This window comes from Eutrigla gurnardus (assembly GCF_963514095.1).
Source record: "Eutrigla gurnardus genome assembly, chromosome: 3".
Lineage (NCBI taxonomy): Eukaryota > Metazoa > Chordata > Actinopteri > Perciformes > Triglidae > Eutrigla > Eutrigla gurnardus.
This window is the reverse complement of record NC_139917.1, coordinates 20,142,328-20,286,506: the sequence shown is the minus strand read 5'-3', so window position 1 is coordinate 20,286,506 and position 144,179 is coordinate 20,142,328. Positions and strand designations below refer to the sequence as shown.

General features: G+C 43.2%; 1 protein-coding gene across 4 annotated transcripts; it reads right to left on the bottom strand.

Annotated features, from left to right (window-relative positions):
- Positions 1-38,208: 38,208 nt before the first annotated feature.
- Positions 38,209-93,794, bottom strand: pcdh10a (protocadherin 10a). Of its 4 annotated transcripts, XM_084006351.1 has the most exons (6): positions 90,586-93,792; positions 89,354-89,412; positions 88,673-88,779; positions 78,751-79,134; positions 76,760-76,808; positions 38,209-38,218 (listed from the first exon to the last, which is right to left on the bottom strand). In XM_084006351.1, exons 1-5 carry the CDS (start codon positions 93,130-93,132, stop codon positions 76,789-76,791), a joined length of 3,117 nt encoding a protein of 1,038 aa, XP_083862477.1. In that variant the 5' UTR covers positions 93,133-93,792; the 3' UTR covers positions 38,209-38,218; positions 76,760-76,788. The 4 variants fall into 4 exon arrangements, with proteins under 4 accessions (XP_083862477.1, XP_083862478.1, XP_083862476.1 ...); XM_084006352.1 differs by lacking the exon at positions 38,209-38,218 and having other exon boundaries at positions 75,054-76,808; positions 78,974-79,134; XM_084006350.1 differs by lacking the exon at positions 38,209-38,218 and having other exon boundaries at positions 75,055-76,808; positions 90,586-93,791.
- Positions 93,795-144,179: the final 50,385 nt, after the last annotated feature.

Here is a 144,179-nt window from a genome sequence, read left to right as displayed (position 1 = left end):
TGTTTCCATGATCGCCTGAAGTTAAAAATGGGATTGCAAGTCAAATTTGATTCAGCCCTAACCACCACAGCCATTCTTTTGATTGCTTCATGTGGGGGGGTTTAGTTGTCACGGGGTTGTACCATTCTGGACCGGCAGCAATAACACCAGGGAAACTTAGTTGATGAAACTTCAAGAGTGAGTTTGTTTGACCATGCCATGCCGATATATTCAGTATTAGGCTCAGACTTAAGTGTCAATATTGAAGCCTAGGAGGGTATTAGCAATGATAGCTGAACAGACTAATGTATTTTCTCACACAGCTGCTGAGTGACTTGTTCATTTGCAACTTGAGGGGCACATTCGTAAGCTCCGGGACTTACTAAATGTGGGCAAACTCCCAGAGTGGACCCACTTCCTTTTCATTTAGTGTCTGTTAGCTTTTATGCATGCTCAACAATGTGGAGTCCTTCCTTATTTTTCTCTGATTTAACGTGACGTGACTTCAAGGGCAAATCGAAGGTAGCGGAGAGAAAGAGCGAGGGGTATTCAGAGCTTCCTTTCATGCTCTCCTCTCCGGATTACAGGTCCCTGTGGGTGATTAAGGCGCCTGGCGAGAAAGCCAATCATTTGGTTCCTGGCCGAATATTTACATCACCAGTGTGAGTTGTACTAACTACTGGGGGCTTATTGGACTGTATGGCTGGGAAGGAGGGTGCCTGAGTGTATTGGCTGCGGCACAGGAAAAAAAAGAAAAGACAAGAGACCATCCTTTTGTATTATCCATGTCTGGCTTGGGTGTTTAGTGTTTGCCATGCATTAGGTACCTTCACTCTTTGGAGACCGGCAGCGCCTGCACAATATCTTACTGTGTGCAAGGGAAGGAGCCACAGGGACAAAGGGAGGATAAGGAGCAAAAATGGAGAGAAGGAGTTGCAGAAAGGGGGGGTATATGAGGGGCAATATAAGACATAGAAAAGGAGGTGCACTAGACTAGAGAAGAGAGACGAGTAGAGAGAGCGAGACAAACGCAGAGAGACAGACGGAAAGCTTTAACTTTAACTGCCATACAGGACGCACAAACAGGTGCCTGATAGAGAGTGACATTGGCTCTTTCTTGTGCGTGACACCGCGACAGACTCATTGCAGCAGCGTCGCATACTCGTGTAGCTTTTTTTTTTCTCGCAATTGTCTTTCTATGTGGGTCAAAGGAGTCGAAGCGGAGCCTGAATAAGGGGGTGAAAAGTGCCACTGCAACTTCAAAGAGGTTCAACATGATGCAATTGGATGCAATGTAATGCCAAACTCCAGCAACCAGGCCTCGAGAAGCAGGTAGTTTAACACAGGGCAACACAATTCAGCTTAACAGCGTGGACAGAAACCACCCGCTGTCATTATCTTAAACCGATCCTCCTGATTTTCAGAATTAGGCGTCGGACGTGGCGGGATTTAAATTCCATTACGAGCACTCCTCCGCAGCTCCTTCTTCAAGAGAGTCTGTGTCGTAAGACTAACATTTGAATGATTTGAAATTGGGGTGCAATCGTGTGACACCATATAAATTGCCTCTGCAGATGAGAAATGGAATGATAACATGAACTTGTGATTAGAACCAGAGCAAGGAGGGAGCGCTTTTTTGTTTTAGTACAGTTCCAAGAACGGCATGGAATGAACGAGCAGTATTTCACATGGCAACAAAAAAAAAAACAGATGCACCTTTTCCAGCATGCTTCCTTACTTCCCCATGTGATCGACCAAAGGTTAGACTTTCAAAGGCAAAACAGATTTCAATCGTTCAGACATCATCTAAAGGAGTGTTGTTTAATTATAAATGAAATCCCTGTTTTCTCCAAACTGCCTGTAATTATTACGTTTCACAAATTAATTTGGAACATGAAAAGGCCGGTATCATTGCCGCCGCCTCCGGGAGCTCCGCTTTCCTCAGAGATTAGCCATCTATCAGTAGTCGTTGGAAATTATTAGTTTCTCCATCTGCGACCGATTGATGTTAAAGTAAAGCGAGGAAACGAGGCAGGAAGAGAGGAATCACAACATAGGCAGAGATCAACGCTATTTGTCGTGCGCACATGCATCACAGGACTTTGTTGTTTGCTACATTGTAGGCCAACATTTTTTTGCAGAAAGCTGACCTGCATATGTACAAGAAGAAGCTTTTGTACACTTATTTACCATAATTAGCTGCAAGCTGTTTTCTAAGGCTGGGGGAAGAAACCCAGCCCTTTGAGATAAGCGGCCCTTTGTTTTTAATCAAAGCCCCGGTTTGAATGAGAAAATGTTCCAAATGACTAGAGTCAAATGAAAAGGAGGTTTAGGCAGCCGCAGCCCTTTTAGGAATCAAATCAAACTCCAGAACCACAGCTATGCAGTAGAAAGCTCTAAAAACACAATTAACTTTGTTTCAGTGCTTTTGCAAAGTTTTGCCTTCTTCCCTTCTTACAGTATGGCGACTATTAATAATCTCTGTACAAAGTGTCCTGGACTGACCGGACCAAACCATCGCACAGAATAGTTAAATGTGACGCAGCTGATCTGAAATCAGTCATTTTGTGCAGCAGGAGCTGGTACCGAAAGAAACTGTTAACCCAAGTTCTTTCTCTTTGTAATGACATTTATGTAACAAATGCTGTTTCTTTAACATGATGAATGCATGATGTATGTAGGTCGTCATAGTGTGGATGACTATGTAGAAAATCATATATCACACACCCGAGGAATAGTCGGCGTTCACTGTTTCTGGAGTATATCTGGAAACTTTTCATTTCACTGAGGCAGCTCTTAAGTAAATAAGCACCTGGTTTCTATAGCAACCAGCACCCCATTGTCACCCTGGTAGGCTGGGATCCTCCTGACTGTGACTGCCACAGTTTGAGACGAAATATCAGACTGCTTTTTTTGTTGTTTGTTTGTTGGATTGCTTGGTTGCTTTTTCATGGCAAGATGTATCACGCCGTTTCTTTTCAAGTGGTTTCACACAGCTTTTGAACGCCTCCTCAGCCTCGGCCTTGTGAGGCAGAGGTTTTTGACTAGTTTTTCAGTGGTTCTACTTAAAGGGGAACTACCAAACTACCTTTACACTTTTGTTTCCAGGAAACCTTTTAAATCATTTTTAAAATAATAAATAATATTTGTGGCATGGTCAAGACAATTCTTACCAAGCTAAGAAACGCTCAAATAGTTGCCATTCCAATGCAAGGAATAATAATAATAATAATAATAATAATAATAATAATAATAATAATAATAATAATAATAATAATAATAATAACAATAATAATAATAAGAAGAAGAATAATACGAATAATAAGGATCTTCAGTTTGCAAGTAATTATGATTGTATTTTAAAATCTGTGGGCTAAAGAAATAATATTGGTTCATTGATCCCAACCTGGGAATTCTTGTTTATTTAACAATACCTCAATTAAACTGCTACTGCTACTACTTCTTCTTACAACCTTATTTGGTGGCATCTCTCCTATCCTTGGCTGTGTACCAGAGTATTTGCACACAACACCTGCCCTATGCTAATAATAAAAAATCAGCCACTCAACTCGTTTTGATCAAAGGGGATTCATTATTTAGGACCCCTGGGGAAGAGCGGATTTCGATGGTTAAGAATTTCTGATTACAGAATTAAGCCCCATGTGTCTCTTTTCACCGTTAACCCTAAAATACTATATACAATATAAACTCTTGTATGACCCAAATCCATCTGTTGTCCTATTTGTGTTGTTGTTAGTGTGACAAGGTGATTTAAAAAATCTGATTACAACAGTCTATAATAACATATTACCATAAACATTACAGACAAAAAACATACATCCTTCTGCAGTGCATCACAAGCGAGCTGCAACATACAACAAATATGGTTTTCAGATAGCAGCTTAATTGATAAGTTCTCCTTACTAATAAGTCTCTGCATCTCCACCACAGTGAACCGTTTTTCACGTTTTACAGCCCAGCGTTATTGAAACAGAGCAGCTAATGCTGCTAGCGAGAGCAACAAGTTAACGAGGAGCAACTGATGATTCTCTCAGCTCCACACACGTCTGTGTTTAAGCTCCGCCCTTATCGAAACACTGAAATCAGAGAGAGAGGAAGCCCATTTCATTATTGGGAGAGATAACAGCATAACAAAGTGATGACTACCAGTGAGCTTAAATGAAACCAAACTCCAAATACATCAGCATCGTAGTGCTTCTTGAAATTTCCACACGTCTGTAGGCGAGGTATTTTAAATCTGATTTAATATGCGGTGGACTTAACACATTTACGATCAATATAAAGTACACTGGATTTAGTGAGTATTCATTGTTTGTTTTATTGAAGCAACAGAAGGAGTACAGCCAAAGAAAACTCACTTTTTCCCTGAAGCAGAGAAACATGGTACTTTGAAATGATGAGTTGACTAAAGAAGTTGTACATGCTGTATGTCTATGAAGTGTGTATGCCAGGGCTTTCAGAATGTTCATAAACATACAGCTATTGGAAGAAAGAGAGAGTTTCTGGTGAGAGAATCAGATTGAGCTGAACAAAAGGACACAGCCACCCTCTCACCACAGACATGATCGATGTGTCCGTTGCTAGCTTTCGGCGAATGTCTGCACACGTGCTGTTTCGACTCACCAGTCCGATTTTACACGAATGATGTGAGATGAGAATGAACTTTGCGATGTTGTATGTTTGAAAGCCTCTCAAAGACTTTGAGTGTCAGTGGATGCATTTGGAGAGAAGCACTGGGAGCTGCAGAGAATCAGACAGATTGAATGTGCATTTTAGGAAATATTTTTTCTCTCCATAACACCCACAGCTGCTGCAGTACACTTACCTTTTTTCTTTTGTTTTTTACCCCAAAATGATGCAGCCACCCATGCCTCTATATTTTCATGTCCAGTAAGACATGCTGTATGTGTTAGGTTTCTTGCACTTTGCATTATCTTTATGCTAATAAGGTCCTATCTCTGCAGCATGAGTCTGCAGCCAGACTCAACCCCACCTCCCCCTTTATCTGGCAGGATGATGTATAGCTATGCTAACCACTGGACGACATCAAACAGTGGAACTGAATTATAATAGTCCCATTGTCCCAGAGGACAGATTCAACTCTTGTTGACTGGATGGGGCTCTAATACTAAAGCTTTTTCTCTCCATATTTGTCAACTCACTCAACCCAGACCACATCCAATATATCAGGGCACGGACAGCATAAATCCCTTTGAACTGGCCTTTGGTGTCCTGTGGCTCCTGTTTAAAAAAGGTCTGCATCCCGCTAGTGCGTGCATGCTATCGCTTGCTGTATCTCTGAAGGTCTTTTAGAAGTCACTACTAACTAGAAGCTGGGGAATAGACTGTCTGGCTTGACGGAGAAGAGTTGGGGGTCCCCCCAAGAGGCCCCCGTTAGTCCCCGGCGCTCACACCTCATACAGATTCTCTTTCATGTGGACTATTAGCATCAGGTAATGCTGCAGCCCACCGCTTTGAAGTCAAGGCTGATATCAAAGGATCACGGGGAGACGGGGGGGAAGGGGACGCAGACGAGGGAGTGTATTTAGATATGACGGGTACGCTGCATGTGAATGAGCAGAATGTAGTGTAAAAAAAAAAAAAATCCAGCATTAATATCACCACTGACAGCGATCACTGCTTGGTGCAATACTCTCATTAAAATAAGTAAGTTAATTTATACGACTTTTATTCTCATTGCTTGTATGAGTGCAAACGAAATGTTGTGTTCAAGACATCAATTTTGCGATATCTAAAAAATGCAACAACACAATTATGACAACAACGTGTTGGCTTTATTTTCAATGGTGACAAAGGGGTTGAGGGCGTCGAGGGGAAGTTGTGAACATTTGAGGCCTGATCGGCCAGATGTGCAACGACTCCTCTGTTTGGTGAGCTTCGATCCAGAGCAGTCCAAGCAGCACGAGCACTGCAGGGAAGGGGAGAGGAGGGGATTTAGCTGAAGTGCTTCCACCCTGCTATGCTAATCCTGTGGCTGCAAAGAGAGAGAGAGAGAGAGAGAGCGAGAGAGCGAGAGGATAACAGAGAGCCAGTTTGAGGGAGACCAGGGGCTTGATTCTAACCAGAGATGGTTATGCAGGTTCAGCTACGTAGGAGGACCAGATATATGGGGTATTGGAAGGAAGCCTGATAGCCTCAGTGACAACCACGAGCAATTCAAACCTCATGTGAGCACATCACTACTTTTGCTAACCAGCCCGGAAAGCAATGAATACATTTGCATTGAATATATGTGTACATTATGGTTATATACTACTGTAGGTAAACAATCTGGACTTTTTTTAGGGCTGCAATTAAGAGTTTTTGATTAATTTGAATTATTATGGAAGGGAATACTGGAAAAATTCCAAATCAATGAATTATTTTGGTGCAACCAATAATCTCGACCCCAAATGAATTCAGTTCATCGTATCATATTTCATAAAGGAAATCAGCGATGCTACTAGGGGCTGATTTTACTTTTGCTTGATCGTTACATCTGTGGTTACCTTGGTGACATCAGCAGCGGTTTAACACTCGCTCTTCTGTCAGGAACTGCAATCTGATTTCCTGCTGCGCCTGTGTAGTTTTCCATGGTAGTCCGATCGCTCGTTAACGTGTAGACACATCCTCAAATTTCTGAACTCGGGATTTCACGTGCCGTTTCAAAATTGCTGTCCAGCTCTCCCGCAGTCACCACTTCAATATTCTAATCGCTTCGATTAATAAAGATGATTGGGGTCAGGAGTTCTCCTGGGCTACCGGATGCGAGTGTGTGCATGAGAAAGACGATGTGTATTGTGTGGCTGCGTGCATGTTTTTGAGCTTCACTCATCCTCTGCTTTGAACAAATGCGTGGAGAATAATTTTGATGATTGTGATGTTAACCACAGCTGCATTAAAACAATGAGTCATTTACCAAAAGCCGCAATTACTGGTATTAAAGCCTAGTGCGCCGAACCTTTCCACAGAGTGGTTCAACAAGTCATCTCAGGAAACAATGTGCACTCACGAATTCAAGTGGCCCACTTGTAGCGTTTTGAAAAAAAAATTAAAAACAAAACAATACCAGAGTATTACTGAAAAATGCATGACAAGCACTGGCTTTCACTATGTGGTGAAAAAAAACCACCCACAAATGAAATGGATTTCAAGCTTACGCCCTTTGCTTTCTCTCTCTGTGATTCTCTGTTGCACCCAAGCCCACCCCAAAAAAATGCTTTAGTTAAAGTGATATTAGGCGAGAAGCGAGTGGGTGGTGATTTTTTTTTTTTGTTAAATGTGGGGGTAATCAGCTTAATGCAGAGTTAAAGGGCCGATGGGACGCCCGCCAAATCTCTGGGCTATTAAAGTCGCACCATGTCCCTGACGGTGACCTCATCCTCAGCTTTAATTATGGCAATAGTGTCTATCTCCTTTTAGCTCCTCTCATTCACCCTCTCTCTCTGATTCTTCGTCGGGCTCGATCGTTCTCACCTCTTCTCTGGGAGCCGCTTCTTTCCTCCGCCGTTGGAAGTGTTGAAAACCTCGTTTAAACTCCCGCAGCACTCACTTTCTCACTTTCATCGCTGGCGTTGTCTCCTCCTTTGCTCTCTCGTCTTCCTCCGCATTTGTATTATTTCTGATCCTTCCCTTTCCCACCCACACCCCTTCCTGCATGCTCTCTCCTTCTCTTCCAACCTCTCCATCCTTCCCCTTTGAGTGTACAGCACCCCCCACCCCTAATCCCTTTTACTCTCTTAACTTCCATCAAGTGTTCCCTCTCTTTCCCCGGGCTTCTCTCCTCCCCTCCCTACTCCTGTGCTTTGCCGTGCCTGACATTTTTGTCAGTGAGTGGCTGCAGCTGCAGGTGGAATGTGTGCCACTGATTTGATGGCAAGGCGAGAGGCCAGCGGGCAGCCTGGTGGTATGTAATTATTGTTTTATGGAAAGGCTTCAATAATTACAAGTTATCATCAGGTTAGTAGAAAAGTATAATGATTCATGGGCCAAACATAGTTAATAAGCCCTTTTGAACCAGTAAGACTGCAAGAGAAATCTGTGTTTCCAGACCAGAAAGCCCCATCTGCCGTAGAAAATCTCATCCAAAAGCTGTGCAACACTATTAAACCGTTTAACATTTCACATTAGTGGAATGTATTTGTTTGTGTGGCAGTATGCATTATTACAAAAAAAGCATTTCTTTGTCTGCGGCTATTGAATTTTATTCAGACTAATTCAATATGTTTAAAGTGTTATGGGCCCAAAATGGCCTAATTGCCCATTGGAAATATTATGATGTTATGTGTAAATAATTAAAGTTAAAACAGGCAGAAATTGCCAAATAACTATATTGGTTTCTCTTCATGGCCTAGGCGCCCACTCAAAACGTGATGTGAATGTAAGATGAATAGTATTAAGTCATAACAAATAGCAGGTAGTAATGGTAAACTACTGGTTTCTGTGCCAACAGTATTACAATGCACATGCATTGCAATTTATTAGACATACATTCTTGCCATATTATAGGGTTTTCTATTATTTATTTATATATATATATATATATATAAATGGCCGCAGGCAGCGCAGTTGGCTCACCGGCCATCTTGTTTGGCCGCCCCGGGTGCAGGGTTAGGGTTTCTTCGTTCTTGTATTTAATCTCTCTCTCCTATTGTCTCTTGGCATTTCAGTGACCTGCTCCCTGCTCCTGACACGGCTCAGTCTTCATTTTTGTCTCCCTCATCTAGATGCAACCTCATCCTGAACCTTCCCTTTCAGAAAGAAAACACAATAACATTATATAACCTGTCTCTCTAATTCCTTCTGCATTATGATTCCACCTCTCCACTCCTGCGCTCTTTCCATTTTCATCACTTTCGACCCCCTCTGTCAAACTCCTTTCTGCTGTCGTTTTTCCCCTTTTAGCTTATCTTCTTTACCATTTTATTCTTCCTTCTATTTCATTCCACCAAAGGCTTCACTTTCTTCCTGTTACAATGCGGTATCAATATTGCAAAGAGAACCACTGGTGGCTGCTCATGTTCAACCACTCACATAAATTCTTAACTCCTCTAATTCATCTTCATGGGCGTAACACACATCTACGCACACAAACATTCCGGCATACTGCCTCTCAGGCCCATGGTGAGATGAACACAAATGATAGACACACACACACACACACACACGCACGCACACACAATCAAAAGCAGCATTCACACTCAGGCACATGCTGTAATACACACACACAAGTAAACATACAGAGAGTGTCACACACCCATAATATCGCTGCCAAACATCTGTTGGCACATCTATAATTTCTACAGAACCCCGGTATGCCATTGAGATGCACACATTGCCAGCTGGGTGAACACTCCTGCCAGCTTCACAGCTGCACTGTGTGTGTGTGTGTGTGTGTGTGTGTGTGTGTGTGTGTGTGTGTGTGTGTGTGTGTGTGTGTGTGTGTGTGTGGCATAATAAAAAAACATCCTAGCTGACACCTCTTTTTCTTACACTTAATGACGTTACTATACGTTGATGTGATGTGTACCACCACGTGTACAACAAAGCAGTGTTTCCTCCACTGAAATGCTTTGATGTTATGGCACTTGAACAATGGCACGTCTTCATATTTTGTATGCATTATTTTTTCACCTTTACAATGTAAAACATGAAATTAACTTTACACCTTAACTTAGACAGCAGCATTACCTTTTCTAGTACGATAGTCTTTATGTTCCCTTTAAAAACTCAATCATGCATGTGTTGTTTAGGCCTGTGTGTCATAATGTATCTCAATGGACTGTGCTGCCCACCGGCTGCTTATTTCTGATGTTAACTAGCTCTCCTGCTAATTTCAACACAGACTCATTGTTCAAATAAATCTACTCACCGTTGATTAGCGGTTCCCCCGCAAAGTCCTGTTTGTTTGACCCGTCCACACACCCTGAACTCGGTCACTCTTTATGCTACGTCACCCAACTTCCTCCTTTGGTCCCGACATAATTACTGTGGCCACTAGAGGTCTTAAGATACAGTATATATTTGTTTTAATGTATGTATTAAACGTTATAAAGTAGTCAGAAAAATACTGGTGTGCAACAATAGAATGGACGTTATAATCCATGATAACTGGGCAATCTGCTGATAATCACGTGACGAGGTCAAAAGCTCCAGACTAGCCATTAAACAGGCTCTGCCGTATTGTTCTCTCAAATGCTGCTTCCAAGATTGAGAAAACCTTTGAACTCAGACAGTTTATTGTTGTCTTGTCTTCCCTCCAGGATTCAAAATGTATCTTTCATTTGATAGTTTCTTCAAATTAAACGTTATCTTTAAATAAAACGCTTCCCTGCTGCTAATAACAACTGTGAACCACATTCACCTGGATATAGAGTATTTATTATGGAGTACAGACCTCCTACCGACTATTGGGATTTTCTCTGCAAGCTGTTTCAAAGACTGGATGTGTCTATGGTGGAGTGTTTTGGGAAATCCCTAATCTTTAAAAAGAAAAAAAAATCATCTGAGGCAATGAACAGTTTGAGGAGCAAATTGTCTCCAGTAAAATCTTTAAAACGGATAACATTTTTCACCACCAACAAGCCAAGATCTACTCTGCTTCAAGGAGGCTTATTTATCTTTGCATTTGAGCTGTAGTAAAATGAACGAATAGAGTGGATGGAATGAACAAAACCTCACAGGCATTTGCAATATAATTAACCTCTTGTGCTGATTGTCTATTGGCTTGTTTATTTGTATATGCATGATGGATTTGGTGAGGTTGTCCAAAACAGATATCATACCAATATGGTGTTTTTTCTTTTCTTCTGTGTATTCTGAATGAGGTAAGATATTGATTTGCATGAAACGTACATTGCTCCATCCATCAGTTCTAGAGGGTCTCTGTGAGATTGGATGGGTGTTTTCAGAGATAGAAGTATTGATTTAATATTTCAGCATTCATACCTTGAGGTCTTTACAAAGATTGGCAAGCTCAATTTCATTTTAATTATACCTTTAGGTGCTGCTGTCTATTTAATTGCAAAACCTCTGAAATATGACATGCTGCAATTTGATCTCAACAGACTTATGCTCTATAATTGGTGCATTTCTTCCTGTCCTTAGGAGTAGAAACCATTGTCCAACTTTTTCCGAGTCACCATGCTGACCGCCGAGGTTTAAAGTACATTTAAAAAAAAGCTTGATCCTGGCACAATGAGGGCCTGTTAGTTTCAGTGTTGGCTTGGCTGAAAACAGTAGTAACTACAGAACTGCAGGAGTCTCGAAGGAGCTGTGAAGTCTGGGCAGAAAGACGAAGCTGCAGCGAGAGATGGAGGGAGGGAGACGGGCCGTGGGTGAAGTGTGAGAAAGATGGAGGTGGGGCATTTTTTTTCAAAGCTATTAATAACATCTTTATGTTCACTAAGGGGAAATGTGCTGCTGCCAGTAAACGGTTGTACCAGCATCATATGTACACGTCTCAATGAGGACACCAAAAGGGCATTCACATTTTTTGGAAGTAATCTTTATGTCAATGGATGAGCAGGAACACCCCCTTTTAGTGAGTCCTGTGATGGGAGGGAGGGAGAGGGAGAGAGAGAGCGAGAGAGAGAGAGAGAGAGAGAGAGAGAGAGAGAGAGAGATGCATACAAACGGTATTAAGCCACATTAAAGAAGATTAGGGCAAGCAATCAAATATTGGTCGTCATGGAAACACCAAGCCTAAACTGTTATTAAGTGGAGCCGGCTGACTAGCCAAGACTAAGATTCTACTATGGGGATAAACTAAATGTTATCTGCCTCCCACCCATGCCCTCCCTCCCTCAGCTTTTTGCCTGTAATTCGGGATAACATGACAATCTACGTCCCAGATAATCTTTGTCCTCTAAATGTATTTATATTCGCTCTGCTTATTTATGGCAACATGGATTGTGGAAAGATAGTCTTTCCTGTGGGTTGGATTATATCCATTCAAAACTGTGAGCAACACTTAAGAATGTTAAAGTGTGGCAAATTAAGTGCAACATATAGGCGGTTTGTGTTTCGGAGGATTTTCAAACTTTTTTTTATTTATTTTTTTTAAACTCCAAACCTCAAATTGTAGTAAATAGCATGTCCCTATAAGCTGCCGCCTAGGTCCTCACCATTAGAAATAGCCCTTTATTTGGAGTGTTCATGTGAACAACCGGCATGACGAGGAGTGCCCCAATTCCTACTGTGCCAAACAAAAAAAACAAAAAAAGAGGGCGAGAAGCTTTTCAGTCCTCCAATTGGGCTCTTGAGAGGCAGCCGGCTTAAATACGAGGGCTAAGCCAGAGAGCTCCACGAGTCGAGTCAACAGCACAGAGAGAAACATAGTGAGGAAACAAGCGAACACCATTGTTTACGGTTGTCTAATTTGGAAAAAAGAAATGTATTTGAAGCTGACCACTCATGAATGTATTCAACAAATCACATATAGTCTAAACAACACTGTGCCTGGATGTGGAATGATTCAGGTAGTGTCCAAACACATTTATTTTAGGGTTTTTATTGAAATGTGCCATTATCTTCCCTTGTTTATCAGTACATACTGGCTATAATAATGTTATTATGATGATAAAAATATATTTGTAGCATATTTTTGAATCATCGTCATGTCACAGTATACATAATATATTCACAAAGATGCAGTAAAACGAAAAGGACTAAATGGTCATTACAACAAACTGAACAAATGAAATACATAAAAATTGAATTAAAAATAATATATACAATTCTGCTAAAATAATTCCTCCAAAAGTGGTGATGGACCACATCCTTTTGAAGCATATTTAGTATTGTTTACATTTTTACAAAGCAAGGATACAACCTTTTTCTCGTGCTCCCTAAAAATATGAATGTGGCCTTCAAACACGGCATGAAGCCAATGCAGAAGAGCCTTAAACGTTCATTCTTTCTGAAAGTGAGCATGGTGCCACCGCTTGAATTGAGAGATCTGTGAGAAAATGACCCGACCAGGGCTCCTGAGAAAGTTTTCTCAGAACTTTTCTGAGAAAGTTTTCCACAGCACATGATTTTGTCACACCAAATAAAGTCTATTTTTAAAGCTAAATACTGTGCTATTATAATGAACTCATACAGCATTTTCCATTATTATTTCATAACATGGAAACAGAAATGAAACCCACACACCCCTCACCTTCTGCATGTTCAACCACAATATGGCCTATTTGCATATTCAACGGTGTTCCGTTATCACTGATACAGGCATAGACAATCTCCCCTTCTTTAGTGGAGACGTCTGTGTCACCATCCATCATAAATGATAGGTAGGGAGCCGAGGCAATTTTGTCACCAGTCTTCTCCCGGAGGTATTCTGATATCACTCCTCTAAATTGAACACAGGCCATATGTCGTTGGCATAGCTCGGGTTTACATTCAACCCGTTCTTTGTCATTCTCCTCCATTGAGCAATGATGCTGATCTTATCGCTGAAAAGAATTTGGGAGAGGCCCTGTGTTTCGGGTGATGCATCAGCACCTGCATGTTTGTGTTTTTTACTGCCGTTGTGCAACTTCAAAGTTTCAAGCTTGCATTGTGTTGACCCGGTAACAAGGTTAGAATGGCCTGCAAGGGACTGGCCACATTGTTGTACCGCAACCACGGGTAGTGTGTTAGTGTTGGAGAAAGTTATAGTTTGTTTTGCTTCCCTGGCTCAGCACCTGCCTCGTCAGTTGTGTCTGAGTTGGGACCTCCCTCCCCACCTGCCGCCGTCTCTTTCCTCATTTTTTTCTCTTAAAGTAGTCAGCTACAGACCAATTCATCTTTGAAAACATGCTGGTAACTGGATTCTTAAATGGAATGTTACGCGCGTGTGCAAAGGTTATTATGTAAAGTGCCCTCCAGTCTGGGTGTTGTCCCTGATTTCGTCTCGGAACTTGGACCCTTCCTACAGCGTTGTCATTTTGTTCATCATTTGGTTGGACTTAGCACCACCCTCTAGTAGCAAAAATCCAGACATGAGACAATTCATATTAAAATCAATACACACTACTACAACAGTAGTCCTGCCAAACTCTGCAGGCGTCCCGGAATATTGTCCCCAGGCTGGCAGATACTTAGCGCGATGTCACTTCCACTGGTGCAGTATGGGTATGCACAGGAAGCATCAAGGGCAGTGAGAATGTACGAGAGCTCATATCACCAATCAGTGTAAAAAGCCGGCTGTGTAGTTCTGTTCAACTCTATGCAGCTTCTTTTGCATCTTGTAGTTCATTGTTTTGATTTACTGTGTGGTACACTGTTACTGCAACAGACAACAGAGGGACATCTGTAGCCACTGGCGAGTGACCACAGGGAGCATTTAGCAGCTAAAAGCTATTTCCTTCAGATGTTGGAGAGCAAATGTTGGAGCCGAGCAAATATCAGGCCTACATATATCAGGTGCACAGAAGTCCAAATGAATGCTCATTTTGCGACAAATCAGATGTGTAAATCAACAAATAGTTGCTTACTAGATCAACTTTATAAGGTGATAATATCTCAGTGGTGTATTTGCAGCTTGTTTCTTTCTTTATGCATATCTCATGTGAGCTACAATACAGTTTTAGGTTGTAATGCTCAATTGCTGGCAATTGGCAAAAGTGATATACACAAACTGAGGAGGCAGGAGAATGTGAAAGGCTTTTATTTATATATATATATATATATATATATATATATATATATATATATATATATATATATATATTCATTTATATATATGAATGTTAAATGGAGAGGTCGATCTCCCCTTTTCCAGCACATGTTCAGTGTACCAGAAGGGAGAAAAGACAACAACACCAGCAGCCGTGGTTTATCTAAGCTTTTATTTACGACTCCTTCCTCGTTTATTAGGTCAACAACACGCAATCCCTGCATGCTCGTCGTCCATTACGCAGAAGTGTCGACACTGCTCATCCAGGAAGTAGCTTTAGTTCCTACAAATTGAATTGGGAACATTAATATTCCACTCGGGGCCCCTGTGCACTCGGGCGGGGGCTCTACACGGGGAAGTGGAGAGAGCCATACAATGTTCTGTCAGCATGTACGCTGGGCCCGTCCATCTGTGTGATGGGGCCCCACAGCAGTACTAATATCCCTCTACACCGCCCTGGAAACCAGCAGAGTCAAGGGCCCCGCTGGGGGAGGGCAGGAGAAAGGGCTCCCTACACAGTACTCGGCGTGTAGTATCCGTGTGTATATCTCACCCGTGTTTGTGTACATGTACCTGCCTGTATTACACAAGCACGCCGATGCAAATCCTGCCCTCTCATGACTATACGAGTTCAGCAGCATATACTACAACGCCCTGACTGCCATATTGTGACAGAGGTCACCTATTTGCAATCTGGGGACCCTTCCGTCACTCTTTCTCCTCCCCGTTCCTATTGCCCTATTAGCCGTTTCCCCAGAGGCACCTTATCCTTACTGCCATCTGCTGGCACGGCATGCATACTGATTAATTAACAAACATGGCTAAAAACAGGCTGGGCACTCATTAAAACAGTCATTATATAGGACATCGGGGGGGTGGGGCCGAGTGTCAGAAGTGTGCCGCCGGATTCCTTGAATTTTTTTCTTCAAACTCTTGGTTTCGCTTCCCTCCCGATCTGCCCTCTTCCTCTGATACTGTCGGGGAGCAGAGCTTAAAAAAAGGAAGCGACTCGGGATGGACTTCTCTAATAGAGGCCAAGCAGTGTAGATGAGGGAGAAGATGGCACTCGAGTAAAGGTGGGAGATTTGAGATCCAGCCAGGCATATCAAGAGCCACAACGAGTACGAGATGATTAAGAGTGAGTTGTGAGCCTCAGGGAGGTTATTGGCTTCGGTACTTTTTTATGGCCATTGTGGTATTCAGAAATTGGTTGGCCCTCCATCAGGACCGTAACATTATTGGATGTTTTTAATAAACTGGTGTGAGGGTGTGCAGCATAGAGTGCACAGACGTGTGCACATACAGGGGGGTTAGAGGGTAAACCCTATCCCCCCGTCACTCCTAAAGATTGAGATCAGGGTTAAGTATCTTGGGTTTACACATAAACAAAATATTCGTAAACACACATACACACACACACACACACACACAAACACACACGGTGAGATAAAGCCCCCTCCTGAATGCTAGATCAGTGGATCAGCAATGAGGAAGGATGGATTATTTGCAACTGAACTGTGACATGAGGCTATAAAGCAAGAAGTGAAATAAGAGAGAGAGCAAAGGAAAATGGGAGGAGGTCTAAAACCAGCCTGCTAGTATTATCCCGACACACACACACACACACACACACACACACACACACAAACCAATATCATGAAACATCTGTCCACCCTGTTGACCCCCTTCAGCTCAGGTCATATAAGGCCGATTACACTGTAGTGAGATGGATGGGAAGATACAGATTGGTGTGTGTGTGTGTGTGTGTGTGTGTGTGTAGTGTGTAGTGTGTAGTGTGCCCCAGGCCAGAGGGCTGAAGCTGTGTAATCCTGATAGTCACATATCTTCCACAGTAAGGCACACGTCTGTATAGTATTTTAAAAACAGTGTTGCACATTTCTGCACAAGGCTCTACAAATATGAGTCTATTTGTACACACGTTACATTTTTCCTTTTTACAGGGAAAATAATTTCGGCAGAGGCGTGTGTTTAATATAAAAAAATAAAAACACATATCATATTCTTATCTACATTATCAAAGAAAATCTATGCAATTAGATTTTGGTGTGTGTGTGTGTGTGTGGGGGGGGGTATAGCAGAGGAAGCTGTTTTCGGTCCTGTTTGTCTCTTTGTTTGTTGGCATGAAACCTCAAAAACAGATTCCAATTCAATTTGGGGCAAGGAACAAATTATAGCTTTGTTTCTTCTTTAAGGAATATTTTTTACACCTGTTTTCTTTTCCTCAACAACTGCAGTTCAAATATGTGATACTTGCATTTCTTAAGTCACTTTTTGAAGTGTTGGACAAAGTTGCACTTGACATGTATACAATTTAATCTCTGTTAAATTACAACCATTTACATAAACAGCACACATTCTTACTTTGTTTAATTACATAATTACCCTTACTGACACCACCTCTGTAAATATATAGTTTGGGGCAAGGTGTTGCTGTGCGAGCGTAATGAAGTGAGGCTTTTTGGGTCTTTTTTGTTTGTGTTTTCTCCCCATTTGTATTCTGACTTTAATGTTTTCGTATGACTTATCATTCTCTGAACAGCCATCCATCAGAGATCTCAAATGTGTCTCGCAGAGTTCCCCCGCGGCTCCGCTGTCTGCAGCTCTTTGTTGCCGATACCTTATACCCTGACTGCGGGGTTTAACTACCTGCTCCTGCTGTGCAGTCACATCTGTCTTTATTTCTCTGTTTCTTGCCACCACTTACTGCTTTTGTGAAGCGCTAATAAAATAATAGCCAAACACTCTTTTAATACAAAGTGCCATCCGCTGTCTCTCTCGCTTTCTCCCCTTGTTCCTTATCATTCTGCGCTAATAAATAAATAAATAATCTTAAAAACACAAGGACTAAGTGTTCATCCCACAGAGAAATAGAGCGGAGCACAAACAGGAGTGCATGGGCACCGCTGTACTGTCTAAGTCCATGTTAAGCCGCACCGAGTGCACCGGCCTCCTCGGTTGTTTCCAATTGAGTCTCACAGTATGTGAGCTGTAACACCTCGGGCTCAAAGCTGTGCATTTCTGCAAAGCGATCGCTACTCGCTGAGCGGCAGTCGTGTCTGTGCCTATAGACATGCATGAGAATTTAGCCTTAACAAGATAGCAAGTGTGTTTTCCCACAACGCAGACACGCTGCAAGCTTTAAATACCGCAGTCTCTGCAAAACTCCGGAGGTAATATGCAGCTTATATTTCATATTAACAACATGCATCGTATTGATATTGTTTCAAAGCAGATTAATTTCCTCTGAATGTGCATCGTTGCATGTATCGCTCTCGATGCGCCCAAAGTGTAGGATTTTGCAAATCTGCACTTTTCCTCCGCAAGTCCGCGGGGTTGAAGTTAGCTACGCAATAAAAGCGAATGGTTCAAGTCAAATGGCTACGAGGAAGAGATGAAAAGAGACAGAGATTTATTCTCCATTACATTTAAAAGGTGCCTCAAAAAGACCAACGGAGCGTCAGCCAGTCAGCCATGGAACCTGCCAGGCTGACATCCGCAGCGGCAAAGGGTCATTTTGTGACATTATGATTTAAAGTAAAGCTTTTTTTTATTTTTCAAATAATTTAAACAGTAAGGAGTAGTTTATCAAATGTGTTGCCCTCTTTGTCACTTTGGAAGGACCATTGAACCGAAGAATCCATTGACACACACACACACACACACACACACACACACACACACACACACACACACACACACACACACACAGGGACACTCCTAATAAGAATATCGTATGCCAAAGCCGCATCAATATTTCATGTCCACCATAGTATTTATCCACTTCGTTTATCATTTATGAATGTTATTTAGTGTGGCACAGTGCGCATGCAGACGATTGCTGTGTGTTTATATGTCTTTTGTAAGTGTGCCATTTAGATAATGTCACAGGCAGGCCATAAGCTCCTCCGGAGTCTTTGGAACGCTGGTATACAGCCACCGAGGAGCCTATTCTCTGGGAATAAACAGGTGTCCCCTCAGCCCTTAATTATTCATATAGAGCTGAATGAGACATTGTTTATCAAGGCTACAGCACCAGGGGACCATGGCCTCTTGGCTATACACCTATATGTGAGTGGAGGGAGTATGAGAAAGCAATGCGAGTGGGGAAAAAAAGATATTGAACTAGTGCAGGCAGCCAGCTTTCTAATTGTTAATTAAAATACCTTCGACAGACTGGCTTAAGCTGTCTGGTCAGTATTATATAGTATGGTAATGAGGGTTGGAGAGGTAAACTGCGTTCCCACAGAGGAAACGAGAGGGTGAAGAGGGGGTGCGAGTGTGTGTGCTTGTCATGATGCGCACTGCTTATTATAGCACGTATCGGTGCATGCTGACTTCACTTGACCCAGAGCTGTCTACATCCATTCGCACAGTGATCCAAGCATACAATTAGCCCGCCACAAACCCTGGCATTGCATTAAGTTGTAGATTATGAACTAATTTTTAGTCGATGAGTTGTTTTGTCTATAAAATGTCAGAAAATAGTGAAACATGCTGATAACAATTCATTTTCACACGAGAGGGAAATAATCCACTAAAGGGAGAAGCTGGAATGAGAGCATGTTTGGCTTTTTTTGCTTGGAAAATAAGAGAGAATATAGTGATTTTTTTTATATATATTTAAAAAGTAAAAAAATCTCACCTTGAGCCTCTGGGACCTCATCTCCCTCACCCAACAGTGTCGACTGTCTCTCATCTGTGTGATGCCTTCAAATGCTCCACACTTAAAGGAGGTCTGTCGTGTTCCCTCGTTCCCTTTGCTTCTTGATGACTTGCCCTTCTTCACTTCCATTAGTTTTTGTTTCTTTTTCTTCGGACTGGAAGTTGAATGGTCTTCTTTCTCTGGCTGTTGATCCTCCATCGTGAGTCAGCAGTAATTAAATGTACCTGGTAACACTTTAGACTAGAGGGAGCCTGACTCAGCAGTTTGAAGTTACCGATTTCCGATTACAATGAAATGCAGCATACGCTTCCGTGAGTAGCTCCACCTGGACAGACCAACCGCTGCTGACTGACCGAAAAAACGTCACTCACTTTGAATATCGCCACAGACACGGAGATCCTATTTCTGGGCAAAGCAGCAATTACAAGCACTTTCATTAGTGGGTCACATGATCAATCACTGTCATTTTAACTCACTCTTTCATAGATAGTAACTTAAATGACAAGACTGCCACGTTAACGCAACAGACAATAGTGTCGTCAAAATGACAACTTTGCTCTTGTCACACCATTCTCTAACACATTTTTCCTTCAGGTCTTTAAAGTGAAAATAAAGTGGAGGCCTTTGTGTGTTTGGGAGCTCAAGCCATCACTATTGCCGAATAGAAGACCAGCAGTTTTAGAGATTCTACATTTGATAACATTTTTTTTTTCTTAAACGTACACACACACACACACACACACACACACACACACACACACACACACACACACACACACACACCACTAATGCTGCTCTGCTGTTTTTTTTTGTTACCTCACAGAATATGTGGCATTTCAAGTGTAATAACATGTCATCCTGTTTTAGCGCCTAATAGCCACTTGAGTAATAACAGAAGAAATGCCAATGCTTTTACGCTACAGGTGTTTCTGTAGATTTGGTGTACTGCAGAGTTCCATAATTACGTGGGTCAAAGTGGACAAAATGAAGACCGAACGTCTCACCAGGGAGGTGACATTTCAGGATGAACTGCATCAACAATTCATTTCTGCTTTTGTTCTTTTCGAACAACTGGAAAGGAAAAGTAGAAAAATGACAAAATAGATCATTGACCCTATGCACAGAGTTGGGCGCTACTTTGATTTTTATCAATTCATTTGAATTCATGGTTTAGGATAAGGGCTTGTGACAGTGTCGTTATTGATCCTGCGGTCAAACTTGTGAGGCGAAGATTTGCTTTGCATGAACCGTAGACCATGTGTGTCACGTGTCGTCTGGGTATCTTGACTTTGTTATATATGTTTCATTAGTTCTCTTTAGTGTGAAGTTGCCTTGGCATCCTTGAGGTGTGGACCTTGAGGAGGCAATGAGACTTCCATCTCCTCTCTCTCCCTTTCTCACTTCCAAATCAACCTTTCTGCCCCAAAAGTCAACCGTTTCCCCACCTCCCCCTCAGCGCCCACGCAGCCTTCACCCTCCCCAACCCCCAACCCAATTGCAAAGCACTGTCAGCAGGGTTGTCAGTGTTGCACTGAGGAGCGCAGGCATAGGCAGGCGCACGGCTGTTTGATCATTCGTTGCACATCCATGCAGAAAGCCACCCTGGATAAGCACACACTTTAGAGATAACGTCCTTGTATCATTTAAATGTTAATAGGCTTTCTATGGGCTCCAACCTACATTCATTATTGTGCAAATGAGCCAATTTCCCTATATCTGTGCTGTCGTTAGACTTGGCATGTTTAGTTGTCTGAACATAATTAGAATTATTGTACCGTAAGGGGGAGAGAAGAGGATGTGGGGGGAGAGAATAGAGAGGAGAGAGGGGTTCATTGTAGAGTGGGACAATCTCTTTGGTTCAAAGTTTCCTTTTGAGGAAGAGAGAAACATTTCTGCTCTCTTTTTTTCATTACACATATTTTATGGATCATCCCAACTTCCCTTCTACAGACGATACTGTTGGCACAGTTTGTCTCTATGGGGGAGCTTTCTTGGAGGCAGAGGTAGAGGAGTGTGTGAGAAAGTGAGAGACAATAGCAAATAATGTAGCAAGGATATACACTTGGTACAGGCAGCGCAATCAATGTTAGACAAATCAATTTTAATATCAGGGATCTGCTGGGGTCCTGCGAGCCCTGGTCTGTGAGTGTGTGTGTGTGTGTGGGTGTGTGCGTGTGCGCATTTGTTTGAAATGTGAACATTCTCGATGTCATTTAGAAACTGTCAGTATTAATACATGTTCATATGTTTCCTTTTGCACATTTAATTTGTACTTTCAAAGATTTTTTTTGCCATGAATACATTCACACAGAACATGGATATTACACGTCTTTTTCTTGGAACACCATAGATCTTTCAGTATTCACATTGCAAATGAAGGCATGGACCAATCACGTTCTGTGAGATGGACGTTTTTTCACAATAAAAGCCCCATTGCAAAATTGTTTCCAAATTCACTGAGAGCTCTTTCCTAAAAGGGAACTCGATGAAGTACCTTACAGTAGCAATTTACCTCTGATTGACTGCGAGACGCTGCTCTGGTGTCAGTAGGATCCAGGCATTTGTTTCTCTGTCTGCGCAAATCTATTTCAATGCAACATATTTGTGATTATTAATCATTTTTATGATCTATATTCGTCAAGCCGCTATACATGCCTTAACGAGAGTGTAGTGTTTGATAGCAGCACATCTGTATGCTCTCCAAATGCAATATAATACATGGCACAGAAAAGCACACTCTCATTCTGTATCCACATTCCATCTAAATTAAGGTTGCAATAATGATTCATTTAATTAATTCAATATATTTATTGTCCCATAATCAATTACAGTAAACAGACAAGCTGTCATATATTTTATAAATTATGTTTGAAATAATAAAAGTAGTATTATATTTAAGGATTAGACATTTATGGATTCCCAATATCAGATTATTTTGAAATGTAGAAGGGTAACAGCAGAGAATGTTGCATTGTGGGTTGTTTCTAGGCTTAATGTTGCTAGGGAGTTTCTTCAATCCCGTGAAGTGTGTCTTTTAGAGTTGGCCAGCACTCATGATTAAAAACTAGTCATACATTTCCCTTAAAAATGAAAAAAAAAACCACTGGGCAAAACATATTCTGACCTTGACCAGGAGAGTATGAGACTCACGAGACATGCTGTTGTGTGATTTAATAAAAGCATTTCAAGGCTTCAAGGATAAAGACCATCTCCTTGGACTCATGGTTTCTCTGTCGAACTTGAAGTTATGATCAGCGTTTTTTGTCTTCAAAGAAAGACCTCTTGGCCAATACGTATATTTAGGCCTAATACAGAACTCTTCTCAGCAGTTCTCAATCTGAATTCTGAATGGAGTGCCCCCTGATAGCTTCCTGATGGAGGTATTCCAGGAACGTCCCAGGGGGGTAGACCCTGGGGCAAACCTGGAACATGCTGGAGGGATTAAATATCCCATTTAATTCCCCAGTAAGAGCTGGAGGATGTGGCTGGGGAAAAAGGACGCCTGTGCTACATTACTGCCACTAGGGTGGAACATGGACAGATGGGATGAGAAAAATGCGTTCCAGTTTCCACAAACGCGTCCAGTGATGATGGTAAACAAGACGATGCATTCCTACCATAAAAAGGACACGTTCCTCATGTCCATATTAAGACGTTGCGGTAGACTGTAGCAAAGACGACGGTATCAGATTCTGCTGTCAAAGCTTCCAGTTCACAGAGATGTCTGTGGTCTCCCTAGCGACAGTTGACCTCTATCATATCTCCTCTTCTTCTCGGTATCTGTAGTGCACTTCTCTCTCCTCTCTGTTGCTGTCACTCTCTCTGTTCGCCTGTCTAACCATCTTCCCTTGTAACCACTCCGTCTGTCTGCCTTCCCATCATATATGTTTCTCTATTCCCCTGTCATTCTTTCAATCACGCTCCATCACTCACCTGCTTGTCCAGTATCTCCCTTTGCACCCCAGATCTATCCTCCCCCGTCCCCGTTCTCTTAGTCCACTCAAAGCCACCTTCTCATCTCCTCCTCCCCTCTGTTTTATCTTTTCCTTTTTGCTGTCGCCACCTGTGGCATCACTCCCACTCTACTCCCCCGTTTATGTTAAGTTGCCATCACTTGTTGTTGCATTTTATCTGGTTCTGGACGCGTTCAGACGGGATTCAGCCTCGTAGAAGGCCATCTGTTAGCTGATCTGACAGGTCTGAGTGTGGCTGTAACACTGGCAGTGACCACTGGCACTTGCATTGTCCGGTGCCTGGCTGCGGCCGGGCACCCTGACAGCCAAACGAGCAGCCAGCTTTCACACTGTGTTTATGAACATTCTCATTGTTCATTTGCAGGCATCTGGCGAGTATGCTCACAATGGATTGTGGTTTAGTACTATCGATCTGGGGACGAGCGAATAGCTCCTGTAAACATTTGGTCCTCGCTTTCCTACATCCCCTTTCAGCCGTTCTGTGCCTCTTCCTCCTCCAAGCTTTTTCCCTCCAAGGAAGAAGTACCTCGGCAACAAAGTGTTACACACTGACACAGTGTCCGTTTCGCCCTCCTTTGCAATCAGGTTAGCAGGGCGAAAAGGTGTGAAATTGCTTACTGCTTTGTGAACCAAATCTGTGTTCTTGTGTTAATCCCGGATTCTGGAGCCAAACCTGCAAGAACTGCTTTCCTTCATGGCGCACAGAGCATGGAGCATGCAAATGTGCATATGGCTACAAATTAAAAGCATACAAAGCCAAAACAAACAACTGGCACACTTTGTGTGTTAAGTACATTTAAAACAAAAAACTCTGATATGTTGTATAGGAATGGATATTCACCCGACAAAGAGAGCCAAAGCAAAGTTGCATTATGGACGTTGTAGGATGTTGGACAGCTTCTTCGAGTGATTCAAAGTTAGTGAAACGGCGAGATGTACAAACTTCACGCTTAACATCGATTCTCTACTGCAGTGGCTTCAACTGAGTGACTTGGTTTACACATGTTCAAAGCTTAAACCAGGGGCATGGGGTTTAAACCAGGCAGGCAAGGAAAGATGCTACCAAGATGCATCATGGGAAGTGGAGGATCTGTCATACTTGTCATTGTGTTGCACTCGTTTGTACACTCTAAAATGACAGAGGTGCGAAGAATCAGACCCAGGTAAATGCTCTGGGAAGTCTGAGAAGAACTCTGAGAAGAAAACTCCTACAAGGGAGCCCCCTTGTAGGAGTTTTCCTTTTGGAAATTTACAAAAAATGTCAGTCTCCGGTGGGTGTTTTACACACCTTCTGAACATCTGACAAGCACTTTGGATGAATCACATTGACACCTTCAGTCTAAAATCACAGCAATACTTACAATGAAGGCTATAATTAATATAAAGGAAAGGCACTGAATGGCAACAGTCCATTGTTAAAAGTCACACATGCAGGTAGCAGAAGTAATTATTATTTGTGAATGCTCCTTTGACTGGATTTAATATTCACATTAGACTGTCCATGATGTTATTGTGTTTTGATCGAGCATTGATTAGGTAGCTTGTTAACAAAGTGGGTTTGCTTTCAGAAAAGACACATTAGGTCTTTTTTTTTGTGGGACTCACACACAGTACCTCTACCGCTGCACAAATAACAACTCAACTTCTTCAAATAAACCCAAAACACACTCCAGAAGCCATTGCTGACTTGTTTGAAATCAGTTGATTTTGCAATTAACGTGGCTGAGTACGTGCTTTACTGAAAAGCGTATTGATTTGCTTTTATGCGAAGTTGGAATTCAGATTACAAAAAAAAAATTCTCATCAGGGGTTCCATGATTGTATGATTTGCAAGTGATTGCCTTTAATCACAGCTCAAACCAAATATCGACGGCGCATCTAAAATGCTCACAGTGTTTGCCATTGGTAAACTAAATCGGCTTCCAACTACCTAATCAACTTTGCTCATATCAGTTTCTTCCAGAGGTAAATTTTCGATTAAGAAAAGAAAGAATCTCGCTTTATTATTAAAAATGTTGACATTTAGGTTTCCGTCTAAAGATAATTACCTTCGGTGTCTTTAAGCTCTTAAGGTACTACTGGTACTTTGTCTATTACTAAACCTGGCTTCGCACTTCATTTGACACAGAATCCAATTTAGTGGAGGGAACAGAGTCATTGCATGTAATCTTTAATAACAAAATATCTCATGAGTTGCCTCGGCAGGTTATTCTAGGAGAGAACTGGGATTAACTGTCACAGGTGTTCTCGCAAGGAGCAAACGGAGCGTTTGGGTGTGTTTTGATCTCTTCATAAGAAAACCATGAAAAATTCCATAAGGGCCTCGTGCCAACCTTCGTCAGAGCTCCCATGCCGCTTCAATCATCTGGTTTATCCAGCAGTTAATACATATAAAAGGACCAGAATAAAGTGATTCTTCCTTTTCATGTGTGATCAAATGGGTATTTCATTGAATTTGTTTACTCCCTGGACTGAATAATGTTATCAATGAGCTACAAGAAGCAACATGGCCTTGGAGATAGAAACTGATGGCTTTATTAGAAGGATACAAACCGAACATTGTCGCAGCTTTGGGCGTGCATGCTTGTCAGCAGATAGTGTAACAGAATCGAGTGACAAATTAGCTTTACTACTGAAAGTCATGTCTCTGATTACTGTCCAACATTACAAGTTTGCCTCAAAGGGCAGAGCCAGGCTAGCAGTTTCCACCTGTTCCCATGCTTAATGCTAAGCTAGGCTAATCGCTACATACCATACAGACTGTGATCATTATGTCACAAACAGGCAAAGTTGGGAAGCGCATCATCATCATCCTAAGATTAAAAAGTCAACTAAAAGTTGGTCTCATTGGTCAATGAGATGATCCTGGGGGAAGACTTTAGTTTATCAGATTAAACAGATGACAGTTGGCAAACTGCATCATTTTGAGTATCAACAAGGAATTAAATCACAATATGTCACCCAGCAAAACCCAGCATGAAGCTAAATGTTTCAAATCCCAATAAGAAGAAGAACAGAGACAATAATGTAATGCGGGGCCTCTGGTGATCCACATCCCGAGGGCATATACTGTCGCATCAGATCATCGTGTGCTTTCTTTGTAGGAAAAACAATATGAAATAATTAGTTTTACTTCATGTTCACTATTACATATCATTATCAATTCATACCTTCTGGCTGTGCAGACACATTCATTGTCTTGATCAATGACAAAGATAAGTTGCTTCAGAAAACCATTATGCTATTGACTATCCTTGAAGATAACAGCAATTACCAACGCCGTTAAAGGAATACCTCAGCCACAGAATCTGTTTTTCTGTTACGTGTGACCTTGAATTCTTGAAGAAAACAAGCATCCTCCTCAAGAATGCTAGGTAACACGCGGTGAGTAATTGGTATACAAATGGCCATTTGAGCGGTGCATTGTAAGTATTTCTTTAATGTGTCAAAAAGAGTAAAAAAAAATCCCACCACGTTTATTTTTTGACCAAAGCTGCAGGCTTCAATTGAGGAAACCATGTTGAACAGTCTCCCATGACTCCTGCATAGCTTTTATATCCATCTCGCACCTGGTGCCAAGGTCAATGAGGCAGAGGGAAAGGAAAGGTGTCTCAGCTGACCAACACACTCTGTGGCTACTTGTTTGTTCCTCTAACCTCACATGCTTGGCTTGTGATATCCGGCTCTTGAGTGGCAAGTGTAAGCCTTTGATTCGAAGACGTTTCTGCCCTCTGGGTGGTGGGCTGCTCTACAAAGTCATAACACAGCACAATGGAGTCCTTGTTGTCAGATGATTAGGTAGGTTGGTGTGTGCGTGTATGTGTGTGTCTGTGTGTGTGTGTGAGAGAGAGAGAGAGAGAGAGAGATTTGTCTAGTTTGTCTGACAGCAGTTTCAAATAACAATACATGTCAGAGTTGGTGAATAAGCAGTCTGATTGGCAGAGCCTTTTGTCTCTCAGACCTTTTCAATATTGTGTGAGAATGTCAGTGTGTTGATTGGGGATTTGCCGGAAGGGACGCAGATTGAGAGAAAAGTGAGCTTTAGACAGTTAAAAAAGCTTTTCACGCTATTGTCTCTCATCTAAAACAACTCTACTTCTTTATGTATGGTGTGTGAGTGTGTGTGTGTGTGTGTGTGTGTGTGTGTGTGTGTGTGTGTGTGTGAGTGTGAGAGATTGTTGTTAATGGCATGGCTACAAAACAGGTGGATGAGTCTCTTTCTCTTCTTCTCCGCTAGCATCCTGCCAAACTGTGACTGATCTTGTTTTCTTTTCTTACGCATATCAAGTTTGTGTCAAAAAAGAGAGACTCGGAACAACAATCTAGAAACAAGCAGTCAATAACTGTCTAAATATTAATTTCCATGTTATTGTTTTGCAGCAACTCATCTGCCATTATTACAGCTCAAGCAGCAGTAAATTGGGTCGGTGAAGGGCAATGGCAGCGCTAAATGGGGGGGAGGGGGGTACTTTTTAAAGACAACAGAGAAGCAGAGAAAGAAAAGCAACAAAAAAAGAAAAAAAAAGATGAATATGACTAATTAAATTAAACACAGCTTGGCTTGAGGGCAGCAACGGGGAAGAAGTGCAGGGCGACAGGATGTGAAGGGTGGAGCTGGGAGTAGAGGCAGCGTATTTAACTGCATAGGCCTATCATGTGATAGAAATCAAAGCCCTGGGGCGCAGCCCAACCAAACATGTCCCATCCGATGAGCTGCGAATGCGGAGACGAGCTCCGACCTCTGAACTTCAACCTCCATGTGTTTTGGAAGAGGTCAGGGAGTCACATCTACCTCTCTGTTTGACGTGTCTAGCCCCGAGGGGAGTGTTTTTGAGCTGGTATGGATGCATTGTAGTTTTTACACAGAGACCTTTAGGCGGCTCTGAAGGTGGCCTAGTTTGCACACAAGGTAGAAGGTTCATGCCTGTGTTGTATAACAAGCAGTAACGTAGTTAAGGTGGAGTGTTCTCGTAAATGTGATTTCCTCTTATTTCTTTCTTAGTAATGCATTGAATTGTTCCCACTAGTATATATTTGGCTTTTATTGTTGCTTTGCCAAATTCAGTGAAGCAGAAATATTCAATATAGGCCACTTAACCAGCATCACCTTCAATTTATTGACATTTTAAATGTTTCCCACTGGACATTAAAACTGATATTTAGCTAGCAAAATGTGAAGCACAAGTCCCACAGTGGAGTACTTTCAGCAGACTCAGAGCTACACACTAAAATAGCAAATGGAGATAAAGTTCATTTTGTTCTAATTAGTTTTTATGTTGTCCCCCCCCCCCCCCCCCCCCCCCCATCTCCAGCAATGACCCCCACCCTCTTCTTATTTCCTTTCTAGTTTTGTTCAGCCATTTGTATGTCTTCATCAAACATATCAGGAAATCACCCTTGTATGTCCAAAACAATAAGAATATCTTTGTTTTGCTAAAAACGAGTGGAATTAGGACTGCTGAATATTACTCTTTGGCAGCACAGTCTCTGTTCCAGCCTCAGGGCTTTCTTGATATGGATGGGATTATTATAGCGCTGACGTGCAGCCACTCTGTCACTGCACAAATATACACAACCCCAAAACAAATACACACACAATAAATTCATTTTTCAAAATGATTATTGCCAAGGTATGATGCTACCTCATTTTGGCACAATCGGTTATCTGCTGGGTGGGCTCACTCGAGTAGAAGTAGGCCAAAGGAGACAGTGTGCGTGTGTGTGTGTGTGTGTGTGTGTGTGTGTGTGTGTGCCCAAGGCCACGTTTAGCAATCCTACCTGATAAACTTTCACGGCGCTCGCTGCATGGTATCTGACCTGAAACCAGACTGGAAAATAACCCAGGCAGAAGGAAACAAGTAAATGGACATCATTTGCACTGACAAGTCTTCAACCTCGTATCCACCTTCAGAAGGCACCAATTTGGTGATTTGAAAGTCAAAAGAGGTCTATACACAGAGGTTAAAGTTAAGCTAATTTTGATGAAGTGAGGGTTTTTTTTTTTCCGTCATAGCATGAAGATAACTATCTGAGAAAAATTAAAACACAGGTACCTTGTGACAACATTAGAGTTGTCACAAGAGAGCTTAAGAGTGTAAAGCTCTCTTGTAACAAAAAAAAAAACCAATGCAGAAACATTTTTACTTTTACGGGAGACTAATTGTTGACTTTCAGCTAGAGCCAATTTGTTTGTGTAGATAGACAAAGCTGCACAAGCTGTGTCCAGTCTTTATGCTAAGCTATGCTAGCCCGCTGCCTACATTAGGTTTATATTTACCCCACAGACATGAGGGACTCTTAGGAAGAATGCAAAGTACATCCCATAATGTCAAACCTTGCTATAAATGCATGTTAAGCTATAGCCATGTTGTTGAATCACATGTAATGTTGATATTTGTCAAAAAAAAAAAAAACTGGTTAAACATAGACAACTGGACATCTTTTGAAGTGCAAATCAGCAAATCATTATTCGCATGCATGATAAATGCATGCACATTTACGCACACGTATTTACATAAACGGATGCACTGACACACACAAATTCACCAATCGCTCTGTTGGTCTAAAATCCCTGCTAATTGCCATTCATCTATTTGCAAGTGAGAGGTGGATAATAACTGTGGGTTCGCAGCAACTGTGGGAGTGCAGCAATGGCAACTTATGACCAGAATAAAGAATAGTCACAGGTGAAATGCCAGAGCAGGGGAGATAAGGAAGTAACCGAGAAAAAACAAGATCATAACTGACTCAAATTGTAATTCTCAGGTCCTCTCTACTTCCCTCTCTTTCTCTCTTCTCATGTGTCAGTCTCTTTTAAAGCCCTCTCGCCACACGCCACCTCATCCCTCATCTCTTTTATCTGCCTGTTTCACCCACTCATCTTCACCTCTGCCTCATTTACAATTGCTCCTCTCCTCCGGGGAGCGTTAGCCTCGGTCGCCCGTTTGCAGGGCCCTACGGCCATGATTAGAGAGAGGGGAGAGAGCGAGACGGATAGACAGAGGAAGTGAGTGCTGCTGAATAGGTGGGTGGGTGTATTAGGGAAGAGTTTGGCATGTCTGCAATGCGCACAAGCCAGACGCAATAAGTGACCCACCAATCAATCTCAAAATTGCGCCATACCTACGCCTCGCTTGCAGAAAGCACTGACCAATTCAGCCGCAGGGGCCTGTTATTTCGCAAACAGTTGATTCCATTTCTACATTCACACAGCAGTAACACATCTCTAAATCGTTGTGACAAAACAATTTTAAAAAAAAATCCCAGTTTGCAGTAGTCAATTTGGTGCCTTGCTCACAAGTTTCTTGGTTGGTTGGCAGACTGTTGGCTTCCTGCTGGACCCGAGTAAAACAGCATCTACAAACACAGGCATGCTGGAGTTTCAGATCAGGAATCAGGAAATCGAATGTAGGCTGATCCCAGTGCACAATGGTGTCGAAAGTGTTCTGTTTTGGGATCAAATGTTCCGTTTTAGGATCGACGGTGGGAGTGTGGATTAGTGCTGTGGGTGTGATGGACAGCAACACTCCTCAAGGCTGAGTTTTTTTTGTTTGCAGATGGCTTCATGGTTCAACAAATAGCTTCATGGTTTTGTAAAAATATGCAGTTCTTATAATATGCAAATATGTTTAATACAAGTCTAAAATCTTTCAAATACACTGACCTTCCTTGTGTTGTTCTTTAACATGACTAAGGCTTTAGAAATAGACTACAAAAAAGAGACTGTCTGTATTACACAAGTCATAAATATATAAGTAACATAAAGATCCAATCATTGTGTGGAGTACTAATTAGCATTAGCGAGCTAACATTTTTAGTGTTATCATTCCAACCAAAATGCGTTAGCTACTGTTAGGAGTTTACAAAGTGATGTAACAGAAGTACACAGTATGGCATTTAAAAGAGCTACACTACACAAACTTATGATGGATGTTAGCTTCAGCTAGGTTGCTAGCTGAAAAGGCTATTGTTTTGTTTTTAGCTGGTGCTAGCAACTCCTTTTGATTGTTCCACTAATGTTACGCGCACACAAAAATCCTGGACCAATCAGTGCTCTGGACATGCAGATACACTCATCTCATTAGTATACAAGCTTTACAAATATTGACATTTTGGAGGTGGCAAAGGAATGTTTCCTCCCCAATAAATTAGGTGTTAAAGTCAAGCTGAAATAAAAATAAAAAAAAAATCCCTTTTTAACCCTATTAGATCACATCCACGGTCACATTGAACACCTATTTAACAATAATTGGCCAACATTAAATACTTGAATCTAATGTTTTATCAAAGAAAATGTGACATGTGGTTACATCAGCTTGTACCAACCAATTTCAACCAATACTATAATGACATCCGTCCATCAATCAATCAATCTGCAACTTGGACTCTGCAAAGAGCTAGACTGTGAGCTAATCTTTTGAGCAATCAAATCAAATCCCTCACATCGTTATGTCCCACCTGCCTATCCTGTTTCACTCAGAAATTCAGCTCAACTTTAAAGGAACCATATGGAGCTTTATGTTTCTTTTTCAACTCACTTCAATTATTTAACCAACAACATTATTTACTGAAGTATATATACTTTTGACATGTCTGATGTCTTGTACTACATTTTGTCAGTGTTGGGCCTTCATTAACAATGTGTAAGTTACTTTTATGGCTTTTATGACCGTTACTAACTTACTTTTCTGTCCCTTTAACACGTGTCATGTCAATCCTTCACATCCATCCCCCAGTCTTGACCTTTGCACTCTGTGCTCTCCCTCCTCTTTATACCCATTTTCCCTCGGCCATCATCCCTCCTACCTTTTCTCTCTTATCCTCCATCCCATCCTCCTGCTGGAGTCCCTATTCTATTTGGAGTCACAAGTTCTATTTGTCTTTTTCCATTCTCTTGTTCTTTCCACTTTCTTCACCTCCCCTGTCTGCCTACAGACCTCCTGCCCTCCCCTCTGATCTTCCCTTTTCTTTCCAAATATCACTCCTCATTTCAAACCTCCTTACATCTCCTTGCCTGCCATCGGGGCACTCTGATCATTCCTTCCAGCTTTCGTTCTCCCTCCCCTTCCCCCACCTCCCTCCCTCCCTCCCTTGCTGGTTCCTGACCTCCATCCTCCCTGTGATCATCCCTCCAGAGTTGAGGCCATCTGTTCCTGCAGGAGAACCGACTGCATGCTAGCGCCCAACGCCAGATAGGATGTGTGTATTTATCGATGTGTGCCAAATTATGTGAGTTTTTTAGTATGAACACATATTCCCAAAAAAGGCATTGCATATTCATAACACTAAGGGTGGAGTAGCATTTTCTACCTTTTATGGAATTATCTTTCAGGCATGCCCCATCAGTGATGGATTGCTGCATAAACAAAATCACTTTGATGTCTCCTGCATGATGGATGCATATGGATTATATGGAGATGATTATAGGTAATAAAGCTGATACCTGTGCGCACTCTAAGTAGGTGCCTTTGTATATGTATGCTTGCGTAGGTCTGTGTGCACGCGTGTGTGTGTGTGTGTGTGTGAGAGAGAGAGAGAGAGAGAGAGAGAGAGAGAGAGAGAGAGAGAGAGAGAGAGAGAGTGAGTGCGCGCGCATGTGGTAACACTGAGAGTTCAGGCCCTCAGTGCACTCCCTGCTCGATTAGGAAGTAAACAATGTTTATTCAGGAGCAGCTGTCTAAGGGAGATGCACCGACACACACACACACACACACACACACACACACACAACTTCAGAAAGATGAAGATGGAGGCTTAGAAAAGAGGGACCGATTAGTGGCTCTATAAAGTATACCTACACATGTACATGCAAAGAAAAGACCCCAATGCAATCATTTCACATCTAGCTGCTTACACTTATAACACATAGCGTGAATAAGTTACAGTCCTGCTGCAGTGAGAATCAAGGGTGTGAACAGAAAAGGGATGTGCATGGCTACACGGTCTCTTCAGCTCTTAACTGAAACAGAATATCAAACTCAATGTGAACCCAAACCATAAAGACAGACATCAGCGGGAAGCTACTGAAAACCACGGTTGACTTTTATAAGAAAGACATGTTATAAGCAATATAGCAGCTCGTGTTTTTATTTTGTTACAAAAACAATAAATGGCTATTTGATATACTGAACATATGTCAGAGTGGAGGTGCAAGAAGAAACCTAGCCTTCTGAGCCACAGGATAGACTTTTGTCAGAAAATAATATCTAAAACCAACTTCAGAAATCTGCCTCCCAACCAGAACTGCCACAACTTGCAGTCCGGTCCACCCACATCGCTTTGCGTTAGCGTACCTGATTCTTCCCTTTCGTCTCAGCAGCAGCTGTGCGTCTTCCTCCTCAGGGTGAATCCGCCACCACCAAGAAGGCCCGCTTCACAAGAATGACCCAATTTATCAGACACAGCACTCACACTGTTGATGGATCTAATTAAAATCTGTGTACAAATCACATAAAAGGCCAGCCGTAATCATATTTACGGTTTGTGACTGAAAGCTCAGTCATTCTCACACAATGTTAAACCAGGATAATCCATTGCACACAGTATGAAAGGGCTTTTTTCCGGCAAGTTTGATCCTGTCACTGTCTCTGCTGTTGTATCTTGTGTTTGTTTTGTGTGTCCTGTCATTGTTTCCGACATTGACTCAGGCATTTTTAAGATCACAGCAGTTTACACACAGCACTGTATTCATCTGAGACTCTGGGAATTATCAAAGATAAAGCTGTTGAATTGTGCGAAAAGCAAGCGATTGATTTGACTCAAAAGCTCTCAGTGTGCGTCTCCCCTTCAGCCTCCTATTAAAAAAACAGTAGGTCAGCCAACCAATTCCACTCCCTGACCTAAATGTATTTTAAAGACAGGCATTTGTTTAAACAGTGCAGAGCTCCCTCACCGCACCTCTGCTTTTAGCACAGTTATTGTGCCACAAAATTATTCTGATGGGGTCAGTCAACCCATGTCAATACATTATGAATGCAATTGTGCGTGTGTGTGTATGTGTGGGAGAAGGCTTTGTGTGTGTTGAGAGACTGGTGGTACTTAAGCTAATTTCCATATGAAGGTTGTTTCACCAAACCCAATGTGGACTGAGTTGTTTCTAATGGACTCTGAAACCAGCTCCCGAAGCTTCAAATAGGATTCAGCCACCCTGCTGCCTTCATCTGAATTTTTTTTTATTTTTTTTTGGCAACATATCCACCATTTGTTAAACAGTAGGAATCTCAATATTGTCAAAGCAAGTGAGGCAAGGGAAATGTATTTGTATAGTAGAGTACATACACAAAGGCGTAGTAAAGAAAAGAAGCAAAGAAACCAGAAATGCATTGTAGAAGATTAAAATCACAATGCACAGTAAGAAAATAGTTTAGATGTAGATTTGACAATGCCTGCAGTTGGTGCTCAGTCACGATCCGCTTGCATGCAGACTACACAGTATGGATTGATGCACACCATGCAGACCAAAGACCCAAAGCAAGTTCCAATCTGAAACTTTTCTAGATCATTTTCTCCCTCACGGACTTTGTTGACCTTTTGACCTCATGCACATACACTTGCAAACAGATACATTATCTTATATGGCTTTTCTTGCACATCATACCTGTAGTTAATTTAGCATTATTTGCAGTAAATTAGTTTCTATCTGGTGTGCATGCATTTAGTAAAGTCATACTTTAGTTTGTCTTTAGATGCATAGTGCTGAGGGTTGCTGGTTTGTGGTGCTGGAGGAACATCTCACCGTGCCCCCTAGACAGAACTCTTCATCTCTTATAGGAAGTGGCCAGTTAGAATGTACCAAGTGTCTGACCCATAACGGGGCTATCCAATCCATCATTCCATCATTAGGATTTATAGTTTAAGCATTTTGTTTTGTCAGTTTCTAGATGATTATTTATCTGTGGTACCTGTGGAGAAGTACATTTCTCATTTACTTCAATGCCCAGACCAATGACATGAAGACTGAAAACACTTAAAGCCACAAATTAGAGAAAGATTGTCCACTTGACGTTTAGAATTTCAGAATCGCACATACAAATGCATGCAAATAGGGACATCTAAGAGGGACAAATCAATTGACTGTTTGATTTCTAAGTATGGGGGTCATGGCCCGGTGCCCCCAGCCACATACAGACTACATTGTATAGATTGATTCATGGAATGCAGAACCAAAGTTCACAAGCGCGAGTTCCGCCAAGAAACGGACGCATCGCCATTAGCAACAGGCTTATTGACGAAGGACACACTACGGCAAGTCCAAATGAAACAACAGAAGACCTGCCTGCAGGTTCCTGATCAGCTACAACGGCAATGGAGAGAAAGTTGTGTATGACTAGCGGTCTGTTGGTGTTGCTCCACTGCTGAGGATATGTGAATGTAAACCTACTGAAACACTCCTGTTGTACAAGTTTGCCTTTTGAGGAAGATTGTGTTCATCACTCGTACAGTGTAATTCAGAAGTGTGAATTATCTTTTTTCTGAAAGAAAAATGTCGTACTCAAGTTGCCAGTCAGTAAAATGTTGCCTCAGGTCCCCAGCAAGAGGATTTTTGTCTGTCCGTGCCAATACTGTCTGATGAAAAGAAATGTATTTGTATGCATTTGTTTGAAATAACATGACTGCTATGTACAATAACAGGCCTGTTGCTGGCTTGATGACATATCATCTGTTTTGAGAGGTTTTTCACTTAAAACGGCAGCCTGCTGTAGCCATAAGGCTGCTCACAAGGCTGCTCAGAGCTGTAAGACCAAACCGAAACTTATTTGTGGGTGCTAAAACCAAAAATAATGAGCTAAAAGACACTAAAATGCTATGTAGAGCTTATGGGAACAGCAGAGATGGGGGATAGCTGTTTGTGGGTTTGTTTTGACTTTGCATCCTTCTTTACAATAACTCCTTCTTTACAATAACACTATTGATAAGAGCAGGTTTTTTACAATTGTAAGAGTTGTTATAGGTGTTTTCGACGACCCACAAACCACTCACTAAAACCACAGACACTACCAACACATTTGGTTGTCTGTGGTAGTGTATGTAATGATCTGCGGACTATTTCCTCCATTCAAGGCTGTTGGCCTGTGGTCAACAGAAAACAATTACCATTTAAGACAAGAGAACATCGGGTCTCTGAGGGAGTTTGGATTTCTGCCTTGCAGGTAGAAGATACAGTGCTTGCTAATCCATTCACTGACATTTAGTTTGACTCAGTATTTAGGGCTTTACGGAAAGCATCGACTTATGGCTGCTGTTTGTTGTGTGTCGAGTAGCCCTCATTACTTCTGTATTCTGCTGACTCCAGTTGGCCTGATAATGTCGCCCCTTAAGGTTGTGGTTATTACAAATATGGGTTATGTGTTTGGATCAGGAAGGACGGCGGCTTAAATCCTACGGTACGCCAAAAAGGTTTTGCAGATCATAAAATCAGATTTCCGGTTGAGGCCTGTGTTATCAACTGATGATCCGCTTTGTGACCCCTAGTAGGAACTAGGGTTGGGTATTGAAAGGGTATATTTCGATACCGGTGCCAAATCGATCCTTTCAAAACGGTGCCGGTTCCTAAACGGTATTTAAATCGGTACTTTAAAAGAAAAGAAAACAAGTTTTTATGATGAAATTCCTTTTTTTATTTTTATTTTTGAGGCAAAGGTCAAGAACAAATTGACCAACAATATTTTAATCTAAAAGCTTTCATATACAAATATAAAACAAAACAAAAAAACACATTATTTCTGAGGCAAAGGCCTAGGTCAAATTGACCAACAACAACATATTAACTTAAATGTTCCGTAAGTTACGGTAAAATATAGCCACACTTTAGAGCGTTTTTGTTTCGACATCTTAGGCTCTCTGGCCTGATTCCTGAGCTGACCTCTCATACCCCTTTTCCACCGAGGCATTTTGAGGGCCGGTTCGGAGCCGGTGCCCAATCGCGAACCAGCTCTTCCTGTTTCCACAGACAAAGAGCCGGCTCTGGGCCAGAAAAACTGGTTCGCGATCGGCCCCAACTCCTTGCTGGGCTGGAACTGGGCCCGGCTTACGTTAGGGGCTGGGGGCGGTGTTAACGCTCGAGGCAACGGGGGAAAATACGCCGCTGCGGAGTTTTACTAACGTTACTGTTCCCGGTAAGTTTCACTTTTAAAATGTTTAACCTCGTTGCTAACCAACGACACATTTCTGTTTAGTTTACCAAGCTAGTGATTACGTTCGTAACAGCAGCAACTAGTGGCTTTGCTTCCTCGGGTAATGTAAGCTGACCGGCTAGCTAGCCAGCTAGCGTGATATTGCTAATAACAACGTTAGCATGCCACTTTCTGACTGCCGTTGGCTCACTAAACGTTACCAACTACCAACGTCACTTAACATCTGTGTTCACAGCGTCGTGGACACGTTTGTGATTAAACCGCTGTTCTCTGTGTTTGTAGAGCTGTCGGACATCGGCGATATTGAACGGAGGTCCAACCTGCAGACTAAACATCAAACACTCTGATCTATTGATCACACACTGTTCTACACTTTAAAAAATGTTGTGATTTTAGTGTTTTGTGTATTTTATTGTTATTGTATTATTTACCAAAATAAACACTTTTTCTGAAGAGACATGTCTGCTATGCTTGAAATTAGCGCTGCGGGGAAACCTCAGACGTATACAGTGACGTAATGACGTGGCTCTCTGGGCTCTCTGGGCTCTCTAGCCGGTGGAAACGCAAACAGGTTCTTGAACGGTTCGCTAGTTGAACCAATTGCGAACCAGCACGGCACCGGCCCGGCTCTTGAACTAGGTTCGCGTTGGTGGAAAAGGGGTATCAGTGGTGTGTGCACTGCCGCTGCCTTTTTTAACTGCGAACACCAGAGGGCGCGATTACGCAGCTGCATATTTGGTAATACCGAAATGAGGCACCGAAATTCACATTGTATTTCGGGGTGGTTACTACCGTTGATTTTCGCCCCGAGTACGTACTTGTACCGAGTGTCGGTACCCAACCCTAGTAGGAACAGCCGAAATATATTTGTGGGAGAAAGCAAATTGCAATTGTATTGTTTTCCATTTTACTGGTTATAGTGTTAAGTAATTTCTGTTGCTGGTGCTTGATATTTTTTGGCAAGAGAGCGTTGTGCCTTTTAGCACTGCTTGGTCTGGTCTCATCCTGTTCATTTTTCTTTCCTGTCTCTTGTTCTTTCTTGCATACTCTATTCCACCCCCACCCCTCTGCAAATATGAGCTTGGAGCACAACTGAACAGACTTAATTAAAAGGGTTGTTTGCACAAAGGCTAAACGTCCTGATAACGTGATGTTTTCCATCCGTCTAAAATGAATGCTGCTCCGTGTGATAGCACAGTTAAATTAAAAACTGTTGTTATGAAAGACATAAAGACAGAAGAATAAATAAAGGAGTCAGTGGCCCCAACCAACAGGTGTTTGAAATGTAGTCGGTACACTTGGGCACCAGTTAATGAAATCCAATCCAATATATAAGATGTATATAATTATTGGAATTGAAGAATAAATAGTCTGGCTGTCCTTAACCCTGGTTGCATTCTCCAGCTCTTCCCGGGGGATGCTGGAACTCCCAGGTCAGGTTGGGTGTTTAATCCCTCCAGATTGGGGTCTGCTTCCTATGGAGAAATCCAGAAGGGATCCTGGCCAGATACCAACTGCTACTTCACCAGTGAAAACATGAATCTGTATTGAAACTAGGGCTGCACGGTGGTGTAGTGGGTAGCACTCTCGCCTCACAGCAAGAGGGTCCTGGGTTCGATTCCCGGGTCGGCCCGGGTTCCTTCTGTGTGGAGTTTGCATGTCCTCCCCGTGTAAGCGTGGGTTCTCTCCGGGTTCTCCGGCTTCCTCCCACAGTCCAAAGACATGCAGGATGGGGATAGGTTCATTGGTGACTCTAAATTGCCCGTAGGTGTGAATGTGAGCGTGAATGGTTGTTTGTCTCTACATGTCTCCCTGTGATAGACTGGCGTCCTGTCCAGGGTGTACCCTGCCTTCGCCCAATGACAGCTGGGATCGGCTCCAGCCCCCCCGTGACCCTAAATACAGGATAAGCGGTAGAAAATGGATGGATGGATGTATTGAAACTACATATATGTAGCTGAAGTAAAATACATTTCAAATTTGGTGCCTTCTTGACCAGCCCGGTCCACTCGCCGGTGGTCTCTTATTTGTGCCCAACCGCACACACTCACTGATTGTATTAGTGGAGAATACTGTTGAATCCATCGATTTAAAGATGGGACACCAGCAGCTGCCAGTCCATACGTAGTCCATGTAAATGATTCTCTTTCCTCGCTGAGAGCAGCCTTGTGAGGGCCGGCCTCACATCCCTGGCTTGTGTGATGCATTGCCAGAAGCCAACCAACATATACAGTATATAAACATAATATATTGTCTCTGCCTCTTCCTTACACCCAAGCTATACACTCCTGGTCTCAGCTCAATGACATACCAGTTTATCTTATTCCAGCCATATCTAACATTGACTGCAAACCCCCATTAAGCATAATTTACTTCTCCCCCTCCTCCTCTTCTCTTTTTCTCCCTCGCACACTCAGGCTATAACGGATTACTAATAAAGTCACTAAGCAAGAGTGATTCTCTTTTGCGCACAGGAGTACATCTTCAACTCTCTCGTTCTCTCCATCTTCTATCTCAATCGTTCTTTTGCTCTCTCCCTCTCTCTCTATTTTACTGTCTCTATTACTATCTCACACACACACACACACAAAATCCCGCACACAGTTCAGATGTACAACAAAATCGTAGATCGTCGTCTCTTCTCACGGCAGAAGAACCTCCCGGGTATTGAAGCATGTACATGCTGGCATGACGTCTGGAAAAACAGATGGGAATTCTCCCAGGTGAATGGAATGAGGTCTCCTCTTACAGAACATGGAGCATGACAAAAATGAACTATGGAATCCACGATAATTAATTATCATCTCTGTGTACAACCACTAAATACAATACGTTTAATGTACTTTGAAGTTGCGACATGAATCTCTAAAAAGCATGGAGAAAATTGAAGACAGTCCTCAAAACCACATAAAATTCAAGATTGAGTAACTATATCACCATCTAAATGAAACATTGATTGGAACGTGTCTGGGTTTATGCTGGAGCAATATAACAACAATACAACAAATATGCGGAAACACAAACAGTAAACCTTTGCAAAAGCATCTTAAGAAATACTCTTACAGAGTCCTTTCAGAAAGATGTGTGTATTAAGAGACCCGCTAGGGGGACACAGTTAATGTTAAGTTCATAGACTGAAGCGATGATGAATAGTTCATTGCCCTCTCTGTCTCAGGATATGTGCTGTTACACAAACGAGTAGTTCTGCTTCTATTACGCAGCCTTTTTTCCTGCAGGAAGGGAGACAAAGAATGCATTGGCGAGGTGAGAGAGGTTTCTGATAATTTTCAGACCCATCCTAAGCATGTGAGAGTTATTAATATCACAGATGCTTGGCAAATCTTGCCCAACGATTTTGTGATGCTGCTTTCGTCACAAATAAACACACATTCCTGCCTTTGATACTGTAACCTTTCTGAGTCATCACAGAAAGAACAGTTGTTGGTCGGCTTTCTGCAGTAGATGGCTAACAATGAAGTTCCATTAAAGCGAAAATGTAGCGATGGTCATCCGGTATTTGAAGCTTTCTGCTATTATGACAGCCTTTGATTACCGAGGGCTGAAGCTCTCTCGTCATTTTGCGCAAGGCCTGGCAGTCTCTCTGTTTTTGAGATGCTTAAGGTTAAGCTCTTCTACGCACTCCACTCGACTGCAGCTTCATCATTTCTAGAGGTCAGAACCTTCACGGTGGTGTCATCCGAACCCATACAGATTTGAACCTATACCGAGTGAAGTACATTCCTTTGTTTACGATGAATGCGTTTGTGTAGAAACCAGAAAATGCCCAGAAACATAGTTAGCCATTCAAAGTGCCGAACACTTATAAAGCCAACAAATGTGGAGAATCTAGAGGAAATTATCGGATTATATGTCTAATAGCAGCCTCCTCAGCTGGTATTAAAAAGAGAAGAGGTAAAGAGAAAAATACACAGCTGGATCCACCAGCTTTTTTTATTATTTTTTTTACACTGACAATAAGTTATTCCCTAAGCTTGTAGGATTCAGGAATAGTAATCCTCTGTACAGTAAGCTCACAGCTACAATGCCTTAGCCCCGTACTGCAGCGGATTCCAAAAATCAAAATCCACTAATAAAATCATGCTGTTGCATGTGTGAGCTGTGTTGACATTTAGGGATGCACATTTGGCTTTAAATCAACTTAATTTCCTATAGTGGTGAATGTCACAACATCCCAGTGTTTTTATGTCTCGGTAACTGTGACCTTTTCCTTTGGCCGATTGGAAGTGATGCGAGAATCAATCTGCTGGTTCTGGTAAAGCATCTGATCTATGGATTTTGTGAGAGGTTAATGGCCAGTTGGTCCCTGTGGTCACCACAGAGGGGAGTGTGGTAGTAGGGAGCTGTGCTGTGTTTGTACAACTCGCACCGACCTTGGGTTATTAGCAATAAGGAGGGGTTCTCACATCCGAATGACTCACCCATGTACACTCACTCTTTGGCCCCCCAAGGCTCCAAGCACGAGACAAATAATGAAGATGGAACAGAGCTACCGCAACGGCCCCCGGTTCATTACTGTTTGTTCACGACTGAGAAATGCTGTTTTAGTTTGGTTTGCTTCTTTTCAGCCTTGAAGCGATAGTTTGACATTTTCTTGCAGAGTTTGACAGTTTCTTGCTGAGCATTAGAAGAGATTAGACAATTGATACCGTTCTCATATCTTTTGTGCCAAAAAGTATTTCTTGGCCGGCACAGTCGCTCCCTGACATCTCAGATGGTTGCCTGGTAACCTCAAGGTGAAGACGAGACTGTAAAACCATTTTTTAACCTTTGGAGAGAGCCATGCTTGCTGTTCCTTCCTGTTCCCAGTCTTTAACCTAAGCTAAGCTAACCGTGCAGGTGTGACAGTGGTATCGAGCTTCTCATTTAGCTCTCAGCTGTAAAGTCAATAATTTTTCCCAAATGTCAAACTGTTGGTTTAGACAGGGTTATAGTTTTGGGAGTGTTTATACCAGAAAAAAGCTCTGTTTCTGATAGTCTAAAGATATAAGAATAGCAAGGTTTCCTATTAATTTCCAAGAAAGGGCCCTTGGTAACTCTATTTACATCGTGATGATATAAATATATTAAGTGCCATGGAATAGAAAAGATAATATCTCTGGTTTTGTAGCATCAATCCTGAATCCAACAATGTTATCAGTTTTACACTCTACCACTGTACGTGATTCCTTTATTATTTCCTGGTGCCTTCTTAAGAACTGAGAGACAGTTCTAGTGTGTATGGATACTTAATCCATTAATAGTTGATCAATTGATTTGTCAAATTGACACCCAAATGTTTTAGTCATTTTTCAAGCAAGCGTGACCAACATTTGGATCTTCCAGTTTCTCAAACGTAAAGCTTTCTTTGTCATATTCTGACCTTTTGGTTTTGGACCGCTGGTTGGACCAAACAGACAATTTGAATCCATTGCAATGATAACGGACATGTTTAGACAATGCTCTCTGTCATCCTGTATTGCTCACCAGATTACATGTTACTCCTCAAGAAACCTCTAAATCTGTAGGTATGGCTCCTGTACATATTATAAACTAAAGAGTTTTTTGGTGCTGTGCCGTCTTCTACCTGGCCTTGTTTTTGCACCAACATGTAACATCAAAAATAATTCTGTCTTGTAAGCAACCAAAAGAAAACACACACCTTTGTCTTTGGGATTAGATTAGTAAAGAGTAGAGAGATGTTTTGTCATTGACACTCTATTTTAGTCTATTTTAGCATACAAAAATGAATATTAACCACATGGGGGCAGGTGGTAAATCAAGCTGCGGCATCAGACATACTTAGAACATTTTGGGGTTGAGAGTTGATTCCTAATTAAGACACTGAGCCAAATAAATAAGAAAATGAAAATAAATGCAACAAAAACAAAGGTAGGAATACAAAAGACGCCGCTTGATTTCATTGTGACAGTTGAGTCAAACAGCTTAAGTAAAAGACCCAAAGACAACCACCCAGTGTCAAAGCTAAAATCAGATGTTGACATTGTGAGATTGCAAACTCCACTTTATTACATTTTCATGTTTCTCGCTTTGTTTCCTGCTGAATGTTGTTGTTTGCTTTAGTTTTTTTCTCTTTAACCCCTCCTCACCTTCCTCAAGAGCTTATCTTTGCTGTCTTAAGTAGACTGACTCGCAGGTCACCGTGAAGTAGATGTTTTTACCATCGCTCTGAATAAGATTAGAAGATTATTCCGTCTTTGCATATTGAGGTACTTTTTCATACAGGGAATTGACTTTCTTGGGAAATAGGGCAACTACAAACAAAACAAAAACTCTGGGTGCCATTTTTGTTTACCGCGGGACTAAGGGTACCGTCCAGAGAGGGAACAAACTGAAATGTTGCATTTTGGAAACTGTTTAATTAGTGAATAATTTGGGCACCTAGTGTTATGACTCGAGTTTGTCACAATAAAAGTCACTGTTAAAAAAAACCCCTAGAAGCAGTTGTTTCATGAGAAACACGATTGTTTGGGAAGCTGCATTTTGCCAGTATTGCTGTTTTAGAATGAACATCAGTGACGTGGGTTTCCTGATTACTGCGTTTGTCTTGAAATACATTTGAAATAACCCAATCAAAAACTTTCAGCCGTCAAAGAAACAATTTCCTCGTAATAATTTTGTGTAATAATGATTATTTCTACGTCTCACCTTGGCGTAAAGTGCTCTCAGACGTTTGTGCAGTGCAGGCCTCTGAGGGAGACGGGGGTCTGTGGCTGACAGCTGAAGCATTTTGTACATAGCAACCTAAGTAACACACACACGCACACACACACACACACACACACACAAAGACAAAGACATAAAGACACACATGTGTTCTAACTGACACGCTCAGTGACATCTGCACTGTCTCGCAAACAAACAAATGCAAAGACAGGTAGTGACAGGTGAGGTCATGTGCATGCACACACACACACACACACACACACACACACACACACACACAAGCACACACACTTCCCCCAGCTCCTGAGTTGATCAGAGACTGTTACAGTGTCACCTCGCTCCCCAGCTCAAACCCCCCAGGAGATCGCTCTCTTGTCACTGACGCCACTCTGCAGACAGCATCACACAGCCCGTCTGCCGTGTGTGTGTGTGTGCGTGTGTGTGTGTGTGTGTGTGTGTGCGTGCGTGTGTGCATGTGTGTCTAGGAAAGTGAGACAAACGTTCTCTCCTCCGTACTATTCTATCATCTTCTTGCAAGATTTTTGGAAGCAGTATTGGTATGAATCCAGCAAGCAACAAAGCAGTAATCACATCAATATCAGTTTAAGTGCCCATGAAATCAAAAGTAAACAGTTCAAATATAGTTGGCATTAATGTTTATTCTTGAAAAAGCTGACAAAGTCAACTTTAAATGAAGAAAAACATATTTCTTTCCCAAAGCTGCAGTTCAAAGTGTCTAAATTTACATCTTGTTCTACAGTTTTGGCTACATAAAGCAAACAAAGAAAGAAAAAAGACCAGTTGTAGTTAATATTACATTGTTTTCCAGCTGACAAGGACATAATTCTTTTCATCTCTCACAAGTCCCAGGGAAATGTGGATTCTACGCACAGAGCAACAAAGAAATAGCGCAGACTCTTGTAGTCCCTCTGTTTTGACATCTCTAGGCAGAATGCCACAGCTGAGTTAATGGTGTGGTAAGCGATAAAATGTAGGTTTATGAGGGATTAGTTGACTGTGTGTGTGTGCGCCGCAGACGCACACAAGCGTGCACGGAGGCGCATGAGATTCCCCAAGTTTAGCGATGCATTAGTGGTGTTTACGACAGCTTTGAGTGGAGCTTACCCCCAGCCTCCCCCCACCCCCACCCCACACACACACACACACACGCACACACGCATCACCACCAGCACCACTACAAACACAGTAGCCGCAGAGACCAGTATGATGGGGGTTTAGTTAAAGACTGGAAGTCTCAGTCACAGATGGTCAGGTCACTGAGATTGGGAGGGGTGGTGGTGCTCATCCATGTTTTTCATACTGTCGGTTCAAAGGGAGAGGAGGCAGAGGGTAGATAGTTTCTGCAAAGATGGATGACAGAGAGTGAGATGCGGCTTGGGGAAGACAAAAGTGGGCCAAAGATAAGGGGGGCAAGGGTCACTGTTAACATACTTGTTGGAAAGTTAATACACAATGATACGTCTAGATGTCTTGCTCCTATGTGGGTGGAGTCGGGCCCCCTTTTCCATCTCCATGGGGGGCCTTTCCCAATCTGTAAATGACACCATAGATTAACACTGATATAATGTTACTATTATTAACAGTTTGAGTCTTGATCCTTTTTTTTTTCTAAACATGGCTCCCTTCTTTGAATGAGGGCCCCAGTCTGAGCCCCTCATCCACAAGGCTCTAACCCGCAGAAGCAGCAGGACGGTGGCTGCACTTCACTGGCAAGACACAACAGAGTGAAAGAATCACAGAGTAAAATGTATATGGAGGGGAAAGTGGTGTTAAGTTGAATTTAATTGGCTTTTCCAGTTTGCACTCCAGTAATCTTGACTACATGCATAATTAATCCATTATTAAAATCTCAAATAGCCAGCATTTAGCTGGGGCACACACTCATGCAATCTGACAGACCAAGGCTGGAATCTCCAAGTGCTCATCACAAGACATTCTTAAAGCAGTCCACCGTCCACAGAAGAGATCAGTCTTTTTTTTTTTCTTTAAGTCTCCTCTGTGCTCAGAGGGAAGTGTTGAGTGCATGGGTGACACGTCAAGCATCTTTACAGTGGAAATGTTTTTTTTTTTTTCGTGGGGGGTTTCTTAAAGACAAGCTGTGCTTGATATAGGACACACACACACACACACACACACACACACACACACACACACACACACACACACACACACACACACACACACACTTAACAAACAGCAGAATCTACTTTAATCTATACTAATCCTTTATCCTCTGGGTACACTGGGAGGGTGTGTGTGTGTGTGCTGTCGTGCTGCATTTCTGTTTATTTATAGGACATGTATGTTCTCTTCAAGTTCTAACAAGTCCACATTGCAATTCACAAAAACACTCTGTAAAAGACGGCGTTTAAAATGAAAGCAACACATTATGCATCACGACCCCTTCCTGGGCACATTCTTGCATGTGTGTGCATTCAGACAAGACTGGGTATGTGTAATGAGGCAGCATCTGTTGGGTTCTCTACTGTGCTGAAACACCAATCAAAGATGATTATGATGTTGACGAAGTAACCTGGCAGATAGCACTTATTCAGACTCTGCAGGACTGTTTTAAATAGAGCCACAGACAACATTTGTATTCTGTAGGTTTTCGGTGGAGTTGCTGTGTTTGGCTTTAGCCGTCACATTTATGAATGAGTTCAACGTGGCACACGCAAATGATCCATCCTGTTTGCATGTCTCCAGACACGAGACATTGCTGTACCTCCTAACGACCACTGGAACGATGACATCACACTGGAAATGTGTGCACGAGTAAAACAAATAAATAAATGGGAATTAAAAGGCAATGGGAAGTGGGTGATTTATTTTTTTAAATATGTATTAAGGGGATAATTATAAATAACTATGCTGTAGTTGGCATGCAGTGCCAGCATGATCTGTCACAATTGGTTGATTTATCAATTAGTTAAGAAATTAATCAGTAACTACTCTGATAATTGATTTCAATTATACTGTTTCAATTATATTCAAGCCACATTGGAAAATCTTTGGTTTTGAATTTTTGGTGAAAAATGGGAACTTATAACGCCCATCGGTAGATTAATCAACAATGAAAAATAATTTGATAATATAAATAGCCCCGATTTTCCCACAGTGCTTAGCGTGCACAAGTGCTCTTGATCAAACACATGCACAATATTATGTATCTGTTTTATTTTTGTAATTCATTTTAAAGGTGCAATGTGTAAAACCTTGGAAGATTTTTTTTATAACATAAATGAACTTGAACATTTTTCGACTAAATGTGAAGAGCTTACATTGACAATTTCAAAGAGATATCTTCTGTCATGAGAATAACCATCTCGCCCCGGCCCGACTTGTAATCCCATTTGTTCCTCAAGAGGCGCTTGTGAGTCACTGTAGCGTCCAGTCGGCCCTGAGACCAGAGGGCGAAGACGTAGTGCTGCGCTGAGGACCCAGCACTCCCTCAGTCAGCTTTAACTCCCAGCACCACTTCTTTTGCCACCACAGCCGCCAACTGAAGCCCCGCCCCCCACAGCCACTGCATGCTCCCCTCCAGGCAAAGCTGTCCCCTGTCAGTGGGGGAAAAACACAAATCATTCAGTTTCACATTTTGGTCATTTCATTGTCATGTTCCAGCTGTTAGTCAGTTAACAGCCATCAATTTTTATTAGGTAACGCATCTGTGTATGATATTGGTACATAAATAAAATGCTCTTGCCTTACTCATGCTGTGTTAAAATGTTCTGTGTTGTATGTCAGGCAAATACAGAACCAGACGTGTTGGGATTTAATTTTCACGAGACAACAAAGACGCATCTTAAATAGTTATTGTACAACCAAACAGATGTATGTCAAAATGCATGAATATCCTCACGACTAATGGGGGGATTCCATGAGCTTTAGGCAGATTCATAGGAGGCCTAATTCCTGGAACACATGTTGGAGGATTGGGATTTTATAATACCTAGTTGTCATCTAGGGATAATGGGAGCCCCTTGTATTGAAGACAAACTCTTAGCACTGACGGCTCTTACAGTGGAGCCATTCTCCCGACCTTAAGGCGGAAGGAAGTATTTTTCTTGGACATTGATAGGAAGACACCTAAATGCTTGTTCTTTCTATAATACCCATCTCAGTAGGCCTTTTTCATTTTTTTCTTTCCATTTGACTTTCTCACTGTATCTGCTGATGCGATCCATTAATGATGCACTTCACTGATAAATGTATACTCACGCTGAGTGAATTTGTGGTTATTTAAAAACAAAATATGAACCAAGATACATCTTGTGTTTAAGACATTTCATCATTTGTAAAGTATCTCATCTCCACTTTTACTTAATTGTCGTGAACAATGGGAATTAATTCCCTTTTTTTCCCATCATGCCTCTATCTGTTCTTCTAGCCCTGCCTCATCCATTATTCATGTCCCTCTCTACTCTATCTGTCTCTAACATAAAGTGACTCCACTTGAGCTGTAAACAGATACATATTACCTTCCCGTACATCTGTTTACTCATATTTCCATTATCATGTTCTTTCCAAAAGAAACACATTCGCTTCTCACAATGTCAATCAACTTTTCCCCACATTATCAGGCTGGCTAAGATGATTGTCCTGACCATTTACACAGCAATTACAACCCACTTGGGCCAGAATGCTTTTGCTGCTCCTGCTATTACCTGCGTTCTTAGGCTCATCATTGCATCTGATATGAAAGGAAAATCAATATGAAATAACGGGTAGGCGATATAGCAGTGCCAACGTAGGGAAATCCAGCAGTGTGAAAGGCAAAACTTCTGAGTATGTTACAGACACGAATGAGAAAAAATGTACTCTTACTCTGGATATTAAATGATAATCCACTTGAACCTCCAGCACACTCCTTCGCTGCTCTTGTGTTTCACAGTCAAATATGGGTAGCTAGGTTAGGCAAGGCAAGGCAAGGCAACTTTATTTGTATAGCACATTTCATACACAAGGCAGACTCAAAGTGCTTCACATCATACAACAAAGTGAGAAAAAAAATAGAAGAATTAAAAATAAAATAATAAAAAATTAAAAAAATGCATTACAGAAAGAAAGGAGAATAAAAACATATTTGCAATAATTAAAAACAGTGCAGACATTAAAAGATTTAGCAGAAAGCTATGGTGAACATAAAAGTTTTCAGTCTAGTTTTAAAAGTGGTCAGAGTTGGGGCAAGTCTTACATCTTCAGGAAGTTTATTCCAGCCATTTGTTGCATAGTGACTAAATGATGCTCTCCCGTGATTGTTGTTTACTCTGGGAATCACTAACAGATTGGTCTCAGAAGATCTTAGTGGTCTAGAAGGCTTATGTAGTGGGAGCATATCAGTGATATACTTCGGTCCTAGACCATGTAGTGATTTAAATGTTAGGTTGATAACTTGGCTCCTCAGCCTTAACTCTTAAATGTTTGACATTTTGACAGTTTGAAAGAGACCTGCGTTCAGTTTGATAATCTGTTATTTTACAAATACAATCGTATTTGAGCTATTTGACATTAGCTTTGGGGCTTCAGTACAAAACATTCGGCAAAATGACCTGCCTAATAGAAAGATAGTGCCATGGTATGATTGCCAAAAGATGGTAGAACATTTTAGCCCCTTCCAACTCAGATTTGATAAGGAAAAGTAGTTTTTGCATGCTTACTTTACTTGTTCAGCGGAGTCAGTCAAGAGTGATAAGAGGATGTGTAACTGGGTTCACGGATGCACAGAAGACAATTGAAAGGAGCGCGGTGCTGCTTTGAGAAACGCAGCATCCTGAAGTCTTCCAGCGTTTTGATGTTTGCCTCTTTGATCTGGTTGGCTGCTACACCACGCGAGATGGCACTCAGTCGAGATGCTACCTGTGCCAGAGCTACATAATTGTCAGGATAAGCCAATTTCACAAATCAGAGTTTCCACCACAAGTTAATCCCATTTTTTCCAGGCCTCATTAGCGACATGTTTCGCATGCTTGTTCATTGATTACCGCCACACAATACTTCACACCACAGATAGTGACAATTAGAGCTGACCTTGTATTATTCCAGCTTCTCATCTTTATTTGGGGGGGCTCGGGGGTATCCCAGAATCACTATCAGGACCCAAACTGCTGGTGCAATGCTCTCATTTGGTTGAAACTTTGCGAAATACTGTACTGAACCTATGGCAACTCCACGAGTGAAGTCAGCTGAGGTTTAGGATCATCCGTCAGAGGTGAAACACCTGCTGTGGCATCACCAGCCGGGTTATTGACAGAAAATCCGCGTCCATAGAGAGCAGTGCAGCAGCTGGTATGATTCATAACAGATTAAAGGAAACAAATATTTGACCGTGGAGGGAACATGTTTTACTCGTCTCCAAGAGAGACGAAACAGTGCGGTTTGTCCCCTATAGACAATTACAGAGGTTATTAGAGTACCTCCCATGCAGTAAGTGCACCTAGACAGAAGCTGCTCAGTAATACATTTACTGAAATTACAGCTATTGCTTTTATTCGATTTGCTGCTGTCTGAACTTGCTCTCCCATTTACTAGTTTATTTATTTTTTCATTTATTTCTTCACACTCTTTACTTTGTATCTGGAAATTATGAATAATGGCTGTAATTTTCACGCCAATCAATGGATGTGTTTTCATTCAATTGTCAAATGTAAAGCAAACTTTAAGCAAATTGGGCACATTTCCAATTAACTGGTTTGGAGCAAATAAACTAGGCTACAACATAATACGGTCATAAGTTACCACTATAGGCTATGCTGTAAACGGTAGTAGAAGAGGAAGAAGTAGAGGTTGCCAACCATAAAACAAAAGAAGTGACTGGCTGATCTACAAGGAAGGAAAATGGAAAGAAATCTTCAGGAATTTTTTTCAAGTGTCAAATGTTTAGATTTTTTTCAACTGATATTGGTTTTTCATGCTTTCTGACAAAGAAGACAGAAGACACTAGAAGGGAAACAGCTGAACTGTCATCTGAGTTAAGCTTGTCAGAACTTACTTGGCAACAGTGATTTATTGTGCCAGTAATGCATCTCTTTGTTTGACAAAGGGATACAAATTACCCCTAGCAATTGTAAAATTGCCTAATTGGGAAAGTTTGATCAAATCCTGACATTTTAACAAAGCTTTTCTAATACTAGACTCCAGAAAGCATTGATTGAAACACGGATAATGCGATACATTGTCTATTGGATTGGTAGCAGAAAGCGGTATCCATGCCATACTTGTTTCTTTTATAATTGTGCCACTATAAGTGTATGAATTTTGCACTGCGAATTCAGACACTCACACTTAATAGTGGGACATTCATACAGTGCAAATGGGGAGTGAATTCTGACATGGCCTCAGGTATTTAATTAAAGAGTGACCATAACATAAATGGGACATACAAATATGACATAGTGCACTTTTTATTTGTAAAAAAACGCCAGAACATGATTTCTTTCCATTGCCAGCTGTTTTGTCATATAAGGGAAAAAAGCTACCTTCATGGAAACTGTATCAAACTGCTTATAATTCAGTCCAAGTTCCCCTGAAATGGACTCAAAACAATGTTGGGACTAATGTTGACACTTAGTCACCTGGGACACATTTTACTCGTCGCTTTTAAATTTTCTGGCAGTGGTGTATCACCACTAAAGCTCTTGAATACAAAGCTTTTATTCATGGCTCTCGCTTTGGAAGAAAGATGCAAGTTCCCAGTAAACAGGGACATGAGAAAACCCAAGCAATGGCAGCACAGTGTGTGTGTGTGTGTGTGTGTGAGAGATGGAGAGAGAGAGAGAGAGAGAGAGAGGGAGAGAGAGAGAGAGAGACCAATTTAAAGGTCATTGTCACAATGAGGCCTACTAAGGAGTGTGTACCTCACACCGCCTGACCCAGCATATAACCAAGGCAATTAAAGCCCAGCCACGGACGGAGGAATTGACACGGCGCAACAGTGGAGCGATCCAACATGGCCCCGGTGGCACAGTAAACAGAGACGGAGGGAGAGGGCTGAGGCGACTGGCAGCGAGAGAGGGGAATAGGTTATGCAAATGACCCTGGCCTCCAACAGAAGAGAGTCAATGGAGTTCCTCCTCGCTGACGGGAGCAGAAAGTTAACTACATAAACAAGTCACTGGAGCTCTGAACCCATTCTCTCCCTCACTGCGTCTCTTTCTCCAGCCTGACTTGTTTAACTGAACTCACTCTGCATCTCTCTCTCTCTATCTCTTTCTCTCTCTCCCTCCGTTTTGACCTGGATACAAAAGGCATCCGGTTGCCTTATAATTGCACTTTTGATTTAGTATCGACGCAACGGATTCGCTTAAATGCATTTTTTCAAGTGTATGTTCACCCTAAGGAGCCACATCTCAGTAACTTATTGAATCCCTGTGTGTTATATTCAACCCACCAAAACCGTGTTATCTTCACTTGTAGTCTGCGGCTGACTTGAGAGAGAGCGACAGGACTCTATGTGGGCATATTTTCATGCCATTCTGGTGGGAGAGACTTGGCCTGCCTTTCAAAGCCTGCTTCCAGATGGTGGGAGCAACTTGCGAGGCAAAGGAGGAGGAAAAAAAGAAAAAAAAGAAAACAAGCTTGACTCCATAATGCCAAGACCAGATGAGAAGATGTAACCCAAATCTCACACACTCCTTGACACACACGCGCACACACACACACACACACACACACACACAGGCAACCTATCTTGCATCCTGATCACAACTTCAAAGACCCCTTTAAGATAAGTTATTTTGCTGGAACCTAGAACCCGCTGAGGCATGCTATTGTTGGAATCTAACACAACCGTCTGTTCCATCCTGCTTAGATCATACATTACACGTACAACACAGATGCATTAGTGCGTAAAAAGCATTTACATGTTCTCCTTACTTGAATCTTCCCATGTATTTTAGTGCTTTTTTCTATCTCTACTGCAATAATTGCATGTTTCAGCACAGTGTAATATGTCACTGTGGGAACAGAAATATAAAATGTGCTATAGGGTTTTATATATATAACTTTGCTTCTTCTTCTAGATATTTTTTTACTGGTAGAGTTTATCCACACTGACACTAGAAGTTTGATATGTTTCTATAATCCATAGAAATGTGTTAGTGGACCTTCAAGTCTTCCATTCCCTATCATTGGAACTGTTCTGGCACAAGGAGCAGGTAGCAAGGACTATGCATTACCCAAGCTCCCGAAGAAGAGCGCCAGGGTTAAAAGGAACTATGACCGTCAGGCGAGCCATTTTTGCTGCATGCACCATTGAGCAACTTTCAAAGAAATGAACGGGGCCCTGCCTCCAACCATATATCCCAGTTCTCTGAATGCAACCATGACATTACCCCATCAAGCCTGTACACCTGAACCGTTTCTTCGTTTGATTTTGGGAGCTTTTTCGGTCCTGCGTCATAGCCCCTAGTTTTACCATGAAAAGTCTCAGGAAAGTGACCAGTCTTTCAAACTCTACTTATAAATACTTGTGAATTCAGAGGCTAATAAGGCGTAGCAGTGTTGGGGTGACAAATGAAACAGAAATTATTATAAATGAGTGGAAAAAGCCCATTAAGAGTTCAAAGTTAAGAGTCAACCCATATAGATCACACTTTAATATGTGTGAAAATGATGGGCTACAGCCTTTACAGTCACCGGATCTAAAGCCAGATGAACTGCAGTACTGTATGTTGGTTCATGCTTTCTTTATTTCGAAGCTTGTTTGGTGACTTGTATTTAGAAAACAGCGAATACAAGGGAGCGACTTCGTATGACAAATGCACTGCTTGATTGGTTGATTGAACAAGTCTGTTCTGAAAGTCTAGCATATTTAGATTCATACAATATTACAGCAATAATTGACAGCTGCATGCGTCTGTGCTCACCATACCTGGCTCCTTAGAAATAATTTAAAGAAATAGCTAGAGGTTGAGCTAGAGTTATCATAGCGCACTTCTACTGTTACCACATACATAGAGCTGCACTTGCAAAGTACATACTGTTGCATAATATTGCACCCTGAACTTTGACCCTTTTACTCAGACATCTGCTGTGCAAAGGATCAGAATGGCCAGAAAAGCATGATGGCTTGCATACTAGGACATCCTGGCATTTTTATATACTGCATTTTACATATGATGTATTGGGATATACTAAAGCTAATGCTATGCTAAATACTTAATAGTATGGCGTTATGGGTATTGGAACGCACAGGGTGGCTCCTGGTTCCAATAAACAAAATGACCATATAGTATACTGTCTATAGGGTTGAAGTGGAGGATATTCTCTTCATCATTGAGTGACTGTATATAAGGCTCAATGAGAAATGACAAAGGGCCATAATTTGTATTTCTCCTGTCATGCTTGCATAATTCCCTCGCCATTTCACCCTCCTGACCTCAGCAGCGTTAACGTTTGTACAACGTAATTGCATTAATTAATTACATTCTATTGCAACTATAATTAAAGATTGCATTGCAGAGCAGGAATGCAACCTCAGGCTCACTATATGTATTATGTTCACAATTTAATAAGAATGAATTCATCCTATTCATGCTGTAAAATTGTAATTGTTGCCATGTACTCCCACATTCAGACTGTAAATGGGAGTGTGTACCTCTCTCCAGTACAGAGAACGTACAGAACCGTTTTGAGCTCATTGCGACAGGATTTTTCCAGATTGTTCAGTAATTGGATTAGAACAAACAGATGATTACTAACATTTATCACGTATAGCAACACTATGCACACTGTCCATGAACTACACACAAACCTGAATCTCTTCTGTCACGCTTACATAATTCCCAAGCCATTTCACTGTCTTGACCTCCGCAGTGTTAAAGCTTCATATCTCATAAGTTAAATGTGGTGAGGGAGTGACGGCCTTTTGCGTGACAAATCAAGTCAAAATCATACGCCATGATGTTGTTCCCTTAGAGAGGAAGGAACATTCATACGGATGCATACGGATGCAACATATTAATATGTCCTATATGCAATAATGGGAATTCAATCTTTCAGTTATATTTTGCTTCAGTTCCTGTTATTATTTCATTTTCATGGTTTGAATTCACATTAAAAATGGAATATAGTTGTCCTGGCACAATAGTATATATGATAAATAAAGTAAGTTCATCGTTTGAGTTGTAGAGTCCTTTTTTGACATATAATATCTCCTTATGTTGGTTTGAAATGCTGTTAATGACATTTTAACTGTTCATATTATTTGTTATTCTTTTACTTATTCGGAACATGTTTGAAATAAATCCATACAAATGAAGTCAAAAGAAATGGTTCACTGTCCACTCATATTTATCAGCGCATTACTATACAGTACGTCTGTGCGAAAATAATTAATACTTTGCAAGATAGGCATATCGTTTGCTTTCATGAACAGACGAATGGTGCATCGATTTAAACGTTGATGGCGCAAGGAATTGTGGGACAACATTATCTGCTTTGCTTTGGTAAAGGATGCTCCAGTGTTTCCTATGCTAAAGGAAATAAGAAAGAAGGCATTGAAGCAGCTTTCCTTTACATTTAGAGAATTCAAACAGCTCTTATTGTGGCTACCAGTGAGATACGTCATTTAACTCGTTAGGAACCTTTCTAAGGAAAAAAGACTGTTCAACTGCAGCCGACATGTTAATGTTGCTCAGTATGAATTGGTGTGATTGCTCTGAATGTTTTGAGAGCAGATGATATGTATTAAATCCAAAGTCATAAGGGGGTCCTGGAGGACAGAGGTGTTGTTAGCCAGCATATGGTGAGGCCAGACAGCTTAGACCCTATTTGGACCAGTAAAGGAGTACAAGTCAGGTCAGGCAGCCCAAGCACAAAGATTGTGCCGACATGAACTCAGGAACAGATGATCCCCTCTCCCTCCCTCCATCCACACACACACACACATACACACACACCAACACAGCATGAGATGAGCTGTTGTATTCGGCGCTGTTATACTTTAAACAAGCAGCAAACACAGGTGTTGCTGTTCGTAGGATTCTGAGGCCCGGCATGAACTTTAGTTTCCACAGATGACTGGGATCAGACAAATCGGATGAGGAAGGCATTTTGGTTTAAAGTTGTCTTAATGCTGATGTATGAGCATCTACAAGTATATGCTTTTTAAGAAGTAATTGTATTAACTAATTGCATTAGTTAATTGCATTCTTTTGCAAATGTAATTAAAGATCGCATTGCAGGGCAGCGATGCAACACGAGGCTCACTTTATGTATTATGTTCACGATTTAACAAGCAGGAATTCATCCTGTATCCTTCTGCAAAATTTGAAATTGTTAACATGTGACTCCCACATTCAGACTGCGAGTGTTTATTGCTCGCCAGTACAGAGAACGTACAGAACAGTCTTAAGCTAATTGCGGCTGGATTTTCTCCATTTGTTCAGTAATTGGATTAGAACAAACAGATGATTACTGACATCCATCACTTATAGCAACACTATGCACACTGTCCATTGAAATACACACAAACCTGTAAGCAATGGAGCCGAGCTGAGCGAATGGTCGACTTCCGAGTTGTTAATCACCTCGAGGCTGTGTCTGACAAGCTGAGACTTGATGGACTTTTTGAGTGGAGGGGAGGTTACGTTGCAATCGCCCGGGTGTAAAGTGATCAGGGAAGCGCGTGACAGCGTGATGGCGGATTAAATGATGAGACACCGGGTGAAGGTTGTGACTGGCCGAAGACGAACTGCTGCGGGAGCCTCATCAGAAAATGTGATAAATGACAGAAGTGATCGAGTCTCTTCGCATGAATCAGCGGTTAGTTGCACTATTGGGCAAATTCCTTTCATATATGTCACACTTCAGTGTGTCAATTTCACAATGAGGAGTTAAAGAGGAGCTCATCATCGGGGTCTGTTTAGAGGTCATGGGGAGTGTGACTTCAGCTTCCACACAATAATGAAACTGGAATGTCCACTGTGATACTGTATGTTTCATGATGGAAGCAAATTTGAGTTATGTTTTTTCCAGTACCAGAGATGTTAGGATGGGATAGGATGAGGGTTAGAATAAAATGTTTGCAGCTGAAATGTCCAGGTGTATAGAGGCGGTGGGATCTCCCATGACGCCTATTTAGATAGAGACTGCAGATGGTTAAAGAGGTCCGCAGCTAAGACACATTGGAGACTTGAAAGTGGCTGTAACAAATATCAGACTCTGCTGTACTTGATTTGAGAGAGGGCTCAGTTATTGCTACCTCTTACCATTATGTCTGTTGTCAAAGCATTTGCAAAATGTATTATCAGTTCATAGCTCTGCTATGAGAGGGCTTTGTCTTCATTTCTATTCAAAGTTGGCTTCCGTGAGCAGCAAAGCAAATACGTCTGAGCTGAGAGAGACTCTCCAGCCTCTCCTCATTTAGCTCGCTACGACAAAGGGAGATGAGTTGCATTTTCGGATGCATTCATTATTCCTCCTCTGCAACCCCCCCCCCCCCCCCCCTCTCTCTCTCTCTCTCTCTTTCTCTCTTTCTCTCTCTCTCTCTCTCTCTCTCTCTCTCTCTCTCACACACACACTCTCTGTCCTTGCTATTAAAATCCGCGGGTATTTTTGTTCCCATTAAATGAATTATACCCATTACTCTCTCTGACAACTCGGCATTGAGTGTGCGCGCCCCGATTTAACATTGTTCTAATTCCTCTCACTATTATTGCAATAAAACATTCATCATAATAATTAACCATTTTGACATCTAATTTAAGATAATTAATTCCAGGGAAAGAATGCTTGTGTTATGTGAAGCTCCGTGAATTGCCATGAAAACTTCTGCTAAGCGCGCGACGATCGGCCTTGATGGGTTTCGACATGCTTTGGGACGTGCGCGCACACACACACACACACACACAGTGAGACACAAAGACACACACAGACATGTTACAAGGGTCACCTGTCCATTAAACGACAATGACAGTGATCCATCTTGATAATGGCTGTGATGGCTGATGCCAGTGAGGATAACTGAGGGTCTTCTGTGTGCCGGTGTAATGATGGACACATCACTGAAATGCTCTATTCTTAGATTATTAGCGGTGTAAACTATCTGGATAGATACAATCTAGTTTCTCCAAGTCAGAAAAGTGATAAGGAGAAAAACCAATAGCCTCTTATAGATGCCCCCAGGCAGCACATTGATATACTATAATTTTCACATCTTTTGTTCTCTTTTGAAAAGCTTCTTTTTTTTCCGTTCTAAGAGTCATGCCAGCGCAAACAACAGTAGGCAGATATTGTTATTGGCACATTGTTTTCTTTATGATGTGGCAAACTCTTGCATAGAGTGCATTTTGAATTCATGTATTGATTGTGTCTTTGAAACTCCAGCCCAGAACATTTATAGTTATTTTGCCATCTTTGTTGTTTGTTGGCTTTTTGTGCTGCCAGGCGTTAAAACAGGTACCTTGTGGAAAAAAAACCTTTCTGTCAAGTTCGTTCTCGCCTTCCATCCATTCATCCATCCATATTTTGCATGCAAAAATAGACTAACTTACAAAGGAATGTGCACATTAGTGTGAACTAAACTAGCTGTCATGCTGCATTGTATTTGAGAACCCGTCCAGCTAATGGGTGCACCAGTGTGCCCCTCTTTGCAGTAACCGAAGGATCCCACTCCGGATGTACATCTGCAACCACAGTGACACGATTATCTAATGTGAAATGTCTTCAGCAGTACTCGGACAGGTATATTTATCACACACGCTAATAGAGTGTGGAAACACTCATTTTGCCTCGCATAGTACAAGTCATTAATTAAACTTGCTTCAACAGTGATTTGTAAGCACGCTCCGCGGATCGGCACCAGTGATAAATACTTATATCCGTTGCTGGACAGATTGTCAGACTGCATATCAATTCATATTAATGGTGTATGAGAGTGAGAGATTGGCTAACTTTTCTGTGACACCAGACAGGCATATAGATTGAGTTATTGAAGTTCCGCAGACAAGAAAAATATAAATTTGAACCATGCTGGCAGCATTTCGTCAGGGATGTCAGTCAGTCCATCACTTTGGAGCGCACTGAAATAGTTTAAAAAGCTGTCGGGATGGCTTTGAAAAGTATGCGTGGTCCCCAGAAGATGAACAACACTAGCTGTGCTGATGCCCTGGCTGTTTATCTTGTGCCAACAGCAGGTCAACTATTAAATTCTCACCAAAACACTTTCATTCAGGAGATTGCTATTTGTGTCCTGTGTGAAACAAAGTCAGTAGTCACATGGGTCGGGAGTCACATGAGTCGTTATTCAGTCAAGTCTACATCATCCACGCATTTTCCCTAAAACTAAGTGTTTGTGTTCCCCAAACCTCTCTTCCTGTGAAGACTTAGTTTAATATCACTTGTATTCAAGATTAACATTTCAAATCAACAACTGAAAAACATAAATAGGCACAGCATAAATAGTGCTTTGTGCTTTGGGTTCTTCTTCTGAATTAATTTTCTCCTTATAGTGAACTGTCTAGGTTTGCTCTTGGGTTGTTTTGACACCCTCCTCCTTCTCCAGTTCTCATTTCCCAGTTCTATTATTGGTTTTTACTTCTCTAAAGCAGTGGAATATATGTAGAAACATTTTCCTCCTGTGTTTTTTCATTTGACGCAGGTCTCTTTGGACCAACTTATTGGGTTATGAATAGTAAACAACTAAAGCTTGCTATTTATTTATCTTTCTTATAGGGGTGTTTTTTGCATGCCATCTTCTATCCGTACTCCACAATTTAAATGGGCACTCTATCGATTGATTTCATGTGCAAAGGTCAGCTTACTCGCCGTGTGGAGTCTGTGAAAACAGTTGTCTTCCGTGACTGTGGAGAAGCCGTTTTCGGTCTGAGTAACTAACTCTGATAATGTCACAGTGATGTCATCAGTTATCCCTTGTGTTTTGAGTCTACAGATTTGTAACAAAAAGGCCTGAAGGTTTACCAGACAAAGGGTTTTACGAAGAGATGCTAATGGTTGCATTATGGGAAATGTAGGATCCAGGTTTTTTTTTTAATGTTTAACTGATACTAGAGACTTGAAGTCTCAGGCTCTGCTGTGTTGATTCTGACCATTCTTTGTTTTCCAGCTGTCTCCTGTGAGTGCAAACTTCGTTAAACTGCAAACACTAAATTGCTTGAGAATCCCTTTAAGGGAGCCCTTCTAATTGCTTTAAACATGTTTGTGTTGTCCTGCCGCGGTGTGCACAGGGGATAGATGATTGCCTGCATTTTGCTCTAAGTGACAAATTTCCTGTTTTAAACCCCTCATTTATTAGACATGTGTCCTCATTCGACACTTTCGTGCTTTATTTTTGTCTTCATATCACACCGGGTGGTTGAGAGGTGGCAGCGGGGCACCTGGCATGATCATGCTAAGTACCCTGAAAGTGCTCTTTTCATTGGCCCAAGTCCCTCTTGTTAGTTCAAGTACTGTTTTTGTCTGACCTTAGGGGAAAAAACGAATCCTTTCTGTTATTCAGCACAGAAAAGAGGTGTTTTTTTGGAGGTTTTTTTTGTATTTTTGGCCCCTCAGAGAGTCTGGCCCACGATCTTTGGCCTGTATTCCGTATCTGTTTGAAAAATCATCCCAGATGAATTCTTTCAGTCGTAACTAAACTAAAATTCACCACACACGTCTCTGGAAAAATCGCTCAACGTGTTCTTTTCAATGCAGTGTCCTGTTGCCATTTGCAGACATGCTGAGCCATTAGTGCCAGGGAAATTGATGGGATGCACACAGAGGGGGAGGGGGGGAGCACAGGTACAAACAGCATAACGTTCACCGCACTGTCTGCCAGACTTCCATGGCTAACTGCATTAGTTCTGCCTCAGTGACAATTTGAGACCCCACAGAGAAAGAGACTTAGCTGCAATGAGCCACCCAGGAGAGGGCGAGCGATCAACGGTGTTTACTTCTGAGCAGAATTTTCATGCGCCGGGAGAGGATTTGTGTATTGATGTGTGTCTGGAGTCTTTGTGTCACGCATGAGTTTGCTTTGACGATACCGCCGATGTGTCTGTGTGGGTCTGTGCAGGTGTGGTGGAGATGCCGGGGATGGTTGCGATCGGTATTTCTGGTCGGGATGCGCGGGAACGGTTTGGAATACCTATGCATTGAGTGTCTCGCTGTGAATGTTTTTCAGGGAGATGATTACAGTTTTTTCAGTATGGGACTGCAAAGCCTTTCTACCTGATAGTCAGATGTCACAGAGGATGTTGTATGAAATCCATTGACTTTGTAAGGAGAGCATGCTGGGTTCTGGCTAGCGGGTGGGGGCGCAACGGCCGTTTTGTAAATGTTTGGGAGATAAAAGGCTGTGTGTTTGTGTGTCTGTGTGGAGAAAGCTGCGTGGCTGGCTGTGGTGTTTACAATGGGCAAAGGAGTCTCAGGAAAATGTCACCGAGGCATTTGACCTTGTTTGACAAATTAAGGAGCAAATAAATAAATCGGCTTGGATTTAATCTCCACAGGGGAGTAATACATAAGCACACACACACACACACACACACACACACACAGAAGTACAATTAAATACAGAATACTTAACATTTTGAGGATATTGTGTCTAGGATTAGTTTCAGACAGCTAAGACCAAATATCTAAATCTAAATTCAGGATAACAAATATGTTATATAGAACATGCAGAATTTTCATTTTTAACTGTTACATTCATTAAAATGAAATGCCATGAGATGGAATGAGGCTGTATCAGCCATTGCGAATGAACGTTAATAATCTAATAAGCAATTTGATAAAAGGCCAAAATGACGCTCTTGGCTGTTGTCCAGATAATGTGCTCTCTACAAGACAGCGTCTGCACTTTGCCTGATATTGTTTCTCGGGGGGGGAAATAATCCACACTCACATGTGGACTAGGTTGTTTTTTTTAAGTCGATTCAAAAGGTCCTGACATTCATTTCAGTAGCTGGAAACTCAGTTAAACCTTCAGTAATGCACTTTCATAAAAAGGAACTGACAAGAAACAGGTTACTATAGGGATGGTCAAAACCAAAGCAGCACTGCGCAAGCTATTCTGACTTTTGGCTCCCTAGTATTGCTAAACCCCCCAAAAATAATGCAACATGATAGCATCTTTTGTTAGACTATTCCCAACCAAATGTTCCAACACATTTGCAACAGTGCATCCCCAGGGAGCCACAGCAGAGCTTATACTATACCTGAATCCCATCATGATGATGGACTTGCCTTGATATGTAAAACCAATGGGGCTGAGCCAGACTTGACTTCGTAATTGATTTGTTTTTCCCAGTCAAACCCCAATCCTAGTCGTGCCTTCACAAGGTTGTGTGAGCAAGTTCAAATAATGAAGAAAATATGTTTCCAACACTGTCGGCCCAGTAAGTGTTATTTGATACTGTCATACTGTGTTAAGCACCCGCCCTACCTGCCTACCTCCCTCCTTGTCATCCTTCCTTTGCTCTAAGGACACTTTCATACAGCGCACCTCTTTGAGAATATGGTCCTTGTGTCCCATCGTTCCCCTTGAAACTCAAACCGTCCTTCTCTTTCATGGTCTTTTCTAGCTTCAACCATGCAATATTTCCCCCCCACCCATCAAACATGATTTGAACTCAACCTTGACTTCAAACACAGAGAACAGTTTCTCAACAAAAAGCTTAACTTTAAGAGGAATATTAATATATTTCCACACCACATGTCGAATATTACCATTGCACTGCAAGCACAGTGTAACAGGCAGTGTTTGCAAGCAATGGGTGCAGGCAGAGAATGAGGTCATTACTTATACATGAGTTGTTCTCGATGGGATTTTTCTGTTTGTCCACATGGGGATAATTTGGTGAGAAGTGTGCAGGGGCTGATGTAGCATTAGCCAAAACGGAAAGAGCGGTCTAATTTCACTTGTAGCGTTTTAAATACACAGACAGTCCAGATGCTGTTCAGTCCCAACGGTGCCCAACTTGGTGTGCAGCACGACTCTGTAAGCAGGCACTGAAAGAGAGGTTCACTCTGCTACCCAGCTACACTTCAGTGCTTTAAATGGCTGCCACTATTAGCCTGTTAGCTAAAGGGTATCTTTAGAAGCAAACACTCCACATATGTGAGACTTCTGTAGCTCTGTGCTGCTGCTGTATTGGCTGGCAATCGCCACCTCAGTCTTTTGTGCGATAATTGATATGTTGTGCACAAGGCATGAGTGGATGCTGATGTATGAAGAGTAGAACAGAACAGACCTACCTACCTCAATTGCAATTTTAAATAATTACTCTCCTGTTTATTTATTTAACCTTTATTTAACCAGGTGGGTCAATTGAGAACCAATTCTCATTTGCAATGACAACCTGGCCAAGAAGCAGCAGCAAGGTACAAAACACATAAACAGACATAGAGACAGATTACACAACATTACAGTACTATGAAAATCAGTTCAAGTTTTTTTTTGTTGTTCATCATGGCAGCCTATATGGCAATGCATCACATTGTCTCAATTTTAACAACAGCGGTTAGTGCTCTGCATCACGTTTTCTCCACTGGGAGGGCACCCTAGAGGGCACTCTAGAAATGCAGGTGATGTCACAGCAGCAGTACTAATGTTCAATGTGTTGGCAGTAGTAGAGAACACAATACCAAATTCAAAAACTTAGTGTAAAAACAATTAATAATAATATGGTAATACGTTTTATTTAGGGTGAGGTTTTCAAAATACCCAAAGTGTTTCATGCAAACATTGCGGATTGATTGATTAGTCAATTAACAGAACATTAGCCAACAACAGCTTTGATAATGGTTCATTGTTTAAATCATTTATCAAGCAATAAACCCCAACATTTGCTGGTTCCAACCTCTCAAATATGAGAATTTGCTGATTTTCTTTCAGGGGTTGATTTGGTTGAACAAAACAAGCAATTTAATGAATTTAATCATTACGTTAAACGCTTGACGGAATCGCAAGTAAAGCCTGTACTGCTTTATTTGTTTGTTTTTCCTCGCTACCTCCGGAGCCATCACATCTCCATGCGCACTTTTGTTCAGTTTTCACAGTAGTCGGTTGCTGGGAGGAAACATTGTCCATCAACAATTAAGAGGACTGCGGGATGCCAAACAGTAATTCAGCCCAGACAAGACGGCATACTATGCTCCTGCCTATTCAAGCATAATGAAGAGAGACATGTTTTCACACCAAAATATCAGATAAATGAGGATTCCTAACTTGACGATGCTGTCACTGTGGTGCAGCGCAGCCAACATCCCCATAAACTAAAGAACGTCTTAAGTGCACTGTAATCCTTCTTGTTATAAAGACGCTGGTTCAAGAAATGAAAATGGAAGTGTTTAATTATTTGAGATACAATTCTGTGTTTACTCAAACTCCAGCTCAGATGAAAAATGTAACATTCAGTTCTGTAAAGGAAAAATGCTGACTGCTTCTGCATAGTTGTGAACAACTAGAACTCAATTTGCAAAATGAACTAACTCGAAAATAATGTACCGACACAAGACAGGCAAACTTAAAATTAGTTTGAAATTGATTGGATGTTATAATTACTTCAGGTTCGGTGCTTTAGAGGCTTTTGATACTTGAGTAAAAGCGAGTGGAGGAGTGACCGTAATTTGCACCATCTGCGAAGTAGCGGCCTCTTTGAAAACTACAGTGTAAATTATGCACAATCCTCTACTCATCTTTCAAGTTCGTGGAGAAATACTCAGAAACACACAAACACACACACACACACAGACACAAAACCCTTTCCTCTTTCCCAGAGCTTCTCTTCCTTTATCTAATCTGTGTTTTATTGAATATGGTAATTATAATGAAAGGCCTATCTTGCACTTGGTTTAATTTGTTTCTATGCCTTTTTTCTTCACTCGTGCTCCCTCCCTCTGGTGTGTGTGTGTGTGTGTGTGTGTGTGTGTGTGAGTGTGAGAGAGAGAGACCCTGCATGTGTCCTAATGAGTGTGTGCATGTGTTTGTGCCTGAGACTGTAGTCCCTGCTCTGACACACTACGTTACAGTGGGACCTTTGTAATGGGGAAATAAGACATGGCTGCTGATGTCACTGGGGTTTAACTTTGGGCTCGAGGGAGGACGATGTACGCTCACACACACACATACACACACACACACACACACACACACACACACACACACACACACACACAGCATGCAGACAACCCAAGACAACACAAATTCTTCCAGCATCAAGCCTATAGGGGGTTCGGGGGATTAAATACAATACGTAACCTTGGAGACCTGCCTCTGGTTGGCTGAAACATTCGCGCTCTCGGTGCGCCCGCGGGGTTGTTTGTGCTCTCGTGCTTTATCGATAAAACCTAGAATGCTTGATTATGTTGAAAAGGCTGAAACTCGCGCTTCCAATTTATTGCCACCCAGGTAAGGACATGTTTGACGAACCGCTTTCTTTTATTCCCTCTCCTCATTATTCACTCATCAGGAACTCAAAGGCGGAGTGAAATTACATACAGAGAGGGAAAAGGTTGTTCGTTTCTTTTCATCTCGGTAACAAAACATATTCTGTGCTTAAAAAAAACATTGACAAAGCCATATGAAGAAAGAAACCTCACCTAGACCAACCTTTTTCTTGCTTTCACGAAAATACCAAGATAATAAATTCAATCTTTCTGGCCCTTATTTTTCTACCAAACCATGATGCCGATGAAAACAAACTACCTTCAAAGTTCCATGAGCTGCCAAGGCAGGTGGCTTTCTCACCCTGTACCTGCTTACTATATATTTTAATGGGTATTGTAGTGAGGACACAGTGGGAGATGTATTGTTACTGCAATGGGGAGTCTTTTGATAAAATGACTCCATTTGACTGGGTCTGGGGAGCCTTGTTTGAAAGCATTACCTTTACTGTGAGCTTCACTCCATCACCTCTGATGCTAGTCAGTGTTAATAAGTTGGAAACACTTGTATCATTTTTCACAGGATCTAGTGTAAATCACACGGAATGGCTATGAATATAAAAACCAGTGTGTGTGTGTGTGTGTGTGTGTGTGTGTGTGTGTGTGTGTGTGTGTGTGTGTGTATGTGTGTAATCTAGCATTAGATGGCCATAGCCTTCAGTGTGGAATTACTGGCTCTGTCGTGTTGATGAAATACTGCACAATGCACTCTGAAGTAAACCATGCAGTTGAGTGTGCCCTCACACACCCAGACACTCACAGTGTCTTACTGAATAAAAAACACTCCATATGAGACCTTTTACCAGATGAGAACTTAAAGATGTGATTCATTGATTGTGCAGGCACTCTGGTAGTTGAGTAGTTTCTTTGCGTCGCCGTGTTTTTTTTTATTTTTTATTCCTCCCATGCTGATCATGGTGGATGCCACCCTATTAATAAAACAGGGTTATGGCCTGAAGAACAAAGGCCATCTCCACCGCTGTATATACCAGAAACTGCAAAGCAGCAGGGAGCTTCTTGTTCTATTTTTTATTTTATTTTTTTGGAGATGCATCATGGATTATAGACAATGATGTAATAGCACGCAACAGATGTGAGCACTCATTTTCCACAAGCATGTTTTCGTCTTGTTTGCTCCTGTGTCGTTTTCCATCCACACATGGAGCATCCCTTGCCAGCTGAGGACCAGCCCTCCCTGTTGTCTCTCGAGGGCAGATGTTGCTTGTTTCCTCTTGTCTCAGCATGCCACGTTGGATGAAAGTGCCACACGGGTGTCAAACAAGTGGTTTCCCATTGTGACTGACTGTTAGATTTCAACCTCCCCCCCCCCCCCAACTCCACAGCAACTGTCTCACTTTTCTTTCATGTATACGTTTTTTCAGCTGATATATTTGCCTCTCACTTTTTTTTTTTCTGAGACAGTTGCAAATTAATTTCCTCCCCGACATAATCACTAAGTAAACAAGACCTGAACGAATGTCTCCCTGAACAAAGAGCCAGCTTTGATCTCCATTGGTGTTGCTTAACATTACAATACTTGTCAGAAATGTATAAAAAAAAATTCATCCTTGTTTGGTCCCTCTCTATTACCCTTCTGCAAGCACTTTTCCATCAAAGGCCTGCTGACGACACTTCGGGAATAAAGAAAGAGCCCCGAGCCAAAAGCCGTGGAGTCCATAAGGAATTGCACACTATTGTTTCACAGGCCTGTCTCTGGATTTAAGTATTTCAAGAGCGGGATACTATCCACAAAAGGGAATGGCTGCGACATGAGGAAGAAACAATATGCTAATACCACAGTAAGGTGTCTTTTTTTCCTGTGGGCATACTATTTTTGCTGAAATCATTTCAAAGAATCGAATGTCGGTACAACAAAAAATCTAAGGATTGATTGGTGAGGAGGCGCAGAGAGGTGAATGGAGCAGGTTGAAATGCTTATTTGCTTCAAGTTAGATGAGCAGATTGACCACCACTTTTTGCTTTAAGTATGGAGTAATTAGTTAAGCATAAAGACTCTAAGCAGGAATAAACAGCCAGCCTATATCTGTCCATAGTTTTACAAATACAACCACGGGAACAATTCATCACCATCTTCAAACTCATTTGGTTAATCTGTAGACAAACAGAAATGTGGACATGACAAGTTGTGGTTTCAATGAGGAGTCAAGAGCAGGAACTGTTGCTTTGAGAACAGAGGGCCACTATTCTCTGCTGGCTGCCTGCCTGCAACCTCACAGTGACAAGACAAATGTGTCTGCCGTAATCCATTTTCCCTCCTCTTCATGCGTAGCTAAAGCGATCTTGATTGTGCGTTGGGCTCTGAGAGCCGCCAAAATGCAGATGACCTACATGCGGAACTGTACCTGAATGCATCCTCTGTAGACTGTGAAAAACGGCCGGAGCTGCTGCCACACTACTGATGTGGCACTTTCTCTATTCTGTCCCAATTTAGGACAGGTCCAGCCCTATCTGTCCACCAGGTTTAGGTCTTTATGCTAAGCTATGGTAATTGCCTCCGGGCTACAGCTCCATAGTTGATCCACAGTCCTGAGAGTCGTGGTAAATATGCCCAGATATAGCTTGTCAAAAAGGCGCCTGGCTTACACACACTGACTCATAACTTTTCAAACACCAAGTCTGAGAACTATCACAAGAAGAAGGGCCTCCAATAAGCCTCATGAAGCAGCCGCTGTATAGCGTAATCTCTGTGCTCTTTGACTTTTAAAATCTAAATTTTACTACATCAAGATAACATACAGCTTTCATGGGGCTGACCTCTTGCCAGTAAAAGTGAGCATAAAGTAACTCAGCCTTACAGTTTTTTTTTTTTTTTTTTTTGTCATGGTCCCAGTCAAGCAACTTCAGTAATTGTGTGGTGGATGTTAAGACTTTGATCAGCTGAGAGGCATATACTTTGGTTTAGGGCTACATCAGATTTTGACAGGGCCATATCATCAATGGCGTAGGTCTGTTTTTGATGACGGGGTAACAAGTAAGGCTGGCTAACGCACACTCACTGAACTTTCCACACCGAGAATGGAAAAAAAAGTTGCAGAACAAAGTTCAGAGTCGGTGTATAGTTTTCTTTGATCTTGTCAGCTTATCACCCTGATAATGAAGGGGCCTGTGGTTAGAGATTCCCATTTGATCTAATAAATCCCAGACAGAAAAACAGCAGTGTCACGGTTAGTTCATGTGTGGCTCATAAAGACGGTTTTACATCATTAATGCTCATTATTGGTAGATAATTAAATAATAGTTTGATCTTGTGGTAAATATGATTATTCACATTATTAGTTAAATTTAAATGACACAATTGTTACCACTAGCATAATAAATATTATTATATTATGAATATGAGTCAGCGGGTGATTAGCTTAGCTTAGCTTACACACTGGGAGTAGGTGGAAATGGCAACCCTATACTAACTTTGAATGCAAATAGACATATTTCCTTAAATGTCTAACTGTTCATTAGAACCTGAATTAGGAAATTATGTACCATGCCAAAAAAACATCTAAGCATCTGATAAAGCTGCATAAGTATTTGCTGCATATTTTTAATTGAAATCAAATGTGATTTTCTTCTTTTGTTTTGGGAAGGAGCCCATCACTGCAGAACAATTGGAACAACTTGGATTGTTTGAACCTCACAATCACATTTTGATTGCAATCAACAAACTATCTCTGTAGGAAGTTTGTTTTTATGCATGTTTTCAAACACAACAACAGGCATACGCCAAAATCAAGGTTGCTGATTGGCTGTAAAATCCACAAGTTTCACTCACTCTCCGATAGTTCTGTTTAAAGTCCTTATTGGCCCCTTAAGGTAACATCCATGCTGTCATGTGTAATGTCACAATATGGAGGTGTAACCCACACAGGTTGGCAGGTGCAGACCGGTACACACACTATTTGTGTGTGTGTGTGTGTGTGTGTGTGTGTGTGTGTGTCCGCACATGTGTGCCTGGAGGCCTCTGTCCTCTCTTGCCCATCACCCCAGGCAGAAGACCCCTGTCTCGCCTGCCATTTCTCAGTCTGACAGCTGAGAGCTAGACAGCGGAACGAGAGGAAGTGGGGAAGGACTGAGGGTAGAGGGAGGGAGGATGGGGAGAGGCAGGGATTGAATTTGAGGAGGGTGGAAATACAGAGGGAGTGGCTATGGCTAGATCCCCCCCAGGACCAGGACCAGGTGTTCTCCTTCTGAGGGAGCACGACTGCATCTTCTTCGCATCTCTGCACCTGCACCTGCAGGGTTTGGAGGTGAGGAGGGGGCCGAGACGAGGTGTCGGATAAGGTTGGTCACTAGAGGCTACTAGCTTGTTGTTACACCCCCCCTACAGCAGACCTCTCTACCCCACCAACACCCTCTCCCTCCGCCGGACACATCTCCTTGAAATGAATTCCAGGCTTTGAGTCAGCAACCCAAGCATTTCTCTTTGCTTAGACCAAAGTATTTCTCTCTCTTCCAGCTGGTCAGGTATTTTCTCTTGCTGTTTTTACCGCTCTTCTGACAGCTTGCAATGAGGCAGGCATTCTCTGTTGTTGTTCGTTTTTTTGTGGCCTGTTTTTCACTTGCAAACTTTCTATTTGTTTTGTTTTATTAAGCAGTGGTGTTTTTCCCCCCCTGCAAAACTCCCTATTGTAATGTTATTGATTTGAAATTCCGTTTCAACAACCTTTTGAAATTGTATTTGTTTTCTGTTGCATCCATAAGGCTGTTTTTCTATTTCCAGTAGCGCAACAATAACCTAGCCCTCTTTTTTGTTCCCTCCCTGTGTGCTATTGCTCTCAGTGATGTTTGTTCTTTTATAGTCGTCATTCTGGCTCTGCAGTTAACTTGTTTGTCTCTGTCAGCCATGTTGCGTTAGCCTACCACCGCAGGCCGAGGTCTGTCCTCCACTGGGTTGTTCCCCCCCTTGAGGTCAGGGCGTGAGTCAGAGGCCTGATTCCGTCACCCCAGGTTACCAACTCAATACTTCCTGTCCAGAATATACAATGAGAGGGGATGGTAGCTCAGGGCAAGGCGTTTCAGGCCCTGTGTGTGTGTGTGTGTGTGTTATTGAAAGAGCCGATCTAGGTCAAAATTATATATTTTTTATCCAGTCTTTATATTCAGAACTGTCACTTTGTATACAGTATGTGATTTTTACTGGCCATTGGCATTTGTCTTCAAATCAAAACAAAACCTACTTTTTGTTGTGGCAGGACATGATCTGTAGTGAAGAAGAAAACTAGAGTTACTGCCTCACAGTTGCATGACTCCGCAAACCGGTGAAGTTGCAGTTTACGTCCATGTCAGTGACATTTTTTTTTAGCTTTGGTTTGGTCTCCACCAACCCTTGAGGGAACGGCTCGGTAGCTGCTAAATGCTGCTGGCGAGGCTGGTGAAAGTGAACCTAAAACCAAAGTCCAAAGTAATGATTTTATAAAGTGGGTGATATATTGTGACTCCTCCATAAATTATTGCACATACACTTGCATATTTATGCATATCTGCACGGTCTCTGAATGACAAAGAATTAGAATTAGAACTACTTGAATGTTTCTGCAATACATTTATCATAATTTCTTATTTCTTTATTGAATTTTGATTAATGTACCACATGATATGACGCCATTTGATGGAAAAATGCTGTTAAATGGGAAAACACGGAATTTAGGACAAAATTAAAACGGAATCTGGAACAAAATGTAAATGGATTTCATAGGGCTCTATGTGACTTCCATCACAATGAGGAACACCTTTCACATTACAGTCATTTTACCTACTGGCAATATAAATGCATTTATTAGTCCATCTTTGAAATCATCATACCATTGCAGATTATGTCCTTCAACACTTACTTAAATCAGCCTTATTACAAATTATAGATACATTGTAAATCACTTAGGAGTACCAGCTTTGGAACCAATATGTGAAGACAGAAGTAACTGTGGCCTCAGTGGTTGGGGCAAGGTCATCTATCTTAGGAAACTGGAGAAAATAAAGTACTTGACTCTTATTCATTCCTGGGAACAGATAAGAAAAGCGCAGATGAGGGTAATTTTGGCCTGGATGTCTTTCTGGTACAGGCTGTCCACACTGTTGTGGAGTTATCAGACTGTGAAAGGTGCTGTCGACAGCATCTTTAATAAAAAAAAACTATGGACAGCATGAATAACTGACTGTCTTCGACACTCTTCCCTTACTGATGAATTAACCGTGTTTAATCAAAAAAGTAGTAAAACAAATGTTTTGTTCAAACTTTGAAAACCGGAAGTGAATTGCTATTCCAAATGACAGTTTAGCAACCAAAACGTATTCTGAAGGCTGTACGTGATTACAATACAATTGCCATTTTCAGTGGACTGAAACCGAGTTATGCTGACAAGTCGCTGCTTCTCTAGAACATCCTAACACCGTGACATCATTCAGACAGCCAGGTGGCAAACATACTGTCAAACCTGCCTTACCTGAGGTTGCGATGAATAAAATGAACAGTGTGCTGGATGGCGTTTGGCTTGTGGAAAGATGACAGACATGCTGTTGAATGGACACACTGTGTGTTCAGGTCAACGGGGGCGGCGAGGCTATGTCTCGGGTCAATAGGTTGTCGCAGACCTAGCCGGCCAGCAGATAAGGGAAGAGATGGGAGGAGAAATGGGCATCAGAGCGCAGACTGTAATAGCTGTCTGCTCTGGCCTGATGAGGTGGCTGGGGAATAGAGCCCAAGGATGCCTGAGAGTGTGTGTGTGTGTGTGTGTGTGTGTGTGTGTGTGTGTGTGTGTGTGTGTGTGTGTGTGCGTGTGTGTGTGCACATTGACTGGTGGGGTGGCGAGGGATAGGAAGGTAAAGGAGGAATGAGGGCAGTGTGTGTCCAGTGTATACCTGTGTTAGGGCCATGTAGGGTGTGTGTGGATGGCGGCGTGAGTATGTCTGATGAGGTGGCCGTGGTGAAAGGTGACGGGGCCGAGCTGTGTAAATGATGGCTGATGGGGTCTATGGAAAGTGTATTTAGCCAGAGTAATGAAGTGTGTCTGCCACGGGGAAAGGATATGAGGGACAGGCTCGGAGGCTCAGACAGACAGCTAGGTCACCTCACCCCACCTCATATGGAGAGACGGGCACCATGATTTGGTTGTAAATGACTCTTCTCCTCTCCGTCGGCCACGGAGGCGCCTTGGAGGACAAACCGATCAGGTCAATGCAGAGCCATTGATAGAATGTCAGTCTCCACCTGCAGGTCGTCTGGCTCACGCCACAAAGTCAACGCGTCTGCCTAGATCTTCTATCGTCCTCAGAGCCGGGTATCAAACCTTGACATCTTTTAATATTTCAAGTGTGGAGATTCAGTCTTGAGCGATCAACCCTATCCCGTTGTCGATGGCGGTATCTCACTCCAGTGAACCTTGAGTTGAAAAGATTTTATAATCACAGCTTTTCAAGTACTGAAATGGGCTGTATAAATATCTGAAGTTTACAATGAATTCTTTGGCAGATTTATTAGACTTTGCTGATTATTTGAGCTGATGTTCCCTCACTTAAATTAGGAAACATTTCTAATTGCAAACGGTATTTTCTTTTGACTAAGTGGTAGTTTATCACTAAATTAAATACTTCATCAGGGATGCATTGTTCAATTTGGCATATTCTGTACAATGACTTATCAGGACAGGTAGCAGGGTAATACCAATATATTGTAACAGTAGGGTAATACAGTGGTAATTGCATATAGCTTGATAATAACATTGATTAAATCCTTGAAATTAAGTTTCATTTTGCAGTTTTTTGTCACCTTCTGAAACCGACAATCCGACATGCATGCCCACTTCACACAGCGATAGACACCATGAGAAAGTAGGCAGTTTTTTACCTTCTCCCTCCTGCTCTTTTCTGTACACAACTACAAAGTTCGTGTCTGCATGTACAAATGAGTACGACGCTATGAAAGCCTTCTGAAAGGACCCCCGTTATCCTGAACAATTATTTCACCCCACCACTCTTTTAAAGGCAGACCATCGTGCTGCCTTCAAGTGCAGCGGTTCAGAATCGACACTCAATTAGGGTAATCATAGGGCAATCACATGAGTGTCATACTGCGGAAGGGTCTGGGCAGAAGATCAACACGGGAGTAGCAGGGGAACGTTGGAATAATCTGCTCACAACAGTCAAATATGTTCAGTCTAATTCTGTCAATAATGAAGTACAAACTGTAAAATACTATGGGAGCAATGACTGGATAATGTTGACATGGGGAATACTTTTATGAAAAAGGGGGTTATTGTGGAATACCTCGGTATTGCCCTTTTGTTACTAAGCCATTACCACCTCATCACCATGCTCAATCCAGCCGTGACCTCTTTCCTTCTTCCACATTCCCCATGCTTACACAGAAGGGAGTTGTTTCTGGGTGAGATGCTTATCAGAACCCCAAAGGCCATCTTTTACGAAGGCAACCACCGGATCAGTCACATGTGCTCATCACATGTATCTGTGCGTAAAAGAAGGTCATCTTGTGACAGACACAAACAGATCTCTGTTTCTAGGCTGTCAAGTCAGGGACTACCTCCCTCATGACCCTCCGGACTCTTGCAGCAGTCTGCATCCAGTCTCCAGCATTCTTCTTCTTCTTGCGTTAATGAACTTGCGCCAGGCCGTGTATAGATCACACTGAAGTGTAGAGGTCGGATTGGGATGCATGTGGGGATGGTGATCAGTGATTTTTGAAGGAAACAGACCGGAACCTAGAGTGAGAGGCACCAGCGACATGCTTTTTTTTTTTTTTTTTGGTGAGCTATTGAGGTCAGGGAATGAGGAAAGTAGAGCAAAACTATGTTGATTACATCTTGAAAATCCATTAGATTCTTTTGGGACAGCTGGATTTCTTTTCATGAAAATGCATGTGCTGAAAAAACAGTGAAAACCATGGATGAGCCCTGTGAGGTTTTTAAGTAATGAGCAGGTTCCTCGCTTTGATTAGGCAAATAGTTCATAACTTTTGGCGATGCACATTTGTACAGCACGTCTCCTCTGACTGTAACAAAGGAGCTCATCTTAATCCAAGTTTACGATTTTATTTTTAGCAATGCTGGCGGCACGGCTCTAGGGATCGCAGTGTTGGTCTGTCAGTTGATTAGCCGGTTCATCAGTTTGGTGCAGACTAAAATATTTTAACATTTATAAACGAATTGCTGTGAATAATTTGCAAATTCTTAGAAAATCATGGTCCCCAGGGGATGAATCCTAATGACTTTGGCAATATCCTGAATTGTCCTAGCACCAGCATTAAGGGAAATTAGTGAAAACTGAATGGATTGGCATCCAATTTGATTGGAGAGGCGATGATGATGAACCAGTAAACAACTCCACCTACCAAGGCATTGTCCTTGTTGGCATGCTAACGTTAGCATTAAGCTAGAGTGCACCAGGTCTAAGTACAGCCTCATAGATCTACAAGCATGGCTGCTTATTTTCTCATCGGTTCCATCTATTATTATTATTATGAACCCAACAAAACACACGTTAGAGAACTTCAATGACACTTTATTTATCACCACTTGACCTGTGCGCGCGTGTGTGTGCAAATGTGTGTCAGTGTGTGTGCGTGTGTGTGTGTGTGTGTGTGCAATGCCTTACGCCTATTGTCTGTTTATGTCCATATTCATCTGTGTATGCCTCTCTTGTATGATTGTAAAACCTTTGATATCTAGCTCGATTGTGATAGTCCCCCCTTCCTGTACATGAACACATATTCTGCTAGTAAAAATACACAACAGGCCAAAAACAACTCAACTGGTGTCTTCGCTACACACAACAAGGCCCAGCGTCTGTTAACGGTGAAAAGTAACAATCAAATAAGAACATCAACTTAATCCCGGGTTGGTGTGAAGGGCCGAAGGCTGAAGCACTCCTCCTCGTTCTGAATCGATACATGTCTTGACTTTGTAGCACTTGGTATTATTAGTTAAATGACAGTATGAGGTGTAGAAACTAACCAATGAGTACACAGTTTTCAGTAAAAGTATATTGTATATATATATATATAGTTATATATATAGTTATATATAGATTTATATTCATTTATAAGCTTTTTAAAATAGCACAGTAAACACTTTGCACACATGATAAAAACCACTGAGTGTGTCTGATTGTTTATGTATAGGCCGATGGCGTGAGGGGAACCATATCCTGGTAAAGGGCCGTTTCACTTTCTCACAGTCAGCTCAGGAAGGGACTTGAGAACTGTTGGTCACTGGCTTAGACATGAGGACATTAATTTGTGATATTTTATTGATAAACTAAACATGGGGTTTGGTTGTCTCTTAATCTCCTTTTTTTTCTCTACGCAGTGTGTTAACATCTCCTTCCTGAAGTGGCGTGACTTGAAAGAGGACTGAACCCCCCGGCTCCAGACAGCATGTTCCTGTCGATAACGGTAGGTCGGAATACTTTAGATTTTGCACACTTTAACCACACAGAAATAACAACAGAAACGAAAAAAGAGAAGTTATATAAAGACAGTCAAGTCAAAAACCCGGAGATACAGAATTTATAGTACTGCACATCATCTCTGCTTGTCCCCTGCTCCTTCTTTTTTTTGTGTGTGTCATTTTATACCTGTACAACACCTGCTCTCTCTCTTTCTGTCAGTTTCTTGCTCCCTTGCTGGCTGTCAATCAACCCCCCCCCCCCCCTCCCCTTACACAGTCTCTGTACAGTTGGCTTAGTGGTGACCATAGAAATAGCTAAAGGGTTCCATGTGACATTGGTTGAAGTTTGTACAGAAACATTAGTTTGTTTTTTTCTTCATGTAAACAGGCACACACAGATCTCTAGAGGCTAACTCCTCAGTCCCAAAAAAACAAACCCACCACGGTGAGTTAATTGATCCCTCTTCTCGGTTTGTATTCCTCCGTTCGCCGCTCCCGTTCCTCACATCCATCTGCTGATGACGTTATAATTTTCACATGTCAAGTGTACGGCCCCGGTCTCAGTCCTGCTGAGAGGAATAAGGCCTCGGATTGCTCCTCAGATATCATCGAGGCTCACAGCTACTCAGTATTTAGTTCTCTTCCCCTCCCTCGGCGACCACTGCCAAGGCTTCGTTACAGTTCGCCACCCGAGATAATGAAGCTTAACCACGGTTGCTGTTGTCCAGGTTGCTGTTTTCTGTTGTTTTTTCTTATGTCGCTGTCTCCGGCATCAGTCGTTGGTGGTCCAGCACTAGGAATTCACGCTGTCTCCGACAGGTCCACGTGGAACGAGCTAACAAATCCTTTTGCGGGCTGAAAAAGACAAGAGAACATGCTCGTTAAGACAAATGGCACCCCATCCCTGGAGACTCTTTAGTGACACCATCGGCTTGAAATACCATCTCTTGAAGGATACATGCCACAAAGGACTCTGTGTGAAGTTATTTATATATCCCAAAGGGCTGGTCCTCGCTGTATAAATGGTAAAACTAATTTGGGAATTGGGTAAAAAACATGTCCATCAGTGGAGATAAAGGTTTTAAAATTTGGTGGCTACATAATGCATGCGTAGAAAATACACAGAACACTAATTGCTTCATTAATTATCTATAAATGGATCATTAAACATTCATAAACCCTTTGTCGAGGCAAGCGTGGTGATCAGAGCATTGCCTTAGCCAGTAGTAGCATACGGTGCTATTTTTAAAATTAGAGCATCGTGCCAATTGGTTAATAGAACCCCAGCCTCTGGGACTCTACTCATCTTCTTCCCCCTTTTCTTTTTCAGACTGATATACAACAGATCATTTGCCGTGGCAAAAATGATTTCAAAGGACCGGTGAAATCATAAATCAAAAAAACAAGTCAAATGAAAACGTAATAAAGTTTTGAGTTTTGGGCAGAGCGAATATGGAGTGCATTTATCCTGGCCCTGCGAGGCAGACGGGATGAGTAGACACGCAGGCAGCTATATTTGGAGCAAGCTCTAGCACCTAAAGGCAAAATACAAATTATTTTTCACACAGACCTGATGTACAAGAGGAAAATTGCTTGCCTCTGTTTGCAAAGTTGCAAACAAAGAAGGGGAAAAAAAGCAGGTTATAGTGCTCATCGTTTACCTGAGAAACAGCTCACAGCCAGCATGCAGTATCATGGAGGATGGTGGTTAACATGGCAGTGACGGGAAATGACTTCTCTACTGAATGCGTGTATCGAATCCTTTTCTCTACTCTTAGAGCTCATAGAATATTCATATAATGTGGGCGCATCGAATGCGAGCTGTGATAATTTCCAAAGGATCCCATTTGGGCTTCTTTAGGAATGCAAACTGGAAACTCAATTTTATTACAGTGGGTGAAGATATATTTCATGTGCCGTATAAAGCTTCCTTGTGTTGTAATCATTCCCCTCCTTTCTTATAAACTTATGGACACGACTTCTCCAACTGAAGAAGCTCGACCTCGGGGTTGAAAGCCCAGCTCACGCACCCTTCTTCATGTCAGGTATTGATCCACAAGCATCAAACGCCACCTCTTTCAACAACAAAATGGACTTCAGTTCTTGTGGAAAAGAAGAAGCGTGGGTTGTAACGTTCACCTTTCGAGCTATTCTGTGGGGAAGCCGTCGTATTCGAGCAGAGCTCTATTGTTGGGGGGCAAAATGATGGCCTTTACAACATGAGATCATCCATCTTTCATTTCCTAGATCATGTTTTAAACCATGAACTGCATTTAATTATAAGTGTGTGTTAGGATGGCGCTTGATTAGGTGACCTTTACTTATATGAGCATCAGATAAAAAGGCTGATTAGGACGGACTTTGATGGGAAATTTAGAGAAAGGTAAAAAAAAAAAAGAAAATGGGGCCACAGCAGTTTTAACATGAGTCCTATTCAAATTGTGTTTATTTTATAATAAGTCACATGTTAACAGACAGTGTTTAGGGGAAGGGTGGGTTAAATTGAAAAAAAGTGGGTTTTGGAGAAGGGGAGTTAGCAGTTATAGATTACATGTTACATTCGGCAACATATATTAGAATTTACAAAGTAAAAAAAAAAAAACCAATACAACAAAAACATAAAGCCACATTTTTCTTTAAAACTCCTTAAAAAATAGAAGAAATAAAAAGTTGATGAACAACATAAAAAGTCCAGATCGGAATCAAAAAGGCAGATTCATCGTCCCCCTCCTTTAGTATCTGTACTGGACCAGACCAAAGTCATAGGGTCCCAGGGAACTTTCATACTGATACTCACAGAGAAAGGTGGGTTTGTACGGTAGGGTTCCCCTATCATACTCTTTCCTCTCTAGCGTACTGGAGCTGTACTGCTGCTGTTGCTGATGGAGGTGATGGTGAAGGCTGTGGTGTGACTGTGACCTTTGACCGTCCTTGCCAAAGGTGGAGAATGACCTATCGTTGGACGAGGCAGTGGACGAGGTCATGGTGAGTTGGTCGGAGAGGTTGACGGAGGAGGGTACCTCTGTGTCGGGCAGCGTGGCGTCCATGCCGGGGACGTGCAAGTTGCTGCGGTAGTCCGGCCCCTGGCGCCCGTCAGACGGCACGAAGGACGGCATCCAGCAGCGGTCCGAGTGGCCCAGGGCCTTGCACTCCTCCGTGCAGTTGGAGAAGAGGTCAGCGCCTGCAGAGAGCAAGACAGATCGGGGAGGGAGGAAAGCGGAAGCGAGATGACGTTGGATAGAGATGGAAAGGTGTTTGTGTATGGAGGATTACAGAGATGTAAGGGATGATAAGTGAGCGGAAAGAGAGTGGTGCGGATATTTGGAGTGGGGTAGGATGGCGAGATGGAGGAGGAGATGAGAGAAAGAGAACCAGAAGAGAGAACACAAGTTAGCAATCATTTGCCAATGTCACAAGTAGAAAAAGTGCAGCAAAAGCTATTCATCAAAGAGACAAGGCCAACATTGATGAAGCGAATTGTTTGTTTTGCTCCTCACCTCATTCATTCCGAATGAAATGTGCAATCAAAGTGATGTGGCGGCACGAAAAACATTCCCCCCCCCTCCACATCAACATCCTCAGACTCACAATTGATTCCCCAAACACCAAGAGACAAAATGTTAATCCATATTCCATCATCCTCGCACGCATAAAAAAAAAAACTTAAGAAACGCAACGAAACTTGCCGCCTAATCACACTCTTAATATCAGTCATCCCTGTACTAACTGACTTAGTGTGTAATTGACACACAGCTATTGCCAAAAACAAAACATCGCCATTAAAAAAGATTAAATTAACATCTGAAACGATATAATAGAGGAACACACGGAGTCCCGCAAACACACGGTGGGCATGAAAGAGGTACCAGTTATGTTAATTACTTTCTCTTAGAGACAATAAAGAGAGAGAGGGAGGGGGTGGTGAGAGAGAGAGATTATATAGCGGAAGAGAAAGGAGCGACAGACACGAACAGAGTCATCACTATAATGAGACTCTGCAGCCGTTGTCTGCTCATGGGGAAATTGGATTTGTATGTTTCCCGGTTTTCCCAGTTAGGAGCCAGGTGGGAAAGGGTTGGAATGGCGAGGATCAAAGGGGGGAGACGGGCAGTTTAGGGTCAGCGGAGGAAAGTGATACATCAGCAACGAGGCAGGCGAAAGGGAGAGAGAAAAACGCGTAAAGCGGACAGCCTGTAATTCCCAGAAGGCCCGGAGGGCTTCAGATCAAAGGGTCCACTTCCACAAATCTATTCCACTGATCCATCCCACTGATAAAGCCACTGTTCCTCTATCACTAAGAGCAGACACACAAACAACCAGTGTTGGCATACGTATCAATTGGTTGGGCTACAGACAGAGTAGTAGAGAGAGTAATAATCACAATAAATCCATACAACCTCTCCAATGAAGTCATATGACAACTTAATATAATTTTTTCCACGCTCAGACTTTTCATCTGCCTCTTTTGAAATCTGTGCACTACATGAAGGATAATAACGTTTAAACTGTTTAGACGTTATTTAATGGAAGGAATGATTTAATTAAATTGTAATTATATTATTAAAAAAAACATTACATGCATGGTAAATTCCAGTGTTCAAATGACGCCTGGCTTTTGGGGAATTTGTAGGTGCAGGCTGGGAGCACCCACGTGCATGAATGCACCCGAATACAAGCAGAAGTATACACATCAACACATTTCAATTCATACGGAGAGTGTTTAATCTGGGACGACAACGAAATGGCCACTGTTGTAATGTTTTGAAGCAGCAGAACTTCGTGTGGGTGTTGGGTGTTGTTAGCTGCAGGATTTATTCTTGGACAAAACCCACACTGTGTTCATTACCATTGGACAACTTAAGTTAATTTCTTCTCTGCTCTGATCACCAACAGATGTCTGCTCTGAGTTGCTCCCGCTTTGCACTGAGCTTTTTTTTTTTTCATAAGAAATTGATACATGATTCAATGAAAACACATTTTATAGAGAGCTTGTGAGCGATTTTCAAATGGCGTCCCTTCCAATCACATGCTAAGGTTATGAAGACGTCTTCCTGTGTGTCGAATGCCCTGATGGTTTTACCTGCCACTGCCAACAATGGACCTGCATTTGGTGGGTGCTTTAGTTGTGTCTCTCATAATATAAGACAGTAAAGAGCTGTTTGCTGTATAGCAGCTTCACCTTGGCAAACCAGAGGCATTTCTTTTCATTTGCCACTCAATAAATTGGTCCGAACCATTGTTTTTTTCTCACAGAACATGGAAAGTGAAGTCTTTTTTTTCTTTTCCGGAGTGAAGTCGATTTGCTGAGCTTTGACACCACAATCAGTCAATCACATTGTGTGACACAATAGGCGTAGCTAGGCCAAGTAGGTAAAAGACCAAATATATAATAGGTAATGTACAATAACACATGTTCAGCCTTGACAAAGGCAGCACATACCATTCCATTCTTATCTTTCACAATATACACTGTGTAACTGTGGCTAAAGATTAAATTATTATCATTTTACCTGCAAAACACCACATGAATAGGGAGTTGATTTATTCAAGGATTATGTATTTGTTTTTATGTTTCTTCTTTGTGTAAACTATATATTATTAACAACAGTGCTGTCAACACAGTGTCTAAGACCTACCACTGCGCTCATTCTTTGTTTTGTGTTTGTGTCTATTGTGTGGATCTAATTGTGTTGCTAATTCGGGCGTCATAGGGAGCTAGACGGGCAACAAAGACTGTGCAGTGGCTCGAGAGCCAGAGGAGGCAGGAGGCCTACAGACAAGGGACAGCCAGGGCCAAACAGACGGGGGAGTCACACATTTCACAGACAGAGACAGCAGGCAGGAGGAGCAGCAAGAGTGCAAGAACCATACGGAAGGAGAGGGGAGACCCGGGCAATCGCAGATGGAAGGAGCAATGGCCAGAAAAGACAGGGGAGACCCAGGCCTCGCAGATGGAGACGGGTGAAGAGTTGGAAAGAGGTGGGTGGAGAGGGTGCTTTACATAACAGATGTGGGGAGAAAACATTACTTCATATACTTTAACCCTATCATATGGGGCCGTAATTAGGTTAGAGTACCTTGTTTTCTAGGATTCAGGGTCAAACAAAGGAATAAAATGATAGAATGTCTATATATATATATATAGCGCACCAGTTAGGTCTTTAAACCATTTTTTCATCACCACCTAGCATGTGCAATTGTAACTCTGAACTCCCGAAGTGACGAGCGTGATCAGCTAAAAATCTCTGACAAGCACACTGCAGGAGAACTACTCCGGGACATCGGCAAATGCTAATTGAGATTTTGAGTGGCATTTACCCTCTGATTCACCCCTGGAAACTAATGTATATTTATGCCCATCTTTAAAGGTTGGGGGGCATATAAATCATAGTCTTTCTGTTAATCCCCACCTTACAGTTAGCCTTTAGCCTTTCAATGGACTTCTGGCAAATTAATTTCCTCGGCGGACACACGGGGATGTTGACCTCAGGCCCCGCAATCATCTCTGTGCTTTTCGCAGCGATAAAGAGGTCGGTCGCCACAATGTTTCTAAATGTACAAACAAATCAGCCTGAAAGACCGAAGCACAGGTGCCAAACCGGCGCGCATGCAGCTATGCAGAACGCACACTGATAAAGATACAGAGGTGATGTGAAAGGATTAAGAGAAAGCTCACTGTGTTCCACATTTCTCGTATCTCAGTAAAGTAATAATCAAGCACGACGACGTATATGCGCTGAAGACGGCGTGTAAATATAGTCCACAGCAGTCACTGATTACCACACATCAGGCTGGGAGACGCTTCCAAACTACTCACTGATTTTTTATTTTTTTTTGCCTGCCGTCTTGCTCTTGAGAAAGAAAAAAAAAAAACGCAACATCAACACGTTTGCAAACACACACACACACACACTTAAAAATACTCTTTTACAAGGAGATATGTAAATGTACACAAGTAAACAGACAGACAGGCCATGACACCCAGTGGCTGTTCATTCCAGTGAAGCACCTTTTTTCTTCCTCGGGCGGAAAGCAAAACAACAACCAAAACAGTGACTGGCAATGACAGGCCCTGCCAGCAGCCCTATCTCTCATCGTGACCTCATCAGGCAGGAAAAACACACACACTCTCTCTCTCACTCACACACACACACACACAGAGGGAGATGTAAACGCAATGCAAACACAATCTACTTGCTAATAAACAATCAGCACCTCTGTTTTTTTCCCCCTATTATTAGATCTCCGAGTATTTCCGAAATCCCACGTCTGTATTATTTGACTAATTTCTGCCTGATGTACATCCAGCAGCTGGGAGTGGGGGGTTTGAATTATCTCCGTGGGTATATGCTGTATATCTGCTGCCGTTCCCTCCCTGCACTCATCCGTCCGTCTGTCTCTGTTTCTCTGTCGCTTCTTATTTTCTCTCACATTTAATCCTCTCTTTTATCCGTTTTTCTGTCTCGCTCCCTCGTCCCCCAGGTTGAGGGTGTCTCCTACCCATGCCTCTGTTTTTTCATCTTGTCCTCCACTGTTCCGAAAGGAATACAGACATAAGATGTCAATATTTGGACAGCAGCTTGGGATGGCAGGGGAGCAGCAAAGCTTTCTTACACGGGTCGGCCAGCGAGACCGTGATGAGTAAACCAGAGACCTCCCAGGGCCAAAACGGAGCAAGATGGCTCCCACCACATCCAGTAATGACAGACAGAGAAATTGTCCGGAGTCTCTGAGAGGCAGCCACCATTTTCAATGTTTATCAAATGGCGACTGGGGTGGGAGGGAGAGCCAAGATGGCCACTTGCCCCAATAGTGTCCGTTTGATTAATAATGGCCCTTTTACTTTTGGAGCAAAGATTGTGGATGACACTGATTATTGGCTTGTGTACGTTTCATCACTTAGTCTTGTCACACTTTGTCTGAGACGATAGCTGACTTCACCGTCTGAGGGCGAGTTCTTTCTTAGTTCTGGTCGTCATTTAAACAATATTAGCAACGTTCTGACAGTAGGTTGTAGGAGTGTAGGGTATGTTAAAGCATATCCTGTACCTGAGACATTTGACATCCCCTACATCACTGTGTAAATGAAGCTCCTGCTCCCAGATCAGATTACCTACCTATGAACCTACATGGTATGACTCATTTTTTTTTTGTTAGGCTTTCTGCTGAACTAAATATCCAAGTCTTACGTCTGACACACTGAAATATATCTTTTCTGTTTTGATCTACTGTTTTCAGCTGACTTGAGTCATATGGAGGAAAGCTCTTTTTTCCTCCATTTCAGGGTTGGGAACACTCAACGGTATTCAACTCATTCATAAAGCACAGCCTATTCATGCCGAGCATTCACCAAGTCACTCGACAAGATGTTTCCGTGTACGGGTAATCACTACGAGTTCTTATTGTGGTTTTCATTCATTTCCACATAGAAGTCGTGAGCCGAAGTGAATCCACTTCGCTATCGAAACTGATCATGTAAGAAAAAGGTCATCCAATATATATATTTTTTTCAAAAGCTTGGTTTAAGATAAGAAACACCTGTTGCAGGAAGTAGGCTAGTAAATGACTTAATCACATTGATTGATCTCCTCCTTTATCTGCAATGACTTTTATTGATATTTAACAAGCCAGTCAGCTTTGAAGAAGTGGCGACATCTCCACTTGTTACAGCCTAAATGCAAATTGATTTTTTAATGAGGCAATGTTTTTTATCCTATCTGCTGTAATAGATTTTTACGTTTTCATGTCACATTGAGATACTTCACTCTCCTTTGTGTTGCTCTCCGTTAGTGGGCTTTTCAAGGCTTGAGTGTGCACATTAAGTGGACTTTCCCCTTTTCCCTTTTGACGTGGTCAGTTTTAGATGTTATTGGCTCATTACTCCTTATTGAATGATGTGTTATTCATTAAATTAAAGGGGAGGCATCATGAAAAACTAGTTCCTACCAACCCACACACTGTGAAATAAGACAATCCAGTATTTTTTTTGTGGGCTGGCTGGATCAGAAAATATGTCATTCGCATGTGGTATCTTCGAGAACTAGCTTTGCAAAGGGTGCACCATATTTTTCATCAAAACGGAGCCTTTCAGACAGAAGATGAATACAGGTATATTCAGACAGAAGATATGAGAAGAAAATGTGTTTTTTTGCAAAGTGAAGTGTTTTAGTAGAAACCCAAAATTCTCACCTGAATATGGACATGATATGTTTTGTATCTATTTTCCATTGCTTAAATACAAGGATTTGCTGCTCTTCTATCTCCTGCATGCGGCAATTATCTTTGGGTTTCGGAGTGTTTGCCCAGGCTTAATGATGGAAATAATCACTAGTTGCAACCTTAGTCTGATAAAACCCTTGTCAACAGGTCTGATTTTTTTTTTCTTGAATGAAAAGGTTGACCTTTTCTGTCCTTTCTTTGTCATCAGACCATTATTTGAGCAATGCTACATTCAGCCCCTGTTCATGTTATTACCGAGGTCTCTTTATTGTGTTCATCATGTGAGCTTTTGAAATAAACCTGAGACATTATTTCTGGCCTCATGGATCATGGACTCGGGGGATTGTGGTTTTGTCAGTAGCTCTGGCCTGAGAGGAGGGCGTTTCAAAACCCTCCTAAATTCCTCTGACAGCTCACTGACATGGGAAACTGCTACACGGTGGCCACCGCTAATTCATAATCAGCCATCTAATACACCGTTGCCACAGTGATTTAATTGTCCCATTTGTCACGGACGTGTCCTCACCAAAACAAACGGCGCGATAATGATCGTTTCCAGTCTCCCGCCCGTCACGCAGCCTTCCACAGCTGATCGAATGTTTCTGAGACGCTGACTTTTTTTCTTCCACCGGTGAATATTTAATCCTCTCTTATCTGTCAGCTTTTTTTGTTTTGCTTACTCAAACTTGCCGCTCTCTTCCGTTAGGATGATGAGGGAAATAATGAGGGGAAAACAGTGTCTAATTTGAATCAAACAACCTAAAAAAAAGGGGGGGTTGGGAGTTGTGGATGCGTAGCTGTCAATCAATAGCGCTGCCTCACTCCAGCTGCTTCCAGAAAAGCCATTTGCCCACATTTTAAAGGTATCCAGCGATATCCCACTCTCACAGGCACTGTCCCTTTGATTTAAAACCATGTCAGGAGACTTATTTGCTAAAGTGTCAGACGAGCGGCCGAGCGGGAAGCTGCGGCAGGTGTACTTGATGATATGCCAACTGGAAATGGTTTTTCCCTTGATTTGAAATATTCCGAGGTACACCGAGAGGGAGTGTTGCTGCGCAGTCCCGTGAGCAAACCTTGCCTCTAACCCTCCTTTGATAATTGCTATGCAAAGGTTCTAGAAATGAATTACTGATCAGCCGAGTGTTGCGGAGAGCCAACGTGTTGGGGAGACAGAATGAAGGATGAGACCCTGCCACAAAACCCTGGAAGAGAATGTGTGTGTGTCAAACACACACACACGCACACACACACAGGATGCGGCTATGGATGCCGTCAGCGCATGCTAAACATATGCACCTGTATGTGCACACACGGATTTGCCTAAGCACACAGACGCTGCAGAAAAGCGTAACAAACACACATGGTCTATACATAGTCTTGGCTCAGGCTCATTCAGTTGGGCTCTCCACTGTCTTTATGCGGAAATGAAGAACATGCACTCAGCATAAAACTCCTATAGGCACATTATAACACCCAAACACAGCATCCAACCCACATGAGACGGCCGCTAATATTCTCCTCCCTATATAAAGGAAGTCTCACATATACATAGAGAGAAATGAGCAATGGGAATGCCCATATAGAGGCAATATACACCTGGCAGCACGCCATCACCTACCACTCTGTCTCCTTCAGCTCGGTTTCATTTAAGCGTTCCAGCACACTGCCTCAAAGGAAAACGCCTTTCCAATACAGACATCATCACCTAGCCTCGTTGTCTCCTACACACACACTCACACACACACAAGCGGCTTATATACAGGTGCATGTATCCGCCTACATGTTAAATCAGACAATTTTCCACTTACACACACACACCATCTAGTTTTGTTGTTTACAGAAGCCTGCGAAACACAAGTGTCCCTCTTTTCCAAATAGCAGCCGTGTGATATTACCTCCCATGGAGCGCTAAGCTGTTCCCTTCTAAATTCAACATGAGGAACAAATGTTGGTTTCCTCATCGAGAGCAGAGAACCAACTGGGTACACTACCCAGACCAGCGCCAAACGAGCGCACTCACAGCCAGATAAAGCCGAGGAAACACACAAAATGTGGTCTTTAAACTGTGTGAGCAAAAAAAAAAAAACGGCAAGAAGAAATTCAAGGCGATGCATTTTTAAAATACAGTAGCAGGCCAGAACATCACGGGAGGGCTGCCTCCCTGCTGAGGGAGGTTACCTGCTTGGCGAATAGCTTAAGACGCATATCGCATATCCATAAAACATGTGTCCCTTGTTATCCCTTCTCTTTCTTGTATGTCTCTGATCTCTTGACTAGAATTCAAAATAAATGTTTAAAAAAAAACAGCCCACAGACATAGAACCCAGAATGCATGTTTAAGCTACAACATATTTAATTCACAAAAAGATGCATTCTTGACACATAAGGAAGTCAGACATTGGATTATCTTCCCAGTTGTGCATTTCAGTCTCACACAGATTGACCTTCCTGCCTCACCAGTGGGGGCCGACCGTGACTCTGCCACCGCTGCTGCACGTCGGCTCTCGACAATTTGGCGCTCCATTAATAATGCCAAACACTGCGAAGTCTGATGAAGAGCATTCACTATCCTACACCGCCTATCTAATCTGCTCTATTTGTATTCTCCACGCTGGTATGATATTTGGCAGGCTCCGGTCTAGACAGGGGGCCTTACACGAGCCGCGTGGAACAATCCCTCAGAAGGAAAGGGCAATTCAATATGAAATGAGATTTTTGTATCGCTCCACATTTTGTCTGACTCCACTCTGATCAATAAACAGGTACTAACCTAATGGAATTTTAGAGAGAACAATGTGAGGCTTATGATAAGACCTCAAGCTGTGTCTAAAAAAAATCTACTGCACTGTTAAATGTAGAAGAGAGATAAGAGGCGGTAAATAAACCTGATGCAAACGGAAATGTTTCCTAATTGCAAGATTTTATGTCCACGCCTTAACTTGTGCCAAAGCTACAAATATCTGGCCGACAACCACAAAGAACGCAAAGGCTATTAATGTCCTTGATCAGCTGAATCTATAACCAACAATGGCGGCGCAGTTCAATGTTCCTCTCACTTGAGTGAACCTATTGATCCGAGCCACTAAAGAACTGTAGGCCTCAACTGCCTGTGCTGTGAGTCGCTGTCTTCTCAGCACCACTCAGCGTTAGAAAACGAGGAGAACAACGAGAGACCGAGGTATGAAAAAGAAAATAGATTTCCCCAAATTCTCCTTCCTTTCACCCGGGTGTGAAATACAATCAACACCTCGGGGGCCCGCTCTTGCCAGCCAGCCAGCGACGCCGGAACACGGCCCTTTCCACACTCTCAAATTAAGGAAATTAAAAGTCACCGGTCCGCACCGATAATTCAGCATTATCCTATTCGCAAACACCCACTATGGAAACAGAGACTGAAATGACTGAGTGAGTGTAATTAAGTGTGTGTGTGTGTGTGTGTGTGAGAGAGAGAGAGAGAGAGAGAGAGAGAGAGAGAGAGAGAGAGCAAGGGGACTCACCGGCTGAGTGACCCCGGTTGGTGGCGTCGTGGTCACTGTCGCCCTGTTCGCTGTCGCCATGACCACTGTCTTTGGAGCTGACGATGTCTGCCTCTTGAAATGCCGAACTGTAGCAGGCAGTGAAGGTGAGAAGGAGAGTGTGGGCAGTCGTGTCCGGGAGGGAGGTGTAAAAATAATCGAGGGGCCAGAGAGAGGGAGGGGGGTCGAGATGCAATATTAAGAAACGGGAAGATGGAGAGGAGAGGGGGGATTAAATGAGGGGCAGAGAGAGAGAGAGAGAAAGGTTGAGAATCAGAAATCAACACCGAGTTAATACAGTCACGGTGGCCGTCAAGGGGCTAAATTGGATGTTACACATGGCATGTAATGAAATCCAGCATTAGGGCTGTAATAGGCGCTGCTCTGTCGGTTATGGGACTGATGCCAAATTGAAGATGAACGTTATGGATACGTTGGGAACCATGTAGCCTCTCAAAGCCACAATTAACGATGCGGAATATACGAGACTCACACTGATGGATGTAATATTCAATTTTATAGATATGTGAATAACCTTGGTTCCATGAGGCCTATTGGATGTTACAGGTCCTCCGGCGGCCGGTGTGTGGCTCACTAGGCTTTACACGTTGGTAATAATGCGGCGTGTGTGTTGTGTGTGTGTGTGTGTGTGGTTTTGACTACCTGTTGACACGTCTGGGTCTGTCCACCAGATAGCTGAGTTCTGCTCGTTGGTGTTTTGTCTAAAAAAAAAAAAAAGCCCAGAGAAACACATTTCATCAATTGATGCAAAACAGGCACATTAACAAATACAGGAGAAGGAGGTTCATGCATAAATGACCACATATTCATACATCGGCCTGTCATCACAGTGATGGACGAAGCTGCGCGAGGCGGAGAAGAGGAGGAGGAGGGGGGGTACCGACAGTGCGCGCATCCACTCGGTGAGTGAGTGGGCGAGGAGAGACGGAGAGTAGTGGGTTAGGGAGGCTATTGAATGCGTAAATGATTGAGCCGCCCCGATGCTGAAACTGAACAACCTTTGTTCGCGGTGCTGCCTGGCCGGCCCGTGCTCGGAATACTTAACGCGCAGCAGAAGCAAGGCTGTGACTGGCTGTCTGGCTCCACTCCAGCCACACCGCAATCAACACACACACACACACAAAAGCCCCCAAACTCCACAGCTCCCCGCGCAAAGAGCGCACGGGCTGAACACAAAAACAGAGCCGTCAGGTCACTCGCCTTCTCTCCTCTTCTCAGTGATTTGCCACCCAAACTATATGACCTATAATCAGTATTTAATAACTAAACATGCCCTGTTTTTAAAAAGGCTGCTGCTGTAGCCAAATATCTTTCAGGCACAGACATGCTGTCTTGGTGGAATTTCTCTCTTTCTCTGTTCCCCTAACTATTATTTCATATAGGACATAATATAGTTCCCATAACTATAGTATGGGTCGTATTAAACCCGAACCAAACAAATGTTAAAAACATAATAAAGATAAAAGTGTCTGGCTGGAGTATGAGAAGCACTCTATACCCAAAGTAAACATATCTGTCGCCTGCGCACAATCCAAAGGCTGATCTGAAGTCTGCAGCGAATAAAACGGAAAAGGCCACATGAGATTTAACAATCGGCATGTCCAATCACCATTAAGCTTGACAATGATTAAAGGCCATTGAGCAGAGCAGCCAATAGGAGACGCCACGTCCATCCTCTCGGGGACGTGGCGTTGCGCGTGACCTGAGTGCATAACGCACGTTGACACGAAGCAGACGCAGCTTTCTCGGGGATCAAGAAATCATCAGCTGCATGTTCCTTCAAATGAGGTTCAACCCTTTACAGCGCGGGTTTTGTGCACTTGTGTTTGTTAATGCATGTGACGTGGAGCCCAGCTGACCCAGGCGCCCCTTACCTCATTAGAGAGGATGCTGCCGTTGGATATGATGTCCGGTTGCTGGTCACTGTAACCCGTGACTATGGCACCGCAGGGGTTGGTGTGATCCGTGTCGGTGCTGCGCGAGGGGCTGCACGGTTTGAGGAACATCAGGTCCGTTTTGGCGGACTCCGGTGTCAGACACACCTGGTAGCAGTAGGAGTTCTGGTTCTGGTGGTGGTGGGAGCCGAACCCGCCTCCCACCCCGCCCACGCCAGACTCCTCGACGGGCACCTGCCCCACGGGGCCGACCCCTGACGTCACGTTGGTGCTCTGAACCAACATGATGTCGGACTTGCTGAGCTTCTTCTGTTTCCGGCCGCGCGCCTGCCTGCTACAGCACGAGCTGCAGCACAGGCAGCATTCGCCGGCCATCAGGCACGTGTACAGGTTGAGCTTCTTGTCCTTTTGGCAGCGCACGGCCAGCACGATCATCGCCAGGAGGAAGATGAACGACACGGAGCCCAGGGCGATGATGAGAATGAGGGTGAGGTCAAGGGAGGTCTCCTTCGCCTTGGAGGCCGAGCCGCGGTCTCTCCCGCGGCCGTCGTCCACGCTGTCCACCAACATGACACTCACACTGGCCGAGGAGGAGAGGGGGGGCTGCCCGTGGTCCCGCACCTCGATCAGCAGGTCGTAGTAGCCCTGCGGGTCCCGCTTGGCGGAGATCCTGCGGGCCGTCCTCAGCTCCCCCGTCCTCCAGTCCATACGGAACATCCCCATCTCGTTGCCCCGCAGGATGCTGTAGGACAGCCGCGCGTTCTCGCCGTCGTCCGCATCCATGGCCACGATGCGCGTCACCAGGTAGCCGGGCTCCGCGGAGCGCGGCAGGTGCTCTTTGGCGGTGCCGTTTTTGCCGATGGGCGCGATGACAGTGGGAGCGTTGTCGTTCTGGTCGACTATGATCACGTTGACGGTGGAATTGGAGAAAAGCTCCACGGCGCCGGAGTCTTTAGCCTGGACCATGAAGCTAAACTCCTTCAGCTGCTCGTAGTCAAAAGAGCGCAGCGCGTAAAGGTAGCCGGTGTCCTGGTTTATGGACACGTACGTGTCCACAGACATGCCCTGTATGTCACACTCCAATATGGAGTAGGTAATGAGGGCGTTCTGTCCTATATCGGGGTCCAGGGCGCTCACGGCGTGGATGAACGCGCCGGGCACATTATTCTCGGTCACATACACGTCGTACACCGCCTGCGTAAAGCGGGGCGCGTTGTCGTTCTCGTCGGAGACGTGCACTTTGATGGACTTGCTGGTGGCGAGCGAAGGCTGACCTTTATCTTTGGCCACCACCGTGATGGTGTAGGAGTCGGTGTTCTCCCGGTCCAGCGGCCCGTCCGTCACGATGGTGTAGTAGTTCTTAAAAGAGGACTTGAGCTTGAAGGGGACGTCCCCGAGGATCTCGCAGCTCATGTGTCCGTTCTCGCCGGAGTCCCGGTCCGAGACGCTGAACAGCGCGATCACCGTGCCCGGGGCGTCCTGCTCGCTCACGGATTCCGTCACAGTGCTGAAACCGATCTCCGGCGTGTTGTCGTTCACGTCCACGAGTTTGACGAGCACTTTGCAGTGCGCGGGGACCGCGTTGGCCCCCAGGTCTTTCGCCTGGACGTAGATCTGGTGCGTATTGCTCTCCTCGTAGTCCACCTCGCCGGCCACCTCGATCCTCCCCGTCCGCGCGTCGATGTTGAACAAGTCCTTTATCCGCGGGACGTTGTGATTGCTGAACGAATACACAATCTCCCCGTTCTGTCCCTCGTCTACATCCGTGGCGTTGAGCTGGATGACCAGCGTGCCCACGGGGGAGTTTTCCCGCAGGTTCACGGAGTACACGGACTGGTCAAAAGTGGGCGCGTTGTCATTCGAGTCCAGAACTTTGACGACCAGGAGAGCCGTGCCGGTCCGCTGCGGGACGCCCCCGTCCACCGCGGTCAGCACGTACCGGTGCACCGCCTGCTGCTCCCTGTCCAGCGGCTTCTCCAGCACCAGTTCGGCGAACTTGTTCCCGTCGCTCTGCGTCTGCACGTCCAGGTAGAAATAGTTGTTGTTCGTGATGGCATACGTGCTGAGCGCGTTTGTGCCCACGTCGGGGTCGAAGGCGTTCTCCACCGGGAAACGGGTCCCGGGGATGGCGCTCTCCGATATCTCCACGGAAATGTCCGTCTCGGGAAAGCTGGGCGGATTGTCGTTGATATCCATCACCTCGATCTCCACACGGAAGAGCTCCAGCGGGTTCTCCAGGAACACCTCCAGGTGCAGTAGGCACGGGATGGTCTGCTTGCAGATTTCTTCTCGGTCGATTTTCTCCTTCACCAAGAGCGCGCCGTTCTCTAAGTTCACCTCCAGATAAGGGGTCCGTGAACTAGGCACCGTCTGAAAGCGGCGAGCGGAAAGTTTGGTAATGTCCAGCCCCAAATCCTCTGCGATATTCCCAACCACAGAGCCCGGCTCCTGCTCCTCTGGCACGGAGTAGTGGAGCTGAGAGAGCGCTCCATCCAGGATGGAGAGCAGGAATATGAACCAAATCATCTCACAAAGTGCACTTCAAGACGATGTAGGGGGGAAAAAAATGTTATTCCTTGTTTATTTAATTATTTTTTCTTACAATAAATTAGCATTTCCCATTGTCCGTAAAATGGCAGTGGGACAAACAGCAACAAGGCTGTCCGGTTGTGAAATTCCTCTCCTCTGCCTCGGGTCAGTGGAACATTGTGTCGTTTCAGCTGTGAGAAGCAAAGCCATTTGATCCGAGCTTCTCTGTTTTAATCAATTCTGCACCGGTCTGTGAGTTTTTGGCGTCAGCGCAAACATTGCAGGCTGGAGCCAGGACGCATAGCCAACACCGCCTGTGCACAGAACAGACAGCCCCTTTCTTCACACAAAGTCACAAAACAACGTAGGACATTCCACACGAGTAGAAGAACAACAAAAAGATAGCAAAAATAAAAAATAAAAAAAAATAAAAAGTCCTGAACATATGCACCGACGGGAGTCTGCAACAAATGCAACTTCTAAATAAAGGAGCGACGAGCAGCACGACTTTCCCCTCTATCTCTCTCTGAGAGGATGTAATCACTGCGCCTAAGCGCTCAAAGCGGATGATGTGTGCAGCTCGGCTCCTGTAAGGCGAGTGTGAGCGGCGGGGTTGGTTTTGCGCACAGCTCCTTTCCCCACCAGCCAATGGTATGCTCAAACACCGGGTGTAATGGCAGCTGATTGGGGCTCCGCGACGCCAGCCAGAGCACACGATCGGGCCCTCATAACAAAACCAGTTAAGTGGCGCTTCGCTCCCCTCTCTCTCTCTCTCTCTCTCCCTCCCTCTCTCTCTCTCTCCCTCTCTCTCTCTCTCTCCCTCTCTCCCTCTCCCCTCTCTCCTCCAGGGCCAGCCTCAGTTGTAGCGGGGACGTTAAATGTTTTACACATCGAGTGAATTAAGAAAGTCGAATAAATAGTGGGTGACAGTTGGCATCGGCGGGGCTTCTGTGCAGATAATACTGCAGCTGCCAAGGGAGTTCTGGTATTTCTGAAATATATTATTAGGAGGAAAAAATACGCCTTTAGTCATTATGATCATGATTCATTTTCTTTCTTTCCTTCCCCCTCAGTGTGAGAAAAATATATATATATATATATATATAAAGTAATGGCCATCACCTTCATACTGTTACCTTTGACGCAACGAGTTAAACAATTTGGTATTACATGTTGCTCTGATGTATGAGTCAGAATGTAGCAACGATGCCCGCAGCCAAAGACCACCATGCAAAGAGCCTGCGCAAGTAAAGGCAGCAAGTGACGCAATACCCCGCCGTGCCATGGCCATCCTCTCTCTCTCTCTCTCTCTCTCTCTCTCTCTCTCTCTCTCTCTCTCTCAAAAATAAAGCATTTTAAATAAAGTATTATCTCCAGCGTGTTTGGCAGCGAGCATCAGTATGATACAAGGTTCCATCAGAGCCGGATCACACATGAGTTCCTTTAATTCAGTGTAATGAAGCGTCATACTTCAGTCCTACCGTGTAGCTAATAGCCTGGAGTCTATTAGTTCCCCCATCTTCTCATTCTTATCATTAACCCCCTCACATGCTGGCCTTAACTGTAGTGCAGTTGCATCATGCGCTAATTTAATTCATAAAGCATAAATTAAATATGCAAATGAGGGAGTTGCGCGAGGGAAGACACAACTATGCGGAAGGTCTGACTCCCTTTGCACACCATTTGGAGGATGATGACAAAAAGATGAAAACGGGCGTAATTGAAGCCAATTAGCATAAGTCTCTAATTCCAAATGTTACAGACGGAGCGCAACAATATCGTCCGTAATGCAAAGCGACGTGGCCATTGTGCGCTGGATTAAACAGCGAGCGATTCGCGATTCTCCATCGCGCCATACAAGTCAGAAGAAACAAAGAGGAGACGTTAGATGAATTTCCAGCCCATGTCTGAGCCGGGGCTGTGTGACTGAATCGAGCTGACAGTGAAGTCGGATCTCAGAGCAGAGCGCGCAGCCCTCCCCTCCCCTCCTCTCCCCCCCCCCTCTCTCTCAGTCTCCGCCAGTGTTTCACAGTCCAAGGTCCAACGTCGCCCCCTCGCGTCTGCCCGCTTTTTTCTTCTTCCAATTCCTGGAGATCAAAAGGCAACGTGGACACTGGTTGCCTATCATCATTGTAGGATTTAATTTCAAATGTAGATACATTATTGTACAAATATACCTGATTTTATTTTATTAATAGTGGAGATAATTTAGATCCTGTAAAAAAAAGATGTATATAGCAATACCAGTTTAACAGATGACAATAAATGTAAAAGGCCTGCATTCAATTATTACATATAATATGTTATTAAATGTTATCAAAATAAAACATTATTTAATGTGTCCTGTCATTCTTATATTATGTTTTGGGGAAAACAACACGCAGTCAAATACAGACGCTCTGTCACGTTGTATGATACGGACACACAAGGCACCCTTGAGAATCTGAGACCCACTGGGCTTTCAAGTAACTACAATGCAAACCCACCCACGTCATTATGAGACAAGAGAAAAGGCCCCCCGGATGTGCAGTGTGGGTGGTACGGGTGGTGGATGGGTCAAACCAACTCAGGGCTTTCAACCAGTGTTTGTGACTAACGTGGAAAAAGGTGTTGTTTGTGTTCACCGCATATGTTTCACTTTCAGTTTAGAAAAGGCTGTTAAATCACGTACGGGACACGCTGTGAACACAGTTCAACATGTGGCCAACCGGACAAGTTGTGTTTCATGTTTCACTGCAGAGACATGGCGATTTGAACCCAAACCATGTCCCTCCTAAAGCCGCCTCAGCAAAGTGTTTATGTCTTAAATGTGTTTGAACGTTAACCACCTGCTTACTGTGACCATAGTGGAGCAGCGTTAGACACGGCGTTAGAAAGTGGCGCCGAGGGTCCCGACAAAGCGTCGGTATTTGACGAGTTGTGAATGTGAATGTGGTGGAGCATGAAGGCCCTGCACTGGCCCACAGGCGTGATCAATCACAGTAGCTGATTAGACCTCTGCTCAAATCAATCTTCGGCGGAGCAACACTGGGAATTCCGTCACCGACTTCTTTGTAAAAAAAAGCTTTCAATCCTTCTTTTTTTTTTACCGCACACAGGTCGAGTTAATTGTGAGAAAATCACAGGCATTAATAAAACATTGCGTTAGTGACAGTGTGATTGGAAGTAAGCATTGGGAAATACAAAGCAGATCAATTAAATCTGTTCATTTTGTTACCTACACCTTTGCTTTTCCTTCCTGACATGTCAACATTGTTCGTTTTATTTTAAAAGGCCCAAAGGTGTAGTTTGCCAGATAGAGTATGGAGCATTTCAATCAACAACAGTCTGTACACAGTCCTGAGAGGAAATCTAACTACCTAAACCCTTTTTTCTTGTTGTCAGTTATGTAAAAAAAAAAAGAAACAGTCGTGACTGAAACAGACAGTAATATTAGCAAATAACCAACTGTAGTCCTATCATATTATTGATTTATACCCAAGAACACACTTAAAGTGCCTTGTGTAACATTTCAGGAATGAACAGAAATGGAATACATCATATTCTAAAAACAATATTTTTATTACTGTGTAATCACATGAAATTAGAAATTGTTGTTTGTGTTCACTTAGAATGAGTCCTCATATCAAGGAAGTGTCTACCATGTTGAACTATAGCTCACGCCTGTGAAACTGCGGTAACGTGAGCAGCAGAGTGCAAAACCACTGTACTGTCGTGTTATTATGGGAAAGATGACCTGCAGGGTTAATCAGTTGGTTGAAATCTGCAAAAACACGGCTGCATGCCTCCAAATCATCCACACTGACCCTTTAAAGAATTGTTTCCAAATGTTGGGAAATACACATATTTGCTTTCTTGCTGTGAGTTAGATCAGAAGATTGTTAGCACTCTGATATGTGTTTGCTGAATTAGCATAATGGAAATGAGGAAAATATCTGCATACCAGCACATGATAATTGACTTGTCCTGGTTAGCCTTGAGAGTGAGAATGACCCTGGGTCACCTAAATGGAATGCATCCTCTTTTTTTTTAAAGTTATTTTGCTGGCAAATTGTTTGCTGTAAAAACGGTTTGTTTGCGAGGGTTTCCTTTTGGACGGAGCAAGGCTAACTGTTTCCAGTCTTTATGCTATGCTAAGCTAACCGGCTGCAGGCTGTAGCTCCATATTTAACAGAGGGATACAAAAGGCGGATATGTGTATTTCCCAAAATGTTTAGCTTTTCCTTCATAGCTCTATTCCTTCCTTTAAGTAGTGCAACACTACTTTCCATGTTGAATCTATCCTATATTTTCATGTTGGCATAAGAACTGCACTGTATATTGCTCCCATGGAGATTTCGGTAAGCAGCACTTCCACTTAATCCCTGGTTGTTTTCTCACGAGCAAGAGCAACATCAGTGGTCATTCTCCTGTGCACGTTGTCGCATTTATAATTTAGTAGCTCCAAAATGACAAATGGGACATAATTTTTGACAAATGATGTCATAACCGGCCTTGATGCGAGGAGCTAACGGACTAAGGCCGGTCTGTAGGTAAAAGCTCAGAAGGCCATTAAAATTTCATAATATGAACAAAAAGGCAATTAAGATATCATTAAGAGGGTGAGCACCCAAAGGATATACCTCAAGCCTATTACAGTGCCCTTCGATAGGCTCGTGCCCAGCCGCTGCTTAAGAACGGTACTTCAGAGACTGCGATAAGAGTGAGTTGTGGTCCCAATGACAAACGAGTAAATGGGAGGTATAGGCCCTCTCAATATGTCAACAGAAGCCTGTGTTGTTTGAATTTAAGCACACAATCACTGCAGAGGAAAATGAGTCCAAACCTGGTTTTAAATGTCCTCTTGGTGATCAGTAAAGAAAGAAAACAACCTTGTTAATTTCTGTGATGTTAGCTCATTGTCTCTCTGCAGCTCCGGGCTCGTAAATGCTGTGGGGAAACTGTAAAAGAGAACAGAATAAGATCAACAAACAATCGATGGAAATGTAGACACCAGAATAAGTCCTGTTATTGTGTCAATAATCACGGCCGAGAAGGAAACTGATCAATAATACACAGGGACTCCTACTTCGTCCGGTAATTTCAAGAGCTGTCCAGTGAAATGCACAAACAGTGGGGATTCAGTTGTGCAATAAAAAACAAAAAGAACAGTACATTCACCCTTTAACCCCTAGCGGGTGTGATCAGCCTCATCTGGACCATTTCGGCTCCTGTAATTGCTTTAGCCTAGAAAGTACAATGGGCTGTGAGCCGGACAAGACCATGTACAAAATGGATGGCTGTGCCCTTAGCCCAAAGTGACTGTGTGTGTGATCAGTGTCTGTCCCAGACAGCTGCAGGGTGACTCCCTGCCCTAAAGGCCATTACTCAGTCTGACGGATAGCGGAGGGAGTGGTGGGGAGAAAAAACGCAAGGGGTGGTAGGAAGGAAGGGAGAGACGGGGCTCAAAGGAAGGAGTGGACAGTAGATTAGGGCAGGATGAGCGAGAGAGCGTGAGGGAGGGGTGGGATGGATGGAGGAGCAGGGCCTCGGGAGGTTGAGGTGTTAAAGTGAGATGAGGGGAGGTGGAGGAAAAAGGGGTGTGGAAGGATGGCGATCTGGGATCTGGCTTGACAGCAGTAAATAGCACTGATAAGAAATGGAAGAGGGAGAAGGGAAGAAGATGAAGCTGATGCTACTTTACTTAATTGGTTTATTTTCATGGAAAGAATCCATCACCATTTCTGTAAATAAATCAGTGAGTGCCAGCAAGATCATTTTCAACTCTTGCATCTTGGCATGGAGCCAAAAAAACATGATAAAAAAAAAAAAGAGTTGGTGTCATTTAAAGCAACACGGAGCACACACTTCATACCATGTGAGCAAGCAGAAAACAGTGCATTAGACATGCAAATGAGGATGAGTAATGATGTAAATCATGGTTTTTAGGACAGTTAAGTGGAATGTTATCTAAAATAACATATCACTGATTGGAAATAATACACATAAAACACACAAATCAGCCGAAAAGCAGCATTTATTCTATTTATCCCCATGTTACCCCATGTACTGGCGACCTGTCCAGGGTGTACCCTGTCTTCGCCCAATGTCAGCTGGGATCAGCTCCAGCCCCCTCACGACCCTGAATACAGGATAAAGCGGTAGACAATGGATGGATCCCCATGTTAATCTGTAATATGAGCACTACAAGCAAATTTAAAGTGGCAACATAACAACAATCGCGGATTGCCCCATGGTTTGCACTTTGGTAAAGCCCATAAAAACTCAGATATTGGTACTCCGGACTGAGCTAGCAATATCTCAATGACTCAAATGTGGGGCAAGAACCTCCATGTCTATTCAAATGAGCTCACTAAGAAACTGCCCTTTCATGGAGCTAGGTCACTCTATGACACCCATGTCTGTAAAAGGCATTATGAACGCGTTATACAAGTGATGGTCGTCCTGATGATGATGATGATGTTTATAATGATGATGATGACAATGAATTAGCAATTGATAAACAGACACAACACCTTATGTGCACTAATGATGATGACAACGGAGGAGAGAAGTAAAGATCATCAGTAATGCAATCAACAAGAGCTATGCCATTAGATTATCATCATGATGTTCTGACAACAGGCAAATCAGTATACAATCACCCCCTCCCTGTTGGGGGACCCTCCTTACAGCCCGTAGGCTGTCAGAGCCACGGCGCATGAGACGTTGTGAGGGAAAAAAAACACCTCTCCTCAGCCATATGCTCTTAATACCGTCACTCTTAAAACAGCTCAATAAGCAATCTGTATCTGTCTGAGCTTGGCCCTTGGCTCTGATGTGCTCCGCTCGGGGTCTGTTTGGTTATGCAGTGATTGCCTCCTTTCCTGCCCTCCTCACTCGCTGCCTCCGTGCCTTGCAGCTTTGACGTACACAAAACTGCTTTTCCGAGTCTCCCCAGACAATAGACCAATCTATGTGCTCATATTCATCTTAGCTGGAACTGATCTGTTCTCTGTCTAATGCACTGGCCTTTCCCCAGAGGTTAGGTGAGCCCCCACCCCATCATATGCCTCCCACTCTCTCTCTCCTTCTCACTCTCTGAGAAAATGAACGATTTAATCCAGCGAAGACGGCACTTAAACAAATACAGCGGTCGATAGCGGCGCAGGTATACTGTACGATGCGCGTGCTGTGCCCGCAGGCTCAAAGTGACTCACGGCTGCTGCTTGGGATTGATTGACAGTGAGGGGTGGGGTGGTGGTGGTGGTGGTGGTCCCCCCTCATTGTCGGAGTCTGGGGAACCGCTTGAAAGATTCAGACACGGGGGATCGGTCTCTATCAAATCCCTTTTTAAAAATGGATGATTCATCTAAATGACTCGAGGGGCCATCTGCCAGACCCCAACCCCCCCCCCCCCCCCCCCCCCATCAGAAAATAGATGTTTATGCTCAATATCCTCGCTTATTTCCCCCTCCGCAGCCCCACCCCGGCCTCATTCAATTCTGAAATTGTTTTGTTATGTGGTTGGCATAATAAGTTATGATCGATCTTTAGTGTGTGTGTGTGTGTGTGTGTGTGTGTGTGTGTGTGAGAGGCCCATGTCTGGAGGCTGTCCATATAATATCTGCTAAGCACTCCATCTTAGCTGGAAGACGAGAAGATAGAACAATAAATATAACCTGATACTTTTACCGCTGCAATGATTGAAGGATTCAGGGTCTAACGGATGTGCAATCTACAGTGATAGGGCATTCTAAGTTAGCAGCATGTTCTTGTGCATGTGTGTGTGTGTGTTTTTCTTATTCAAAGCAGCCGCCAAAAATGCAAAAGGCCTTGAGCTTCAAACTGCTCTGCTGAATGTTTTCACTTTCCTTTGGGCTTTTCTTTTTTTGGAATGTTTGAGCACGTATTTGTTTATTCGAGCGGTGTTGCATTCGAAGTTCGTGACATTGGATTGGTTCTGCAAGAATGTGCAGTATGTAATGCAGTATATCCCCAAACCTCATAATCACCGAGGTACAGCTTGCTTCTTTGCTGTATTAAAGCCTCAAAACTCCTGGCAGTCAATTAGAGGCCGTTGTGTGTGTCAACGAAGCGAGGAGAGTTTGCTTGCTGATATTATGGCTAATTAGCTCAACTCAGCTCCCCCAAGAGAGGCAGGGAGACGCCGAGGTATTGTTGCGGTTTCGCTGGCATTCCAGACGGAATCTCTTAAGTCGTCACTGCATAATCCTCTCCTCAACATTTCTTCAACTGAATAAGTGGAGATTGTTTGTACTGCTGAGACTCGGATGTCATTTCGGAAACAGAGGCAAGCTGAGATGATTGGAATTCAATAGTTTCCCGGTATACTTTATCTGTTTCAGGATTCGTTAGAGGCAGCAAATACAAAAATACCAGAATTTAGCATTGGATTCCCCGGAGCTGCCATGGGTTTTATTGAAAGGGCCTGTCAGTTGCCGAGCCACCTTCAAAAAGCCATTCAGTGTGTTAAAGTACCCTGATTATTGTCTGATATTTACAGGCAAGCCATTTCTTACACGTACTGTCAATATGAAACCGTGTTTCCTCAAAAAAGGAAAACAGGTTAACATATAAATTCCTGATTTAGTGCAGTTTGCTGGTGTGTGATTTTAAATGTGCAGCCAAGACAGGGAAAGCATTGCTGGTTGAAAGGAAAGATCTGCTTTCCGGTTGTAGCAGTTCATGCAAAAAAAATCTCATGTCATCGGATCCTAAAATGATTGTATCTTGTTCGCGTGTTCCCTACCCGAGTAAAAGAGATCACAGTGAGGGGGAAACTGTGCTCTTTAATGACAAACACTGTCAGTCCGAACACTCCCAACACAAGAAAGTCTCCAAGCTGCAGCGTCATACATCTGGCCTTCTTATTTCATGTGAATTTTAAATGCATCTAAAATGCTCCAATCTTGGTTTAAACAAATGTCTTACGGCTTAGTGCAGAACTGTGATAATCCACCCATTGGGTTCTTTGAATCCCTAACCTGATTTATCCTAGTCTCCAGCTGAATTACACTAATATTGAACTATTCTTGATATGTCCCATGCCAGCGTTGCAGGAAGCAGTGTGATGTTCTCATCGCAGAGCCACACAGACAGGGAGTGGACATCCGGGTTGTGCCTGGGCACTGTTGCTGCTGGGTGTTGAGGTTTATGTCTCAGTGTGATACATTTGCTGTTAGTGTATTTACCCTGAAACAACATATTCTTAACCAAGCAATTCTAGTTGCTTGGATTCCACTTTATTTTCACCAGCTTTAACAGAAAAAGTTTACACACCTGTAGGCCCGACAAGAACCAAAAAACAATTTTTCATTTATTTGTCTTCGGCTTTTTGCTATTATTGTAGAAATAATGTAGGGATGTCTACCTACCTGCCTGTACCTGCCTGTCTACCTACCTGCCTGTATTTATTTAATTTATTTAATAAGTTTATTTGTATCAGGGACAATGTACAAAATAACATTAGTCTCGAGATGAGACGAGATGCCTTGTACCTGTACCTGCCCTGCCTGTACCTGCCTGTCTACCTACCTGCCTGTCTACCTACCTGCCTGTACCTGCCTGTCTACCTACCTGCCTGTCTACCTACCTGCCTGTACCTGCCTGTCTACCTACCTGCCTGTCTACCTACCTGCCTGTCCACCTACTTGCCTGTCCACCTACCTGCCTGTCTACCTACATGCCTGTCTACCTACCTGCCTGTCTACCTACCTGCCTGTCTACCTACCTGCCTGTACCTGCCTGTCTACCTACCTGCCTGTCTACCTACCTGCCTGTCCACCTACCTGCCTGTCAACCTACCTGCCTGTCTACCTACCTGCCTGTACCTGCCTGTCTACCTACCTGCCTGTCTACCTACCTGCCTGTCCACCTACTTGCCTGTCCACCTACCTGCCTGTCTACCTACATGCCTGTCTACCTACCTGCCTGTCTACCTACCTGCCTGCCTGTCTACCTACCTGCCTGTCCACCTACCTGCCTGTCAACCTACCTGCCTGTCTACCTACCTGCCTGTACCTGCCTGTCTACCTACCTGCCTGTCCACCTACCTGCCTGTCTACCTACATGCCTGTCTACCTACCTGCCTGTCTACCTACATGCCTGTCTACCTGCCTGTACCTGCCTGTCTACCTACCTGCCTGTCTACCTACCTGCCTGTCTACCTACCTGCCTGTCGACCTACCTGCCTGTCCACCTACCTGCCTGTCAACCTACCTGCCTGTCTACCTACCTGCCTGTCCACCTACCTGCCTGTCAACCTACCTGCCTGTCTACCTACCTGCCTGTCAACCTACCTGCCTGTCTACCTACGTGCCTGTCTACCTACCTGCCTGTCTACCTACCTGCCTGTCTACCTACCTGCCTGTCCACCTACCTGCCTGTCAACCTACCTGCCTGTCTACCTACCTGCCTGTCCATCTACCTGCCTGTCAACCTACCTGCCTGTCAACCTACCTGCCTGTCAACCTGCCTGTCCACCTACCTGCCTGTCTACCTACCTGCCTGTCAACCTACCTGCCTGTCCACCTACCTGCCTGTCAACCTACCTGCCTGTCCACCTGCCTGTCCACCTACCTGCCTGTCTACCTACCTGCCTGTCTACCTACCTGCCTGTCCACCTACTTGCCTGTCCACCTACCTGCCTGTCTACCTACATGCCTGTCTACCTACCTGCCTGTCTACCTACCTGCCTGCCTGTCTACCTACCTGCCTGTCCACCTACCTGCCTGTCAACCTACCTGCCTGTCTACCTACCTGCCTGTACCTGCCTGTCTACCTACCTGCCTGTCTACCTACCTGCCTGTCCACCTACCTGCCTGTCTACCTACATGCCTGTCTACCTACCTGCCTGTCTACCTACCTGCCTGTACCTGCCTGTCTACCTACCTGCCTGTCTACCTACCTGCCTGTCCACCTACCTGCCTGTCCACCTACCTGCCTGTCAACCTACCTGCCTGTCTACCTACCTGCCTGTCCACCTACCTGCCTGTCAACCTACCTGCCTTTCTACCTACCTGCCTGTCAACCTACCTGCCTGTCTACCTACTTGCCTGTCTACCTACCTGCCTGTCTACCTACCTGCCTGTCTACCTACCTGCCTGTCCACCTACCTGCCTGTCCACCTACCTGCCTGTCAACCTACCTGCCTGTCTACCTACCTGCCTGTCCATCTACCTGCCTGTCAACCTACCTGCCTGTCAACCTACCTGCCTGTCTACCTACCTGCCTGTCCACCTACCTGCCTGTCTACCTACCTGCCTGTCAACCTACCTGCCTGTCCACCTACCTGCCTGTCAACCTACCTGCCTGTCCACCTGCCTGTCCACCTACCTGCCTGTCTACCTACCTGCCTGTCAACCTACCTGCCTGTCCACCTACCTGCCTGTCTACCTACCTGCCTGTCTACCTACCTGCCTGTCTACCTACCTGCCTGTCCTCCTACCTGCCTGTCCACCTACCTGCCTGTCTACCTACCTGCCTGTCTACCTACATGCCTGTCTACCTACCTGCCTGTCTACCTACCTGCCTGTCTACCTAAATGCCTGTACCTGCCTGCCTACCTACCTGCCTGTCTACCTACCTGCCTGTCTACCTACCTGCCTGTCCACCTACCTGCCTGTCAACCTACCTGCCTGTCTATCTACCAGCCTGTACCTGCCTGTCTACCTACCTGCCTGTCTACCTACCTGCCTGTCCACCTACTTGCCTGTCCACCTACCTGCCTGTCTACCTACATGCCTGTCTACCTACCTGCCTGTCTACCTACCTGCCTGCCTGTCTACCTACCTGCCTGTCCACCTACCTGCCTGTCAACCTACCTGCCTGTCTACCTACCTGCCTGTACCTGCCTGTCTACCTACCTGCCTGTCTACCTACCTGCCTGTCCACCTACCTGCCTGTCTACCTACATGCCTGTCTACCTACCTGCCTGTCTACCTACCTGCCTGTACCTGCCTGTCTACCTACCTGCCTGTCTACCTACCTGCCTGTCCACCTACCTGCCTGTCCACCTACCTGCCTGTCAACCTACCTGCCTGTCTACCTACCTGCCTGTCCACCTACCTGCCTGTCAACCTACCTGCCTTTCTACCTACCTGCCTGTCAACCTACCTGCCTGTCTACCTACCTGCCTGTCTACCTACCTGCCTGTCCACCTACCTGCCTGTCCACCTACCTGCCTGTCAACCTACCTGCCTGTCTACCTACCTGCCTGTCCATCTACCTGCCTGTCAACCTACCTGCCTGTCAACCTACCTGCCTGTCTACCTACCTGCCTGTCCACCTACCTGCCTGTCTACCTACCTGCCTGTCAACCTACCTGCCTGTCCACCTACCTGCCTGTCAACCTACCTGCCTGTCCACCTGCCTGTCCACCTACCTGCCTGTCTACCTACCTGCCTGTCAACCTACCTGCCTGTCCACCTACCTGCCTGTCTACCTACCTGCCTGTCTACCTACCTGCCTGTCTACCTACCTGCCTGTCCTCCTACCTGCCTGTCCACCTACCTGCCTGTCTACCTACCTGCCTGTCTACCTACATGCCTGTCTACCTACCTGCCTGTCTACCTACCTGCCTGTCTACCTACCTGCCTGTACCTGCCTGTCTACCTACCTGCCTGTCTACCTACCTGCCTGTCTACCTACCTGCCTGTCCACCTACCTGCCTGTCAACCTACCTGCCTGTCTATCTACCTGCCTGTACCTGCCTGTCTACCTACCTGCCTGTCTACCTACCTGCCTGTCCACCTACTTGCCTGTCCACCTACCTGCCTGTCTACCTACATGCCTGTCTACCTACCTGCCTGTCTACCTACCTGCCTGCCTGTCTACCTACCTGCCTGTCCACCTACCTGCCTGTCAACCTACCTGCCTGTCTACCTACCTGCCTGTACCTGCCTGTCTAGCTACCTGCCTGTCTACCTACCTGCCTGTCCACCTACCTGCCTGTCTACCTACATGCCTGTCTACCTACCTGCCTGTCTACCTACCTGCCTGTCTACCTACATGCCTGTCTACCTACCTGCCTGTACCTGCCTGTCTACCTACCTGCCTGTCTACCTACCTGCCTGTCCACCTACCTGCCTGTCCACCTACCTGCCTGTCAACCTACCTGCCTGTCTACCTACCTGCCTGTCCACCTACCTGCCTGTCAACCTACCTGCCTGTCTACCTACCTGCCTGTCAACCTACCTGCCTGTCTACCTACTTGCCTGTCTACCTACCTGCCTGTCTACCTACCTGCCTGTCTACCTACTTGCCTGTCTACCTACCTGCCTGTCTACCTACCTGCCTGTCTACCTACCTGCCTGTCCACCTACCTGCCTGTCCACCTACCTGCCTGTCAACCTACCTGCCTGTCTACCTACCTGCCTGTCCATCTACCTGCCTGTCAACCTGCCTGTCCACCTACCTGCCTGTTTACCTACCTGCCTGTCAACCTACCTGCCTGTCCACCTACCTGCCTGTCAACCTACCTGCCTGTCCACCTGCCTGTCCACCTACCTGCCTGTCTACCTACCTGCCTGTCAACCTACCTGCCTGTCCACCTACCTGCCTGTCTACCTACCTGCCTGTCTACCTACCTGCCTGTCTTCCTACCTGCCTGTCCACCTACCTGCCTGTCTACCTACCTGCCTGTCTACCTACCTGCCTGTCCACCTACCTGCCTGTCCACCTACCTGCCTGTCTACCTACCTGCCTGTCTACCTGCCTGTCCACCTACCTGCCTGTCCACCTACCTGCCTGTCTACCTACCTGCCTGTCCACCTACCTGCCTGTCTATCTACCTGCCTGTCCACATACCTGCCTGTCTATCTACCTGCCTGTCTACCTACCTGCCAGTCCACCTACCTGCCTGTCTACCTACCTGCCTGTCTTCCTACCTGCCTGTCCACCTACCTGCCTGTCTACCTACCTGCCTGTCTACCTACCTGCCTGTCCACCTACCTGCCTGTCCACCTACCTGCCTGTCTACCTACCTGCCTGTCTACCTGCCTGTCCACCTACCTGCCTGTCCACCTACCTGCCTGTCTACCTACCTGCCTGTCCACCTACCTGCCTGTCTATCTACCTGCCTGTCCACATACCTGCCTGTCTACCTACCTGCCTGTCCATCTACCTGCCTGTCTACCTACCTGCCTGTCTACCTACCTGTCTGTCCACCTACGTGCCTGTCCATCTACCTGCCTGTCTATCTACCTGCCTGTCTACCTACCTGCCTGTCTACCTACCTGTCCGTACACCTACGTGCCTGTCCATCTACCTGCCTGTCTATCTACCTGCCTGTCTACCTACCTGCCTGTCTACCTACCTGTCTGTCCACCTACGTGCCTGTCCACCTACCTGCCTGTCTACCTGCCTGTCTACCTACCTGCCTGTCCACCTACCTGCCTGTCTACCTACCTGCCTGTCTACCTACCTGCCTGTCCACCTACCTGCCTGTCCACCTACCTGCCTGTCTACCTACCTGCCTGTCTACCTGCCTGTCCACCTACCTGCCTGTCCACCTACCTGCCTGTCTACCTACCTGCCTGTCCACCTACCTGCCTGTCTATCTACCTGCCTGTCCACATACCTGCCTGTCTACCTACCTGCCTGTCCATCTACCTGCCTGTCTACCTACCTGCCTGTCTACCTACCTGTCTGTCCACCTACGTGCCTGTCCATCTACCTGCCTGTCTATCTACCTGCCTGTCTACCTACCTGCCTGTCTACCTACCTGTCCGTACACCAACGTGCCTGTCCATCTACCTGCCTGTCTATCTACCTGCCTGTCTACCTACCTGCCTGTCTACCTACCTGTCTGTCCACCTACGTGCCTGTCCACCTACCTGCCTGTCTACCTGCCTGTCTACCTACCTGCCTGTTAGTGAGTAGGAACCATAACCATTGTATACATTGAGTATAATATGTTTGTGTTCATCATGATCATTTTGGGGGTAACTTGTTCCCAACATGACACATTTATCGCTAGATTTAGGGACTTCTCGAGCTAGTGCTTCTAACTACTTTCATGGGAAAAGAGTTTGCAACACTGGGCTGAGTTTTTCAGTTGAATACTTTTTTTTTTTTTTTAATCTAGCATACACTTGCTATTTTCTCAAGGTTGCCACCCCTACTTTTAACACTAAACAAGAAGTACAGCTGAGGATGATGGCATTTTCATTGATTTTGTGGGTATCTCGTTATGAATAGTACTGGACCATTTCAAATGTTTACCTTGTGATGGAGCTGAAAGACTCAGACGATCACCAAAGTTAATACGGTTCATCTTGAGAGGGTCTATTAAATAGCTGTGAGGATGTTTGAATCTAAAAAAATCTAAATCATGTTGGTAATAAAGAACAGGTCAGGGGATCATCAACGTCAGCAATATTCTTCTTCTGAGGAATCGGATCGACTGAACAAGAGTTTTGTGAAAATCATCCAACTTCAACACTCAGTTTGGCAAGCAGTTTATAACTTTATCCAAACTTGCACACTTATTTTCTTCTTCAATGCAGGCAATGTTGTAAATTTACTCATACACAAACATCCAGAGGGCTAGTCAGATTAGATCACGATATATTGAGATCTTCCTCATTGTCTCTCAGTTCATGCATTTCAGAGTCAATAAATGTGTAAAGACTGGCAGTCTCCCTCATAATCTCTCTGTTCACGTCTGTATTAGAGACAGTCAATTAGTATAGATTGGTGGCCGTGAATAAACTTTCATTACGAATAAATCCACAAGACGCCTGTTGGATACCGAGTCATTCCGTTTTCACCCCAACCACTTTTCTTTTGGATCTCGATAGCCTCCTTCCTTATCGAAGCAACACTACAGAAGTAAGTGTGATTGAAGGAAGCTCTCTTGGTACATCAGATAAAGAAGGCGAGAGACGGGGGGGAAAAAACCCAGGGATTTGTGAGTTGATATTGAAAATCATTATTTTAACACATGTAGCTACAGTCGCACACGGTTTCTGGAGACTATGCTAAAAGTGTCATCTGCAATATTAATCAAAAGGCTCATTTTTTTTTTTTTTCCTGTCGGCTGATATCAGATCAGTGCTCGTGCAAATGGCCTCTGTGTGGCTCGGGGAGCGGAGCAAGGGAGGCATGAAGGGGAGGGAAAAAAGGGGTTTTACTTTGAAAGAGTGCACGGAAAATGATGAAACGGGGCTGACACACTGTAGTTTTGGTTGGCTGAGTGGGATGAAGGGAGGGCGAGGGATGGAGTACAAAGACACAGGTAGACAGAGGGCTGTTATGTGAGGGAAGGATAAGGAAGTAAACACACACACACACACACACACACACACACACACACACACACACACTGTGACTACAGTTAATAATAACAACTCTGCGGTAGGGATGGCATTAAGGATGCAAGTAGGCGTCTTTTCCAATTAAACACACAATTACCACACCACACGCACGCCTGCACATAATGCACAATATTCTGCACTGCTGGTGTCACCACTAGCAGACCACAGCAATCACCCCCCCCCCCCCCCCCCCCCCCCCACACACACACACACACCTCCCTTCAGTGCTCCCTACTCCTTCCCAAACATGGTGTGAGTGGACACACCTCGGCGTGCCCGGGTGCGTATATGCCTGTGTGATTACCACAACAGTAACAGTCAACAAGAGGGCGATCCATCAGCTGTCAGGCCCGCTGTGAAGTTTTAATTAATTACACGGAAGGAGACAAGGTCAACGTTGCACACCACAGTGGACTGCTAGCCTTGCCGCTCTACAGGGGATCGATAGGGCTTTACACGCGCCTGTAGACTTCTATAGAGAGAGTTATTAAGGAAGTGGGACTGGGCCTATTGTTGTCTCCAGCAGCCTTGTCAGAGAGAACGGGCGTAAAGGATGTCGGCTTGGTTTAAGTTCACAGTAGGGGAGGTAATAATGGATAGATAATAATGGAGCTAATGGATCTGGGAAGGTGGGAGTGTTGAAGAGGAGACAGACAGGAGAAGGAGAGGTACAAGAGGTGGGCTAATGCAGTGTGGCGCACGCAGAGAGGCCGTTTGTTTTGGGCCGGGCAGCTCAGATTTTCACTTCAGTGCCGGCAAGCAGCGGACTGCACACGCACTCGCTGCTTATTATTAACTGAAAGTTTTTTTCTGCACAATATCCAGTGTAGAAAGGGTAAAAAAAAAAAAAAAAAAAAAAAAAAAATTAGCATTTGTTCGCCGGCTGTACATCATTCCAAAGGGCATGTTACCGCACGACAAAAGGTCCAGTCGGCATCTCTGTTCCACGTCCCCGCCGTCCTCATCCATCCCCACTCGTCAAATGCCGACGCTTTGTCATCACTTTCTAGCTCGCGCGGTGAGACGCCGCGAGCAGTGAACATGTGGTTGTTGTTATGAATTCAAACAAAATCGCTGGCTTAGATCTAGACAGAATCTCTGAGTTAGGTTTAAAAAAAAAAAACAAACACATGGTTCGGGTTAGAATGACTACGTCCTTAAAGTTAAAACATGCACGGGTCAACAAACAACACATGGCGTCTGGGATGCAAACAGCTGCTTCTGGAGTGAAAGTGAAACAGTCGTGAACACAAACAACACATTGTTTCACATGCGACATGAACTACGGTCTCCTTGTTGAAACCCCTGTGTTTGTTTGACCCATCCTCCACCCTTTTCTACCCACCGTGTGTCTTCTAGTTCAGAGTGAGGACACGCTCCGTCATTGGTCCACTCTTGAGGATCGTTAAGCCAGAATGAAGCGCTTGTGAAGAGGAATTAAAACCTTCACTTTATTATGAGGTGCAAAGGTGTGAAAACAATTGAGACACTGTACAACGGCGAGCATCGCAAACACATGGTGGGAAGGGAGAGTGAGAAAGGAATGGGCGATGCATAATTCATCACGGTAAAGCACACAGCTCATTGATTTAATGGAAATACGATTCTTATCGTTAGATCTCTCAAGACAGAGGCCTTATTTCTCCCCATATGTCACTGTCTGATTGGATAATGCTCTGCCCGACAGGCAGAGACAGTAAATGTCATCCCGGTGTACGGCGCTCGGCCTGTAATGGGATAGCTACCTCTTTGTTGTAAAGTCCACTTCATGAGCACTTCCTCCAGAAGGTTCCCATGTATCTTCATGTCTTTTGCACAAGGAATTACAGGTATGAAATATACAATTATGTACAGCAGGTGGTTCCCGTTCTCGCTCTAATTTAGTCATGTTTTTTTTTAAATGCTATATTTAAGCCTCATTCAGAAGACTTGTTTGTTTGTTAAGAAGTTATCCATACAATAGCTTCGATTTCCTTCATTCCTTTATGAAGTCCAATGATATGTATACAATTCAGCCATCAGTCACTTTGTAAGTGTAGTTGTTGCAAAATCACACATATCGTGTAGAGACAGCTCTAATTAGTGTGATTCAAACCAATAGCAGATCTGTAGGTTTTGCATGAGTGGAGTCGTGAGAGAAGCCACCTGGGCGTTTTTTTAAAGGGCTTTCAATCTGATGTTCCTTTGTGATTTAGAACATTTACATATATGAAGCTTGTTTTAGATTTTTACCTCAGACAAAACCGAAACAACCACACTCATTCAGCTATTATCAGACCCCCTATACGTGTATTTGGTAGGATTACAGTTCTATCAATGGTCAGGGTGTGTAAACAGGAGTCAACTCGAGCCCTGTTCTGTTTGGCCTGTATGTGTTTACTCACGATAGACATTGGAGATGATGATATCCTTGGAAGTTGCAAGGCACACTGTGTGTTCAGATTTGATTATCTACAACCCCAAAAAGGAGTCGGATTTCTGACACTAACTGTGACAATCGTGGCACTATGGATTTTGTACCTAAATTGCCTAAATGAGATGTCAGCTCCAACGATCAGTGGTCTAAGGTTCAATATCTAAACTCCTGTTGTTTTAGAGCACCTGTCATGCAGCCGCTCCCTCCATGTCTCCCTGGGGAAGTGTAGCTCACAGCCCCGTTTTTAAAAGGAAATAAAACTCTACAAAGGTGAGCATCGGACAGTTTAAGTTAGGTCACGGATTTGTCTGTATCGGGGAAATAAGAATGTATGCCAGTTTAAGCGGTTTATTCCAGCATGAAGTTTCTGAACATGAAGGATTATATTCTGTAACGACGGGTATGGAGGGGGGGGGGGGGGGGGGTTTGTCTGTTTCAATATTGACAGACCCAGTGAGATGTTTGGCTCCGGGGGGCTTAGCTAGTCTGAGATGCACTAAAGTGAGAAGAGCCAGGGGGCGATGCTCAAGTGTCTGTCTATTTATTTCAGACAGACGCACACATGCACACACACGGACGGTTACACTCCATCTCTTTCCGACAAAAAACAAAACATACACATAGACTGAGCGGACGCACTCACCACGAGTCATACACTCACACAAACTCACTGAGGTGAATCAAACCTATACATCTCTGCGGAGGGGATTTTTTTCTTAACCCCTTCATTTCATCAGTTGAGGTTTCAAACCTTCTCCTCTTCCCTTAACACAGCCCCAAGGCTTTCACGTAACAAGGCTTAAACCTTCCACAACGAAACACAGTTAACCCCGCTGTCAATATCACCCTCTTCCTCTGGTAACCCAACACGGCCCCAAGGCAGCCGATGCAAAAGCAATGATCCTTCCGTGAGTTCATCCTCAGGTGGGCGTGATTCTCTGGGTGGCAAGGACTTCTGAAAGTGGCATAAAAGGTGAACCTGTAGGTGGAGAGTAAGTGATACCGTGGGGTGGGGTTGACTGATGGGCTCAGGATATACCAAGTCGGCGGTTAGATTCTGGGTCATGGGACTGCTGATTTGTAGACTGAATAGATGGAGCCTGAAAATCAAAAAGATTCGAGCGAAGCGGAATGGAAAAGATGAAGGTTCCAGATTTTTGGGTGAGTGCAAAGCCGCAGTGTACTTCAGACGCAGCTTGGATTACAGGTGTGGGGGGCTTTGAAACCTCATTGTAACACTGACACAGGCTCCATCTGATAAGCAATCACTCCGAAGAACATGAATAAAAAGAGCAGCTCCGTCTTTCGCTGTTTAAAAATGAACCCGTCTCAGCAGAATGCAGCAGCTGACTGTAATCTCAGTGAAAAAAGACTGAAATTGGCAAAATGAGAAGGGCCGTTACACCGCAGCGCTATCTGCTGCCCCAAAATGTTAGGTGAGCAGGTATGTGGGTCGGCGGCAGAGCCCGCTGTTATCACAAACGTGATTCCAGCCTGGTAATCTCGCTGGTTAAAGACATGCTCCAATGGTTTTTGATAACACCTGATTCACCAACTGTGAGATTGTTAACAGGATTTTTCGCTTTCTCCTGTTCGCAGACGTATTACAATGAGGTGTTGCTCTAGACAAAATGTCATTTCAAACTGCATGAGAAGAGACTTTGAAAACGGTCCGTGCAAGAGTCAAGGCCGTCGTTGTTGTTGTTTGTTCAAATTCCTGATATGATTGTATGATATCATGTTTGGAACTGCCCTTTAGAGGGACACATGGAGGACTTTTCTGATCCGACACAGCATCAGATGACATTACTTCCAAAACTGTTACAGCTCACTGATGAGACAATGCTATAGTTAAGGTTCAAACACAAAGCAGATTCAAAATGAGGACTTAGTTAAGGTTCGCTTTTGCACCATGGTTACAATGATAACCACATGGTTAGGGTAAGGGGAGGACCATGGTCAAAGTTAACAGAAACCAATGTGGACTGGCAAGGAGACGGGAAATTAACAGCTCTCTCCTGCTTTATGTTCCCATCCATCCATCCATCCACCCACCCATCCATCCATCCACCCATCCAGACATCTTCCCTTTGTGGAGTCATACAATGCTTTGCCACTGTATGTATGAATTATGTTGGAGCATTCGCTGAAATGACTTATTCTGACATTTTCTGCCAGCATCTTCCTTTCTGCAAGGTGCAAAGGTGGAAGAAGCATGACATTGTAAGTTTTGCAGAACCTAGTAGGACGGAGGTTAGAGTGGATGGATGGATGAAAGCATGAGACACAGGGAACTGCTGCTCACTATCCACATTCTACCGACAGCCGAAGGATTATTTGGTTTTTTCCGTCGCCCAGGTTTTCTCCTAATCTGTCCTTCATCCATGACAATAAGAATTTTTAAATATTCTTTTCAACCCAAACCAAAATCGTCCACGAACCTTAACCAAATGGTACCTTAACCTTACCAAACAAAGAGCTGTTTACGTGTGATTTGGAGTGCAATCACAAATGCTTTGTCGGGAAGAAGACTTGTTGGAAGAGTGAATACTTGCGCATGATGGTTTGACATTTGCTAGGGTCACCCATTTAAAAATGTTTTTTGGAATATTTTCTTTTGCTCTAATATTTTTTTTCCTATCACAGCTATGTAAAAGAAGCACATATAAAGCATTTAATCAAAACACAGCTGGCAAACAAATAGGCTGTGTTCCTCACTATGAATCAATCATCAGTCATTGAACGTGAGTTCAAAAGTATTAGCTATGGCTACAGCCAGCTAACCAGGAAGAAACTGTTAACCGACAGAGGCTGAGCCTGATTATGTCTTTCATTCTGAGCTCTTTGTTTCTTTTAACCTCAATTAATCCACACTGCTTTGTATCCTTTGCACTGGCCACTGTTCAGCTTCCAGCCAAATATCAAAAGTATCCAAAGCTGAACGCTCTCCAAATAAATTAAAAGTGATACGGATAAAATACATCATGTACAGGTCTTTGACACGGTGAATCAGAGCACTCTGACTGATTGTATTTGATTGGTTTGTTAAGAAGTTGGCGGAGTACCTTCTGTTGCTGAGAAGAAAACAGGCACATCAGTCCAAGGCAGTGTCGACAACACCAGCACTGTAAATCAACGCGGCCTTACGCGCCAGCTTGAAGGCAACTCCGAGGTCCAAGAGGACCGGCATGAAAGAATTGCACACACCATTAGAAATAAAAAGGGGAAAAAAAACACTCTCTATCTCAGAGAAACAAAAAAGGAGACGAGCTAGGTCTGTTTAGATATCGTGCCTACTTGTGTCACTTCCTATCCACACGTTGCCTCCATTTGATATGTGTTTTATTCACACACATACATTAATTGAAAACAAACAAGGTTCAAACAATTCTCTGAGATGAGTGGTGTGAAATGAATCACCTCCTTTAAATATCTTTATCTGAAACCCTCACAAACGTCAGCCGCGTCGCCATGTCGTTGTATTGAATTAGCGGCACAACAAGATGTTGCCACCCTGCCTTTTCGTTTCTCGCCCATCCCAACTCTCCTTTCATCAGGAGCATTTGTTGAGGCCCACTTGACAGATGAACAGCATCACGTAGGCGGCGTCTAGAAAGGCCCTTTGAAAGTTCATAATCGCTCTTTATCCCGACCGTCAAGCAGAACGCAGCCGTCTCCTCGGCAGAGCCCATTAAAGACGCCAGTGTCGATTGGTTCTTACACGCCAGCTAACTATACATCACCTAATTTGTGTTGCAAATGTATCAACATATGCGATGTAAGTGGACTTCTACATATTCACATTGCTTTCTGCTGTGTGAGGCATCGTGCAGCCCAGTCACCAGAAAATAAAAATGTTGCCGTTTTGTTATGCACATTTGCTGCTGTAACCCTGTAAATTTCCCCATTGTGGGACTAATAAAGGACTCTTATCTTATCTTTCTTCAAACCATGGATATCAAGATCAACACATGCTCACTGTCAAGGTGTCAAATAATTTTGTTTCCCATGTGAAACAAAAAGTTCACATTGACGCAAGTTGTGTAATGCTGATATGATGACGTTTGTTAAGAGCAGTGGTTGTTTATTTATTTCTTCTGGCAACTGGGTTGCATTGTGACAAGCTCTTGGAGCAAGGCTACATTATTTCCAATTAATAGATTTAGAATTTGCAAAGAGAAACTAACCGATGCTTGAAAAAACTGAGACGTGTTTGGAAATCAGCACAATCCATCTTGCTTTGTAAAATAGTTCACATATTTCACGATGCCAATAAGCCATACCAAGACGATCCGTCTCAGGGTTTATATGTTGAATGAGGCCTCTCTTCACAGTCACTGAGTCACAGAGCAGGTGACTCGGGGCTATGGGAGACATTACAACAACACAGTTGGAGTGGCTGGCTGTGCGCTCTGCTGCATCGCCTGGAGCCAGCTTCAGGTTTAGTATCTCAAAAGCAAGACGGCAATTAGCAACAATGTCTAGTGTATTCGCCCAACTTTGCAGAAGTTATAAATTAACAAAATTGAAAGATTCATTTTTTAATCTGCAATCATCTTTTCGTCCAATTAATGATTATATGTTCGCAAAATTAACTCGCAATGATGTGGTGTTACATACTCTGAATATTATGACAGGCTAGCAGAGAGCACAGTTATCACACAGCAACCACAGCTCACTTCGGTCTACGGAATCGATGTCAATATTGAGGATTCTTCTTCGTCTACATGGATAATTTATATGATAACTGGTATTGTTCTATATAGACCCTAGTTTGCCATGTTTTTGTGTCTTACTGACTAATGAGAATGACAGTTGTTGGAAGTGGTCCAGTAATGAGCGAGAGCGCTGTAGACTGCATCTTCTAAACGGGCTGCAATGTAATTGGGGCAAGATGGCATCGTCATTAACGGCCAGTAAGAGTGCTTGTTTCTGCCACGGCATGATTGTTTCTGTAAGTGTCCATGAGGAAAGAGTCTTACTCAAGGAGAAGTCTCGTTCTAAAATATTTTTTTCTGGAACGACATTTGTTGTGGTGAGGTATAGAAAGTATATATATATATATATATATATATATATATATATATATATATATATATATAGAGAGAGAGAGAGAGAGAGAGAGAGAGAGAGAGAGACATAGAGAGATAGAGAGAGAGACGAAGAGCAAATTGTTGAGCTGATGTGGAGGGAGAATGAGAGGTTCAACAGGCAGAGGGTGAACCAGCTGCTTCCAGTCCACAAAGCTTGAAAGAAGAATGCGTTCAAGAGCGGGGCCTGTTGCTGCCCGATATTCACATTTTAGAACGAGACTCGAGTGGGACACAATAACAAACAGAACCGTGTATTGTGTTTGGTAGGTCATTCAAAGATATTCAGAGATAACAAAGACAACAGAGGTACATCAGTGATGCCTGATTAGACAGATGGAAATCTTAGCCTCCATTGTGGTAACAGAGGAATTACTGGAATTGATCGCACACTTTTAAACACACTTATAAATGATGGTCAAAGCCGGCTGAGAACATGTGTCGAAATTATGCAAACTGTTGGGGGGTTATTGCCATGCACATCTGATCATTTTCTAAGACGAAACATTTCATGTGGGATTCCCAGAGACAATAATTGTTCTATTTTCTTCTAATTATCATTTGCAGTTACATTTCTTTTTTTTTTTAAGAAGTTGTGACTTCATTCCACAAACAATATCAAATGTAAGCAATTTAGGAAGAAATGTTTTGGCAAATGTGCCCTCGATGAATCATCAGTAGATCCAATGCTGCGGCGGTTTGTTTGAACACCATGGGTGCATGCAATTGGCCATTAATGTGGCACCACAAAGCCACCGGTCACAAAGTTTGTCGCTCGCTTCACAGATTATTGTTTGCCCGCTCGGTTTGTTTACAGTCCGATATCACAGGCGTGTACACATACAACAACATCAACAAAAAAATTGCCACGGCTCTCTGATCAGTGTTGCTGGAAAGCAGCAGCTGCCGGCTGCCGCACTCGTTGTCGGGTTAATTGCTCAGAAAGACTTGAGGAACCGCCGTGTAAATGTGTGATCGGATTCTGCTGAAGATATATCTGATGTTCCTTTCAGGTGTCACTATTTCTGTGTTTACCACATTTTTCATAATTGCAAATAAATGCCTGTTTCACTCCTGTGCTTACAAACATTGCCCGACATAAACAAACCTTGAAAGCACATGAAAGTGCTACTTCGTAGCCTCCGAGGAGATAGATCTGTCAATCTCTATCACTGTGAACGTGACAGCCGCCAAATGCTGTTTGGAGTATCGGCGGTGCCTCGACCCCTTTGTTTACAATTGGATCACGCCTTGTGTCTTCAAAGAAAAGAGCCCATTTATGTTTAATGGAACTGCACGTTATAAACAGATGTGGAAGGGAGATGATTAGTGCCGAGCCAGCCATTAACGTGATTGCAATTTAAATCGTGCACAGATTTATTCTGGTTTGTTTTTTGTTTTAACTCTCTTAAGGCCAAATCTTCTTCTCAATCATCCAGCTCAATTATACACTGATTGTTAGTCCTATATCCTTATCATGTGTTGCTCATGATGTGAAGTCACAAGAACCAGACCTAATTGTGTTGCGGTGACGTGCCAGCATTGGTCGCGAGTGCTTCCTCTTGAGTGGGAGTGGGTTTTATTTTTCGATCAACCATCGGCACCATCACAGAAGCGGGCTTGCTTGTTTTAATCGTCCAATCAGAGCCGCAGTGACGGAGGTGTTACTAATTTCTAATGCAATATGAGCCGTGTTCACATGAAGGGGATCATTTTCAATCTCATAAACAAACAAGCAAACTGACATTAGCAACAGATTAAGACTGACTATAACAACACATTAGAACATAAAAACAATTACAAACACAGATATCCAACGCCGTCCTAGGATTTGGTAGCTCTGATCCTGTGCCAGTAGTATTGTTACAGCATGTGTTATCAGAATTAAGATCACATTTCCCATAAACATAGCTCCTTTTATAATGTACACATGTTCAGTCTGTCTTGTTTATTTCCTTTCATGCGATGAACCGTGTGTAGATTTATTTAAAAAAAAAATTTCTCTATTTGATTAATTTAAATATTGAACTCATCGGAGTATCTTGCATCTATACCTAAGTTGAATTCCATGGGCCATAGTTTTGTTAAAACATTATTTGGAATTATCATACTCTACAATAATATAGATTTGTTCCGAACAGTTAATTTAAAATATCTATTTTTTCACAGACACAAACTGAAAAATAGCAGGCAGATGATACTAACCGATGCCTTCCAAATCACACAGATACACTGCTCCTGGAGCCTAACTTCTTTCTTAACATGTTTTCTATTTGTCCTCTAAACTGTTTTCCATTTTTCCCCCTTCTGTTTGAATAAAAACTAAAACACCCAAGTGAACTGATCACCTCTCTGTAAAGGGCATCTGTTTATGATCAACAGCCTGACAGATGCAGGGCTTGGGCTCATTGTTCAGAGGCAGGGGCAACGGAAGCCTCTCTTCCAGTGCACAGTGATCAGACGGCCTTTGTTTTTCAAATTAAAAAAAAAATGTAATCATGAAAGTTTCACACTGTTAAATTAAACAGCACTTTGTCGTGCTCTCAGGATAGTAAGCAATGCAACACTTTCACATTGTTTGTCCCTGTCTCCCTCATTAAGTTCACCTTTTAGTGCCGTTATTCCATGCCCATCTTTGAAGTAAGTGCTGCCAATGTTCCCTCATCGCTTTCTGTTGGGTCAAAATGGAAGTCAGATCAAAACAAAATCAACTGATTAGAGGCTGCATCAAAACTGTCACCTACGCCATCCTCGATCCAATCAGCTTTCACCTTGCTTCCCTGTCTTCCTGTCTTCTCCAAACAGAACTCATTCCCACTGGTATTCTGTATCTGCATACATTCATTTACTTACTCCCTCACTTTATTGTCTCTGAATAATCTCCATCACTCTCCCCTTTCTCCACCACCTACTGCATTACCTGCTAATAACCTGAAATGTGTTTGTCACCACGGTGATACAGAGGGACGCTGCCCATCCTATTACCCCACCAACCTTACTCAGTTTATAACACCACTTATTGAGTCTGATCAAAAGCCAATTGAATCCCAGTCAAATATTTGTATTTCCCCCTCGTCTGTTTGATTTAACTGCCGATTCTGTCAAGCCCGCCTTCGCTGCTACCTTCCTGAACCCTGCCACAGCTCACTGCCCCGCAATCTAGTTTCCAGATTTACTGTGTAACAGCTCTAATGACAAAGAGAGTCCCTGGATCCCCAAGTGGTGCATTCAATGCCAAGGCAGTCAAGGTTATTCAGGAATATAAAGCAGGGATTTGTTAGAACAATAGGCTTTATTGAATGAGTCTAAAACAATGTGCATAGTATACCAAAATACCAAGTAAGGATTTATTTTGCTTTGAGAGACATCAGACATTTGACAGAAATTGTGATGTACATAAAAGACGTACTAAAAGTCATGTATGGAAAAATTAGGAGGTATTTCATGTCACTTTGAAATGGGTTATAAAAATGGAAACTGCAGAGAGTCACCGTTGTGTGAATCTTTGCACACAGCAACATGTCTGTTTGTACATGCATACTGTAGCCTGGCTGTTTTTTTCCCAAATGCTGCTAAAAAAAAAGCAGAAACAGAATCCTATTGCTACTTCTCAGGCTGAAATGAGTGTGCCTGTGTTTGAATGGTCCTCATCTGTTTCCTTTATGAGTGTTGAGGCAGCGGTGTTACCCCTGGGCCAGTCGTATCAATACTCTCTATAACACTCTGAACTGGAAGAGAAGGTGTGGGGTTATAGCTGTTAAAGCCTGCGAGGACATGGTGCTACCTGATTCTATGGCCTGTTGGAGTGGCTGTCACCATGGTCAAAGACACCCCAGCGAATTCCACACAAACAACCAAGCACACATATCACACTCATACTGTATGTAGGGCAAGACCATGCTCTTTTCTTGACAACTAATGTATCACCATTCTAATATCTCTTTTACAATCCAGCACATTTCCTTTTCTTCAAAACCTGCTTTCTACTTGACTTTTGCATTCTCATCTTGTCCCTATCCCTTTTTTAACTTTTAATTATCCCACTCTTTTTGTGCCATGGCTTATTTTGCTCCTGCCACCCAGCCAGCCTTTTAAAGTATCTGAACCTGGCATAGCTGGCAGCCCTCCGCATGGCTGCGGCCCAGGGGAGAACTGTCTTTTAGCAATGCCCTGTAAGGGAGAACACTGCAGGTGTTCCCAAGGCCTGACATCAAGGTTGCTGCAGAACTACCTCACCCACACTCCTGGCTTTAGACAGATGGTGTTGGTGTAGGGTGCAGGCTGATTGTTGACGGTGCTGCAATGAATGAGCGCTGGTTCACTCCAGTTATTATCCCATCCAATGTGATCTAGCAGCAGAAATGGGGAAGTGACCACTTCCATTGGAGAGGTAAGAGTGGTGGATGTAACTGAAAATGGAGGCAGGAAACTGCTAACTTTTATCAGTTCTTTTTCTCTGAGAGATGTCCCTGAGAGGATTGAAGATTTTTATTCAAGTTGGCACTAGTTCCCTTCTCCAGACCTGAAATATATTTCTTTTAGGTTTCAAGGTACCAAGGAACAAACACATTTTTTATTTTTATTCTTTTTTTGCCTTGAAGGGCTTAGCCGTAAAATCCAATTTGCCTCCATCCAGCATCATACATTTCAGTCATACACTCTGTCTGATGATGATAGTAGGTGAGACATGGGACCAATCAAGCCACTGGAGATAATGACTGTATCACAATACTAGAAATGTCTCCTCCCTTCTCATCCTTCTCTCATGCATTATAGCCATGGCAGCATACATAAATAGGCAATATCTGATCCATCTCACTTGATCCAGAGAAATTCTCAAATCCTCAGTGTTATTTCCAATTCCATGTGTAGCTTCCTTGTCCTAACACAGTGAGCCAACATAAGTAACAGTACTTGAATGGCCCAGCCAGGCAGTTACAACCAATAACATGCCAAGCCTCAAGATTTAAGAAGAAAGAAAAAATAAAAGGAAGTAACACTGTGTACATGCCATGCTACTCTAAATGTACTGTACTATGCCGAAAGCAGTCGCTCTTTTTCTAGTATGCAACCTCTAAAAGGACTTGCTGTGATGGGATCCAACCTGTAACACCCTTAACCAGGGTCATGCATTACATTCTCAAGAGATTTGGGAAAGTATGGGCCTGGACCAAGATAGTGATAATGCTTCAGTGGGTCTGCAGAGATCTGCAATTGTATTGGTTTTCCAGAAAGGGCACAAGGGAACCGGCATTTATCACCATGATTGCACAGTTATTGTCGATATAGTCCATAGTCATACCTAAACTATGTACAGCACAGCCTTTGGCTGGATGGATCAATCAATATGAACCCTAAAATAGAGCATTGGTGGGCAACCATGTGCCACAAAGTGTGTTTCACACAAGCTCTCCCCTTCAACTTCAAGGAGAGTTTAACAGTGGGAGGGAGGAGTCTTTGGAATGAAAATCTGCAGATGTCTCGATATGACATGTTTGGTTACTCTTGCTATGAGTTATATTTCATAGTGACCTACCCATGTGGCCCGGGGACAGTGCCTTGGGTGAACATGGTCACTGCAAGGGGTTCAGGTATCAAGCATCCCTAATCCCAAAGGCCATCCAGTTGCCTAGTCTCTGAATTTAAGTGGATGCAGTGTTTAGTTTCAGAATGTGGGGCTCAAATTTAGGGGCTTATCATGCGTTTGCTGGCTTAGTGTGCATTATTCAAATTTTCAATGTATGAATCTGCAAGCTTGAGCATTAAAACCCACAAAGCCCTGTTAGAAGGATATGTCTGTATTCATGCAAGTAGAATTATAATCCCTAATAATTTTTACTTAGCAAACGAGTACAATGTTGGGTATGGGAATCCTGCACTTAAGCGTTATCTTACAGTATGTAGAGGTAAACCTGATTGGGGACTATCACAATATTCTCTGATACAACCAACAGCACCATTAGCTGTTAGTCAGGTCAGTTCAAGCCTATCCCCATCAATTAATCAGCCAGAAATCTGTTATTTTTAACCATTCATGATACTTTTTATCCCTACTTTACATCATATGTGAAGTGAAACTAGCATTAGCATAGTCTTCCAGCAGGCATTGCTCTCCCTGACATTTTCCACACCACCCTTGCTGCACACACCAGGCTGCGTCTTTCTACTTTGATTTGGTCATTGCCAATAAACTGCACTTTGTGCAACTCCCAGAGGGTCTCCACATGGTCTCAGGACCCTTCCTACTCCCCTTTTTCCCCCCACCATCCCCTCTTGTTTTAATCCCTCACATTCTAAATACACTGAGAAGGTAATTATCACCCACCGGGGTACACGGGTCAGCACAATTACACCATTAGCATGTCACCCTGCATGGAGTTAGCCCCTGCCAATAGCGAGTTGGCACCTGAGCACTAATGTGTAGCTAGGTAATTAGAGGTTGGCTTTATACTGTCTCACTCTCAAGCAAACGCACACACACACACACACACACACACACACACACACACACACACACACACACACACACACACACACACATACAGTATCTCTACAAATGCACATCCGGGTGTAGGTCTGTGTGTCTGTCTCAATCTTCCTCTTAGTGGGCAATATGCTTTCATGAACCTGGTTCTGAGGAAGAGATGAGCAGCATGCTTCTGACATTTGCTTTAAATGGTAATTAATGTCAACATTGCTGGAGGTGAGAGGGTCAACGGTGGTGGGGGATATCTGTGGGTAAGGACAGTGGTAACTCTCAGTGACTGTGCTCATTCAAATTGAAGCACGAGGACAAGGAATTGGGGTGTTTCACTTTTCAAATGTATTGGATCATAATGCATCACATTTTTCATATGGGAACTGGAACCAAGACTTGCAACTATGGGGCATTTCACTTAAATGCATGCCTGCTCATAGACCTTGTCTTTTGACAGTGAAATGTCCATCCTCTCAATAAAACAGCTTGCTCTGCTGCATAAGGTTATATGTAACATTCTCTACAGTGGCCTGTACTTTTGTCACTTTACTTTTGATCAAGCTCAGTTTTTCCGGACTGTAAAATACGTTATGATACTGTGTGAAATGCATTCGTAACGCCTGTCACTGACAATCCCAGAGGCAGTGAGAAGCAAATGGATGCAAGGACAGTGGAAAATGTACAAATACCATCAAAACATCTTGTACTCAGTATTTCCCACAGGTGGTGTGACGAAAAGCCCAGACAGCCCTTTCTATGTAGTAGGAGCTTCTGTCATACTGTCACACTACACTGAGTTGAATTCATTACTTCATCACTCACTATCAAACCTAGTGAAAAGGAAATGATTTGTATGAAATGTTGAAATATTGGAATGCCTGGGTCTGAAAGTGTTCCCAGTGGTGAGGGAAGCAAAACTCAGTGAAGCATGCGATGACTAAAATCTAAAGCGATATAAATCTAATACAGTAAAAATGTAAGCGCTTATGAAATCCAAAGGACTAATTTACAGTAAAGATGCCACAAGGTAAATTTACACAGATTGTCTTTCTAAGGATTACTTGGACACCAGTGGTGGTAAATCCTTAATTAAGCTAAATGTTATGCAAATAGTCAGCTCATAGTTACGAATCCATCCATCCAGCATTTAACTTTCAGCTCGTTTTTGGCAAAAACGAGTCTCACCACTCTCGTCAATCGCCACTGCCTGTCCAGCACCAAACAGCAGACAGACACAAATAGGGACTAACTGGTGGAGCGTTTAGCAGGCTAAAGAGCAGGCTATTTACTGAGTTGATCATTGGACATGCCTTCATCAGGTGGACACAAAGAGGACTCCCACTGAATGCTAATGTTACTGATTTGTAACTAAGCCACTGTTTGCTTACACGTTTAGCATATAAATATATTAATGAGGTGACAATGTCAGTGTTGTATTTACAGATTGCGTTGCTACCCCAAGTGGCCAGAACAATTAAATGAACATGCGTCGAAGCAGTAATACCACAGTGTAAACAATGTTACAAGCATATGGATTTATGGAAAGTGAAATGTATTTATTTCTGCAATATACAGGGTTGCCCATAAAATTGGGATAATTAGCAAATGTCTTGTCTTATAGGGCCAAACAAATGTGATGTATGATTACATTTTCTCCTGGGTAATTGGGACACATCATGTAATCGTTGCACCTGGTCAAAGGTGATTACTGATGCATTTAAACAGGAATAAACAGAGGATTGTGTCTGAAAACAAAGTATTCTAACTTTATGGGCCTCCACTTTACAGTGTATATTCCTTTGACACATACAGGAAACGTCATCCAACATTTTAAAGTTAAATGTTTCAATTCCATGCACTTTGAGAGCAAAGTTAGGGTGTCTGGATCTCGACAGGCTTGTTAACGAGGGGTCGGGTGGGCTGCCATCATCGCCGCAGGCCCCTCGCACTCTGGACAGTCTACGCCGGTTGACAGTCTGTCCGGGAGCCCCGTTCCTCCCCGCAGGGAGAGAGAGCGAAGCGAGTACTAAGTCCACAGCACTGGGAAGCGGCTCGGCGAGGGGTCCTGTGAAGCTCACAGTCAGAGGGAAATGCGCTCGGTTCCTCCCACACAGTCTAGTGTAAAAATATACACAGTTCAAACCTTTGGCGGCTCTACCTTGGCTGTAAGTAATTGATCTGAAAATACTGGATTGATCATGGGAAATAAGAATTGTGCAAGTTTTCCTTTGTCTCAAGCAGCAAAATAGTTGAAGTGCCAAGTGTTTGACCTTTTGCACATCCTGCGAGGTAGCCACTGTGCCTGCGTACATCGCAATATCGATGCTGAAACAATGTATCATGCAGCCCTGTGGTGGTATTTTATAAAGTCCTATGTATGACTGAGGTGGGGCTTTAACTAAATGCTTCAGCTCCCAAATACTTGAAGTGCAGTAAATATTACCAACATAAGCAGCTAATTGGGTCAGAAAAATTATATTTGTCAACCATTTTTTCTGTCTTTCTCTTTTCTTCAGCCCAATCAATCACGCAATCAATCAAAATAAATATATTTTAGTAGCCTAATATTTGCTGAAATCCTCTGTGTAAATACCTCCTGCTCTGCAAACACAAAGATTAATCCAGCTCCCTCCACTCACTTGCGAACAGAACCGAATGTTGAGGAACTTGGGGCAGAGAGGCTGTTGATGCCACCCTTGTCCTCCTGTCAACCAATGAGACGGCTCGTTGCTATGCTCACGTGCACAGAAATGAAAAGACATAACCCGATCCTCAAAAAGTGCGCGCACCTGTTCCTGATCAAACACGATTGCACGCACGACCATAATCTCACACAGGCACACAGTCTGAAAGAATGACTGACAGTGCACATAAATGTCAGCCCTGACATTCTCGATCCCCATCCTTTAGATGTGTGTGCAACTCCAGCTCCGCTGTGGCTTAGTGTTTGCGTGCAGCCTATGTGTGCGTATTTATACCATTTCCTTTTCTGAGATTATGCATATGTGTGTATTCATACATATGCATGTGCCCGTGTCTATCACTGTCTTTGTCTCCGTGCCCGTCTCTAGCTCCTCGCCCTTCGGATTCACCAGCCGTAATAACATTAGCCTCCCCATATGCTGTGGGGATGGGACAGATCTTTGCCAGGGAGGAAATGAGGGATGGGATAAATGAGGGGGAAAGAGGTCAGCGTTGTCAGAGGAGGATGAGGGTGTGAATATTGTCATGCAGAGAGCACGTGGGAGTGGAACTTTGTAGCCGGAGATAAGGATGAAAAGAGGAGTAGATGGGAAGCCAAGCGAGCGATTGTCAAGTAGGGAGAGAGAGAGGGAGTGGCAGGACTTAGCAGGAGCATGGCTAAGTGGAGGGGGCATGTCTTGGTGTCACTCAGTTTGAGTTTTGGTTTAACTAGTCAAACCCAGTGTACCATGTGAGTTTCAGGCTTAGGTTACACTGTCAGAAGAAATATCTCCCCTTTAAAGCCATTTTCTATCAGAATTGTACTTGATCATAACATATTATATATCATATTTCTTCTGGTGGATTCAAGTCATTTCAATCTTTTTAACACAACTCCGGTTACAGCAACTTCAGTGCACTGTCAGACTGTGGATGTGGTGGTATTAGCACCAATAATACGATATTTTGTCTTGGCAACGTGGTGGCAACGTAAGCTGTAAATGCAACGTTAACAAACGTGTAAGCAAATAGTTGCTTGCGTACACATCCAGCAGACAAAGAGCAACATTAGAATTTGTTTGAAGTTGTGATTTCACCCCTAGGAGGAATGCAAGCACACTATTCATTCTCACTTAGCTCTGTTTATGGCCTCCATGAACTCCTGGGGAAAATATCTGGCTCTTAAGCTCCTCTATATTCACCAACTAGTTGCTTTTCTGAGGTTGATAAGAGCTGCAAGAGTGAACTATAGTCTGATCCACAGAAAACCATTGAATGAGCTGAAAGACAGAAAAAGCTGTAATAATTCTGACATTCCCCATAATACTCTGTATGCCATGTTGATACACAAATAAAATAAGTGCAGCTTTGAAGCTGCTTCGCAATAAATACCATTGATGCAATCCTTTTGCCACCATTTCTCGGGCCAGAGCATCAACAAAGTTGGTTGACAAAGGCCCTTTTGAAACTGTAGGAATTATTATTTATGTAAATAAATTGCCTTTTTTAGGGGCCTTACATACTCAAAAAGCTCACCAAAGTTGGCAGCCGTGTCAGAATGGAAGAAAATCTTGATTCCTGGGCTTGTGCTCAGGGAGCCGATATATATAGCCAATATTAAAATCGAGCCCCACATTCAGGGTTGACCTACATGTATGACATTTGATCAGCAGGTATAACATCTGGGGACACAAAATAAAGATTGATTTTCCAAAAATTAGATAATATTTATTTAGGAGTACAGTTACTGACAATGTGGGCTCCGTGGAAGCTCTGACAGCTTGACAGAGTAGCAGCGGGTGCTGGGGTTTAGCGAAAAGTTGCTTCCAACTCAGGCACAGGCATTTAATATAGTGAGAAAATAAGAAGACGAAAAATCACACTCCTACCACGATAATATTCTTTTATTAATGGAAGCCTTGGGTCACGGACATTTTTTCAGGCAATTAATTACATTTTTATCCAACAAGGCAAACTTTGGATGAGGGCCCTTATTCATCCCCCCCCCCCCTCCCTTCAAGCATGGAAGAAAGTCCTTGTACGTACAATAGAGGCTCTCTTAGCTCCAGCACCTCCACCAAGGCTTCATCTGGTGAGCATTGAGTTTCATATATTGGACCAATACAGTGAATACAATTCAAACAGACTTTTGAACAAGTTTAACCATGGTCTTTGAGTGACTCAAAGTCATTCTTCACTGCATTAGTTTTTATGCATTACATACCGGTGAAAAGCTCTCAGTCTAGTTTGTTTAAATACTCTTGAATGCATGCCCATGCCCACAAATAATGACATCCTACATGAAAGTGACTGTAGGAACTTGCGGATGTGTTGACTGCTTTTTCCTCTATTTGTGTAATTTGTGTAAGATGTGAAAGTTATACCCGTTATTGCTAAATTCATATTCTATTTGCGTGCTTATCCTAATTCTGTCTTTTCCCCTGCTGTTGCTGCTTCGAAAACTTTATTTCCCCATAGATATAATTAAGGTTATTATGATCTTCTTCCAAGGTTAATAGAGTAAATAAAATAGTAGGAACACCTCACAAATACTGAAGAATTTATTGTACTAACACAATAGCCACAATCCATAGGTAAAAAAGAAAAAGGACCCTCTCTTTGAACCCATTTCCATATTGTGCATTAGGAATGCTGAATTGAGAGAGCAAAGTTCCTTGAAAGTTCCTCAATTTTTAACAAAAAATGTTCATGATCACCTGATATGGTTTTTGCCTTTATCAAAAAATAGTTGATGCTGAATTGATTTGACGTAGTGTACATTTAACTCACATGACTTATCAGCTGTTTCCGTTGTTGGCATCTTTGCAGATATTCCCATCCAAGTACTAACCAGCCCCTGCTTAGCTTCTGCATGGGATCTGATTAACTTGGGGATGTGACCAGAGTGGTTTGGCTGTAAGCAATGGATACGCATGGATATTGATATGGACATTCTGATAACCTGTGAAAGCTTGTCTTGGTCTCTGAACAGTATGAAACATAGCTGCTGACACCTGCTGATACAAAATAACAATTAAAACTCCCTGAAGACCTCTTTCCATTTTTGTTTCGTAGATGGGCTGAAACGCAACAATATTACTTATTCGTATTTCCTCTTTTGAAACATTTCAAAAGTTTGCTTAAAATTCGCTTGACGTTTGAATGGAAACATGACTTCTGTGATCCTGAGAGATGTAATCAAATCCAGATCCAAGGACAGTGCCTATTGGTTACAGCGAACTGTCTCTGGGATGAAAAAAATACATTAATGCAATTACAAGGTTACTCATCACGACAGTTTTTGAAAAATTTGTTCAAAATCCTTGAATTACAAAAGGCCTTTGTCAAATTAAGCAACAGGCTTACATATCAGAGGTACCCTACCTTGCAAAATATTTGACTGATTGTTGACTGTTAACCAAATGATTTCTCTTGGTGAAAAGTGCGGCCTGATGTATGTCATTATTTCGTACCTTGAGCAGTCGGCCATCCACCTTGTGTCCCAGGATTTTTCTTGTTCCTGACTTTTTCTTGATTTCTTTGTGTTCTTTGCTGTGAGAAGCTGACAAGGAACTCGTCTGGTGGAAGTGGAATGCCGCTAAAGATCGGCAAAGTAAAGTGTAAAGGTGGGGGGGGGGGGGGGGGGGGAGGGGGTGGTACACAAACTCAATGGATGGCCACTTAGAGGAAAGAGGGGAATATTAAAATGATATTGGACAAGATGGCTGAGCACAAGAGCTGTGGCTTTGAGATGCAGAGAAAATGAGGGCTATGTCAGAGACAGCGGTGGTGTCAGATGGATTTACATAAGAAACGCAGCGATCTAAGAGCAGCCAGAACCCGGCTTTAGTGGAGGGGCTCAGCTAGGGCTGCCATGGCATGACATGACACAAGACCTGATTTCAATGCAGAGGGTCTTAAGCTCTTCGACACAAACGTGAGCACATGGGTGAACATGTGAATTGTACATCTATCACAAGTTGGGGGAAATGCAGTGCTTAGTGGTATACCTATTCTTCAATAGGGAGGTGGTGATAGCCAGTTAAAAGAGAGTGAAATACATGAGTAGACGCTGAAAGTCAAGCATGTGTACTAATTGGAGATATGGCTTTGGAGAAAGACAGGAATTTTATATCCCGAGGTGTTTTTTCGGGAAGTGGAATATTTAGTATAATTCATTTCAGTGGAATCAACAGTGCATTCACTTGGCGTGCAAAGTAAATCCATCCACATTTCTTTGATTCACTTTTGACTTGATGGACTTTGGCACATGATGTTGTTTTTATTTTTTTATTTGCCCAATTATGTTGACATTGCTGACCTTTGAGTGATCTAACAACCAGTCCAAAATGGAGGAAGCTATCATAGCTTATTAGCTCTGTTGCACGGTTTTATTCACCTTTATTTAAGCCCTTCTGTAACCTGCTCAACAAAAAAGCAGGGTTTTGCAGACAAGCTATAAGGCTGGAGGATAAATTAGATCTTGTTTAAACTGTGTGAACAGTCCCACAAGTGACCAACTCTATGAAAGCTTCTTTCTCAACTTCAATAACAATTTATGAACAATCCTACTGGCATTTTCCCACTCCTGAGAATATAGAAAGTAGGTGTCTACTGAGTGGTGAATGCTTTATTTGCCCCTTCGCTTGCATGGAATGGAAGTGAACAGGAGGGGAAATTTTGCCAATGTTGATTCGTTGCATGTACCCTCGTTGGATGGCTGTGTCTCTCAGTCTTACACACAAATACAAGTTTGCACATACAAACGCATGACACAGACTCATGTGTGTACACCAACATGAGTGCACACAAACTAATTCATTCTCTCACATACCGCACACAAACTCACACACACACACAGACACACACCATGCCGCGCCCCACTTCTGTTTAGGGAAAAAAGTAATTACTTTCTCTCCCTGCCTCAATGCCTTCAAAAGCCTCAGTGGGGCGATTCCCCGGTGAGCCAGTGAAATTCACTTAAACAGCTTTTGAGAGAGTAAGCAGTCTTATTGTTGCGCACTGAAACTTTGATTGGAAAGGGAGAAAAAATGAGAGGAGGAAGAGGAGGGGGCAGGGGAAGATTGGTAAATAAATCTGTTGGCCAGTATTATTTGTCTCCCCCCCCCCCCCCATTTCTTTTACCTCTCAGAGTCTGACTTCTCTTTGACACGGCTAACGACTGCAGGCGGACAACAGCAGCAGGTTCAGAGGGTATCATACCGTTTCTTTTTTGTTGTTGTTTGGTGGGAAAAACACGTGTGTGTGTGTGTGTGTGTGTGTGTGTTTCTGTGCGCGTTGCAGTCAACATCCCTCCTCCATTAAAAATACAGATCGCCTCCATCTTTCAGAATCAATTTTCATCACGAGTCTTTATCAGCAGACAACTCTATTTTAAGATTGCTCAACCTTGACTTTGCGTGGCTCACTCGGTCCACTTGCATGCGTTTTCCTGTTGGGGCTCTTTAAATTGCATCAAAGTCGACGCGCAAGACGGGTAATATCCTGCAGATTCCCACTCTGGGCGGCTAACAGGAGAATCCCAGCGGTATGCCTCCGGGAGAAAAAGGAATAAATAAATTAACAAAGCTCAGTCTAAAGGCTCTGATGATGTGTCCCATGGTGGACGTGGCGTGTGTGTCTGTGTGTGTGTGTGTGTGTGTGTGGGGGGGGGACTCCTTTGAGCAAGTTATGATGTACAAGATGGAGAGATTTGCAGTGGCGTGTCAGAGATTTCACCACATTGCTGTAGAGCTAATATTTTTGTGATGTTGTGAAATGTGTGTGGAGCCCTTGTGAATACATTAAATGGACATTCTAAAACACACACACACACACACACACACACTCTTGGTGCTCTTGATCATGACTTTTATGTGTGTATCTGGGTGCGTTCGGAGACTATACAACACTCTAGGGGAAATAGAATGGATGGATGAAGCAGCTTGGAGAACAAAGAAAGTCTAGAGGGACTTTATTAACATATAAAGAGTTTGAGTGTATGTAGGTGTGTCGCCTGTAGTTGTGTGCGTGTTCCTTTCTGTACGTGGGTAAATACCTTTGCATATGGGGCATATGCCCACGTTGACATTCGTTCAAGTGTGCTCACGCTCATGGTCACATGTGTATGTGTGCAAACTACTCACTCCCCTGCTTCATGGTTAAAAACAAAAATAGGGAGAAAAAAAAAGAAGCAAAACAAAGACACTGACACTAATAAGGCTGTTGAATTATGAAGAGAACAGGGATGCGTTGCCCCCTCGGCAGCTCCTGGGGGCTGAGCTTCTCCATGTATGTGGGAGCTCGTCTCTGTTTTTTTTCCCGCCCATCCTTTCTCTACTCCGTTTCATCTCGCAATCTAGTGAATCTTTCAGAGAGAGCCGGTTTGTGGTTTGCATGTTCCGCATGTGAATGTGAATTTGAATGATCCCCTGGTCTGACGTCAGGCTGTGATGGCGTGTGTTCAGATCAGAGGAGAGTGAAACATGGAGAAGAGGTGTAAAGGGAACGGACGGGTAAGAGTGAGACGGCAGGATGGAGAGTGTAAGGGAACGGTTGCGTATAAGAGATGTAATGAGTGTGTTGAGGAGATGTTTAGAGGTAGACGTGCTTCGAGTGTGAAAGAAAAAGTGCAGGCAAGATGTGTGCGTGGGGGTTAGCTTTGCCTCTTTCCATCTATTCCTCCCTTTGATCTCGGTGACTTCTTGCGAGCAAAGAAAGTAGGAGAAAGTAAGAAAAGGTAAAGAGAAGAAACGGAGAAGAGATGAGAGGGAAGATGGGTGAAAGAGAGAGAGAGAAATGCTGAGTCATGGGGACAGATTAGAAAGCAGGGCGGTATAAGGTGTGAGATGAAGGAGGTGAGGAGATATGGTGACAAAAGTTCCACTGCAATAATTATTAGGAAACGAAGGGATCAAAGTCACTTAGCATTTTAAATTAGATATGTAAGTGTCGGTGCACGTAATGTGCAGAGAAAAGAAGGGGCCCTGGCAAAAGGTGGTGACCTCTGCGGAGGAGTTGGAGGAACATCATGGTAACACTTTCAGCATGCCACACTTCAATAGAAAGGTTTGAAAAGAGAGAAATGAATGAGTAGCCACTGAAAGTCAAGCACTTGTACTAATCGGATAAATGGCTTGGGAGAAAGACAGGGATTTTATATTTTCTAAGAAGAAATGTAGTGCGGTGTGGTGAAATGCATGTAGGTGTGGGTTTATTGCCTGCATAGACAATGGTGTAATGTAGGAGAACTTTCAAGACAGAGCTAGACATGAAAAGTTAAAGTGTTTATATGAATAATGGATTAAATGCATCACCTGCAGTGACACAGTTGCAGAGTTAAATCCCCAGGTTCTATACTTCCCCCAGCTCTATGGGGCATTTTAGTGTCTTTCAGTTCACTGTTTTGCACAGACACCACTGCGGCATATTTTGACTCGCCTTTCCGACATTACGGCGGAATCGTGAAATTGTGTTTCCATTTGCCGAGTTGGGAATGAGTCCAGGGCATTAATGACATACTTAAAATACATACATAACACAAGTCCTTTCCTTTAAATCAACATGCTATTTATACGTCTTCCTATGAGATCACATTGCCATCACATCTCCAGAGACACTCTCCAGATGAATGCTAATGTTTCTACGTGTCTGCAGGATATGCAAATTGGTTTGTTAAACGTGAGCCATAATAATTTAATAAGGCCATGATATGTCATGTGCATGTGACGTTCAGCTGATTAATATTTGATATTAAGTATTTTCATTCTACATATGGTCTTATCAATATATACAGTGACTGCCCTCCACTGGTTAAAACGCTGCCATTGTAATTTAATTTTGTTAGTGGGCTGATCTGGAGCCAAGTGACGTATATGGAGCCAACTTCTTACGTCACCCCTCCCCTGAGCAAAGGAAGAATAGCCCTGTGCTATGATTGTAATGCTACACTGGTTATGGAAAATCACCCAATAGACACGACTGAGCTTGCATATGCATATTGATACTTCTTGTTTTTCCATTCGACAGGCATTTCTTTTTTTGTGATTTCCAGGCTTGAGGCACTTCATTCAAATCACAGGGGTTTAGTTACTCTTTAGGCAACTATGGCACTGTGTTTTCCCACTTGAAGCAAGGAAGCAAAACACATTCCCTACAGCCCTGACTCACGCCTCTGGCTGGCTTCTTCTCCATAGCAACAGTGACAAGGTCTCAGCATTTGGAACTAATTGTGCTACCAAACTGACAGAAAATAAAATTGTTGTAAACAGAGAAATAATTAAAAATGATGGGCATTTTAAGACTGTCAAATTATCCAGAGATTATTTGTTAAGGTAGAGATAATTAAAAAACTTTCAAATGGGATCTCTGGTTGGAAAATTCCTTCATAACTGTATTAAACATGTGTGAGGCGGGAGACCTTCATAAAGTGGACTTTTGCTACAACTTCATTAGCAGTTTGAAAGAAAAGACGCTTTAATCATGAAAGTCTTTCACCCCAGCCTTCCATCTCCCTCCTTTCATATCCAGGCACAAGGCTTTTCGTTTCATTCCACACATTTTAATATCTAAATATTAGTAATTCAATGAGGAAGTGTCAGTGACACGAATTAAACAACTGTGTATGCGCCGGGTGATTTCCTTTGCCCCGTTTGAACCTACGTCTGAAACTGTGCCTTCTCGTGGACTCGGCTTAAACTCCTGAGCTCAGGTGAGCGCATGACAATTTGCCCCAACTTTGTTGACACATCTGACAAACAATTGATCGGCAAGTTGAACTCAGGAGCTCTTTCATGTTTCGACATGTGTTCCCGGATAGATGATGGTGATGGGACGTTTGAAGAAGAAAGCCGCCGCCGTAATCAGGACGCCCTGTCAGCTTCAAATGGATTAGTGCTTGATTTGCGTGCCGGCACTTCAGAGTTCAATTGTGGGAGGGGTGGAGGGATGAAGGGTATGGGGTTGGAAGACAGAGAAAGGGAAATGCATTTTAGAGAAGGTGGCGAAAACAGGATGCATGCTTTGCTCATTAGCAAGACGGAAAGCTGTTTGAAGTCGGGATGTTTGGCAGCGTTGGCAGCAAATACGACAAGAAGGCTCCGTAATGAAATTGAGGTACTCGTTTCATGACGAGCTTTGAGGAACGATAGGAACACGGCGAAATCCCTGAATAACACAAATTCTGTGGCTAAATGTTTGCTTTGAGTAAAAATATGCAATTTATTGTTATTATGAATTCTGTTTTTCTCCACATGGGTTGGGCGTGCAGTTGGGTTCAAAGCACTATAGGGATTCAGATGTACGACGGCAGTTTCACTGGAGCTGTAAATTATACACAGTTTGAAATCGCACGTTGCAGTACTTCACCACCTGTTTCTCTTGACATATTTAATATGCAGCGCTTCTATGTTATATTTACACAGAGGTGTGATTGTTTAGTAAGACAAGGTTTTTACTCATTATTTGTATTATTATTAACATAATTTAATAATATCAATTATCATTGTTTCGGTGCACATGTTTACATTCTATCAACATCTATACATTTTTAGATATGTCAAAAAAAATAGGGGAAAACACTCAAAAGAACCAAAGATTTAGTTTAAACGTGTGTTAAAAGTTAGGTATAAGATTAATGATGACTTGACACATGATAATAAAGTCTCATAACTCTCTGTTGAGTGCGTACTAATGTAACAAGTTGTTGATTATCACTCTGACCGTCACTGAGAAGTCCCTGAGAGTCACTGATGTAGTTTATTAATTAGAGCCAGCATAATGGCCGATTGGACTGGAAGCAAATAAAGGAAGATAAATAAATGAAATTTAAAAAAAGGGTTACACAGTTATTAGACGCAGAGCTGCAGACTTGACTGATGAATGTGGTGCAGGCCAGTATGTTAATTAATTTTGAATGTGTGTCATAATATCAAGCAAATTATCCAGTGTCACGAAGGAGGGCAGCATGATCGTTTTATTAATTGCAGAGTTGCTGTCGCCAGATGTGGAAACAGGAACAGGGTCAAATGCATAGTGACAAGTGAAAATGCAGTGACAGCTGGTGGTGAGGCTTGTCAAACAGAGTTGTGCTGATTGAAAACAGGAAATACAAAGTTCTTTATAGGGTTTAATTACTCAATTTGGGAACTTGTTCTGTTGTGATAGTGGCAGATGAGTATAACAGAAATAACTCATACAGAAGATTTTTCAAGAATTTTCAGACTTTTATCCAGAACTTTTGACTTTTTTCAAAAGTTCCAAGTCAGATTCAGCAGTCTCTTTAAACGTGTCCTTCATCTCACATTTCAACCTAATGAATGCACCTTTACGTTTATTGCTGCATATTTGTGAGACATAGTTACTGCCTATCAATAATTCCCAAATTGCTGTGTAAGACTAAGAGTGACTAAGATTTGTGGGTACAACAATGTCACCCAGAGTAGAAGAAAACATTTCTCAGTGCAATGTTTTAAATCTTGAACAATGACTACAGATAGCTGCCAATGCAATGTCATCATAGTCAGATGCCAAAAAACAAAATAAAACGTCTTGCCAAAGCAAAGTGGGTCATGACTTCTGGAAATCTGGATCTTAAGTTTAAATGGCCGATTTCATTCTTGACTAACTATCTTGTTGTAAGCAAGTTTTGTAATAGTTGTTTTAAATGTTGTTTCATATTTACTCTTATTATCATCTATACCCCTGATCGTCCTCGTTGTCAGTGTTCTGGTTAATTTTGCTAAAACGAAAATAAAATATATATATATTGAAAGAAATCTTATGTAAAGAGGAAATTTGTGGTTTACTTTTTTGTATTACCTTGTCTTTTCAAGTATTTTCATTATTTCAATTGTAAGAATACATGTTATTTGAAGATGGTCAAGAGGATGTGACATTCACATCTGGAAGTTCCACCCTCTAATGGAGGCTTGCTGATCATAGCGTAGTACCTATGAGCCCCAATTAATCCAAAAACTCACCGGCTATGCACCATGGACTCATGTAGATGTTTCAGATCTCCATTATATCCAGACGGGTTTTGTGTATTTTGAGCTGGTCATGATTAAATGTTGTGTAGTAGTGATGCTTGTTACCCAGAGAGATTGGAAGGCGATGTTTGTTTCTAATTGTCCAAGGTGCTATATAAAAACCTGTGGAGATAACATTAGTCGACGATGTCAGCCCATCATTAACTAGAGTTAGCACATCTATGCTATGCTATACATATACTGACTGAAGGTATACTGAATGTCTAGACAAGCTGCATTTTTAAGAGTGAATAAAGACCTACCCAGCTTTAAAGGGACAGCGTTGTTTCATAACTTCATTGTCATCTGTCTCGATCGCCAGATGATGTCATGGTTTACATTAATGTGTGATCTGAAGGCTTTAGCTTCTATCTCAATCTTTTTACCGTGCTTTCTCTGCTGGAGGAGTCTGACATTCTGGATGGAAGCTTTTTGTCTGCTTTTCACTGAAATTGCTTTTTAAATGTTCTTGTGTGAAGCCTAAGGATCGCCCTCTCAACCAAAATACTTGAAATTCACTAAATGTGTGATATCCCCTATCAGGGTGTATTGGTCCTTCATATATTAACCAAAAGAAAAGGGAACAGCCGCTGTGACGACTGTATCCCCGTTTTGTATTCATTCACAACAGGATTGTTATGTTTTCGGAAAGACAAAAGATGTTCTGAGATGTCGTCTTGTTCTCTTTTCATCCGTGGGAGAGAGAGAACAGAAAGAGGGGAAAAAAACAAGGTCCTGATTTGCTCTCCCCCATGAGAGACGTGGTCTTCCCCTGGCGCCACCAGGGACGTCTTCCATCCTCCTTCGCCGACTTTGGGGAGTGCCGCATGTCCCCAAAGACTCTGTTACGTCCCAGCTCCCTGGAAATAACTAGGGCGTCTGGGAGAAAACTTCACAGCATAATTAAGGAGTGTTTGTGGCCTACACCCTCGTCTCACTTTGTGTGTGTGTGTGTGTGTGTGTGTGTGTGTGTGTGTGTGTGTATGTGTGTGTGTGTGTTGTACATCACAGCACAAAGATATTTTTGGGAGGAGAGATAAGTGATTAGTTGCAATGTGGATGACAGCCTTCTCACTACCTGCTTACCTGCTTCAACCACCATCCTTAGATTTATAGCACTTTAGTTGATGCAACTGTGCAGCTTTTAAAATCCAAACACAAGGTTTCGACTGGAACATATTGCTCCAGAAACTACATATTTAAGATAAGGACATTTGTGACTACACTGGCAGCAGTGCATCATCTTGTTACCATACTCCCTTCAGTGCCTCCCTTTCTTTTGGCCTCATTACTTTTTGCACACTGCCCTCCATTTGTTTTATTCTCACCCCTTTCATCTCAGCTGCTCTCTCCATCTCCATCTCACCACACGTTATTCTCTCCCCTCCGTGGAACTTTCATGACCTTCCCTCTGCTCTTTTTGTCTTTCGCCGTGCGAGGTGAGGGTCTTTCAGCGGCGAACGCCGGAAGACGGAAGAAGAAAAATAATTGAGTATAACAGAAGCAGGAGCCGCCGGAAAGAATAAGAGGCTGGCGGGCGTGAAGCTCAGTCATTTTCTCTGGCCAGCCACTCGTTAAGTTAGTCAATCCGCCTGAACTGACTGTAACCCCTCGCAGTGGCTTCCTCTTAACTCTCCATTTCATGGATGTGGACGGAGAGGTAGCACTCACTTTGCAAAACATGAAAGAACACTTTATATGGCGGAGTCCTCTCGGATTCCTCCCTCTCTTCACGCTCGCTGTCAAAACATTGACACAGGAAGGGGAACGCGAGCTGCATTTTACTCTCATGTATCAGACGCTTTGTCCCTTTGAATTATTGATACTCCTTGGGGGGGAGGGGGTTTGCGCTGGACACAGGGCTACCCTCAGGGTCCTTTTTACACATCTTCAGAGGTGGTACCTGTGGAACCAATCCACGTCTGCATACATGATGCCGACTCAAAGCTCTTTTTCCTGTTAGAATTGTAGTGTAGCTCAGGGCTAGAAAAAACACACTGAGTGTCTCTTAGTGAAACACCTGGCCTCCGGGCTTGCAGCTACTTTCACAGTGTTTAGCTAATGGCAAATTGTAGAGGTTGTAGGTTCAAGTACACAGGTGGTTGAGAGAGAGAGAGAGAGAGAGAGAGAGAGAGAGAGAGAGAGAGACAGACAGACAGAGAGAATGTAAAAAAGACCTTTGATTTTTCATGAAATTATGTGTAATGTCGCGAGCGAACACAGATCAGTGCACATTTTGCAGACGGAGCACAATGATGTTGGTTGTTGACAGGAGCTGGGCTAATGTTAGCGTTTAGCAAGGTACCTGGAAGTGTGTGACCAGCAGATCAGTTTCATATTTTCCACATGCAGTCGATCACAATGTGTAAACTCATCTACAGACACATATTTCATATATATATATATATATATATGGCTTATTTTCTGTATTTCACAGTGCATGGAAGCACATTGCCAGATAAATCACCAATCACAAAGTATAAGTACCAGTCAATCACTGCATAGTAGGTTGGGTGGAACACAGTTGGGAAGAAAAATAACTGGATGGAGTCAAACTTTAAGCTTTAATTGCTTTTAAGTGCTTTTGATGCAGGGGCTGGAAAATAATAACATTTCCTCTTTTAACTGTAACAAGAAAAAAAAAGTTGTGAAAGTGAAAGTTGTTTTCTTAATGAATAAATTCATAGATTTTTAACCCCAAGGTAAAACATGTAGTGTGGCCCATGGCCATGAGACAAATTAGGCTAGACAATCTGCTTCTCCACTGTCACATGCTTGTTGTACACTTTACTTTCTGTCCTGAATAAATTACTAAAAGTTAATAACAGCCTTTCAAAAGCTTACAAACATTTTTGCCAGTTAAAGGTTGATAAAGCTGGACCACCTGACTTGTCTCCCTAGGAGCACGTTGGGTCTGGCTAACATGCTAAATGCTAACATGCGCATGTGATGAAGATACTTCTTCATTCGCTTTAATTGTGCAATTTACATGTGTTTTCTTGAGGTCCCAGGGCCCAGTAGGTGCAGCATTATAACACTTAATCTGGCATTTGTTGAGGACCCACTTCCAATCTCCCCCCAGAATAAATATAGGCTGTTTTTTTTTTTTCATGAATGAAGAGGCTCTCACTCCACAATCCCCATTACACTGTTGTATATAAAAAAAAGACAACCACATTATAAAACACAATTTTCCTTAACTGAATAACTCAAACTTGAAAATAAAAATCCAAACTTGCCTAAAATATCTCCGTAGAGTAAATCAACTCCACAGCTGCTTCGGTTCAGGGGAACCATCTGAAATCTGTATTCCAAACAAGACCATTATGTCGAGTCTGGCAAAAACAATAACTTGAAGTTGTAGAGAGTAGAGTTTACACAGTGGATGTGGCTTTCATCAATTATTATCATTAAGAGAAGTCCAAGCACACTGTCAACGTTTTACATGCAAAGTATGCTCTTGTGTGTTACGCAGCCTGTATCTTGTTAATCAGGTGCTATTAATCCCAGTCATAGTGTCTCCTGGCTTTATCAGGAGTTCAACAAAAAACAAACTGAAGCTTTTTTGTTTGTTTACACAAGACAACATCATTTGCTATTTTACTTTCAGAATTTGGCATTCCACCCCATACACATTTCATTAAGTTTCACAACGTTGCACGCCGTGTCTCGGAAAAGATAAGCCTTTAATCAAAATAAACCACGTCCACACTTTCCACTTGTAAAGGTGAGGAGGCAGCTGAGGAGCTGTGTTATTTAAACGGGTTCTCATGAATCACACTGTAATAATATAGGTTAGCCCTCAAGTGGGGAGAGGACCGGTCCCACTTGTCCTCACCCTCACCTTGTCTAGACAGATGTGCAGCACCGTACGTTTGGCATTACACTGACCGAGAGAGCGGGTTTGAACCTTTGGACCTCAGTGCTATCTCTGAGTGCTGCCTGGGGGTACGAGGCATGTGTGTGATAGGAGCCTGGTGGGGCGCTGACATTTAGCCAACAAAGAGCATGGTAGCGTAGCCCCTGTGGGGTTGTAGGTGAGTCGATCGCTAAGCCATCTCGCGTTGTATCAGATGAGCCGCTGACATTTTTTATTTTTTTATCAGTATCACACCCACAGTCACTCTCTCACGACGAAAAGTCAACTCCACAATCACTTACCTCTCAATGCATTTAAAATGAGTAACGAGATCAAGGCGTGGGGGTGGAGGCAGAATTCCGACTCGCAGTATCTTCAGTTTTCTTCACAGTTTCGTGTGCTTTTTAGTGCATTGTTCCTGTGTGCTGTGATCTATCACTCACAAGGATACACACACACACACACACACACACATCAGGGGCTGTGAGTTGTGAGGAATCAGGGCTAACAACAGCTGTCGGAGGTAGACAGTAGAAAATGACATGAAGGCTGCATGCTGCAGCGGTGCATTCAAATACAATTGAGGAATCAGAAATGCAATGGACATGAATGTATGTCTTTTTTCTCTCCTTCCAATAATAAAAATGAACACGCCTGCAATCCACTCATAACAAACCGGTGACCCACTTTTCCTCCATGACCCTCCCGATGAGGACGGGGGTTACAAACGATAAAGGGAAACTTGCTCCACATTTTAAACAGTAGTAATCGAATCAGTAATTGCCTAATTTACATATAAATTGTTACAGAAATAGATTTATTAACATATGAAAAGTACACCTATATGCACTCCCTATAATGCAATATCAAGGAATAAGTGCATCATCCCTCATTGTCCTATTACTCCCCCCCCGTTTTCTCCTAGGCATGTGCTGACACGCAAAGACTTTATTCCACCGAGCAGCGGCTGAATAATTTCCGTCGACTTCCTGGTGCATTGGCCACCGGAGGCAAATTCATAAAAGCAAAGATCTAAGACAATTCACATGATTTCATTAAAGATGTGTGGTTGCATTAAGCCCATTCGTTACACAGCAGCCATGGTGTGGATACTGTGTGTGTGCGCTGCCCCTGTTGTGTAATTTGATTCCGGGGATTTCCGAGCTTATTTCGTCACTTAATTAACTAGAGAGGAGTAGTGCTTCTTTTCTTTTTCCATTTCAGTTGTGTTTATCTCTCGGCCACAGAGGTGTGGAGTCATTCGGAGGTCTTTGGTGTCACGCGAAGATTAACGCCCGTCTACTAACGTGGAATCTTCCATTTCAGCGATGATTAGAAGATGACAAAGTCCTCCTAATGAAGCCTCGTTACTCAAATATCCCCAGCATGCCTTAATGGTATCATGAAGTATTCCCATGTGAAAGTGTCCATTATGACAGCAATTAAAGCCCTTCCAAATTGTGTTTTTTTTCTCAAAGCCCACACAATAGGAAATTTGAATATAGTGCCCAATGATATTTCTCATAATATCATCAACCTTGGCAATTACCCCTGGCTTGTACTAATTACAGACAATTAGCCGCAGAGACAGGTAGAGATATCATACTCTTTCATCAAGTATTAGTTTCAGCTGATTATGAAGAAGGAGCACACTGCATCTCCACACACAGCCCTCCCCATAGGCCTAATTGGGTCTTGGATGATTCCAGCGTTGTTTATTTAGCCCTGATTACACCTGGGATAAAGGCTTCAATTAAAAACCAGAGCTGTAATGATCTTGTTTCAAATGCCAGCCACGATGGCCCCTTACAGAAAGGTCACGAGCACTTACAGCAGCACATTGTGCCGTATCATTCTTTTCTTCTCAAGATGAAATGCTCCGGCATCTGAGAGATAGTGTCCTTGTTGAACGCTAAACATCATAAATACTTAATCACAAACTTTCTTCTCCGAGCCATCAGGGAGGAAGACAACAAAGTTAGTCATTTAAAGGTACTAAAATGGGATATTTATTCTATCTGTGTTTATATCACACAGCGCCTCAGGGCTACAACCATAGAAAAGCCTGATTAACATGCTGACAACAACAGCTGAGGAGGTGCTTTTGGTGTGTGTGTGTGTGTGGTGAAGAGGAAGAGTGCGGTTGAATGTTTCTCATTTGTTTTCCTTGTTTACCTGCAGGGCATTGCACCAGAGCAGGAGCATGGATTGCTGGCTATTGACAAATCACCCGCAGCTGATTGCTGCATTAGCGTTGCTTTTTAAAATCACTCGCCACTTTGATTGCTTCATCACTGCTCACTCGAAAGGCTCAGTGTGAAGAAGTGTGAGTTTAATATGTTTATGCATACATTACTTTTGAGGTGTCAAGGACAGGGAGAGGATGCTTTTGTTTGTCGTCTTTTGGAGTTTTTGGTTGCGGTAGCGTGTCTGAAATAATCGGGTTAGAGAGAGCTGTGTGTGTAGCACCGGTGGCTACAGGCACACAGGAAACTGATTAGGCCACACAGGAAGTGTGCTTTTCATCTCCTATTTCTTCAGGTTGCATCAGTGCGGCTTGTCAAGGACACATCCTTACTTGACAAAAACATATGGGGTCAAAACCAACATTCCTCATTTGTCTTGTTTATTCCCTTTGTTTCTCAATAACTGGGTATCGTCTAGACATCATACATATACAACTGTCAATTTAGCTAATTGTGACGACGTGTGCAGCCGCGTGGCGGGTTCCTTTTCTTCCCGAGCGAAACTGCGTTCCACTTCTAGTTGTCATTGGGAGCACATGAAACCTTTCCTGCAGCATGATTCAGCCCCACATCCAACCTCCCCTTGCATCATGGGAGTCCCTTGCATCCATTGCTGTTCCAGAGGCAATCGCAGGGCTGACTTCTTCTATCACCATCTCACATCTAGCAATTAACAGAGTTTTTTTTTTTTAATTCTATTCTGGTCCATGCCTTTTTTCCCCCTGTATAATTAAATATGACATTCTTACGCTGTAATATACTGCGATGGTTTGACATGCAAAGTAGGCAAACTGTTTTTTGCCAATCAAATCATTTTATATTAAGTTAAAGGCCCTTAAAACCTATTTTCACACTTTCACTCGTGAACAACAAATGTCCTTTTCTTTTTCATGAGGTTTGGTCTGTGCTCATCCAACTGTTTTGAAG

Excerpts from the sequence above, each read along its gene's own strand:
- pcdh10a (XM_084006349.1), bottom strand. The coding sequence starts at position 93,132 with ATGATTTGGTTCATATTCCTGCTCTCCATCCTGGATGGAGCGCTCTCT. Across the intron at positions 89,413-90,585 it reads GCAGCATCCTCTCTAATGAG|ACAAAACACCAACGAGCAGA; the intron begins GTAAGGGGCGCC and ends TTTTTTTTTTAG. Across the intron at positions 88,780-89,353 it reads AGACCCAGACGTGTCAACAG|TTCGGCATTTCAAGAGGCAG; the intron begins GTAGTCAAAACC and ends TGCCTGCTACAG.